Below are 144179 nucleotides of genomic sequence, written 5' to 3' on the forward strand. Positions count from 1 at the left end.
CAGCTGAATGTCCAACATCAACATATGCCACTTTCTAAAACTCCCTAACTGTGCTGCCTCCCCCCCCATGGCCGGGGTCACCACCTAGCACACAACACCGTGCGAGTGCCGTTGCCCTGGACAGGTGGGTAGGCCGACTCTTGGGCGCGGGCACTGGCACAGGGTCCCTCATAGTGCAATCAAGTGTCTCTGACGGTGGTGGTGTACACCCGCCGTCAGACACACCGCCGTACTATGAGGGGCCCAGTGCCAGTACCGACGCCCACGAGTGGGCCCCCTTGCTTGGGCAGGGCCCCAGCATTTGCAATCTTTACCTCTCCCTGCTCCTCCGCTGTGTAGTCTGGGCCGTCAAATCCATACTGTGCCTGACACCGTCTGAGCCTGCCTCCTGATGTATAGACATATATTTTGAATGTGTACGCTATCCATACATGTTATCCGGGGATACGGTACCCTTTCTCACCTTTGTGCAATCACATGCAAGCCATACTGGGCCTAACACCGTCTGAGCCTGCCTCCTGATGTATAGACATATATTTTGAATGTGTACGCTATCCATACATGTTATCCGGGGATACGGTACCCTTTCTCACCTTTGCGCAATCACGTGCAAGCCATACTGGGCCTAACACCGTCTGAGCCTGCCTCCTGATGTATAGACATATATTTTGAACTAGCTGAAGAGCCCGGCGCTGCCCGGGCATAGTAACTAACTGTGGTTATAGAAAATTATAATTATCCTCCATCCCATAGTCCCGTACCCATATACCCATCATACATATCCACGATCCCATAGGCCCGTGCCCATATACCCATCATACATATCCTCCATCCCATAGTCGAGTGCCCATATACCCATCACACATCCTCCATCCCATAGTCCCATGTCCATATACCCATCATACATATTCTCCATCTCATAGTCCCATGCCCATATACCCATCATACATATCCTCCATCCCATAGTCCCATGCCCATATACCCATCATACATCCTCCATCCCATAGTCAAGTGCCCATATACCCATCATACATATTCTCTATCCCATAGTCCCATGCCCATATACCCATCATACATATTCTCCATCCCATAGTCCCGTGCCCATATACCCATCATACATATTCACTATCCCATAGTCGAGTGCCCATATACCCATCACACATCCTTCATCTCATAGTCCCGTGCCCATATACCCATCATACATATCCTCCATCCCATAGTCCCGTGCCCATATACCCATCATACATATCCGCTATCTCATTGTCCCATGCCCATATACCGTCATACATATCCTCCATCCCATAGTCCAGTGCCCATACACCCATCACACATCCTCCATCCCATAGTCCTGTGCCCATATACCCATCACACATCCTCCATCCCATAGTCCTGTGCCCATATACCCATCACACATCCTCCATCCCATAGTCCCGTGCCCATATACCCGTCATACATATCCTCCATCCCATAGTCCAGTGCCCATATACCCATCACACATCCTCCATCCCATAGTCCCGTGCCCATATACCCATCACACATCCTCCATCTCATAGTCCCGTGCCCATATACATATCCGCCATCCCATAGTCCAGTGCCCATATACCCATCACACATCCCCCATCCCATAGTCCCGTTCCCATATACCCATCATACATATCCTCCATCCCATAGTCCGGTGCCCATATACCCATCACACATCCTCCATTCCATAGTCCGGTGCCCATATACTCATCACTGAAGAGCCCGGTGCTGCCCGGGCATAATAACTAACTGTGGTTAGTTCTAACAAATTATAATTATCTTCCATCCCATAGGCCCGTGCCCATATACCCATCACACATCCTTCATCTCATAGTCCCATACCCATATACCCATCACTCATCCTCCATCCCATAGTCCCGTGCCCATATACCCATCATACATATCCGCCATCCCATAGTCCCGTGCCCATATACCCATCATACATATCCTCCATCCCATAGTCCAGTGCCCATATACCCATCACACATCCGCCATCCCATAGTTCCGTGCCCATATACCCATCATACATATCCTCCATCCCATAGTCCCGTGCCTATATACCCATCATACATATCCTCCATCCCATAGTCCCGTGCCATATACCCGTCATACATATCCTCCATCCTATAGTCCCGTGCCCATATACCCATCACACATCCGCCATCCCATAGTTCCGTGCCCATATACCCGTCATACATATCCTCCATCCCATAGTCCCGTGCCTATATACCCATCATACATATCCTCCATCCCATAGTCCCGTGCCTATATACCCATCATACATATCCTCCATCCCATAGTCCCGTGCCCATATACCTGTCATACATATCCTCCATCCTATAGTCCCGTGCCCATATACCCGTTATACATATACGCCATCCCATAGTCCCATGCCCATATACCCGTCATACATATCCTCCATCCCATAGTCCCGTGCCCATATACCCGTCTTACATATCCTCCATCCCATAGTCCCGTGCCCATATACCCGTCATACATATCCTCCATCCCATAGTCCAGTGCCCATATACCCATCACACATCCTCCATCCCATAGTCAACCATTATGACATCATAATGAGCGACGGGGCTTGCAACCTATGATAACATTAGCATCGCCATGGCAACCATTGTGACATCATAATGAGGGGTGGGGCTTGGTACGCACACACTGCTTCCCTAGTATGCAAATAGGGGCATTGTGACATTATAATGAGGGGCGGGGCTTGACGCACACACACTTTTCCCCCCAGTATGTAGATAGGGGCAAAATTGTTTGGTGAATTGGAACGTGCGGGGTTAAAATTTCGCCTCACAACATAGCTTAGGACGCTCTCGGGGTCCAGACGTGTGACTGTGCCAAATTTTGTGGCTGTAGCTGCGACGGTGCGGATGCCTATCCCGGACATACACACATACATACATACATATACACACACACACACACACACATACATACATACACACTTTGAGCTTTATATATTAGATTTTGAATGTGTACGCTATCCATACATGTTATCCTGGGATACGGTACCCTTTCTCACCTTTGTGCAATCACGTGCAAGCCATACTGGGCCTAACACCGTCTGAGCCTGCCTCCTGATGTATAGACATATATTTTGAATGTGTACGCTATCCATACATGTTATCCTGGGATACGGTACCCTTTCTCACCTTTGTGCAATCACGTGTAATCCATACTGGGCGTGAGAACGGCTGGCGAGCTGTTAAGCAAGCTACAGCACCTGTGGTTTGCACACGTAAGTTTTTCATTTTTTCAGGAATGACGGTTAGGCCTAATTCCGGAACTGCGGTTTACCTGCACTTACTGGGAAATCATCGTTCGCGGGTAATAACTGTAATCAGTGATCCCCATCACTAACGTTGTTCAGCAGGTTATCTGCACCTGTAAGCGACAAACGCTGGCCTTTTCAGTGTAGCGCACATGCAGCCACGGACATGTAAGGGCATGACACACCAGTTATTGGCCAATCTCATGTGCCAGAGCCTGTGTCCCTCTAGTAAGCCGGACTCGGACCACGGGGCATGACGGAGTCTCGTTCGTTAACGGAATTAAGCTTGCAATGTGTGCATCTGTTCTGTAGCTGGCATGGTTGAGGTTTCCCAGGTGGAGTCGAATTTAACCGTAGGCTCCACTCCTGGTGGTGCCCTTCTGGACATTCCTTTAAGGTTCAGCTTTGCAACCATACTGCCCACATAAAACAAGCACTTTGCCTTCATGAACGCTGTTTGGAGGGTCATGACTCGTGGGAATAACGCCGCCCAATCAGTTAACCTGCTAGAGAGATCCTTCGTTGCTCCCAAGCATGACATCACACTCCCTAGGAGGAAGGTAATGCCACTGTGGCGACCGTACTCCTGGGGGCGACACAAGTGCACTGATGCCCAGCCACTGCTCGATGAATCTGCTGGTACATTGACCCAGACCACTACATTCCCCTCGCACGCTACACGGCCTGAATCTGACCCTGATGAAACTCAGGTTACCCTTCCCATATACAGTTCCATCTTACACGGTGACAAAGAGGAAGCTGCAGATGAAAGTGCAGGTTCGGCCCACCCGCCATCAGACACACCACCGTACTATTAGGAGCCCTGTGCCAGTGCCGTCGCCAACGAGTGGGCCCCCCCTGCTTGCTCAGGATCACAGCACTTGCAAGGTTGAAATACTGTGCAGTGAGATGGAAGATGGGAACGACGAGGAGTCCAGACTAGTACAGGGATTCCCTAGCGAGGAGACTTATTTGATTGTTTTCAAAGTTGGGACAGCAATTTTTGGGGAGCACTATGGAGAGTGATAGATGGGGCTCACCATACACTGGAACATTCCAAAGGTGGACATCAGACACTGGAGCAGCATTTACAGGGCCCATTATACACTAGAGCATTAGAAATGGGGCCCATTATGTTTGGAGCATTATTTGGGCCCTTAAGACAGTGGAGCTTCATCCATGGGGACCAACATATACTGTAGCATTATGTGGAGCTCATCATATACTGTTTCAAACATTATATGGGACCAATGATTCTGTATGGAGAAATAGATGGGCCTCGTCATGAGATGTAAAAAGTGAAGTATTTTTCATTGTACTATACCTCTATTTCTCTGCCGTATCGGAGCATGATGAGTTGTGGTATGTGTTAAAAGGGCGCTCTTTCGCCCAGGGCACATGAAAACCTGGAACCAGCCCTACCCCCCCCCACAACTTTAGCCAAATAACCCCCATTTTTCAGTGCGTAACTTGTATTATGAAGTTAATTAAGGTTGACAAGCTTAAGTAAGAAGAATTGATGCTTTTGGCATTCAAATGGGCACTGTAGGTGTGTTTCCTGTCCTCCTCTCACTGCCGACTTTTATTCCCCATTGACTTACATTGGGTTTCGTGTTTCGGGATGACCCCGACTTTTCCCTATAATCGGCCGATCTTGCTCGACCCGACTTTTGGAAAAGTGGGGTTTCACGAAACGAAACTCGACCCTAAAAAAAACAAAAGTCGCTCAACTCTAATGGTCAGTTCCAAAAATGTTTCTTCCTTCCAGACAAATAAGACCTATGATATAAACTTTCTCATGAATTGCAGTAGTACTAATTTGGTGTACCTCATTTGCTGCGAACAATGCCGTCTGCAGTACGTGGGATACACCACGCGTTCGCTTCATAAACATTTATCGGAGCATATTTATGATGCTCAAAATCGTTCGTACTACACGTACTCCTCGGGTGCATCTCAACATTTTTTGGAAATGCATGGGGGAGATGTATCTAACTTAAAAGTTATGGCTATTGACAAACCAAAGTTAAAATCCAGAGGAGGTAACATAATATATAAATTACGAAAATGTGAGGTGAGATGGATTCTGTGTTTGCAGACAAGAATGCCTGGTGGTTTAAATTTGAAAAATGATCTGAGTTTTTTTATATTGAAGGGAAAAGGGGAATTGTATTGTAAACGCATGAGACTCACGCGTTTGTTTTTTTTGTGGTTTTTTTTTTGCTTTTTTGTTTGATCACCTTTTTCTTTGATTACTGCTTTGCACACTCTTGGCATTCTCTTGATGAGCTTCAAGAGGTAGTCACCGGAAATGGTTTTCACTTCACAGGTGTGCCCTGTCCGGTTTAATAAGTGGGATTTCTTGCCTTATAAATGGGGTTGGGACCATCAGTTGTGTTGTGCAGAAGTCTGGTGGATACACAGCTGATAGTCCTACTGAATAGACTGTTAGAATTTGTATTATGGCAAGAAAAAAGCAGCTAAGTAAAGAAAAACGAGTGGCCATCATTACTTTAAAAAATGAAGGTCAGTTAGTCCGAAAAATTGGGAAAACTTTGAAAGTGTCCCCAAGTGCAGTGGCAAAAACCATCAAGCGCTACAAAGAAACTGGCTCACATGAAGACTCCCCAGGAAAGGACCAAGAGTCACCTTTGCTGCGGAGGATAAGTTCATCCGAGTCACCAGCCTCAGAATTCGCAGGTTAACAGCAGCTCAGATTAGAGACCAGGTAAATGCCACACATAGTTCTAGCAGCAGACACATCTCTACAACAACTGTTAAGAGGAGACTTTGTGCAGCAGGCCTTCATGGTATAATAGCTGCTAGGAAACCACTGCTAAGGACAGGCAACAAGCAGAAGAGACTTGTTTGGGCTAAAGAACACAAGGAATTGACATTAGACCAGTGGAAATCTGTGCTTTGGTCTGATGAGTCTAAATTTGAGATCTTTGGTTCCAACCACCGTGTCTTTGTGTGACGCAGAAAAGGTGAACGGATGGACTCTACATGCCTGGTTCCCACCGTGAAGCATGAAGGAGGAGGTGTGATGGTGCTTTGCTGGTGACACTGTTGGGGATTTATTCAAAATTGAAGGCATACTGAACCAGCATGGCTACCACAGCATCTTGCAGCGGCATGCTATTCCATCCGGTTTGCGTTTAGTTGGACCATCATTTATTTTTCAACAGGACAATGACCCCAAACACACCTCCAGGCTGTGTAAGGGCTATTTGACCAAGGAGAGTGATGGGGTGCTACGCCAGATGACCTGGCCTCCACAGTCACCAGACCTGAACCCTATCGAGATGGTTTGGGGTGAGCTGGACTGCAGAGTGAAGGCAAAAGGGCCAACAAGTGCTAAGCATCTCTGGGAACTCCTTCAAGACTGTTGGAAGACCATTTCCGGTGATTACCTATTGAAGCTCATCAAGAGAATGCCAAGAGTGTGCAAAGCAGTAATCAAAGCAAAAGGTGGCTTCTTTGAAGAACCTAGAATATAAGACATATTTTCAGTTGTTTCACACTTTTTTGTTAATTATATAATTCCACATGTGCTAATTCATAGTTTTGATGCCTTCAGAATGAATCTACAATTTTCATAGTCATGAAATAAAAGAAAACTCTGATTGAGGTGTGTCCAAACTTTTGGTCTGTACTGTATATATGTAATCGATATTACATAGTGTATTACATATTTACAATTTATTACAGTTTTTTGTGTTCTAAAGTTGTGTTCCAATAAATATATATTCTGTTCTAAAGATCTTGATTATTGGATCATTAAAATGATTAAATGTCTGATGTTCACATTGTACCACAATAAATTTTTCACTTAAATATAAGCAATATGTGTGGGAGTCGGAGTCGCAGGTTTGGCTTACCGACTCCACAGCCCTGCCTCCAAGCACATAGGGAGGACAAAAGCTGTTTTTGGGTGATCCTTCTCAGCCACCGGTACTTGCCAGTAGCCAATGGCCAAATCAATCGAGGAAAAATATTTGTCTTTTCCTCACACATATAGGGACTCTTCAATTCTGAGCAAGGGATAAGAGTCCCGTAAAGTACACGCGTTCAGCCTTTGGCAGTCCACGCAGAACCTCAGAGTACTGTCCTTTTTCCGAACTGACACGATGGGGGCTGCCCAGGGACTCTGCATCTTGCAAATAACGCCATTGCGCAGCATGTGGGCCAACAGTTATTTTCATTAGCCAAAAGGCGTAGGTCTAATTTTCCGTGTTGCAGGATGATATGCACACAGCACAGTCTACAATTGTTTTTAGATGAACAAATAAACGTGGATTTTACTCACTTCAGTCGACTTGGTCTGGCTGGATTCAGCCTACCTACTTAAGTTTATACAATGTTTAGGTACTCGTCCCTGTTGAACGGTGGCCAGGGTGCGGGCAACAAATAATCCAGGGATCGCTTCTTCTCCCTCTAAAGGCTCAATCTGGACTTCCACACCCTCTAAGGATACATGGGCCAGTACCGGCATAGTGAGTAGAGTATGTCCCACCGGCAGTGTCACTATGGCTTCGGGCGGTATCAATACTTTGCCGAGATAGTGAGAGGCAGCAGGTAACTTCTAAATTTGGCTGACTCACACTAGTTGCTGGAACACCTTACTGGCCGGGTCACGGGTTCAATTGTTTTTATAGGGGCCCTCTGCTAAGAATTGTCCCACTTTTTACACATTCATGGCCAGGTTTACAATGAGTCCTCAGCCTCCGGTCCCCTTTGTCAACACTATTCCTTTTCGACCCAGATCCTTTCTGCACACCGGGACAGATATCCACACTACTCCTGCTACTGGGTTAGGCGGTTGATTAGCCATCCCTAGTCGGATGGTGTGTTCTTTTCTGAAGTGAGTAACTTCAGGAAGATGACTCTGGAAATACGCTTCAGGCATTGTGGTCACCTGAGACCCTGTGTCCATCAAGCAGCGAATACATTGCCCATTGAATTCAATCCAGGTAATGGGTCTCTCAGACAATATCCTCAGAATTCTCTCTTCCGCCGTGAGGCTTGAAACCTCACAGTATGCTCCACTACCTTGGGGCACGTTAGTTTAACTGGCGCTCCCATCTCCTCCTTTCTCAAGTCTCTTTAAATATGCCTCCTGCCACCGAAGGTCCAACACTCGTGTTCCGCTGATGGGCAATGTATGCGGCGTGATGGGGTCCGGAAGGAGTGATTTTCCCGCTCTGACCTCCTCTCACGTGAGGTCGGGTGATCAACTGTAGGGTTGGTGGCAGGGGTTCCCTTAATGCTGCACAGCTCACCTCGAATGTTCCGAATCTCTTGATGTATCTTCCGCACCCAGTCGGGCTCCGTATGTATTGACTCAGGGGTGACCACTTCATGACACCGGACTGCGGTGGTGAGAATAGGGGTCTCTCTCTCAAAGACTTTAGCTTCGGCCCTGACCTCAAGAAAGCGGAGACTGGGATTCAGGCATAGACACTCCTGCAAGATCTGCTTCAGAGAGGGATCCTTCAGTCACCTTGAATGTCCAGAATCTCTTGATGTATCTTCCGCACCCAGTTGGGCTCAGTACGCATTGACTTAGGGGTGACCGCTTCATGACACTGGACCGCGGCGGTGAGAACAGGAGTCTCTCTCTCAAAGACTTTAGCTTCGGCCCTGACCTCAAGAAAGCTGAGACCGGGATTCAGGCATAGACACTCCTACAAGATCTGCTTCAGAGAGGGATCCTTCAGTCCAGCAACGTTTGTCCCATAGCACTTTGTTCAAGGAACCCAGTCTTCGGTGTTCGTCATGGGTCTTCATGGTGATATGGGCCATCACGTCCTGCAATGCATTAACATACTGAGCTGTGGTCTCATTTTCCCTTGGACCCACTGGAACAACCGCATGCGGGGGGTGCCCAAGGTCCGTGGTTGTCACCATACATATCCTCCAAGATTTTTATCACCTTTTCCACAGTGTCACGATCCTTAGGTGGATGGTACATAACCCTCTGCCGGGCCTCCCGGTCAAGGGTCAGAAGGGTTAACTCAGCCTGAACAGAAGTGGACAGGGGATACATGTGTAGCATGCTTTTCAGCCTCTCAACCCACTCCCACAGCAACATGCTGCTCCCTGTGAACTTGGGAAGAAAATGGTTAAAAAAAAAAATCAATGATAGGTCAGCTACACTAAAACAATATAATATAAAATTATAAAAATAACTGCTAAAACATAATTGATATACATGTAAACTTCATATCAGTAAAAATTATGGCCAGTGAAAGTGCTACAATATATTATAATTAATAATGGTGCATAAAGTAATCAAAAAGTGATAATCCACATCATAATAAGTATGCACAATAGATTAGATATATATAAAAAATTATGAAGTGCACAAAATGGGACTTAAATAGCCATAAAAACTGTGACCATTGACTCAAATGAAAAACTCATCGTGCAGACCTCACATTAATAGTGAATGATATAATAGCCCATATTAAAAGTGTATTACCAACCAGAACTGGCACTGTTCTGCCCCCCCGCGGTGTCAGAGAAAACAGCATCTTCAAACTGCGGTGTTAGAGGAATGTGGTTAATTGGAGGGACAGCAATATTACCGGTTCTATGCTGCTGTGGAATCATCAGGTGTTGGCCAAGTTTTATTTCCTGCACTGTACAGAATTGCAACCAAAATGTACCAGTGCTACCGTCGCAGCCAACTAAGTATTTAAGTTCTGGCTAAAAGCAAGAATCCCTACAGGGCAACAGTATCACATGATCAGTAAGGTGAAGTCTGTTTGGTCAGTGGAAGAGCCAAGAAGAAAAGTAAATGTGGAACCAAGACACAAGAATCCACGGAGAAGTAATTTGATAATAAACTTGATGAATTGTTTGTCGCTCATGTGGATACCATGAAACTTATAAAGTTTCAGGGAGATAGTGACTGTTGACTTCTTGCTTAAAGAGAAAAAGGTAAGGTAGTAGTGAAAGCATGGGGTAAGACACAGGTGGACAAGGTAAGAAGATTTAAGAGAATTACAGGCAGAGAAACGAGGAAAAATGGAAACTGAGCAAGTTCAGCAGTTGACAGCAACAGCTGAACTTTGCAGTAGTAGTAGCACCAGTTGCAGCGACAACGATAGTGATAAGGGCAAAGGACATTTTAGGGCCCGTTACATTTAGCGATGCACCAGCGATCCCAACGATATGACCTGGTCAGGATCGCTGGTGCATCGCTAAATGGTCGCTAGTGAGCTGCCACACAGGCAGATCTCACGAGCGACGTAGCAGCGGTCGGTGGTCGTTACTTAGCTGTCAGACGCGGCGATGAAAACATCCTCCGGCCTGCGTCGCTCGTCGGCGCCAGCAGGAAGCCGCCGATGAGAAACGGCCCATGAAGTTCTCGCGCGATCAGCGATAGCCAGCAGGGGAGCCGGTCGGAGGTATCACACATAGCGATATCGCTAGCAATATCGCTGCTGAGTCACAAAATCGGTGACGCTTTAGCGATACCTCTATGTGTGAAGGCCCCTTAAGTCTCAAGAAACGGAAGTCGTTAAGATTGTTACTCTGGAAGTTGCTGCAGCTCTTCACAACTAATTCCAGTGATAAAACAGTGACCTACCTGCTTGCTGCGGCTTCTCAGTCTCTTGGCCATGATTCAGTCTCACGTTAAATAGGGAACCTATTAGACAGGCTCATCACTGGCATAGAAAGATTGCAGTCAATGCCATCAAACCTTCCTTCGATAGCAGTGGAACACTGACTGTTCACTGGGAAAGTTAAAAGGTTTGCAAGCCAGACCCCACAATGAAAATGCTGAGCGACTGGCAGTACTAATGTTAGGGCTCATACTCACATGTGAGAAACTCGGACGAGTCGCGCACGTGAATATCCAGGCACTGCCGCCAGCACTCGGAGTGTTCAGCTGCATCTATTTCTATGCAGCTGAACGTTCCGATCTGAGTGCCGGGTATTGACGTGCAACACTCATCCAAGTTTCTCACATGTATGAGCCCGTAGTAAGAGGAACTGAAAAGTTGGTGTCGGTCCCAAAAATGCCTAACAGCACAGGAGCCTCGCGTTTTTATTATTTTTGACGGTGAGGTTCCAACCACAAAAAAAAGTTGAGATGATACTGGCTCTGTAGATGGTCAGATGGAAGGCAACGATGTCTGCTCAACTCGCGTGAAGCTTGCTGAAGACCTTGTGCCACACAAGAAGCTTCATCACTTCATGTCATCCAACACAAAAAAAATAAAAAAATAAAAAACTTTGCTGCACTGGAAATAAATCAAGATTTTCTTTGTCAAGATAAATTGACTGTGGCAATTTAAAGCAAGTTACATTGATGCATCCACAAAAGTCTTCGGATTGAAAATCATGAATTATGCCACAGAACACTCCATTGCTCTCATCAGTATATTCAATTCGTTAAGAACTCAAGACGACCAGAAACAGTTTATTCTCTAGTGTGTGGAAAAGCATCGCCATGAACTATCCTGTTCCACAAACCGCTTTTCGATAACAAAAGTGAAGCTACTGTAAAATTGTACATTTACTTAGCTGCACGATATTACAAATTGTTAGTTTTGTGATGATTGAGCCACCAGTAAACAAGGTTGCGATGTCATGAAAGATTGTGTATGTTACAATGTTTACGCAGTTGTGGAAACAAAGTTAGAATATTCCTTTAAATAAAGCAAAGAGCTTTTTGTTAATTGATAAAAATAAACTGAAGGAACAAAAGATAAATCAAAATTTGGCTTGCCCATCCATTGCTTGGAGAAAAGCATCAATTTTTCTAACTACAGTATTTTTGACGGAACTCGGCAGGGAGGTTGTTCTAAACATGTTGTAGGACAAACCACAATACTGTGGCTTGCTCAAACCAGTCTCTCCATTTAATTCCAGACTGACGTTGGATCGGAAAGAGTCCTCAATGCTCCATTGTACAGTACCATCAGGGAGGAGTCTGGCCCAATCTATTCTGCAGAAGGACATCAACCCCAAGCATACAACCAGTATCATTAAAATCTATCAACAAAAAACAAGGAATGATGTAGCCCCCCCACAAAGCCCTGATTTCAACATGGAGTCTGTGTAGGACTGCACGAAGAGACAGAAGGATTTGCACAAGTAATACACACAAGATATGCAGTTATTTTTTCAAGATGTTTGGAACAACCTTCCTGCTAAGTTCCTTCAAACACTGTGTGCAAGTGGACCCAGAATAATTGATGCTTAGAAGGCGAAATAGGGACATGAAATATTGACTTCTCTTTTGCAGTATTTTTTCCCACACCTGCCTAAAAGTTTTGCACTGATATACAAGTCATGTTGATCACACAGGTACCGACTGCCTCTATAAGATATAGGAGTGCTCATGTGGAAATGCCATAAATGTGAGATGGTGACATAACTTTCCAACATAATCTGCTATCCATATTCCATAGTTCTATAAAACATCAAGAATCTGGTGTGTATACTTTTAAGAACGAAAAGTTGCGAATTTGTCATGACTTGGTAGAAGAAACACATGATGACATGGCTCTGTTCACACTAACATATCAGTTGTGATAAAAGCAAATTGTACTGTATCTATTAGAAGACTGGGTAATGATAATACTAATACAATTAGATTAACCTGTGAAATGTAGGCAGAGCTTTTTAAATTGTATCAGATGGGAACTGTGTATGTGAAGATTAAGTAGTTAGTCACTGACTTTTTTCCATTCAGAATTTGTTTGAGGCAGAACTGAAAGTCTCTTAAAAGAAAGACACCACAAGCTACACTCCAAAAGGATTTTTTCTTTATTCAAACCAGGAGGTATTCACCAGTTAGTGCAAAATGCACTGCAAACCTTCAGCCTGAGGAATTTACATTGAGATGGCTCCTATACCCCAGATTATCAGCAAAAGGGATGCGACAGGCATGGGGCATAAATCAACTCTCTACATTGGTGACTTCGGAGCAGGTGGCTGTTCCCTGAACTCTGCCTCATGTCAAGTAACAAAATTAAGAACTACACTCAGTAGGAACTCATTGGGTAACCTTGAGATGCTGACTTATTGCACTCAACAACCCACAACCCCAAAATAAAATTAAGGAAAATATATTCAGAAGCAAGGAGTTAAAAATTTTCTGAACTCCAGTGTCACCGGAAACCCTGCAATTAAATTAAAAAATAAACCTGCATACATAGTAGAAAATTTTCTTTTAAAAAATTCACAATCTTTAAATGTATATATTTTTATATCTTTAAACATAAAAGTTTACAATTTATGGTAAAACAAAGGCTCAGAAAAAAAATACTTCCCCCCTCCCCCCAACAAAAAAAAAAAAAAGAAAACAAATTAACCAAAAAACCTGAAGAGTTCTGTTAAAGCTGCAGATGTTTTCAAAACCCTGTTTGGAACCAGTGACTCATTGGCTTTATTTGTGCTGATGGGTCAAAAAAAAGATGTAAAAACTTTAGTCCAAACACCCACAGCTTCTCCTTCAAACGTACAACCTCCCAAAGTCTCTAGCAGGATGGGTCTTCACCAGGTGATTGTCACAAGTTCAGAGGTGGATGTACCCTCTAGTCTCCTCTGTGCATACGCTTCCCTGATGTTAACGTCTGTAGGGGTGGAATTGCACATTGTGATTCTGCCCTCGTCCCGCGCCACTTCCCCCAGCGGCCGGGCCTGCCGATGCTGGTGCAGTGGGTCCTGTTGTATAAGATGGGGGCTGTTGGCTGAGGTCCGAGAAACTCTGTCCAAACCCACTCATGTCCTGTCCATATCCTACAAAGAATAAAAGGACAGTATTACGTTACATATGACGAGTATAACTTGTGCTGCATCACAGACACTAGGAATGTAGTGCTCGAGACAAAAAAACCTCACACCAAGTGTACATCATATTATTCAGTTTAAAAAGGTAATTTATTAACAGAAAAAAAATACCCTATGTCCCATAGCCTAGAATGTGAAAACATAAAATAGAAAAGCAGATGCTATTAGGAAGGCAGTCATGTTTACTTCCCCCAAAAATGCTAGTATACGTGAGCATGGAAATTTAGGAGGAAGGGGCTGGGATTTTAGGATGCATATTTTTTGGTTTACCCATGGCCATTTTGTTGGTAGGAGGCATCTAGTTAGTAGTAACTATACCAACAGTGGTTCACATAGGGGTTGTGCTTCACAAGGGCATAGAAGCCATTTTTTGTATAAATTGGCAAATGTAATCAGACTGCTCATATAATATGCAACTATTCTAGTATTAAACACCAAATGGGGCCTCCATTAAAAAAAGGGGAGCCGGACGTAATTTACTCACCATTGTCCTGATAATGAATGTATGTATGTATGCATGCATGCATCAAGCGTGGCCTCCCTTACATATCTGCACAACTTACTGCTCACCTTCCCCAGAATCCTGAATTTTGATCTGCACAGGGATAAAACCCCACGTATAGCCATCTGTTCAGTGTACAGGAAAACTGGGTGACGAGACTAATTTTGCCTTGATACAAACAAAACGGCTTTTTTTTTTTTTTTTTTTTTTAATATAAGCAGTATATTCTCCATTGCAGCTTGACAGAGGTCAGTATCCAGCTTTCTCAGACTTCAGAATGTCTTATCTGCCTAGTTACACAGCAATAAATTCACTATATAGATTTGCCTTTCAGGAAAGCTTGGTAATAAACAGTGTGGAGCGCTAATAAGAGATCTGCTCAATATTCAAATAAAGATTTTGTATCTACATACAAAAACCTCCAGAACTAAAGTGTTGGCCCTTCAGGAGCCGGCAAAAGCAGGGTATCAGGTCAGCATATATTCAGAAATATCGGTGTATTCTAAACATTCCTGCTGCATTTATAAAAAACTGTCAGGAAAGTATTTTCCTCACTATTAAAAAAAAAAAACATCCGTTTCCCATTTTCATTTTTGCCTCTCCAATGTCACCAGTCCATGGTCGCTGACAGCTTACGGCAAGTTGTAGTGTACTGGTAAGTGACCGATCTGCAGTAGGGATGCCAACACAGACTCACAGGGAATCGCTGACTGGTGATGCTGGACCAGCAGGGATTTCATTTCTTTCTCTTAGCAGCCCTGAAAACTTATTTACCCGGATTATTCACTACATATTTTTGTATTAAAATGTATTAACGGTGGTGATAAAAAAACATCAGCAACTAGACCGCTGTTGCTCCTCCACATCACTGACCATCACCCACCAGTTTCCTCACTTCCTTTTCTGGCGGGGAGAACATGTGACCTTGGCAATCAATCAGCAGTCACTGATTAGCTGCAGCTTTCAGGTTCCATCTGAGCTAGAAGACAAAGGATCTCTTTCGGGACAGACAATGCTGCCTGGGGACTGTGCACTTTCAACATTTCCCTGTCACACTGTGGGCAATAGCATGACATTAAAACCATTCATATCAGGCTAAGAGTTAGGACTTTTCATTGATGCAGCCACTTACAAGACACTGTTTTGTTACTGTACAAAAATGGTATGCGTGCACCTATAAAGTGTTTTGGGGAGGCAAATTTCCTCCATCAGTATGCGGAAATGTGAGAGTGACCATAAAGTACAATTTAGTAGCTAACTGTAAAATTAAGTTGATACCAGAAGATAATGTGTTCAAAGAAATCAGCAGATCAACACTTACAAATGGATACACAAAATACGCATAATTACACATGTCCGATCTCAACAACACGTTAGTTGTGTAACGCATTACATTTTATCAACGCCAATTTAAAATCTCGCGCCATCCAGTAAAAAGAAACTGGACACCAACATAGCATCCTTCTGCAAGAGAGATGGTTAGATAGATATTTTTTTTTATTATTCTCACGTATGTAGGAATATGTAGGAATCTATGCCCTCGTAGGGAACTTAGATTGTGAACCCCATTCAGTATGTGGAATGTGGTGGGATTTGAACTCAGGATCACAGCACAGCAAAGGAACAGTACTAACCACTGAGCCACCATGCTGCCCAAGCCAACAGATGGTATGTCAGGCATCCATGCAGAAAAAGAAAAAAACATCGTAAAAAAGGAACCTGTCTCCAGGTTTTTGCTATCCCGAGAGCAGCATAATGTAGTTATAGAGACCCTGATTCCAGTAATGTGTCACTTTCATACAATCACTGTTTTATCTGCAGAAGATCTACCGGTTGTCTGAATACTACTGATTGGCAGCTTTTTATGTATGCTGTACATGGGCAAAAAGCTGCCAATCAGCGGTGGGGACGGGTTTATACAGCACTCCTATAAATGTTAAACTACCTGGCAGACAGTTTACTAGTCCTCTAATAATCTACTGATAAAACACAGATTTTATGGAAACTACAGTATGCAGTCCAGTAAGGGTACCGTTACACCTAGCGACTCACCAGCGATCCCGACCAGCGATATGACGCTGTCAGGATCGCTGGTGAATCGCTGGGTGGTCGCTAGTGAGCTGCCACTCAGGCAGATCTCACTAGCGACATCGCAGGGGACGGGGATCGCTACTTACCTGTCAGACGCGGCGATCCTGCGTCCTCCCGCTCGGCTCCACGCGTCGCTCGTCGTCACAGCAGGAAGCGCCACAGGAAGTGACCGACGAGGAATGGTCCAGCAGCTTCTCGCGCGACCAGCGATAATCAGCGGGGGAGCCGGTCGGAGGTAAGTATCACATGCAGCGATATCGCTAGTAATATCACCGCTACGTCATCACAAAATCGGTGACTTTACAGCGATATTGCTAGCGATATCGCAGTGTGTAACGGGGGCTTAAGTGACACCACTGGAATCAGAGACTGATTCCATCATGCTGCTCTCACATTAGGTGGCAAAAACCTGGTGAGAAATTCCCTTTACATGTCAAAAACAATATTTTTCAGCATGGAAGACTATGGGGCAATGGATGGCATTTGTTTCCATGTATGTTTAAACTTTGCTGCCAAACATCTTGGGATATGTTGTGATAAGTTAAAGTGGGATATGGTTCTATGGATGTACATCACATACATCCATAGAACTAAATAGAAGTATACATAAAACAATAAATGGGTTAGATTTATATTGGACACGATACTTCTTGTTTAAATAAAACAGGGGTGGGGAACCTCCAGCCTGCAGGCCATACATGGCACACAATGTCATTTTCTCAGGCTCCTGTGTAGACTCCCAGGGGTCACAATGCTTTGACTTGTGGTCCTGTTTTGCCAGCCCTTTAATTTATCTTTACACTGAGCACACGCACATGAACGCTGCTGCGCAATGAAGGATTATATCCAGACGCTGACCAGTAACCAGGATATGGATATCCTTTGTGAGCTGAATTAATGTGCTCTGTACTCCCATCCCCATTAACCCCTTTGTGACAGCCAATTTTGACCTTAATGACCAGGCCAAATCTTACAATTCTGACCACTGTCACTTTTTGTGGTAATAACTCAGGAACGATTCAATGGATCCCGGTGATTGAGACTTTTTTTTCCGACATCATACGTCACGATAGTGGTAGAATGTGTTTGCTCCGACTTGCGTTTGTGAAAATATCGGAAATTTGGCAAAAATTTTACAATTTTCTAACTTTTAATTCTTATGCCCTTAACCCCTTCACGACCTTTGACGCCACATAGGCATCATGAAAAGTCGTGCCAAAACGACTCATGACGCCTATGCGGGTCGGGTGACCGGGGTCACTGAAAGGTCACCCGACCCTCAGATACAGGGGGCTTTGTCCTTCACCATAGGGGGCGTGGCTTCGCCCCCACGTGGCTACGATCGCTCTGATTGGCTGTTAAAAGTGAAACAGCCAATCAGAGCGATAGTCGGACATGGCTGGAGACCGTGATCCGACCCCCCCCCCCCGACTCACGGGACTGATCGGCCCCCGATACCGACTGACGGCGGCAATGTGCCGCCGCCATCATCTGCTCCCCTCCCCCTTCTCTAGGCTCCACCCACCTTCCGACCCCCCCCTCACCCCCCGGTACCTCCGATGTCCCTCTCCTGCTCCCGGTGTCCCGTGGTCCTGATTCATGGGCGCCGCCATCTTGGAAAATGGCGGGCGCATGCCGGCTGCAGATTAATTCATTCATTCTATTTTGATCACTGTGAGAGTTTATCACAGTGATCAAAATAGAATGAAAAGTAAATAAACCCCCCCGTTTATCACCCCCATAGGCAGAAACAAATAAAATAAATTTTTATTTTTCCATTAGGGCTAGGGTTGGAACTAGGGCTAGGGTTGGAACTAGGGCTAGGGTTGGAACTAGGGCTAGGGTTGGAACTAGGGCTGTGGTTACGGGTGTGTTGGGGTTAGGTTTGGAGTTAGAATTGAGAGGTTTCCACTGTTGAGGCACATCAGGGGGTCTCCAAACGTGACATGGTGCAACCATTGATTCCAGCCAATTTTGCGTTCAAAAAGTCAAACGGTGGTCCCTCCCTACCAAGCCGCGACGTGTGCCAAAACAGTGGTTAACCCCAACATATGGGGTATCGGCGTACTCAGGAAAAATTGCACAACAACTTTGGTGGTCTAATTTCTCCTGTTACCCTTGGGAAAATAAATTGTGGGCTAAAAAATTATTTTTGTGGAAAAGAAAATGATTTTTTTATTTTCACGTCTCTGCGTTATAAACTTCTGTGAAGCACTTGAGGGTTCAAAGTGCTCACCAGACATCTAGATAAGTTCCTTGGAAGGTCTAGTTTCCAAAATGGGGTCACTTGTGGGGGGTTTCTACTGTTTAGGCACATCAGGGGCTCTGCAAACGTAACGAGGACCGCAGACCTTTCCATCAAAGTCTGCATTTCAAAACGTCAGTACTTCCATTCTCAGCCCTTACGTGCGCCCAAACAATGGTTCCCCCCCCCCACATATGGGGTATCAGCGTACTCAGCACAAACTGGACAACAACTTTTGGGGTCCAATTTCTCCTGTTATCCTTGTGAAAATAAAAATTTGCGAGCTAAAAAATAATTTGAGGAAAAAAATATTTTTTATTTTCACAGCACTGCGTTATAAACTTCTGTCAAGCACCTGGGGGTTCAACGTGCTCACCACACATCTAGATAAGTCCGATAACGATTGGAGCTAATTTTTCATTCAAAAAGTCAAATAGCGCTCCTTCCCTTCCGGACCCTGCCATGTGCCCAAACAGTGGTTTATGACCACATATGAGGTATCGGTGTACTCAGGAGAAATTGCCCAACAAATTTTAGCATCCATTTTATCCTGTTGCCCATGTGAAAATGAAAAAACTGAGGCTAAAAGAAAAATTTTTGTGAAAAAAAAAATTTTTTTTTACCGATTTGTGAAGCACCTGGTGGGTTCAAAGTGATCATTATGCATGTAGATAAGTTCCTTGGGGGGGTGGGGGTCTAGTTTCCAAAATAGGGTCACTTGTGGGGGAGCTCCAATGTTTAGGCACACAGGGCCTCTCCAAACGTGACATGGCAACCGCTAAATATTCCAGCATGTTTTCCATTCAAAAAGTCAAATGGCGCTCCTTCTCTTCTGAGCCCTGCCATGTACCCAAACAGTGGTTTATGACCACATATGAGGTATCGGTGTACTCAGGAGAAATTGCCCAACAAATTTTAGGATCCATTTTATCCTGTTGCCCATGTGAAAATGAAAAAATTGATGCTAAAAGAAAATTTTTGTTGTAAAAATTAAAATGCTCATTTTTTCTTCCCACGTTGCTTTAGCTCCTGTGAAGCACCTGAAGGGTTAATAATCTTCTTGAATGTAGTTTTGAGTGGCTTGAGGGGGTTCAGTGTTTAGAATGGTGTCACTTGGGTATTTTCTGCCATATAGACCCCTCAAAGTGACTTCAAATGTGAGGTGGTCCCTAAAAAAAATGGTTTTGTAAATTTTATTGTAAAAATGAGAAATCGCTTATCAACTTTTAACCCTTATAACTTAACAAAAAAAAAAAAAAAAAATTTGTTTCCAAAAATTTAGTAACCACTTTATGTCACATAACTCTCTGGTTTAACAGAATAAAAATTCAAAATTTGAAAATTGCGAAATTTTCAAAATTTTTGCCAAATTTCTGATTTTTCACAAACGCAAAAATCAACCTAAATTTACCACTAACATGAAGCCCAATGTCACGAAAAAAGAATCCCAGAATCGCTAGGATCCGTTGAAGTGTTCCTGAGTTACATGATAGAAAATAGCAGAAAAGTGACACCATTCTAAAATCTGCACCCCTCAAGGTGCTCAAAACCACATTCAAGAAGTTTATTAACCCTTCAGGTGCGTCACAAGAACTAAATCCATGGGGAAGGAAAAAAATGAACATTTAATTTTTTTTTCCACAATGGTTACAGGATAAAATGGACCCCAAAATTTGTAGTGCAGTTTGTCCTGAGTGCGCAGATATCCCATATGTAGGGGAAAACTATTCTCTGGGCGCACAGCAGGTCTTGGAAGGGAAGGCGCACCATTTGACTTTTTGAACGCATAAACGGCTGAAATTGAAAGCGAACTCCATGTCGCGATTGGAGAGCTCTTGATGTGTTTAAACAGTGGAAACCCTGCAACAAGTGACCCCATTTTGGAAACTAGACCCCCTCAAGGAACTTATCAATGTTTGGTGAAAACCTTGAACCTACAGGTGTTTCAAGGAAGTTTATAACAGAAAGCCATAAAACACAAAAACCCTTACTTTTAGCCACAATTTTTTCAATTTCACAACGTAACAGGGGAAATGGACCTAAAAATGTGTTGTACAATTTCTGCTGAGTACGCAGATATCCTATTTGCAGGGAAAGACTACTGTATGGGTGCACGTCAGGGCTCGGAAAGGAGAGACGTTTTTGAATGCAAACTGATGCAATGGTCTGCGAGTGTCATGTTGCATTTGAAGAACCTTTGATGTGCCTAAAAAGCGGAAACCCCCCACAAGTGACTCCATTTTTGAAACTACACCCCTCAAGGATTTTATCCAGGAGCATAGTGAGCATTTTGAACTAACAGGTGCTACACAGAATTTGACGACATTAGGTCATCAAATGGAAAATTTTCATTTTTTTCATGAATATGTTTTAGCCCCAAATTTTAATTTTCACAATGGATAATAGGTGAAAACGGACCTCATAATTTATTATGGAATTTCTCATGAATTTAACATTCACGCCAGGCTTTTATTCCTGGAGAATTGCAAATATGCCAGTTTAGTGCCCATACATTGTGCCTAGATTGCATTTCTGGAGATATGCCACCCTGTTAATTGTTAAGGGCTCCATCCCCACTACAATAATGCCAAACATGTGGCCGCTTACTGCGGTTTAGGCACAGTGGGGCATTTGGGAGAGGAGAATTCACTGAATTTTATTTGAGGGGTCGGGAGTAGAGTTGAGCGACTTTGGTCGGATCGGGTTTCGTGAAACCCGAATGAAACAAAATAAGTTTCAGATGAAACTCGTCCGACTAGAGCAAAAAAAAGTCGGAGTTTCGTCCGACTTTTATTTCCCATTGACTTGCATTGGGGTCGGGTTTCGGACGAAACTCCGACTTTGTTTTGCTCTAGTCGGACGAGTTTCATCTGAAACTTATTTTGTTTCATTCGGGTTTCACGAAACCCGATCCGACCAAAGTCGCTCAACTCTAGTCGGGAGCCATATCGTATTTCCAGAGTATGGTCTAGCAGTAACGTGGTAACCCCCCTATTGTTCCAGTGACAGATGAAGGACCTGAGTGGGGGCTGGTTTTGTGTGTGATAAATTAGGGTTTTTATTGGTAACATTTTTGGGAATATTTTTCGATTGCTTCCAGAATAAGGCTGAATCACAATCTTGTGTTCTACACTGATCACTTACGTCAGGTTTTCCGTGTAAATCACACAAATACGAGTATGGGATACTCCTGATGGAGCCACCCACTATGAGGCAGATGGAGACACTGTCAGAACACAGACCAGTATAAAGAGACTCTCTGCCTCAAAAGCGAGTGGCTCCGTCTGGGGTTTTATCTGAATCGCAGTTCTGGGGAATTTAAATGGAAACTCCGACGTAAGTGCTCAACAGAGAGCACAGAATGAGTATGAGCCGAGCCTTATTCCTATTTTTGGGAGACAGGATGAAGAAATAACAAAGCAACACAAAAATAGTTCTTATTTTTGCACGGTACCTCATGCGGTATAGGTGATAAGGCAGGTGCATTCTTTGGTTCTGTGCGATTCCAGCGATATCAGATTTATATGTTTTTTTTTAGGTTTTGCTGCTATCACACAGCAAAGGCGTTTGTTTATAAAAACAATATTTTACAATAATGAATTTGTTCTTTTCATCACCATATTCTGAGAAACGTAACTTTAATTTTTTGGCGAACAGATGTATGAAGGCTTATTCTTTGCGGGATGAGCCGCAGATTAGTACAATTTTGGGGTACATAATATTTTTTGATTGCTTTTCATTCAGATTTTTCTGACAGAAAGAACAAAAAACAGCAATTCAGTTATTTTTTATTGCGTGCCAGTTTTATAGAGCAGGTTGTTCCAGGTTCGGTGATACCAATTATGTGTACATTTGTTTTTGTTTATTTTTATCACAAATGCTGTGTTTTGTGTGGCGAAACTGCTTTTGTGATGTGTGCGCTTTTTTGCAGTTTTTAACATATTTTACTTTTTCTACTTTCACTGTGGGACACGTATAATTTATTTTTGATTATTCATCTCATACATTGTTGTACTCATGTGCAGCAGTGCATGAGAGCAGTCCGTGTCTCACTGACAGCTTGTGAGACCCAGCTTATAGCTGGATCTTACAGGTCAACGTACCCCTGCGGTCATTACATAACCTTAGGGTACAGTGATAACCATTGGGACTTCCAATTCTCATTGCAGGGGTCAGATGGTTACTAAGGGAGGTCTTGTGACCCCCTTGCAATCACTTAAATACTTGTCACGATTCACATTGGCATTTAAGGAGTTAATCAGCCTCAAACGGTGGCAAAACCGTCCAGGTCCAATACTGCAGGGTGTCAGCTGTCATGTGCCAGGCAGCGCTATTCCCTTGTTCCCGATCGCTGTTATTCTTAAAAGGGTGATAAGGGAATAAAGCCCCTTAACGAACACCGTTTTAATGCGTATTGGCGGTTGTTAAAGGGGTTAAGAAAGCAGTGTCTCCTATATGATGTATATGCTCCAGCCCATTCTCCTATGTAATTATACATACTCCAGTCCCAGTGTCTCCCATGTGATGCATTTAGACCCATCCAAGTGTCTCCAATGTGATGTATCTACACCAATCCCAGTGTCTGCTATGAATGTATATGCACAAGCACTACTGTCTCCTATGTGATGCATACAGCAGACATCCCACCGCTTGAGTTCTACAAATGTAAAATGAACAGTAATGAATTTCCCGCTGTGAGGAAACAAATAGTATGCATCTAAAGTATTTGTCAGGTGTATGGCTTTCTCTGGCCTTTTGCTTCCAGAATTTCACGGAAGAATTGCACCCAATCAGCAATAGAGTCACTGTCCCCGCCTTCGGTAAGGCGGGGACAGTAAGTAAGGGCTGCTGCTGCTCTAACTTCCTCTTGATGTTTGATTTGTCCCAAGGTGGGGACAGTGATGCCAGAGCAGATTGGGTCTCGGGCTCAAGTGACATACCCTCACAGGAGCCTCAGGAACGAGAGTGTTGACACCAGCTGAGGCAGCGACCGCATCGGAGGTGGGTATAAGTCTTTATTTTAATGGGGCCATTTCACAGACAATCAGATCAACATCCATGGATAAATTAAAGGATTATTCAGAGCTCAGATGTAAACAAATACATAAATATACTAAAGTCACAATTTATACTGGTTCATTTCATGTGGAGCTCCAGTCAAACAGTCATACATGCAATTTACTTAAAAGTAATGTGTCACCATATTTGAACTATTTAAACTATTAAAGGGAACCTGTCAACCCCACCAGGCGTTTTTAAGTAAAAGAGCCACCTTGTGCAGCACTGATGCTGCCTTCTGTCAAGGTGGCTCGGTTACTTAGCTTGCCTTCCACTGCCGAAATAATAGTTTATAAAATTGTTGAAAAATACCTGAAATTTGACAGGGGGCAGGTCTTTCCCCCTCTGACAGACGCCTTGCATCCGTCACTCATTTCGTATTTGGCGCCTCCTCAGTTTTCTTTTGAAATGCGGCACCTGCGCTGTACTATATCTTCTTGGGCATGCGCAGTCAGCGCTGCCCGACGTGCCCGTGCTCACATCACACTCGGCCTGCCTTCGTATCGCGCAGCCATAGATCCCGCCCCGCAGTCGTAGTGCTACACAAGGTGGCTCTTTTACTTAAAAACGCCTGGGCGGGGGTGGCCGGTTCCCTTTAATATGGGAATACAGGTTTTAGACTGCTGAGGAGTGATACCTGTAATGCCTCATATCAGATGCCTTGTTGTGGATAACTCCTCTTATCACTATGTAAATGACCTCTTGGCTCTGGGGAGGACACTGCCTGGAAGATCACACTAGTAATCCCCTGACATGTAAAATAACCTCTGGAGGCAGAGTTCTGTGTACTTGCCGCTCTCTGCAGAGCTGTGTGTGGTTATAAAAGACATCTGCAGACTTCTCTCAGCTTCCATCTCGAAGTAGAAAGGGTTCCAATGCAACAGAGCTCAGAGAAAAGCAAGACGACAAATTTCATTTCTCCTGTTCTGTGTTAGTTACATATGTCACATTGGTAGCTCCCAAGTCATGTAAAATAATCTCTGGAGGCAGAGTTAGCTTTCAGGTAGTGTCCTCCCCAGAGCAGCTCATTTATATAAAGGAATAAAGGGTGATTTAACCACAACAAGGCATCTGATATGAGGCATAAAGGCATCACTCTCCTCAGCAGTCAATAACCTGTATGCCCATATTAGTTTACATAAGTAAAATGTGGCGACAGATTGCCTTTACGGCCTCCACCGTATTTGGTCGCTTCCCTCCCTTTGATGTGGGCCCTGGCGCTGAGCCCACATCTTTCCTAGGACATGTCAGCTGTTTTGAACAGCTGACATGTGCTGGCAAACTGACAGCGGCATTTAAAGCGCGCTTCCGGCCACTGGCCCGGCAATCCTCCCACCGTGACCCCCGCAGGTCAACGGTTCGTTGGCATGACAATCAAAGGTCTCCTGGAGACCTCTATGGTTGTCAGTGCCAGATTGCTATGCGCGCCTCCCAGTGGTCGGCACTCATAGCAAGTAATTTTACTACATAGAGGCAATGTGATCATTGCCTGAATGTAGCAGGGCCGATCGGGTTGTGGCAGCTTCTAGTCTCCCATGGAGACCATTGAAGCATGCCAAAAGTAAAAAAGTTTTAAAATTTTTTTTTTTAAAAAAAATGAAAGTTTAAATCACCCCCTTTCAAAAGAAACCAAAAAAAAAAAAATCAAACTTACACAGTGAGAAAAAAAAGTCAAAATGCCGGAATTTTTTTTGGTTGCCGCGACATTGCATTAAAATGCAACAACAGACAATCAAAAGATGTTATCTGCACCAAAAACGTCAGCTCGGCGTACAAAAAATAAGCCCTCACCTAACCCGAGAACAAGAAAAATGTAGACGCTACGTGTCTTGAAAAATGTCGCAATTTTTCGTTTTTACAAACTTTGGGTTTTTTTCACAACTTAAACAAAGAACCTAGACATGTTTGGTGTCTAAGAAATTGTAATAACCTGGAGAATCATAGAGACAGGTCAGTTTTAGCATTTGGTGAACATGGTAAAAAAAAAATCCAAAAAACTTGTGGAATTGAACTTTTTTTTTCAATTTCACCACACTTGGAATTTTTTTCCCCATTTTTGAGTACAGAATATGGTAAAACTAATTGTGTTGTTCAAAAGTACAACTTGTCCAGCAAAAAAACAAGCCCTCACACAGCCATATTGATGGAAAAATAAAGTTATTGTTCTGGGATGAAGGGGAGCAAAAACAGTAACGCAAAAAAGAAAAAGGGCAGGGTCTTGAAGGGGTTCAAGACATTACCGAGTTTAACGCAGAAGTTCTGAGGCCTTCTACTCGAGAAAACAATTACATTGATCACCAAAGAGGTGTGGAGCGTCTGTTGTACTGAGGTGGAGTGATGCTATAAAGGGAACCTGTTACTCCTCCTTCCAAACTCAAATTTGACTATTTAGACTTAGCCACTAAAAAACAAAATCATAATGATACCGTAGATTTTAGTAAATTCGTTTTACAGAAAAACAGTTTTATTTAATATGTAAATGAAGGCGATTTGATGCACCCTTGGCACAGCTAGTGGCCCAATGCACCTTTCCACCCCCCTCACATACAATACTCCCCTCATGGTGACTGAATGTACATGCTTTGGAGCGCTGCCTGATTTAACTCCCCAGCCCTAAACACACTGACATTGCAGGGACCACGTTCTCATCACCATCTCCTGTGTAGCAGCCGCTAGCGCCACAGATGATCACACAGCAACGGGTGGCCGATGCTGACAGGAGCGGGTTGAGAACGAGCACTATGTTAATGTGTGCGCACTCAACTCCCTCTCCTGTGTAGTGTCTGGATGCTACCATGTGAACCTATGTGTAGCAAGTGGCCATTACACAGTAGTGGGAGATTAGTGCACAAGCACACACTGAAGGCCCCGTCACACATAACGATGCACCAGCGATCCCGACAACGATACGACCTTGTCAGGATCGCTGGTGCCTCGCTACATGATCGCTGGTGAGATGCCAAACAGGCAGATTTCACCAGCGATCAGAACCAGCGAGGATGCTGGTATCCAAGGTAAATATTGGGTAACTAAGCGAGCGCGTCGCTTAGTTGCCCGCTGTGTACCTTGAATACCTGCGTGCTCGCGTTGGACACTGGTATCCAAGGTAAAATCGTAGTTACTTACCGTTAACAGTATTTCTCTGAGCCCATGACGGCACCACGGAGAGGGGATCCGCCCCACGGGGACAGGAAACCTACAGACAAAAAGGCGGTACACCTCTCTCCCGCATCAGTTGTTTTACAGAGCATTTAACGGAACTTTGGTCTATAACATGAACTACTTTAAGAAAAAGAACATTTCTATAATCATTAAACTGCGTAGGAGACACCACGTGACTATTTGGCTAAACTGTATTTACAATAAGTGTGCACCCCACGCGTGTAGGGAGGGAATATATGGGTGCTGTCATGGGCTCAGAGAAATACCGTTAACGGTAAGTAACTACGATTTTCTCTTTCCCCCATGACGGCACCACGGAGAGAATTGCAAAGACTATCTATTAGGGGGGGAGCACTGCCTCCAGCACCCTACCACCAAAGGTTAGATCTGAGGACATGGCTAGGTCCAGCCGATAGTGGTTAAAGAAAGTTGAAGGAGAGGACCAAGTAGCGGCTCTACATATCTGCTCAATGGAGACGCCTGATCTCTCTGCCCAGGAAGTTGACATCGCTCTTGTGGAGTGGGTTGTTATTCTGTCTGGGACGTTCGCCCCCTGCGACAAGTATGACAAGGTGATGGCGTCTCTTATCCACCTCGCCAGCATGTTCTTTGATGCCTTCTGCCCTTTTCTTGGCCCCTGGAAGCACACAAAAAGAGACCTATCCCTTCTACACTCCCTGGTGGCCTCTAGGTATTCAATTAGGCATCTCCTAACAGCTAATGTGTGTAATACCTCTTCTCCTGTTTTTGGGATTGGGGCAAAATGAAGGGAGTGAGATTTCCTGGTTTCTGTGGAATTGGGATGCTACCTTTGGTAGGCTGGGTCTGTCCTAAGTACCACCCTATCCTCTAGGATCTGAGTAAACGGAGGGAAGGCTGACAGGGCTTGGATATCACTGATTCTGCGGGCCGATGTCAGGGCTACCAAGAGGGAGGTCTTGAGCAATATCAGTTTTAGAGGGGCCTCTTGTAATGGTTCAAAGGGAGGGTTGGACAGGGCTGAGAGTACCAAGTTTAGGTCCCAGGGAGGAGTATTTAGGGAAGGTATTGGCCTGGATCTACCGGCTGCTTTGATGAACCTGGCCACGCAATGGTTCCCTGCCAAGTTATAGTTGTAAAGGGCCCCTAGGGCCGCCACCTGAACTTTCAATGTACTGGTAGCTAAGCCTTGCTCTAAGCCCTTCTGCAGGAACTCTAAGATCTTTGATAGAGGTAAACCCCCCCCCCCTGCGCTTCGTATTTGATACTGAGAGGAACTTCCTCCAGATCCTCCCGTACGGTCTGGTGGTTACTGGTTTCCTACACCGTAGGAGGGTGGACACTAAATTTTTGGAGAAGCTCCTGTTGGTCAACAGCGCCCTTTCAAATTCCAGACCCCAGAGATGCATTGCGCGCCCGGCAGCTGACGTCACTAGGCTCCGCCCCCCGCAAGTGCGCTCTGAGATCCTTCCCAGAGACGCATAGCGGCGGCGGTGACGTCCGCAGGCCCCTGCACGCTGCCGCTCCCAGCGTTGCAGCGGTCCCACTCCACCGGAGCTTCCAGCGCCCGCTGACAGCGCTGCCCTGGAGTGCTTTTTTTCCCCCTCCTGGGTGAGGCGGTCTTCGGCAATACTTCTGCCGCCTCACCACCCTCCGCACACCCTGGAGGCCCGCTGACCTTCCAGCGGTGGCACCTCGGGTCACCACCCCAGTCGGGACAGGGAACCCCCCCCCCCCCCCCCGCTCCTCCGGAATGGTCGGTCCCGGCATCCAACTACGACTGGTGAGTCCATAGGTTCCCTGTGGGGACAGAAACCAACTGATGCGGGAGAGAGGTACCACCTTTTTGTCTGTAGGTTTCCTGTCCCCATGGGGCGGATCCCCTCTCGGTGGTGTCATCCGGGGAAAAGAGAAATATCGGGTAACTAAGCGGCTCGCGCTTAGTTACCAGATATTTACCATGGATACCAGCATCTGCTTAGAGCGCTGGGAGCTCGCTGATCGTTGCTCTCCCGCTGCCACACGCAGCGATGCGTGCTGGCCAGCAGGAGACCAAGGATCAAAAAATGGCCCAGGACATTCTTGCACGATCAGCGATACCCGGTGGGGGGGCCGGTCGCTGATGCGTGCCACACACAGCGAGATCGCTGGTGAGCTGGCTGTTGCGTCACAAAATCAGCGATCTCGCTAGCGATCTCGCTGTGTGTGACGGGGCCTTGACTGACATGCAGGAGGCGAGCATGTGCACACACCGACATTGTGCTCATTCTCAACTCCCCCACAGCTGTAGAGGGGGCACCAAAGTTCAATGGTGCACTGAAGCGCTTACTAAGGCCGGTTTCACATTAGCGCTTTTTCAGCGCGCGCACGGCCGGGGGTAGCTCCGCCCCCGAGCCGGCTCTCTGCCCGGCGTGCCCGCCCCTTGCTTGTAGCGCCGCCTACTAGCGGACAGCGGCGCCTGCGATCGGCGCACCCTATCTTTAGCATAGGGTGCGCAGATCGTGCGCAGGCCGTGCGCTAGTTGCGCTTTGACCTGCGCTGCGCACTTTTGACGGTGCGCCGTGCGCGCCAAAATCCGAAAAGTTTGATTTTGGCGCGCACGGCGCACCGTCAAAAGTGCGCAGCGCAGGTCAAAGCGCAACTAGCGCACGGCCTGCGCACGATCTGCGCACCCTATGCTAAAGATAGGGTGCGCCGATCGCAGGCGCCGCTGTCCGCTAGTAGGCGGCGCTACAAGCAAGGGGCGGGCACGCCGGGCAGAGAGCCGGCTCGGGGGCGGAGCTACCCCCGGCCGTGCGCGCGCTGAAAAAGCGCTAATGTGAAACCGGCCTTAAACTGTTTATCTGCAAAACAAATTCACAAAAAAAAAAAAAAAAAAAAAATCAACTATACCACCATATGAAAGTCTAAACAGTTCAATTTCAGTTGCAGATGACAGATTCCCTTAAAAAAACCTAACACTTAAAAAAAAAAAAAATTAACTTGTGAAAATCCCTGAACTCCCACTCCCCCCATGAATCTGCAGTTTGTGGAGGTGTTGCTCCATTGCAAAGACATTCTCATTTATTGTTTTGGAGTGAAATATGTGAAATCTCTGCCTATAGCCAAGCTGGGCATTTCTTCACTGTCTTCTCTAGGGGAATGTAATTTTACCTCTCCCTACCAGACACTGCCAATCACAGGTCAGCAACTCATTTTGCAGTCTGTCTGATATGATGCAGAGTTGTGATTAGCTGAGCCTGAGAGGGAGGCGTGACACTGCGCTCTTACAGAGAAAACTGAAAAAATGACTAGTTGCACTACTAGCCGAGCTTTCACATATTGTGCTCCAAAAGCAATAAATGTGAATATGTCTGCAATGGGGTGACGCAGATAGAAAGGGAAAAAAGTGGCAGGATCTAGGGAGAACAGGGCTGTACAAGGCAGGGAGCTTTTGTTTGCACAAGAGATGGGTTCTTTTAAAAGTTTAGGTTCAGTTTAAACATCCCTGATGTGGCAGTTAACACTGCATAACTCGACCTCTGAACAAAAGACAGAAGTTATGTAAGCTATCAAGTAATAAAAGTATTAGCAGCGATTTATTAGAATTTTAAAAGGAACCTAAACTTAAAGAGGTCATGAAAGTAATGTATTTCAGATTATACAATAATTAAAAAAAATATAAAAAAATAAATATTATGAGAAGGGGCATTAATGTAGATGTTCAAAAATTTCAATATCAAAAACTGACTGGAACCCCATAATCAGATCTGTTCCATGGCAGGTTATTTTTTTCCCATGCATGTGAATCCAACGGGCCTCCAAAATTGAGATGGAGGATCTAACGCTACCTACCATTTCTTACCTTTTTATGTCCTTCATAGTGAGCTCAGATCCACTCGGACAATTTCACAAAGCAGGCATTTCCTGGAAAGAGTGATTTCTTCAGGCTTTTTAAGTGGGAGGGTTAAGGCATGCACTACAACCCCAACCTGACATCCCGCCCAGCCAGGTAATAGGCTTTTTGTGCATGGCAAGGTCAGACATGGAGCGGTCCACTCTGAAGTTTGGGTAGGACATGGGTGTCTTTGTTTTATACGAAGATGTAAGGAGATTACGAATACTTTTGAAAAGACATTGAACACAGTCAGCTGGTCACTGGGACATTTTTCAAGAGTCTTTGAAACCCACCCTCAAATGACATATCGTGGGACAAAACTTGCACAAGGACACCACTTACCAAACTGGCTAAAAGCAAAGTCTTGCTGACCACCAGGGGGTTTACTGAGATCCTGAGCTGTCTGTCCTGGTGGTGGAGGGTACGCCAGTGGCGCTGCTCCTGGAGTACCAGCTGGTGCTGGAACTCCTGATGTGACGAACTGATCAGGAGGGGGAGGGGGTGGGCCATAGCCATAGCCTGCAATAACACATCAAAATATATAGGGATAGCTCGGGATTAGTTCTATTAGAAGAGCCTGAATTAAATAGGATAAAATTACACTACGTCTTACCAAAAGGAGGTGGTGTTGCATATCCTTGTGGAAAGCCTTGTGCAGGAAATCCTCCTTGTGGTGTTGACACTAAGAAGGGGAAAGCTGGAGGTGGGGGAGCAGCACCCCGGGCAGCAGGAGGACCATACCCGCCTGTGGAGAAGACTGCATTAGGAAGAACCAAAAGGTAGGAGAGATTGATGTGAATTGCCCGAGTAATAGAGTAACTACAAAGACATATGTCCAGTTACTTACCAATTGTTTGTCCAGCTGGCATCCACATACCTAAAGAGAAAATGGATTATGAATGTTAGGCCAAGAAATTAACTATGATACATATAAAAAGAACAGGTATTTAATACATTAAAGCAAAACGTTAATTTTATTCTCTGCAGATGCCCCAACTAAATGGGAAAGATGAGGACTTGGATGTGCAAAAATGATTGGTCTGCCCTCACAAGGGCAAACACTACGAACATGTCCTGGCTTTCAACTCTACTGTGCAAATTCCAATTTTATGTTGCCATGAAGGGTGTAACAAAAATCAAAAGAAACAGGATAGGGAATAAAAGATTCCATAGAATATACACCATCATTCAGTTGCCTACAAGGTAGAGAACTTCAAAATTAATTTTACAAATTAGCAAATTGCAGTGCCATGTAAGTCTTAAAGCCAGCTAGAAACATTACATGGCTGTCTGCCAAGCACTCCTGTGGTCTCTGAGAAAGCCTCCGCCAGACATATCTGGCAGCCCGATATTTTCCCCAACAATAAATTGTCCAGGGCTCCCATTACACAACTGCTGGCTGAACCCACTGATATTGGCAGGTTCAGCCAATATTACTATAATGTGTGCGGATTAACTCTTTAGAGCAGGGTTCCCCAACTCCAGTCCTCAAGGCCCACCAACAGGTCATGTTTTCAGGATTTCCTTTGTATTGCACAGGTGATGCAATTATCACCTGAGCAATACTAAGGAAATCCTGAAAACATGATCTGTTGGTGGGCCTTGAGGACTGGAGTTGGGGAACCCTGCTTTAGAGGGATCTTTTCAAATAAGACAAGGTAGTGAGGTAATGATTTATGAGTGTAAATCCAGGAGATAGCTTTGCACTGGAACCTATCACATGATCATGAATTCGGCAGTTTCCATAATGCCTAATCTCCCTATAGTTACCATGATTTTGGGTGATACATACAATGTTGAAATGAGATTATCCAATATGGGTCACATGCTGGATATGGCATCACATAGTTTGTTTGTGGCTGTTTATTGTGACATATTGCAGAAGGGTTGATAAAAAAATAGGAACTTTATTTTTAAAGTACAATGGAATATTGCTGTAGAACATTCTGCATGAGTTAAACATTTTTAGATTAGTTTTGTACTAAGATGCATTACTAAAAACAAAAAAACAAAACAAAAAAACTATTGTCTTCAAATCAAGGTGTAGAAATGTCAGCACGATTTCAATACTTGTGGTTATTTAACCTCTCAATCGCAATGGGAGTAGAGGGAAATCATGACAGAGCCTAGAAAACACCTTCATGGGTATGTTCACAATTTTTTTTTTTTTAATTCAGGTGTGTTTGGAGCGAGTCCACTCCGAAACTCACCTGAAAAGGCGCTAACAAAACATTCAAAATATGAACATTCATTTCTATGTGAAAACGAACTGCTATGCTGTTCAAGCTTTTAAGCATCTTAACTGCTTCAGATCTCCAAATATGCCATGCATTTGAAAGATGTGGCCTGAACTATACATACAAATCAAAGGGAAGGTGTTTGAGAGTTTTGTCAGCATTTTTGCTTCAAAAATGGTTAGTGGTTTTATCATTGTTAGAGCAGGTGCATATGGCCATATTAATGGTCCGAGTACAATATGATAAAACATCAGATCGCACCCAGACCAGTCTTTAGGGCCTTACACATGTCTGACTTTTTCCTCACTCTGTCAGTGAAAAAATAAATAAGCTGCGTGTCCAAGTTTGATCCAATGTTTGGATTGCACTCAACCATGAAAGTCAATCAGTGTAGAAATTGAAACTAATTGGACTGCACTTGAATGAGATTTGAATGCAGTCCAATTTCCACGCACTGACAACAGAGAAGATGGAGAAATGCTGCTCTCCATCTTCTCTTTAGTATGCTCTTATGTTCTAATCCAAATGTCATTTGTATAATCTGCCAGATTCTCTCGGATGAAAAAACATCTACAGCTGTGTGTTATCTCCTTTTTCCCAGGGCTTGTTTTCACCTTCTGGACCTGGCCAAATTTTATAATTCTTACCAGTGTCATTTTCTGAATTAATAACTCTCGAACACTTCAATGTATCCCAGTGATTTTGAGACATGTTAATGGCAAATTTAGGTCTAGATTTCTTGCGCTTATTTTTGAAAATATAAAATTTTAGTTAAAATATAGCAATTCTCAAACTAAATTTTTATACCCTTAATCCAGATCATTAGATCACACAAAAAAGATCAATAACACTTCCTACATGTTTACTTTACACAAGCATTTTTAAAACATATTTTTTTGTTAGGAAGTAGAAGAGTTAAAAGTTGATCAGCAATTTCTCAATTTTCCAACAAAATTTACAAAACAAATAGGTTTTGTACCAATAGGTAGGGACCACATCCTATTTGAAGTGACTGAGGGGAACTGCCAAAAGTGACACCATTTTAAAAACTGTACCATTCAAAGTGCTCAAAACCACATTCAAGAAGTTTACCGCTTCAAGTGTCTCACAGGAATTAAAGCAATGTGGAAGGAAAAAAAACCTTTTTCCCTTAAAATGTTGATTTATCCCCAAATTTTTCATTTTCACAAGGGTAAGAGGAGAACTGGACCTTACAATTTTTTGGGGCAATTTCTTTCTAAGTACACAAAGAGCCCATATGTGGTGGAATACTACTGTTTGGATGCACGGTAGGGCTTGAAAGTGAAGGAGTGCCATTTGATTTTGGAGTGCAAAATTGGCTGGATTAGATAGCAGACTCCATGTTGTGGCTGAACAGTGGCAAACCCCCACAAATGACTGCATTTTGTAAATTACACCTCTGGAATTTATCTATGGGTGTAGTGAACATTCTTAACCTTTAGACGATTCACAATCGGATGTAAAAACGGAATATTAACTTTGTTTCCACAAAAATGTTGCTTTTGCACTAAGATTTTAATTTTCAAAAGGGGCAATAGGAGAAAATAAATGGTACAATTTGTTACGCAATTTCTCCTGAGCATACGAAAACCCCCATGTGGTCAAAAACTACTTTTGAGGCACCGCACAAAGCTCAGAAGTGAAGAGTGAAATATTAGAGTTCAGATTTTGCTAGATTGGTATGAGGGTGCCATGTCGCATCGGCAGAGCCCCTGAGGTGCCAGAGCAGCAGAACCTCCCTATAAGTGACCCCATTTTACAAATTACACTTCCAATGAATTCATCTAGGGTTGTAGTGAGCATGTTGACACCACATGTGCCTGACAGAATGTTATACCACTGGGTAGTGAAGAATAAATAATGACATTTTTACCACTAAAATGTTTTAGCATCAAAGTTTTTAATTTTTATAAGAGCTAAAAGGAAAAAAAAATGGACCTCACAGTTTGTTATGCAATTTCTCCTGAGTGCGCTAATAACCTACGTAAAATTGTGAAATTCTTTTCAGGCACAGTGAAAAGCTCAAAAGTGAAAGAGCACTATATTGTACTTTAGATTATTTTGTTTGAATTTGGAAGTGTAGCATTCACTCTGCTCAACCTGCTGCTGTCAAGAGGTGGATGATAGCTGAATTCAGCCATCGTCTGCTGGGAAAGATGCAGGCTCACACACCTAAGTCAGGGACCAAACATATATGATGTAACTATACGTCATATGTTGGGAAGGGGTTAAAGTGTTTGGGACCATGTTTATCCAAAAGAGTGGTTGTAACTTAACCGACTGCTGTTTAAGTGTCTAAAGCCCACGTTACACACTGCGATATCGCTAGCAATATCGCTGTAAAGTCACCGATTTTGTGACGTTGCAGCGATATTGCTAGCGATATCGCTGCATGTGATACTTACCTCCGACCCGCTCCCCCGCTGATTGCACGAGAAGCTGCTGGACCATTCCTCGTCGGCCACTTCCTGCGGCGCTTCCTGCTGTGACGACGAGCGACGCGTGGAGCCGGGCGGGAGGACGCAGGATCGCCGCGTCTGACAGGTAAGTAGCGATCCCCGTCCCCAGCGATGTCGCTGGTGAGATCTGCCTGAGTGGCAGCTCACTAGCGACCACCTAGCGATGCACCAGCGATCCTGACTGCGTCATATCGCTGGTCGGGATCGCTGGTGCATCGCTAGGTGTAACAGTACCCTAACTGCTGAAACCTACTCTAATCAAAATGAGCTATACAGAGCCCCATGACAATGGAGTGCAGGTTGAGAGTGTGCACCTACCCTCTATTCATTGTCTGCAGGATTTCTTAGCACAATTTACTGTCTATTTCTGGCAGTAAAATTAAAAAATAAATAAAATGATGTAAACAGTCTGCCGAGGAGCTGATGGATTCATGATTCACATCTCAAGTTGTCCACCCACTTCATGATTGCAACATTTATATCCACGTAATAGTCTCACCTTGCGGACTGTAGCTCTGTGGCCAAGTGGCAGGAGGCTGGCCCGTCCACCCATTAGCTGCACTTTGCATTCCTCTACTTCCCCACTGATTAGAACCTGCAGATCCAAGAGTTTGGCTTTTGCTATCACGGGGTTCAGCTCGTTTTACTTCCACCTAAACAAAGACAGAGACTGATCAGAAAATAGCTCAATAGTTACTGCCCACTCCCCACCCACTACACCCAAAATTATACTTATAAGCTTAGCATTCTAATACTTAATTTAATTAATCTTATATTAAAGGACTCTATATGGGTCTCTGAGAAGCTTAACATACACAGTATAAAGCAAATATATATCTTACTCTATGTGGAAAACTAGGGATTATTACTATAGCTCTAAAAAGAAAACACTCTCATCCGGACTGTAGGGCCGAGTCGGGACTGGACTTCGCTTCATGTGAATAGTAGTCTGGGCTCTCTTCTTATCAGAGAATCTCATGGGGCTGGGATACTGCTAGGGAGGCTGCTGATTGGCTGCGTCAAAAATAGCTAATGGAAGATAAAGACTTACCTTCCCCAGGCTAACGCTTTAAGAATCTCAATTTAATTAACTCGCAAATAATGTCAGAGGGAATGGATGTGGTAAGAGAATCTTACACTATATCTAACAAAAAAAGTAAACAAAACATGCAAGTAATACAAAATGGACAGTTTGGTCAATAAGAAGCATATTCTTCATACTGTGTTGTTAAAGTTACATAGCAGTAGCAACAATCCATCGCTTTGGTCTCACCCACATTTTTTTGTCTGTAAGAATATATTGGGGTCCTGTCAAGATCTTCTATTTGAACTATTGTGTGCTACAGACATACTATATGAGACACCATCATAAAACGTAATCAGCAGCTGGAAACTGCATTACATGACTTAAAGCTTTCCCTTGTACTAGACAATTATATACAAGAGGAACATAATTCCACAGTGAATCTTCATTTTCGGTCCTCCATTATTCAGACTGTATAGCAATCCATAGATAGAATATAAGAGGATGAGCGAGGCCCAGAGAAGTTTTCTTCTCTGTCCTCATTCTAACTAGTGTGTCCTCCATCAAATGATCAGACTAGCCAGCCAGTCTGAACAACAGAAATTACTATTTCAGGAAGTTTTAGAAGTCAGCGATGATAATAGTGTATCTCTCAAGGAATGTATCTTGTGCTAGTTTATAAACATCCAGCCTGGTGTGGCACTATTAGTTGTGCATGACCTGTAGCTACAAATGGTAATTGCTCCTACGCAGTCTTCTCTAGCCACTGAATAAATTATGGGGAACCTACATATGAGCCTACACCACTATCGCTAACCCCTAACGTTAGCGATGCAAGACCTCTCAGACATGACAACACAGTATGAACAGTTCACTTTACTGCAGAATGGTTAAACTACTGAGAACATGGCTTTTGTACCAAAGTTTCACAGTAAGTGACCCAGTAATGAAACAGTAACAGCATCCAGTCCTTCATGAAGTCTTCCATTTGCCAAATACTTTTTTCCTGTCCCCGTTGCATAATGAATTTGAAACCCCGTGACTTCAGAAGGAATGGCATCAAGCCAAACCTTAGGCAGCAGAGATGTCCTTGAGGACTCCATGACTTAGGAGCAAGAAGAACAGAACTAGCAATAACTGAATTTTACTGAGCATCCTTCCAATTTTTTAACATGAAACATTCCCTCTTCCTACTGGAACTATAAAATGCTCACATCCCCAACTTTTTATAATAAGAAAAAAAAAAAAAACACAAAACAAAAAAAAAAAAACATCACTTCACCAAGGACATTGACTGCTCCCCAAGACTTGGCTTTGTCTTAAGGTAAAATAAAACTACAACTACACACTTTTTTGCCCATGATGTCGTGAAAATGCATGTTGACAGCCTGGTCCACTGATTGTTCGTCCTCGAAAGTTATAAATCCAAAACCTAGCCAACGACGAAGAGTGAATCAAGGTAGCAGGGTGTTGTGACACAAAACAGGATGATGAACAGTATTAGGAGCAAAACCAAGACCTCAGCAGCAGGATTAGGGTATAGCAACTCCAGCCATAGTGAAAACAGCAAGCTGACTTGTAGACAAGTGGGAGAATTAATTAACCACTGAAAATCTGGTTACAATCATATATGTCAGTAAAAGATCACTAGTCAAACATGGACAAAATGTCAAGGAATGGGAGCCAGAAATATCATTTTGTAAGGTACCCAAATAGAAACCATGTCATCTTGCTGCAAATGGCATCTGAGTGTACTTAGAAACTAGCATGTGCTGTGAAGTTGCTTGCAACTCTGCTGCTTCCTTCTTGGTGGCATTTTGCTTTGCAGCTAGTGCTGACAGCAGCCATACATATTTCTAAAGCGTTAAACAGATACAATATCTAACAGCTAAGGACTACCAAAGCTTTCCCAACACTGTTGGAAAAGCCCAGAGTCTAAACTGGAGAAAAAGCTATATGAATACACAAAGATACAGGCCAAGCTGAGATCCAGCAGGACAATTGTTAAATATTCTAAAGGTTTGCATTTCCCACTACAGCAAGTGAGGTGTAAACAAAGTATCAGTAGATGTGCAAATAATCTCCATGTAGACCATTCACTAAACACTGCTAAAACTGGTATGGAAGCAAAAACCTTTTCACCCAAACGAAGATCATGGTAACACTACTGTAAAGGCACCTTTCTGTTTCTGTATTACAGTCCCTAATCTTGGCCTGACAACAGTCCTGATCATCATAAGGACCAAGAAATATGTTAGTTTGGATGAGGAGACCCACAAAGTATGATGCCTGTGAGAAATTGGTTTTAGATGGATTATTATCTGGGACATCCAATCTACATGAGTATAAAGGAAGAAGTCTTATGGCTCTCTAGAGAGGGGCAAAAGGATAGAAACCAACAGCACTAAAAACGTTTGCAGAAAAGGTGTATGAAATGTATAAAAGCCAACAACTAAAAGGTCAACAAATATGTACAACTCGATCATTCTTATCCTACGCTCACACCATCGTATATTTGATCCAAGTGCTTTCTGTGGAAAAGCTGAAAGCACTCGGACCAATGTTATTCAGACAGCTGTTGATACAACAGGTTTTTTTCGTTTCCCGGAACAAATGTCCTCCAAGAACAATTTGCAAAACGCACTAGTCCCAAAAAATGGATCCCAAGTAGTCAACCGTATAGCATCAGAATTTTAGACATATTGTATTTCTTTAACCCCTTTACACCATTTAGATATGGCATATGTTGTGTCCCTGCCTTTGATGTGGGCTAGCAAGCAGCCGCATATTTCCTTGCAGATGGTCGATTTTGGTCGAACAGCTGCAGGTGGAACAGAAATATGCCTACAAATGTTAACATGTTAAATACCACTGTCAATCTCTGAGTGTCAGATAACACACACCAATATGTAAGAAGGAGTTAGTGGATGATCTCCGCGCTGCCGACAGAATTAAGACATATCCCAGTGTAGTAAAGTAAAATGGTTTTATTTTGACGCGTTTTGAAGTAAAGCTACTTCAGGAAAAAAACACAACACATGTATATTATTAATTTTACTCAATCATATAGCGCCATTAATTCCACAGCGCTTTACAGGCATTATCTGTACTGTCCCCATAGGGGCTCATAATTTAAACCAGTATGTCTTTAGAGTGTGGGAGGAATTCGTAGAACCCAGAGGAAACCCACACAAACACAGGGAGAACATACAAACTCCTTGCAGATACTTTCCCTAGGGGATTTGAACCCAGGATTATATCATGCGTTTTTTCCTGAAGTAGCTTTGTACTAACCTCCTTCTTACCTATTGATGTCTATTGGTCCCTTATTGACCCGTGGATCTGCTGCAGCTGATATTGCACTATATGCCGTTTTAACAGATTAAACAGGCGAGTTTAATCTGAGCGTAAAGCTCACCATTTCTCAGAGAAGGCTTTATTGGCGCTGAACTCTCCTACTGTTTTCCTTGGAGATAACACACCGGTATGGGGCTCGCTATCCCATGCTCCTATTGGCACACCTGTGACGTGATCACGGGGCACCAATGTGCTGCCTTGACAGCCATCATTACTATACTGAAAGCCAGAATTTAGCTGGAGTTCATAGGAGATCCTGATCTTAGCTATACATAGCAGTGCTGATGCACTACTGTGTAAGGCTACATTCACATTAGCGTTCGGGGGCTCTGCGGAGGGCTGCGTACTTCCTCCGTTAAGCCCCGCCTATTTCCGCATGCGTCCTTCGTACCTATCATTAACATTGGGTTCGCAGGACAAGTTGCTTTTTGCGCAGACGGCAGGCGCATCAAAACAACGCATCTGCATACATCCGCATGTCCTGCGTACCCAATGTTAAAGATAGGTACACAGGACGCATGCAGAAGTAGGCGGGGCTTAACGGATGAAGTATGCAGCCCTCCGCAGAGCCCTCAAACGCAAATGTGAACCCGGCCTAAAGTACACACAATCAATCGCAGCTTCAAGTCCCCTAAGAAAACTATCATAGCAAAAAAAAAAAAAATACAAAAGTTCAAATAAGAAAAAACAAAACACAATTTGGTATCGCAGCATTCAGAAAAGTCCAATCAACATGTAAAATAAATTACCATATTTTTAGGATTATAAGACACTCCATATTATAAGACACTTTGGATTATAAGACGCACCCCAAATTTTGAGAAAAATAGGAAAACATTTTTTATTAAATAAAACGGTGGTGGTTCTTATAATCCTTGCGTCTTATTGCTTACCGTGGGTGGTGGCTGCGGTGAAGCAGGGGTCCCAGCTGGAGAAAGCAGGAATGGGGTGATGCTTCAGGCCACAGGCTGGGACGAGGGGGTGTCCGATGTGCAGTGCGCTGCATGGAGATCTCAGCATAAAGATCTCCGGAGATGAGATTTCAGCGCTGAAATCTCATCTCCTGAGATCTTGATGTCGGCATGCGCTGCCCCCTGGAGGCCATTTTCCCAGAGACCACGGAACTGCAGGGGGGCCCCCTCTGGCCTTTCTCAAAATGTAAGCAGAGCCCCACCACACTGCCGGAGACCCCGCAGCACCGCAGGGCACGTCCTCATCAGCCTGCAGCAACGGTATCAGTAAGGTATATAGACATTTATAAGACGCACCCCCATTACCCCCCAAAATTAGGGGGGGTGCATCTTATAATCAGTAAAAGACCGTAATCCGATTGGTAAATAGCGTAATAGGAGCATCGAAACAGAATACAGTTTTTTTTAGCAGCCACAACATTGCAATAAAATGCAGTAAGAGGCAAGCAAAACATTGTATCTATCCCAAAATTGTATCAGTAAAAAAGTCAGGTCAGAGAGCAAAATACTAGTCCTCACACAGCTCCCTATAGCAAAAATGTAAAATGTTACAAGTTTTGGGGAGAAAAATGCGAATTTTTTTCACCACAAAAACAAAAAAAAACCCACGCTATACATTTTGGAATATTTACCGTATATGCTCGTGTATAAGCCGACCCCCCAATTTTGCCACAAAAAATGGGAAAACTTATTGACAGCCTAGGGTGGAAAATGCAGCAGCTACTGGTAAATTTCAAAAATAAAAATAGATACGAATAAAAGTAAAATTAATTGAGACATCAGTAGGTTAAATGTTTTTGAATATCCATACTGAATCACGAGCCACAATGCTCCATACAGTTCACGATGGCCCCATAAGATGCTCCATACAAAATACACCCCATATATTGCTGCACAAAGTTTAATAAATGGCCCCTTAAGATGCTCCATAGAATAATATGCCCCCACAGGCTGCCCCCTAGAACATGCCCCCACAGGCTGCCCCCATAGAAGCTGCCCCCATAGAATATGCCCATAGAAGCTGCCCCCATAGAATATGCCCATAGAAGCTGCCCCCATAGAATATGCCCCCATATGCTGCCCCATAGGATATGCCCCCATATGCTGCCCCATAGGATATGCCCCCATATGCTGCCCCATAGGATATGCCCCCATATGCTGCCCCATAGAATATGCCCCCATATGCTGCCCCATAGAACATGCCCCCATAGAAGCTGCCCCCATATGCTGCCCCATAGAACATGCCCCCATAGAAGCTGCCCCCATATGCTGCCCCATAGAACATGCCCCCATAGAAGCTGCCCCCATATGCTGCCCCATAGAATATGCCCCCATATGCTGCCCCATAGAATATGCCCCCATATGCCCCCATATGCTGCCCCATAGAATATGCCGCCCCATAGAAAATGCCCCCCCACAGAATATGCCCCATAGAATATGCCCCCCCACAGAAGCTGCCCCATAGGATATGCCCCCATATGCTGCCCCATAGGATATGCCCCCATATGCTGCCCCATAGGATATGCCCCCATATGCTGCCCCATAGGATATGCCCCCATATGCTGCCCCATAGGATATGCCCCCATATGCTGCCCCATAGGATATGCCCCCATATGCTGCCCCATAGGATATGCCCCCATATGCTGCCCCATAGGATATGCCCCCATATGCTGCCCCATAGGATATGCCCCCATATGCTGCCCCATAGGATATGCCCCCATATGCTGCCCCATAGGATATGCCCCCATATGCTGCCCCATAGGATATGCCCCCATATGCTGCCCCATAGGATATGCCCCCATATGCTGCCCCATAGGATATGCCCCCATAGGATATGCCCCCATATGCTGCCCCCATATGCTGCCCCATAGGATATGCCCCCATAGGATATGCCCCCATAGGATATGCCCCCATATGCTGCCCCCATAGGATATGCCCCCATATGCTGCCCCATAGGATATGCCCCCATATGCTGCCCCATAGAATATGCCCCCATATGCTGCCCCATAGAATATGCCCCCATATGCTGCCCCATAGAATATGCCCCCATATGCTGCCCCATAGAATATGCCCCCATATGCTGCCCCATAGAATATGCCCCCATATGCTGCCCCATAGAATATGCCCCCATATGCTGCCCCATAGGATATGCCCCCATATGCTGCCCCATAGGATATGCCCCCATATGCTGCCCCCATAGGATATGCCCCCATATGCTGCCCCCATAGGATATGCCCCCATAGGATATGCCCCCATATGCTGCCCCCATAGGATATGCCCCCATATGCTGCCCCCATAGGATATGCCCCCATATGCTGCCCCCATAGGATATGCCCCCATATGCTGCCCCCATAGGATATGCCCCCATATGCTGCCCCCATAGGATATGCCCCCATATGCTGCCCCATAGGATATGCCCCCATATGCTGCCCCATAGGATATGCCCCCATATGCTGCCCCATAGGATATGCCCCCATATGCTGCCCCATAGGATATGCCCCCATATGCTGCCCCATAGGATATGCCCCCATATGCTGCCCCATAGGATATGCCCCCATATGCTGCCCCATAGGATATGCCCCCATATGCTGCCCCATAGGATATGCCCCCATAGAAGCTGCCCCATAGGATATGCCCCCATAGAAGCTGCCCCCATAGGATATGCCCCCATAGAAGCTGCCCCCATATGCTGCCCCATAGAATATGCCCCCATATGCTGCCCCATAGAATATGCCCCCATATGCTGCCCCATAGAATATGCCCCCATATGCTGCCCCATAGAATATGCCCCCATATGCTGCCCCATAGGATATGCCCCCATATGCTGCCCCCATATGCTGCCCCCATAGGATATGCCCCCATATGCTGCCCCCATAGGATATGCCCCCATATGCTGCCCCCATAGGATATGCCCCCATATGCTGCCCCATAGGATATGCCCCCATATGCTGCCCCATAGGATATGCCCCCATATGCTGCCCCATAGGATATGCCCCCATATGCTGCCCCATAGGATATGCCCCCATATGCTGCCCCATAGGATATGCCCCCATATGCTGCCCCATAGGATATGCCCCCATATGCTGCCCCATAGGATATGCCCCCATATGCTGCCCCATAGGATATGCCCCCATATGCTGCCCCATAGGATATGCCCCCATATGCTGCCCCATAGGATATGCCCCCATATGCTGCCCCATAGGATATGCCCCCATATGCTGCCCCATAGGATATGCCCCCATATGCTGCCCCATAGGATATGCCCCCATATGCTGCCCCATAGGATATGCCCCCATATGCTGCCCCATAGGATATGCCCCCATATGCTGCCCCATAGGATATGCCCCCATATGCTGCCCCATAGGATATGCCCCCATATGCTGCCCCATAGGATATGCCCCCATATGCTGCCCCATAGAATATGCCCCCATATGCTGCCCCATAGAATATGCCCCCATATAATATGCCCCATATGCTGATGCTGCAAAAAAATGACACTCACCTCTCCTTGCTGAGGGCCAGGTGCTGGTGTCGCCGCTGGCTCATGACCCGGCACCTGAGATACTCACCTGTCCCCAGTCAATCGCTGCTTGCTGCTGCATCTTCTGTCAGTGACTGTTTAGGCAGCAAAGGACGCAGCGCGCACTAACCACGTCATCGCGCCCTCTGCTGCCTAAACGTCACTGACCGAGGACGCAGCAGACAGCAGCAAGCAGCGATGGACCAGGGACAGGTGAATATTGGATAGACTTACCCCCCTCCTTGCACGGTCTCTGCAGCCCCCTTTGCTTCTCTGACGGTCTCCCTTCCTTCAGCGGTCACATGGTACCGCTCATTAAACTCATGAATATGCACATATTCATTAGTTTAATGAGCGGTACCATGTGGGGGGGGGCCGCAGAGATGCGTCAGTAATATCTGACACCCCCGCTCCCCCTCCCCGGTATATGACTTGTGTATAAGCTGAAAATCTCGGCTTATACACGAGTATATACGGTATTTAAATCATACTGACTGTACACTGTATAGTGAACATAGTAAACAAAAAAAATCGTGGAACTGCACTTTTTTTGCAATTTCAATGTAATTGGATTTTTTTCCCCACTTCCCAGTGCAACATATGATAAAATGAATGATGCCATTCAAAAGTACAACTTGTCTAGGAAAAAACAAACCCTCATACGGCCATGTGGATGGAAAATTAAAGTTATGGACATGAAGGGGTTAACAGAAGACTATTTGTTACTGTAAATTTCAATAACGGTTGATGCATAAAAAACGGATGCTATACAAAGTGCAAATGCATGAAAAAAATTATTTTACTAAATGAAAATTTGCAAAAATTTTGAATACTCATCTGACCTCTGCCTTAGAAGAATTCAACATGTCAGCTAGTATAGGAAGATTGTGAAAGAAGGGGGAAAGGTCTGTCTAAAAGTCACAGGTAAAGTTTAACAGCACAGAAATCCCTAAACATACAAAAACAGTACTGACACTTCATTTACACCCCAAACATACAGCAGCACCCCCAGCTTATCTAACTAGACTGGCCTGTACCTGAGTGATAGAGCTTAAACACCTAGAGAAAAGAAAGCTAGAGAGATAACATTAATCACAGTCAAACAACAAACAGTTTAACAATACTTTACAGTAACTTAAAATGGATAGGAATGGGGGGAAAAGAACAAAACAAAATATGCCTTAGCTTAAAATGGAAAGGAACACTACTATAGATATATATATATATATATATGGCCTTAATGATGAGGTGAATAGTAGGACATTCAGATGGCAAACAATTTTGACAGCATGTATGAAGCAGGTAATGGATGTTCTGTGGCCAGCACCAGCACGTGACCTGGGCTCTGGAGAGGAACACCGAATTGGACAAAAGGAGACAATGCATCCGACACACAATACAGAACACCCAGGATTCTGATTGGTGCACTGGCATTATTTCAGTAGGACCATACACGTGTAACAAAGGAAAAGTAAGAATGGCAGTTTGAAAAAAATACAGTTTATGTAAAAGTGAAACATGTCAGATGTCTGAGACACAAACGTCACAGCTTGCAAATGACCCAACATGCAGCACAAGGTAGGCTGCTGATTTTTTTATTTTATTTTCTTTGGAGTGAGGGAGCAATTTTAAGATATTCAAGGTCAATTTACAAATACAAACACATTTTCAATGCGATATGGAGCAAGCAATAACCCCTAAGAAGTGAAGGTAGGTAATGTGTGAAGCTCGGTCACTCAGAAAACTGTTTGCCATCTAAATGAGGAGAAGAATGAAAGATTGGAAAATAAGATGGATCAGAGTTTATTTACCTCTCGGCCTCTGCTTCTCTGCATCATAAATCATCACAACTTCAGTGACCTGGAAATCAGAAACATTAATTATATAATATACTATTTATGGAACAGCGCAAAATTAAGGTTCCAATCTATATATATATAAAACTGAATGTATGTATGTATGTATGTATGTATGTATGTATGTATGTATGTATGTATGTATGTGTGTGTGTGTGTGTGTGTGTGTGTATGTGTGTATCAACAACCAATCACGAAGCATCTTTCATTTCACCAAAGCTGTTCAAAAGAAGCTGAGCTGTGATTGGTTGTATGAGCAACAGTTTTCCTTGCAACCAATCACTAAGCAGCTCTCATTTCACCAGAGCTGGTTAAAAGAAGCTGAGCTGTGATTGGTTGCTATGAGCAAGTTTTCCCACTTGACAACACCTCAGCAGACACTGACATGATGGGAGAAACCTAGCATCCCTGGGAACATAAGCTCCCAGCCATTGTCTGCCCCCCAGAAAAGAGCAGCGAGCACGGTTTTTGGACGGATCCGTTGCAGCAGCCAGTGTTTGAAATTTAAAGGAACAGAACTCTGGAAAAGGGGAGAGACCCCAGGGTCTCTTAAAGGGATCATTGGTATGGAAGTTAGGGCAAATTCATACTGCGCTTTTAGTACTGACCCCAGGCCTTTCTTAAAGGGATCACCGGTAAGGAAGTCCAGGCAAATCCATCCAGCCCTTTGGTTCTGACCCCAGGCCTTTCTTAAAGGGATCCCCGTGCATTATGTTACACATAAATAACCTATATGACTTTAAACAGTCTTCCCACCTCTTGATGCTCTGGTACTGACCCCAGGCTCTCAAAGTGATCTCCTGTATGGAAGATGGGCAAATCCCTCAGCGCTCTGATTCTGACCCCAGAGTTCTATTAAAGGGATCATTGGTATGCAAGTAAGGGCAAATCCACTCAGCGCTCTGGTACTGACCCCAGACTGATAGGATGATGTGGGATATTAGGGGTAGTAGTCCTGTGGCTCTGGCTGATGGGATGATGTGGGATATTAGCAGGAGTAGTCCGGTTGCTCGGGCTGACGGGATGATGTGGGATATTAGCAGGAGTAGTCCGGTTGCTCGGGCTGACGGGATGATGTGAGATATTAGGGGTAGTAGTCCGGTGGCTCGGGCTGACGGGATGATGTGGGATATTAGTGGTAGTAGTCCGGTGGTTCTGGCGGGATGATGTGGGATATTAGGGGTAGTAGCCCGGCGGCTGTGACGGGATGATGTGGGATATTAGTGGCAAATGTCCGGTGGCTCTGGCTGACGGGATGATGTGGGATATTATAGTGAATGTGGCTATGCAGAGTGGGTGGGGCTCTACACTCAGAGATATATACACACATATATATATATATATATATATATATATATATATATACATACACACATACATATATACACATATATATATATATATATATATATATACACACATATATACACACACAATATATATATTGTGTGTATGTGTATATATATATTTTATAAATTTGTTATAACTAGCCGTAGTTAGTTAACTATGCCCGGGAGGCGCTGGGCTCTTCAGCTGGTTGGTATATAAAGAGAAGTTTGTCTCCTCCATAAGATCACATGCAGTTGTGTTTAAAAGTGTTTGCCCCCTTCCTGATTTCCTATTCTTTTGCATATTTGCCACACTTAACCCCTTAATGACTGCCAATACGCCTTTTAACGGCAGCAGTTAAGGGTACTCATGCCTCAGCGACGCTTTTTAACTGCGCTGAGAAATAAGTGTATAGCGCCCCCTAGAGTTTAAATTTCTCCAGGGTCTCAGCTACCAGGGGTACTTATCTGCCCTGTTGAGGGCCCATTCAACTAGGGCTATAGCTACTTCATGGGCTGAGAAAGGGGGGCTTCAGTAGATCAGATTTGCAGGACCGCAACTTGGTCTAGTCTGAATACCTTCTCGAAACATTATAAACTAGACGTAGTCTCAGGGCAACTAGCCTTCGGTAGGAAGGTTCTTCATGCAGTGGTCCCGCCCTAGATAGTCATACTTTGGTATTCTTCATGGTGCGGTCAGGATTGGTGAACTGGAAAGCGATAATTAGACCTACCAGTAATTGTATTTCCAGGAACCCATCCTGACAGAACTACTAGTTCCCTCCCTTCTGAGAAAATTCTATACTAATGTAACGTTTGTATAAAGAATGTCTAATAAAATTTTTAGTTGCATCAATCCAGATGTGGTACTTTGGAAATCAAGGTCCCAGTGTCTGGAGGAAGAGTGGAGAGGCACACAATCCAAGCTGCTTGAGGTTTAGTGTGAAGTCTCCACAATCAGTGATGGTTTGAGGAGCCATGTCATCTGCTGGTGTAGGTCCACTGTGATTTATCAAGATCAAAATCAGCGCAGCAGTCTACCAGGAAATTTTAGAGCACTTCATGCTTCACTCTGCCGACAAGCTTTTTGGAGATTGAAATTTCATTCTCCAGCAGGACTTGGCACCTGTCCACACCACCAAAAGTACCAATACCTGGTTCACAAACTATCACTGTGCTTTATTGGCTAGTAAACTCACCTGACCTTAACCCCATAGAGAATCTATAGGGTAGTATCAAGAGGAAGATGAGAGACATCAGACCCAACAATGCAGACAAGCTGAATCATAGAATCAGAGTTGGAAGGGACCTCCTGGGCCACCTGGTCCAACCCCCTGCTCAAAGCAGGATTCGCTAAATCATCCCAGTCTGATGTCTGTCCAGCCTCTGTTTGAAGACTTCCATTGAAGGAGAACTCACCACTTCTCGTGGCAGCTTGTTCCACTCATTGATCACTCTAACAGTCAAAAAGTTTTTTCTAATATCTAATCTGTGTCTCCTCCCACTCAGTTTCATCCCATTGCTTCTAGTCTTTCCTGTCAAAACAACCTGGGCTTCCATAACACCTCAGCAGTGCCACAGGCTGATCACCTCCATGACATGCCGCATTGATGCAGTAATTGATGCCAAAGGAGCCCCGACCAAGTATTGAGTGCCTTTGCTGAATATACATTTCAGTAAGCCAACAATTCGGATTTTAAAATAATTTTTTCAAGCTGGTGGGTGTTATAAAGTATTTTAATTTACAGAGATAATGACTTTTGGGTTTTCATTGGCTGTAAGCTATAATCATCAACATTAACAGAAATAAACACTTGAAATAGATCACTCTGTTTGAAAAGACTATATAATATATGATATTTATATTAACACAGTCTGGTTATAATGAAGGCAAACATCCAAATACAGGAATCTTACACACGAACGCAAAAATGAATGGAGAAAAAGGATGACTGAAGTAAAAAAAATAGTACCAAAGAATCTTTATTATGAATAAAAAAAATGTTTTGTATCTATTAAAAATCACATCAAGAAATGAGAAGCACAAATCAAAGGATACGGATCAAGGGACATAAGGTAAATACCTCAATTTTTTTGCACAAAATATAGACAAAAAAAATGTGTAATTATGTTCTTAAAATCCACAAAAATATTAGTGTAAAGACAATGCTATTTTAAAGTGCTGAATGCACAAATAGGGTCAAAAGATACAAAAATGCAAAAAACAATTGCAAAAAAAGTTGCAGCGCACAATGGAACATGTAGAGTGTCACCTGTTTTAGTCAGAATGATAATATAGCACACAGTGTAGTGCAAAGACCACTATGAAGTGATCCCAAATGCGAGCCTACGGTGCAACAGTGCATTGTAATGGACTCTAAATGGTGCTATGTGCGCATAGGTTTGCTGCAAGAAAAGTCAAGGACATATGGATGGAACGCAAGCGTTCCAGCGCGGTGACCGGAAGTAATTTCTTCACTTCCGGGCGAGTGTCAGCGGTGCAGAAGCGCTGGTTCACTGCCCACCAATGAATTGACACAGAACATTTAGGATCTCACTACCCACCAATGAATTGGCACATACATTCAGGACCTCATATATAAGGGACCATGTTAAACCAGGTTGGTTACGCCCCCATAGAGGAAGCAATAGCGAAACGGCGATGTCGGGGTTAGGACACGGCTCTGGTGGGACCATTACTGCGCTGCACTTCAGGGAATTAACTTTTTCATAGCAATCCTGTTGCTTTATTCATCCATATGTCCATGGCTTTTCTTGCAGTAAACCCATGCATATATAGCACCATTTAGAGTCAATTACATGCATTGTTGCACTTTAGGCTCGCATTTGGGATCACTTCACATTGGTCTTTGCACTACACTGTGTGCTATATCATTCTGACTAAAAGAGGACACTCTACATGTTCAATCGCACGCTGCAACTTTTTTCGCAATTTTTTTTGCATTTTTGTATCTTTTGACCCCATTTGTGCATTCAAGACTTTAAAATAGCATTTTCTTTACACCAATATTTTTGTGGGTTTTAAGAACATAATTACACTTTTTTTGTCTATAGTTTGTGCAAAAAAAATTGAGGTATTTACCTTATGTCCCTTGATCTGTGGTTCTCATTTCTTGATGTGATTTTTAACGGATACAAAATTTTTTTTTTTATTCATAATAAAGATAATCTCGCCTCCTTACTGACTGACATCCCACAATTTCTGTCTGCTATCTCAGCCGCCTTCTCTGCTCACTTTCTCAAACTGAACAGGGACAAAACAGAATTCATCATCTTTCCCCCACCAGACCTATCCATCAATGTCAACGGCTGCTCTCTTTCCCCAGTGCCGCATGCCCGGTGCCTTGGGGTGATCCTCGACTCTGCGCTCTTTCAAACCACATATCCAAGCCCTCGCCTCCTTCTGCCGCCTCAAACTCAAAAATATTTCCCGGATCCGCTCACTCCTCAACCACAAAAACACTAGTGCACGCTCTTATCTCCCGCCTCGACTACTGCAATCTCCTACTCTCTGGCCTCCACTCTAGCACTGCTTCAGTCCATCCTACACTCTGCTGCCCGACTAATCCACCTGTCTCCCCGCTATTCCCCAGCCTCCCCCCTATGCCAGGCCCTTCACTGGCTTCCTATAGCCCAGAGGATCCAATTCAAAACCCTAACCATGACATACAAAGCCATCCACAACCTGTCTCCTCCATACATCTGTGATATGGTCTCTAGGTACCTACCCGCACGTAACCTTCGATCGTCCCAAGATCTCCTTCTCTACTCCCCCCCTTATCTCTTCTTCCCATAACCGCATACAAGACTTCTCCCGTGCTTCCCCCATACTCTGGAACTCCCTACCGCAACACATCAGACTCTCACCATCAACGGAAATCTTCAAGAAGAACCTGAAGACCCACCTGTTCCGACAAGCCTACAGCCTGCAATGATCCTCGGTCTACAGAACCACCGCACGACCTGCTCTACCCTCTCCTACTGTATCCTCACTCATCCCTGTAGACTGAGCCCTCGCGGGCAGGGTCCCCTCTCCTTATGTACTTGTGTGTCCCTTGTCTTACACTTATTACTCTTGAATATATTACACTTGTCTATATTTCCCCTTTTCACATGTAAAGCGCCATGGAATAAATGGCGCTATATAAATGCATAATAAATAATCTTTGGTACTAATTTTTGCTTCAGTCATCCTTTTTCTCCATTCATATTTTGGAGTTTGTATGTAAGATTTATATATGAGTTTTACTTTATATATTGAAGAACTGAAATAAATTAACTTTTTGATATTCTAATTTTGTGAGATGCACCTGTAGCTCTAGAGACCCTAGCTATCCAGGGGTGAATGGATAGGGGAGAGTCAAAAAATACACTAAGGACCCGAGATCTGTACCCTCAGAGTACATGGTCAAAGGTTCTTCTTGAAACCCGTCTGCAGGAAATCAAGAATCTTAGGGATGTCCAGGAGGGACGTATCTACCGCTGTTTCTCCGCAATAAATGCAGAAGCGCTTCCAGATCTTGTTGTATATAGCAGAAGTCACAGGCTTTCTGCTTGCTTGAAGGGTAGTAATTACTTCGTCGGACAATCCTTTTGACTTCAGGACCTACCCTCTCAGAATCTATGCTGAGAGTTGAAGACTGTCTGGGTTGTGGTGGAGAACTGGGCTCTGGTGGAGATCTTTTCTTCTTCAGAGGATGAGGTCTTCTTCCGTCAATTTCCTCAGTAGAGGGAACCAACTCCTCTTCGGCCAGAAAGGCACCCCAAGGCAATCTTCGCTCTTTCCTCCTTTACCTTCCTGAGAACCCTCGGGACCAGAGGAAGAGGGGTAAATGCATAAGACAGCCCCTCTCCCCATGGCTGGGACAGTGCGTCGACTCCTGCTGAACGATCTAGGGGGTTTAGGGAGAAGAATCTTCTGACCTTCGCATTCTCTCTGGCAGCGAAGAGATCCACTCGTGGCACCCCCCCAGCACTGACACAGCATACTGAACACTTCCTCGTTCAGCTCCCACTCCGTGGGACATAACTTTTGTCTGCTCAAAAAGTCTGCCACCTGGTTTCTGAATCCCTCCAGGTGTACTGCAGAAACGGATAGGACCATTGCCTCTGCCCATCTGAAGATCTTCTTGGACAGATATGGTAGTGCAGGATGTTGTGGTCCCCCTTGATGACGTAGGAATGCCACCGCCATCATGTTGTCGGACAGGATCTTTATGTGTCTGCCCCTGACCATCGACTGGACCTGCAGTAGTACTTTCCATACCGCATACAGCTCCCTGAAATTCAAGGACCTGGATCCCATCTCTGGACTCGTTTCTCCATGGAAATATCGCTCCTCCACATGACCGTCCCAGACTAGCTGACTTGTGTCGGTGGTGATCATGACTCCCTGGAAGAGAATCCATGGAACTCCTGCCTGGGGGTTTTCTGGAGTGGTCCACCAACTTAAGGTTTCCCTTACCGGGAGGGATGGGGCATCACTTTGTCCAGCAACAGTTGACTTTTGTCCCAGGGGGATAGAACCGCACCCTGAACCTCCCAAGAGTGGAACTGACTCCACCGTACGCAGGGGATAGAAGATGTCATTAGTTCCAAGATTCTCATAGCTTCTCTGAAGGGAGCAGCTGCTTCCTGTAAACTGGTGGAGTCTTTCTACCATAGCGTGTTTTTCTTCTGGCAAAAAAGATGATGTTCTCAGTCAGGAGTAGGACCCATAGGAATTTCTTCCTGGGTTCTGGGACCAGGTCTGACTTCTCCCAATTTATGACCCATCACAGGCTTCTGAAGCCTGGACATCGAGATCTGGCAATGGTCCCTTAGCCAGGGCTGTGGAGTCGGTGCTCATTTTGGTGGAGTTGGAGTCGGTATAAAATGGACCGACTCAGACTCCTAAAATATATAATAAATTGGGTACAGTAGTTCAATGCAGAATATGCTGAATATTTTTTCATAGGAATTTGGGAAAGTTATGAAATGTCCTATAAATGACTGTTCTATTCCTGATCTAAGGCTACATTCACACAGCGTTTTTCCTGAGTTTTTTGAGGATACGTTTTTCAGTTGCAAAAGCAGATCAACTTTTTAAAAAAAAAAAAAACCGCATCACCTGAAAGGTTTTTGAGCTCATAGATAATGTTTTCAATAGCAAAAGCAGATTAGAAATCTGCTCTATCTATATATCCATATCTGTCTATCCATATCATATCTATACCAAAAAGAATGAAAGCCGGATAGCACACGGACTAACACTTTTTTTTTTAGCACCAGTCAGGTACACCTCATAGCTGCCCAAAAGGACGCCCAGGACAGGCATTGCTCGTCTTCAGTAACATCAACTGATAGTTGGAATAAATAGACTGCATTCATCACCACATCTTCTTAAGGTGCAGTCTTTATTTTCAAGTGTAGGGGTGTGAAGTATGAGGTTCTGCAGCAGCTGAGGTGTGTAGTATGAAATTCTGTGGAACAGTATGAGATTCTGCCCCCCCCCCCCTAGGTTTGATCGTGTGTGTGCATATATATATATATATATATATATATATATATATACACATATACATACACACATATATATATATATATATATATATATATATATACACACAGTGCCTACAAGTAGTATTCAACCCCCTGCAGATTTAGCAGGTTTACACATTCGGAATTAACTTGGCATTGTGACATTTGGACTGTAGATCAGCCTGGAAGTGTGAAATGCACTGCAGCAAAAAATAATGTTATTTCTTTGTTTAATTATTTTTTAAATTGTGAAAAGTTTATTCAGAGGGTCATTTATTATTCAACCCCTCAAACCACCAGAATTCTGTTTGGTTCCCCTAAAGTATTAAGAAGTATTTCAGGCACAAAGAACAATGAGCTTCACATGTTTGGATTATCTCTTTTTCCAGCCTTTTCTGACTATTTAAGACCCTCCCCAAACTTGTGAACAGCACTCATACATGGTCAACATGGGAAAGACAAAGGAGCATTCCAAGGCCATCAGAGACAAGATCGTGGAGGGTCACAAGGCTGGCAAGGGGTACAAAACCCTTTCCAAGGAGTTGGGCCTACCTGTGTCCACTGTTGGGAGCATCATCCGGAAGTGGAAGGCTTATGGAACTACTGTTAGCCTTCCACGGCCTGGACAGCCTTTGAAAGTTTCCTCCCGTGCCGAGGCCAGGCTTGTCCGAAGAGTCAAGGCTAACCCAAGGACAACAAGGAAGGAGCTCCGGGAAGATCTCATGGCAGTGGGGACATTGGTTTCAGTCAATACCATAAGTAACGTACTCCACCGCAATGGTCTCCGTTCCAGACGAGCCCGTAAGGTACCTTTACTTTCAAAGCGTCATGTCAAGGCTCGTCTACAGTTTGCTCATGATCACTTGGAGGACTCTGAGACAGACTGGTTCAAGGTTCTCTGGTCTGATGAGACCAAGATCGAGATCTTTGGTGCCAACCACACACGTGACGTTTGGATACTGGATGGCACTGCATACGACCCCAAGAATACCATCCCTACAGTCAAGCATGGTGGTGGCAGCATCATGCTGTGGGGCTGTTTCTCAGCCAAGGGGCCTGGCCATCTGGTCCGCATCCATGGGAAGATGGATAGCACGGCCTACCTGGAGATTTTGGCCAAGAACCTCCGCTCCTCCATCAAGGATCTTAAGATGGGTCGTCATTTCATCTTCCAACAAGACAACGACCCAAAGCACACAGCCAAGAAAACCAAGGCCTGGTTCAAGAGGCAAAAAATCAAGGTGTTGGAGTGACCTAGTCAGTCTCCTGACCTTAACCCAATTGAAAACTTGTGGAAGGAGCTCAAGATTAAAGTCCACATGAGACACCCAAAGAACCTAGATAACTTGGAGAAGATCTGCATGGAGGAGTGGGCCAAGATAACTCCAGAGACCTGTGCCGGCCTGATCAGGTCTTATAAAAGACGATTATTAGCTGTAATTGCAAACAAGGGTTATTCCACAAAATATTAAACCTAGGGGTTGAATAATAATTGACCCACACTTTTATGTTTAAAATTTTTTAACATTTAACTGAGCAACATAACTTTTTGGTTTGTAAGATTTATGCATCTGTTAATAAATCCTGCTCTTGTGTGAAGTTTGAAGGCTCTAACTTATTTGCATCTTATCAAACCTGCTAAATCTGCAGGGGGTTGAATACTACTTGTAGGCACTATATATATATATATATATATATATATATATATATATATATATATATATATATATATATATATATATATATACACATACATACACACACACGTATATACATACACACAGTACAGACCAAAAGTTTGGACACCTTCTCAAAGCATTTTCTTTATTTTCAAGACTATGAAAATTGTAGATTCACTCTGAAGGCATCAAAACTATGAATTAACACATGTGGAATTATATAACTAACAAAAAAGTGTGAAACAACTGAAAATACTGTATGTCTTATATTCTAGGTTCTTCAAAGTAGCCACCTTTTGCTTTGATTTCTGCTTTGCACACTCTTGGCATTCTCTTGATGAGCTTCAAGAGGTAGTCACCGGCAATGGTTTTCACTTCACAGGTGTGCCCTGTCAGGTTTAATAAGTGGGATTTCTTGCCTTATAAATGAGGTCGGGACCATCAGTTGTGTTGTGCAGAAGTCTGGTGGATACACAGGTGATAGTCCTACTGAATAGACTGTTAGAATTTGTAATATGGCAAGAAAAAAGCAGCTGAGTAAAGAAAAACGAGTGGCCATCATTACTTTAAGAAATGAAGGTTAGTCAATCCGAAAAATTGTGAAAACTTTGAAAGTGTCCCCAAGTGCATTGGCAAAAACCATCAAGCACTACAAAGAAACTGGCTCACATGAGGACCGCCCCAGGAAAGGAAGACCAAGAGTCACCTCTGCTGCGGAGGATAAGTTCATCCGAGTCACCAGCCTCAGAAATCGCAGGTTAACAGCAGCTCAGAATAGAGACCAGGTCAATGCCACACAGAGTTCTAGCAGCAGACACATCTCTACAACAACTGTTAAGAGGAGACTTTGTGCAGCAGGCCTTCATGGTAAAATAGCTGCTAGGAAACCACTGCTAAGGACAGGCCACAAGCAGAAGAGACTTGTTTGGGCTAGAGAACACAAGGAATGGACATTAGACCAGTGGAAATCTGTGCTTTGTTCTGATGAGTCCAAATTTGAGATCTTTGGTTCCAACCACCATGTCTTTGTGTGACGTAGAAAAGGTGAACGGATGGACTCTACATGCCTGGTTCCCACCGTGAAGCATGAAGGAGGAGGTGTGATGGTGTGGGGGTGCTCTGCTGGTGACACTGTTGGGGATTTATTCAAAATTGAAGGCATACTGAACCAGCATGGCTACCACAGCATCTTGCAGCGGCATGCCATTCCATCCGGTTTGTGTTTAGTTGGACCATCATTTATTTTTCAACAGGACAATGTCCTCAAACACACCTCCAGGCTGTGTAAGGGCTACTTGACCAAGAAGGAGAGTGATGGGGTGCTACGCCAGATGAGCTGGCCTCCACAGTCACCAGACCTGAACCCAAATCGAGATGGTTTGGGGTGAGCTGGACGGCAGAGTGAAGGCAAAAGGGCCAACAAGTGCTAAGCATCTCTGGGAACTCCTTCAAGACTGTTGGAAGACCATTTGGAATGCACTTCCCAGGTCAATACGATTAGTCCCCAATCCCCACAATTTTAAGCGTGTCCTGAAAACGCATTTATTCAGACTGGCCTACCACCCCAACACATTAACCTAATCTATCCCTGTGTGGCAGAGCCAAAAGTTTTACCATAACCAGGTTCCCCGCATCATGTTCCCACATGCTTTATGCCTCCATTAGCCCTCTGTGTCTGTACTGTTACACACTTAACATTATGACTGGTCCATACAATCAGGGTAACTGTTACCACCCACCTTTCGTGTCTCCCTCTTTCCTCATAGACTGTAAGCTTGCGAGCAGGGCCCTCTTTCCTCTTGGTATTTGTAATAATCTACTGTATGTGATTATTGTTATGCTGTAATGTCTATTGTCTGTACAAATCCCCTCTGAAATGTAAAGTGCTGCGGAATATGTCGGCGCTATAAAAATAAAATTTATTATTATTATTATTTCTGGTGACTACCACTTGAAGCTCATCAAGAGAATGCCAAGAGTGTGCAAAGCAGTAATCAAAGCAAAAGGTGACTACTTTGAAGAATCTAGAATATAAGACATATTTTCAGTTGTTTCACACTTTAATTTTATAATTCCACATGTGTTAATTGTTTTGATGCCTTCAGAATGAATCTACAATTTTCATAGTCATGAAAATAAAGAAAACTATTTGAATGAGAAGGTGTGTCCAAACTTTGGTCTGTACCGTATTGACAGACCCTCACAGCAAAATTTAGGAATCTCTGGGAAGCATGGACTGGAACGTGATAGTACGCATTCTTTAAATCTAGGTATCACCATATTTTTGTCTATAAGAGGAATCATAGATTTGATGGATTCCAACTTGAATTTCTTGTATCTTATCCATTGGTTTAAGGGCTTGAGGTTTATCATCCTGCTCTCTCCTGAGGGTTCCTTTACTGAGAAGAGGTTGAAATAATGGCCCTTGCACTTTTCCTGCTCGGAGACCGGGACTATCACTCCGATCTTTAGTAAGTCCTGGATATCTGTTCACATGGGGGAAGCGGCTGACGTAAGGCGGGAATTCGTTGTAATGAACGTTTCCGGGGGTAGATGGGTGAACTATCTTGTAGCTTCGGGAGACTCTCTCTAAGATCCACAGATTTTCGGAGATCTCCTGTCACCCCTCAGGAACCGCCCCAACTCATGGCGTCACTTTCTACCTGAGCCTGAACCAAAAGTGGAGTTCCCTAACTCTCCCTGGGTGTAACGCAATCTGCCCGTTTTCCCTTTCCCCTTATAGCCTGACTTCTGGCTAGGTTGGGGCCTAAGAAAAGCGTTGATATTTCTTTGGTTTCTCCTCAGGGAACCCCTTTTTGTCTGATGCCTTCTCTAGAATATCATCCAGAACAGGCCCAAATACTTTATTACCTGAGAAGGAAATGGAGCAAAGCTTATTTTTTGGACTGCGTGTCCCAAGACCAAGTCTTTAACCAGATAGCCCTTTGGGCAGCATTGGACAAAGACCCATTCCTGGCTGCGAATCTTTCAGATTCCGCAGACGCGTCAGCCATGCAGTCGGTCGCCAGTTTCATGAGGGGAAGGGATTTTAGGATGGTGTCCCTGGGAGTCTTAGATCTCAACTGTTTCTCTAGGTCGTCGACCCATAAGTGCATGGACTGAGCCACCGAGGTCGCCACAATGTTAGCTTGGATTACGGCTGCCGAGGTTTCCCAGGTTCTTTTAAGGAGACCATCCGCCTTCCGGTCCATAGGTTCTTTCAAGCTGGAGGAATCTTCAAATGGGATCCAAGTTCTCTTCGCCACTTTGGCTACCGGAACGTCTATCTTGGGGATGTCTTCCCATGCTTTGACGTCCTCTGGCTCAAAGGGTAGGCGGAGTTAAAGTCTCTCGGAATGAACGTTTTTTTTTCTCCGCATTTTCCCACTCCTCCATGATCATAGAACGAACGTGGCTGTTGACCGAGAACACTCTACTTCACTGTGATCGTAACCCTCCAAACATCTCGTTCTGTATGGAGAAGAGAGGGGTTTTGGGGTTTCCTCCATCTGCATGGCATCTCGTACCGCACGAAGGAGTTCGTCCATGTCCTCGGATTAAAAAAGGTACCCCTTTCCTCCCTCTGGTGGATCAGTAAAGGCTACCCTTTCCTCCTGGTCGGATTCATCCGACATCTCGTCATCATAGGACACTTCTGCCTCACTTGGTCTCCTATGGTACCCTCCCTGGGTTTCAGATTGTGAGGCTTGAGAGTATACAATCCCAGAAATGGATGCATGGACCTCCTCTCTTATAATGGACCTCATGTCTAATAGTGAAGAAGTCTGCTCTTCTCTGATGATTGTTGAAGTGCAGGGTTCACATAGGTGTTTCTGCGAGGTCTCTGGTAGTTCGGCATTACAGATAGCTCATCTTTAAATTCTCCCTGACTTCTTGTTATCCTTCTTTGGAGTTGCCGAGACAGGTATTCCCCCCTAGAATACACAGAGTATATGCCATGTGTTTCAAAGTGTAGAGAAAGGGCTAAAATGGGTGTTGCTTTGCAAGCTTATTCACATGCCCCTGGCTTTGTTCCAAGCCAATATCTGTTTTAGTGGAATCCTCCATGTAGAATTTTCTGGTATGAAGTCCTATCTTACAGTAAGGAAGCCAACATACACGAGGACCCCATTTTTACGATACCCATGCCACCTGAAGTCCCCGCCGGATCCTCTTCCTGCATTCCACTGTGGAACGCACACTGAAAGGCACGCCGGCCATAACCTGGAAGTGCTCTGCCTGGCCTGCAGAGATGACTTCTCCAGAAGCGCGCCCGCAGGGCTTACAGCACGCAAGAGGCAGACACCAGAGCCAAAAGCCCCCAAGCAGGGGGAAGCGGCTCGCAACTCAGGAGCAGTACTTCACTGAGGTAGGCTGAGGTACCCCCCATTGGAGGGTGTCAGCCGCAGATTGCTGGATAGCAGGAAGGAAAAAGCTGGGCCCCCACGTTGATCTGCCCGGTGCAGCTAGGGATAGGAGCTTCCTCTCATCGTTCCTATCCTCATTGGGACAGGAAAAACCACTGAGGGGTGGAGATGGGAGGGTCCTTTTAACCTCGCGTTGTTTCCTGTCCCAAAGATGATAATAAGGACGTCCTCCATGGTGCTGTCAGGATTTGTGAACTGGAAATGAACATTTTACTTTAGCCCAAATTTTTCTCATTTTCAGAGGGTGACAAGAAAAAATGGACCCAAAATATTGTTGCGCAATTTCTCCTGAGTACGCAGATACCTGATATGTGGGGGAAAACTATTGTTTGGGCGCAGCATGGCAGGGGTCGGAGGGGAAGGAGCACTGACTTTTTGAACGCAAAAATGTCTGGAATATAGAACGGACGCCATTTCGCATTTGGAGAGCCCATTATGTACCTAAACTGTGGAAACGCCACACAAGTAACTCCATTTTGGATACTACAGATGTGTGGTGAGCACCTTGAACCCCCAGGTGTTTGACAAATTTATAGAGCTGTGAAAACAAAAAAAACTAACATTTTCCCACAAAAATGTACTTTTAGCCCCAAATTTTATATTTTCACAGGATAACAGGAGAAAATGGACACTAAAAGTTGTTCAATTTCTCCCGAGTACACAAATACCCCATATGGGTGAAAATTTAGCATTTGGGCACATGGCAGAGCTCTGAAAGAAAGGAGTAATGTTTTGGAACGCACACTTTGATGTGATGACTGCAGGCCTCAAGGATTTTATCCAGGGGTATAACGAGCATTCCGAACCCAGGGGTACTACACAGAAATTGATAACATTAGGGTTGTATAGAAAATGCTCATTTTTTTTGTGAAAATGTTTTAGCCACAAATTTGTAATTATCACAATAGATAATAGGAGAAAACAGACCCCATAATTTGTTGTGCAATTTCTCCCGAACGCAACTATACCCCATATGTGGTCAAGAACTCCTGCTTGAGCACATAGCAGGGCTAGGAAAGGAAAGCGGGCTATTTGGTATAGATTGTGAATGCGATGTTGTATTTTGAGAGCCCCTGACATGCAAATAACCAGAAACCCCACACAAGTGAGCCAATTTTGGAAACTATACCCCTCAAAGAATTCAACCAGGTGTGTAGTGAGCATTTTTGACCTACTGTTTTAGCATAAAATTTATAATTTACACGAGGGGGAATAGGAGAAATTGGACCCTACAATTTGTTATGGGAAAGTCAGGTGTGTGTGTGTGTGTGTGTGTGTGTGTGTGTGTGTGTGTGTGTGTGTGTGTGTGGACTCCCTGCTACCAGCCAACACCTTGCCCAGAACCAGTTGAGCAAACAGAAAGCATAATGAAAAAGGTAGGGAGGGATCCAGCAGTAGGCGGGGTAGTTAAAAAATAGCTTTATTTAAAAATGTTGGAAACACATATTGTCTGGTACTATACACCCAGAGGCACAGATCAACGCATTTTGACGCTAGTCTTCCTCATATCATAAAATAAAGCTTTTTTTTTTTTTTAAACTACCGCGGGATCCCTCCATACCTTTTTCATTATACAATTTGTTATGCAAAGTCTCTCGAATGTGGCAGTACCCCATATGTGATTGTATACTATTTGAGCACATGGTGGGGGATCGGTTGGGAAGGAGCGCTGCTTGCCTTTTAGAATGCAGATCTCATTTGAATAGATTGTGGTCTCCATTAGCTGAGCCCGAGGTACCAGAACAGCAGAACCCCACCCCCAAGGTGACCCCATAATGGAAACTTCATCGTCTAAGGAATTCATCTAAGGGTGTAATGAGTATTTTGAACCCCTGGGCCCTCACAAAACTTTACAACATGGAGAATATGACATTTTAGTGGTAAAAACGTAATTATTGTATTTGCTGCAAACTTTTCAGGTACACAAGGGTTAATACGTAAAACTGAACCCCATTGTTTATTGAGCAATTTATCCAGAACGTGGTGATGCCCCACATTTTGTCAGAAATTACTATTAGGCCACATATCAGGGCTGAGAAGCAAAGAGTGCTATTTGGCTTTTGAAGCACCGATTTTGCTAGAATAGTTTGCGGGCAACTTCAGCGGAGCGCCCTGAAGGTGTCGGAACAGCAGAAAAACCCCAAAAGTGACCACATTTTAGAAACTGCACCTCTCTATGACTTAGTCTACAGCTGCAGTGACTATTTTGTAACATCCGCTCCAGGCTTTTTTTCAGGAGAATTGTAAATATGCCAGTTTAGTGCCCATACATTGTGTCCCTATACAGTGTAGAGGTCCTATACGTTGTGCCCAGCTTGTGCTTATGGTGAAAGGCACCTGCAAATTAAGTGATCTCCCCCCCCAGTACAATAATGCCAAACATCTATGTATTTGGGGCTGTGTCACTTATCCAGTTTTTATTTTACCAATAATGTGGAAATCCCCTATAAATTCCAGTGACATAACACACCCGAGTGGGGACTGGTTTTGTGAAAGATGCATTAGGGGTTTTATAGGGAACAATTATTGATTGCTTCCAGAATAAGGCTGTGTCACATTATTGTTTTCAATGTTGAGCACTTGCAGCTGGGTTTCCATGTAAATTACATAAAAACGCGGTTCAGACAAAACCCTCAACGGAGCCATCCACCATGAGACAGATGGAGACACTTCATACTCAGTTTGGTTTCTGCTCCGGTGGTATGGTCTTATTAGGTGTGCCCAGATCTGTGGTTGCCCACACTTCTGTGCTAAAAAGACACCTAAAAAGGATGTGATACCGCCGTGATACAGACCATTCCAAAGTGGCTCCATCTGCCTCATAAGTGAGTGGTTCTGTCGAGGGTTCTCTCTGAATCGCAGTTTTGGGGAATTTACATGGAAACCCCAACATAAGCGCTCAGCAGAAGGTGCAGGATAAATGTGAGTAAAGCCTTATTCCGATTTTTTGGGGGCGGTTGATATGAACAAATAAGACAGCAGTACAAGAACAGTTTTAATTTTTATTTTTGTGTTGCACTGTTCATCGTGTGATTTAAGTGATAAGGTGAATTTTTTCTTCTGGTCTGTGCGTTTACCAGATTTATTTAGGTTTTGCTGCCATCACACAGTAAAAACCTTTTTTTTTTTTTTTTTTTTTTTAATCAAAACTTATTTTTTCACCATATTCTGAGCTGTAACTTATTTTTGGGCGAACAGAGCTGAGAGAGCTTATTTTTTGCGGGATGAGTTGCAGGTTTTTTTGGTACAATTTTAGGGTGCATAATATGTACATAATACACTGCAGTACTCGAATACAGCAGTGCATGAGACTGTCAGTGTCTCACTGACACAGCCTGTGAGACTCAGCGTATTGCTGGATCTCACAGGCCACCGTACCCCTAGGGTCATCACATTACCTCAGGGTACCATGATAACCACTGGGACCCATGATTCTCATAGCAGGGGTCCAATGGTCCGGTGACTCCCTTGAAACAACATAAATACCGCTGTTGCAATTGATAGTGGTATTTAAAAGGGATAATCAGCCCCAATCGGTTGCAAAAATCAGCCGGGTAAGACACTGCAGTTTGTCAGGTGTCACGTACAGCTACCACCCTCAGGAAATGCCATCAGCAGGCAACGCAGTTTTAAAATGGCAATGAGGGAATAAGGTCCCTTAACAACCACTGTTTTAATGTGTATTAGCAGTTGTTAAGGGATTAAAAACAGCATTTTGTGTCTACTTGTGTCATCTGTCTAATATTTAAATTAGTTTGGTAATTTGAAACACAGAAGTGGACAAACATGCAGAAGAATATGAAATCAGAAAGTGGGCAAACACTTTTTCACACAACTGTACATTACATAAAGACATACTGAAGGATTGAAGGACTTGGTGGACTTACCACTCCAAAACGCTTAAAGTACTCTCTCAGTTCAGCTTCCCCACAGTTATGTGGAATTCCACCCACAAATATCTTGTTAGATTTATTGCTTTCAGTTCTAGGGCTCTTCTGTTGCTGTACAAAAAAGGAAAAACAATCAGGATCAACACCATATCCAGCTCCAAAATTGGATTTTGCATATTGATTCTTTAAGAATCCTTTATTTCACTAAATAACCATCACTCAGAGGGTGCACAAAAAAGTTGCACTCAGGAGTCCTTGGTGTTCATGAACTGGAAGCTTAATCCAGTATTTGAAATCCAACTGCTGATTTCAACTTCTCCCTATGTTTAGTTATAAGGAGAAAGCTGTCCATCAGCGTAGGGGGGAGCCTTGGCTTGAGAATGAATACGCACGATTCCTTTCCAGCGTGATGCAATAGCTGCAACTAACAGTGCATATTTCCCCAAGAGCTACACAGCAAGCACATAACACTAAAATCAAATCTATCATCTTATGAAGCACAAAGGGGATCCGATTTCCAAGTCCCACACTGAAATCATTCAAACATAAATATCACGGAGGGCGTGGTGATGCAGAGGAGCTGAGGACATGCTTAGGCAGAGTTCCTACGATCCTGACTCAAATCTTACCTTTATAACACCCGAAAGACCCACCTTGATAATACTGTGGACCCCCTGGGCTCAAGGAAACCTCTGGCTTCCGAGGAGGTGCGGAGTGCGGCTCCAGTCAGGGCAGATCCCGGGAGACCCGGACAGAAAGCAGAGCCTGCAAGGAGGCAGCAGCCATTTTCTACTGCGTGCTCTGAAACTGAGATGCAGTCTGAAAGACTTCACCTCAGGTGCAGCGGGTTGGATGGCGCGCAGGACTCAAAGATACACAGGAGGGTGCGCAAGGTGTGACCTTTGAGAAATGAGCCCCAGTGCTCCTTCACTGAAGTTATACGCTGCCCACTGGCGCCCGCCATCTTGATTACATTCACCGCTCTCATCACCTCTCAGTTGCTTGGGACTGGGGATGCGGTGTCCGTGGCAGTTTGCTGACAGCACACTTCATCGGATCGCACGCTGGGGTCTGTTGTAGGACCTTTATAATACGATCTCACTGCCCTGAAGCTAAGGTCGCATTGGGTATTATACACTGCTGATAAATGACATAAGACTGTGCTGATATCTCTCTACTTTCACTTCTCCAGTTCCCTGAGGCTGGAAGGGGTGGATAACGCAGTGACTTGCTGACAGAGCAGCATATTATAGCTGAAAAAGAGCTGCACAACTGACCAGATAAGTTTGGTTGTTCTGTCTCACTACACTGCGTGCAGAATTATTAGTCAAGTTGTATTTGAGAGGATTCTTTTTATTATTGAACAACTATGTTCTCAATCAACCCAAAAGACTCAAATATCAAAGCTTAATATTTTTGGAAGTTGGAGTGGGTTTTTTTTTAGATTTGGCTATCTTAGGAGGATATCTGTTTGTGCAGATTTATTAGGCATCTTAATAAAAAAAAAAACAAAAAAAAAAAAACATATCCATCTCACTTGTTTATTTTCACCAGGTAAACCAATATAACACAAAATTTAGAAATAAACATTTCTGACATTCAAAAACAAACAAAAAAATGATCAGTGACCAATATAGCCACCTTTCTTTACGATGACACTCAAAAGCCTTCCATCCATAGATTCTGTCAGTTGCTTGATCTGTTTACGATCAACATTGCGTGCAGCAGCCACCACAGCCTCCCAGACACTGTTCGGAGAGGTGTACTGTTTTCCCGCTTTGTAGATCTCACATTTTATGAGGGACCACAGGTTCTCTATGGGGTTCAGATCAGGTGAACAAGGGGGCCATGCCATTATTTTTTCTTCTTTTAGACCTTTACTGGCCAGCCACGCTGTGGAGTATTTGGATGCATGTGATGGAGCTTTGGCCTGCATGAAAATCATGTTTTTCTTGAGCGATACCGACTTCTTCCAGTACCACTGCCTGAAGGTGTCTTCCAGAAACTGGCAGTAGGTCTGGGAGCTGAGCTTCACTCCATCCTCAACCCGAAAAGGTCCCACAAGTTCATCTTTGATGATACCAGCCCATACCAGTACCCCACCTCCACCTTGCTGGCGTCTGAGTTGGAGTGGAGTGGAGCTCTCTGCCCTTTACTGATCCAGCCTCGGGCCCAACCATCTAGCCCATCAAGAGTCACTCTGATTTCATCAGTCCATAAAACCTTAGAAATCAGTCTTAAGATATTTCTTGGCCCAGTCTTGAAGTTTTATCTTATGTTTCTTGTTGAAAGGTGGTCGTTTTTCAGCCTTCCTTAACTTGGCCATGTCCCTGAGTGTGGCACACCTTGTGCTTTTTGATACTCCAGTAACATTGCAGCTCTGAAATATGGCAAAACTGGTGGCAAATGGCATCTTGACGCTTGATTTTCCTCAATTCATGGGCAGTTATTTTGTACCTTTTTTTTTTATCAACACGCTTCTTGCGACCCTGTTGGATATTTGTCATGAAACGCTTGATTGTTCGGTGATCACGCTTCAAAAGTTTGGCAATTTCAAGACTGCTGCATCCCTCTGCAAGACATCTCAATTTTTGACTTTTCAGAGTCCGTCAAATCTTTCTTCTGACCCATTTTGCTAAATGAAAGGAAGTTGCCTAATAATTAAGCACACCTTATATAGGGTGTTGATGTCATTAGACCACACCCCTCCTCATTACAGAGATGCAAATCACCTGATTTACATAACTGGCAGTTGGCTTTCAAGCCTATACAGCTTGGAGTAGGACAACACGTATTAAAAGGATGATGTGATAAAAATACTCATTTGCCTAATTCTGCACACACTGTATAGTAAATTCAGGCAAATTAAGCTCCTGAGCTAGGGCAAAGGAAAGGGACAATTTACTTCACCTACTTGCTATATATACCACATAAATCTTAACCATGAGCTCGCCGAATAGTTCAGGGGCGATTGAAAATTTAAAAAGAATTTGCAAGGGCTGACCCCTCTGATAATTCAAGATCCCGCAGAAATACCCCATCAAATGTTAAAGCTGCGGACCAGTGTAAAAATCTCAATTCTGACAGCGGAAAGGGAGGGGATCAAGAAGACTTGAACAATTAATGCAAGCCATTTTTCTAACTAGAACATCCCAGACTGGGAAAATTGAGGAGGTACATTCAGAAGTGGGGCATCTTTGGCAGGATATGCAAGCCATGAGAGGGCGCATTACGGAAGTTGAAACGAGAGTATCCAGTCTGGAGGATACCCTTACTAAACTGATAAAAGTAGCTGGCTCCATGCCCGGAGGCAGAAGACGGACGACTTGGAAAACAGGTCACGCCGGAAAAATATCCGAATCATTGCATTACCAGAAAGTTCTGAAGGTCAACGGCCGGAGCAATTTTTGGAAAATTGGCTTAAAGACACTCAGAGATGAGTTCTCTTCAACCTTTTCTGTAGAAAGGGTCCATAGGGTCTCAACAAAATCTCTCCCCCCAGGCAGTCCGCCACATCCTTTTTTTGGCACGTCTCCTAAACTACAGGGACAGAGACGCTATCCTCCTCATGCCAAGGCAAAAAAGCCCCATTAAATTCAATAATGCCACAATATCAATTTTTCCATGGAGCTACAGAAGCAGCAGGCTCAATTTATGGAGATCAAGAAGCAGCTCAGAGAAAGAAACATCTTATACTCAATGATTTACCCAGCTCGACTCGTATTGTTTACAAGGGCTCTTCCATATTCTGCACAACGGCGGAGGCTGTGGAATGGCTGCAGGGTCCTACGCGTGAGCAACTGGAACGTCACCCTGATTTGACTGCTGCCGTCCCCTATATGGGTACATTGGGGAAAAGGGGCTCTTTCCGCCAACATCCAATGTAACACCGATACCGCACACTGTGTTCAGTGAGGGTACCCTCTTTTTGGGAATATGAGAGGAGCTTGGGACTGTGCTCCTTTGAACTTTATTTTGTTTTTTCTTGCTTCAGTATTGTTAGTTGATGTTTATAGAGATACTGCTGCAAAGATACTAATTATGCTGCCTGTAAGGTTCAGTCTGCGTGACATTGTATACCATATTAGGACAAGGGACCATGGGGTCTGAATTAATATGCATGACTTGGAAGGTGAGAGGTCTTGGGTCTCCCCGAAAGAGAATTAAGTTTTTTTCCCCAGATTAAACGTCATTGTCCTCACATTGTGGCCCTGGTTGAAACACTTGATCAGAGATTTGGCTCGATGTGTGCAGAAACCATGGGTACAATGGTCCATACATGCATTCCATTCCATTTACTCTAGATGAGTTTCTTTGTTAATCCATAAGGACACTAGATGGAAGGTCAAGGAGGCTCGGAAAAGACCCTGAGGGATGCTTGTTTTTGTGCACGCGTCGATAGATTTGAAAGACTACGTCATAATGTGTGTCTATAACCTACTCAAGGCCAATATCAGTCATTAAAAAGGCTGTAAGCTTTGTCTTAAATTATCCAGATGCATTAGTTATGTGCATGGGAGATTTTAACCTCGTCATGGATAACGGTCTTGATAGACTTAAGACTAGATGTCGGAGTATCCAGGACAGCCTGCTCTCCATCTCCGCTATCATTGCTCATTGAGGGCAGTGGTTGTGGAGGATAAGTCATTCTGATGTGACAATATACCTGTCACTCATCCTTTAGACACACACTCTCTCGTATAGATTATATATTTGGTTCCAGCAACCTGGCAATGTGGGTGGGGGATGTGGAACATGGGAACAGGGGCATCTCAGATCATAGCCCGATAATAGTTACACTTAGGTTTGGCCAAAGGAGTCAATCTGTTTTGGAAGTTGAACCCATTTTGGCTGAAATAGGCCCCAATGACAGAACTCTAGACCAATTAGACTGCTTCATTTCATCCCACCCTGAACCACAGAATATTAACTTATGTTGGGATGCCCTTAAAGCATATCTAAGGGGATGTTTGTCTTCCACAATTTCCTATATTAAACGGATGACATCTAGGGAAGATGATGAGATGGAGAAGCGAATGAGGAATTCAGAAGCAAATTATAGAGCTAAACAAATTAAAATAGAAGTGAGTGGCTAAACTCCTATAGATTATATATTCAATATATGGATACCAAAACTAAAACGTACATTTTTTACTCAAGTCATATTTTGAACTAGGAAATCAGTCCAGCAAGTTATTGGCATTCATAGAGCGCCAACACAACACATCTAATACCATATTTCAAATTCGAAGACTAGATAACTCAATAGTAACCTCAACGGGTGATATACTCCAGGAGTTTCAGTTTCCATGACTATTATAAAACGTTATGTAGTTCCAGAAGGCGTTTTAGCACTTCGGACTGCCTTGATTATGAGACGTAAAGTTTCCCACACCGAGTCCCGCTCAATAAGCCTTTCTGGATGCAGACTTCACAATAGAGGAAATAAATGAAGCCATAGCGGATATGGCCTCTGGGAAGGTGCCTGGGCCGGATGGATTTCCCACAGAAATGTAGAGGAAAGATTGGGATGTTTTGGCACCACTCCTTCTGAGGGTGTTTCAGAGGACCCGGGAGGAAGGTTCTTTACCGGACTCCTTTTATGAGGCAAATATAATAGTGCTTAGGAAGGAGGGGGAAGGATCCTCTTGAATGTGGATCATATAGCCCCATATCGTTGGTAAATGTGGACTATAAGATCTTCACTAAAATCCCGGCCACTAGATTAAATTCAGACCAGACTGGTTTCATGCCTGGGAAAAATACATCTATTAATATTAGGAGAGTTCAGTCAGTGGTCCAGTACAGTTCCCTAGTGCCAGATAATCAAAGGGCCTTGGCTTCGCTGGATGCGGCTAAGGCCTTCGATTCTCTTGAGTGGTCATTTTTATCTGCATATTTACAAAAATATGAATTTGGTTCCAAATTTATGAAGTGGATATACACGATGTACATGAAACCAAAAGCCCGAATAATAAATAACTCTGTATCCGAATCGTTCTATTTGGCAAGAGGAACACGCCAGGGGTGCCCCCTTTCCCCGGCCCTTTTCGTGCTTGCAATTGAAGCGTTGGCAATTCATATAAGATCCACTCCAGTCATTAAAGGTATAGAAATAGCGGGTCGTTTAGATACCATTGGCTTATATGCTGATGATATGGTGATATTTATGGATAAACCAGAACACACACTACCCCATGTGATTGCTACTATAGACAAATGTAGTAATTATTCGGGATTATACATAAATTGGAATAAATCCGCCTTGATGCCTCCCTCCCTTGGTCCAGTGGATCACCTTGAAACGTTATCCCCATTGCCTGTTGTAACTTAACTTTAAGTACCTGGGAATAAACATTTCAAAATATAGTAGACTTGGCTTAAAAATGAATATTCTCCCGTTGTTAGATCTTGTTAAACTTAAATTTGCGTATTAACCTCATTAAAATGATCCTACTCCCCCAAACTCCATTACTCCCTTCTAACAGTGCAGTACTGATCCCCAAATCTTTTTTCTCAGGCCTAAATTCATTAATCTCATCCTTTATATGGGGGAAGGCTAGACCTAAACTCAAATAGTCTACCTTACATAGGTCTAAACAGTTGGACGGGGTGGCATTGCCGGATTTCTTTTTATATTACTTGGCTGGGCAAGTCAGAGCCCTGAGTAGATGGATGCCTAATAATTGTTTGGCTAACTCGGAGAGCCATCTGGCTCATGCTGCAAGGACCGATTGCTTGTTGGGGTTTTTAGAAGTAGACAAACTTAACATCTCTGGATTACCCTTACTCCTGTTGGCAATGTCATTCTGGAAACAACTTAGGCTGGTTTCACATTAGCGTTTTTTAGCGCAGCGCATCGTGCGCGTCCATGCGCCCCTATGTTTAACATGACTGGCGCATGGTCTAGTGTTTGCACACGTTTGCATGCATTTTCGTGCGCATGCGGTTTTTTGTAGTGTGCGCCCGACGCAACCTGTTGCATTTTTTGGGTCCGTCCAACGGCATAAAAAAAACGCATGTGCACGCTTGCGCACGGAATGCCCAAAAATAACACATTAAAGTCTATGGGAGCGCAGGCGTGCGCATAGACACGCACACGCCTGCGTTTGAAGTTGCATGCGTTTTAAGAGTTACCATGCCTAGAAACTGGTTAAAACGCATGCGCCTAAAAAATGCAAACGCAAGCAAAACACATGATGCGTTTTTTGCATGTGTTTCTACTGCGCACGAAGCGCAGTGCTAAAAAACGCTAATGTGAAACTAGCCTTAAACGAGTGGTTCGTTTTGTTGACGTTATAGCTGAAATGCCATTATGGAACAATTCCTATTTCCCGATGCTATTAAACCACCCGTCCACTCAATTCTGGATCTCATATAATGTTTCCTCGATTAATGATTTATATGATCACAATGTCCTAATGTCCTTTGAGTAAATGCAAATTAAACACGGTGTCCCGAGGTCCCAATTTTTTCGATACCTACAGCTTACATCAGCAATTCAATCACACTTAGGCTAATTTCACATTAGTTTTTTTTGCATGCGCATTGTGCGCAATAAAAACTCATCATGCATTTTTGCGGTTTTTATGCGCATTCGTTCTCTAGGGGTCAAAACCAGTGTCTACACATTTTTACACCAAAAATGCATGCGCACGAAAAAGCAGACGAACGCATGTCCATGTGCACACCTGCATGCCCATAGACTGTAATGCGTTATTTTGTTGCATTCCATGCGCAAGCGGGTTTTTTTACGCCTTTCGGCAGACCCAAAAATGTAACAGGTTGCGTCTGGCGCGCCTAGGCGCACACCTTGAAAAAAAAACGCTTGCGCACGAAAATGCATACGAACGCGTGCAAACGCAAGGCCATGCGCACGCCATATTAAACATACGATGCGTTGCACAAAAAAACGCTAATGTGAAACCAGCCTTACGACCCAAGCAATATCGTCCTATCCTTTGATAGGGATTCTCAAATTACAAGGCCCCCAGGGTCTTATTTTTACCTCATACTTATATGTAGTCCGCAGGCTCTGACTGGCTTTAACGTCAGTAAGGGAGAGGTGGCGGTCTCTAGTTCCAGATATCCAAAATGAAGATTGGGAGGAGATCCTTGGTTCTCCAACCGGGGTGTCTATCAGCCAATAATAAAATGACTCAAATGTATATAGTACACCAGTCATATCTGACCCCACTAAGGTTATTTAGGATGGGGTGTTCCCAATCCTGAGAATGTTTAAGATGTCATACAATGGATGTGGATTTTATACATATGGTGTGAGGATGCCCAACTATTCTATCTTTTTGGAACGTTGTTAACCTCCCCTCATAGGTGCTCCTGTTCCTCTCACTCCATTGGTATGTCTGTTTGGTGTGCTGGAGGAAGAGATATGGGGACACCACGTCAGAACTTTCCTGCGGGAGACTTTTTTTAGCCAGGAAAATATTGGCCTTACGCTGGATGGATAATCAACATCATTCTCTTAGAGCTTGGATTGAACTAGTAAATTCAATTATACATTACGAGCAGACAATGTACCAGAATAGGGGCCCAAAGCAAAGCAGTAAATCTGCTACTTATGGGCGATCTGCTCATCGTCCATATGTAGCAGAGCCGATCGAGTTGTGCATGCTTCAAGCCTCCTATGGAGGCTATTGAAGCATGCCAAACGTAAAAAAAAAAAAGTTAAAAAAATAAAAACATAAACCTAAGAGTTCAAATCACCCCCCTTTCGCCCCAATCAAAATTACACAATTGAAAAAAAAATAAAAAAAAAAATCACACATACACATATTAGGTTATCGCCGCGTTCAGAATCGCCTGATCTAGCAATAAAAAAAAAGCATTAAACTGATCACTAAAAGGTGTAGCGAGGAGAAAAAAAAAAAAAAAAAAAAAAATCGAAACGCCAGAATTAGGTTTTTTTTTTGTCGACGTGACATCGCATTAAAATGCAATAACGGGCGATCAAAAGAACACTCCTGCACAAAAGTGGTATTAAAAACGTCACCTCGGCCCGCAAAAAATAAGCCTTCACCCGACCCCAGATCACGAAAAATGTAAACACTAAGGGTCTCGGAAAATTATGCTTTTTTTTATTTTAAAGCAAACTTTGGAATTTTTTTTCACCACTTAGCTAAAAGAGAACCTAGACATGTTTGGTGTCTATGACCTCGTAATGACCTGGAGAATCAGAATGACAGGTCAGTTTTAGCATTTACTGAACCTAGCAAAAAAGCCAAGTAAAAAACAAGTGTGGGACCGCACTTTTTTTTTGCAATTTCACCGCACTTGGGAATTTTTTTTCCAGTTTTCAAGTACACGACATGCTAAAACCAATGATGTCATTCAAAAGTACAACTTGTCCCGCAAATAAGCCCTCACATGGCCATATTGACAAAAAAAATAAAAAAAAAAGTTATGGCTCTGGGAAGGAGGGGAGCGAAAAACGAAAAAAGCTCTGGTCATGAAGGGGTTAATAACAATAACAATATTATTATTATTATTAATAATAATAATAATAATAATAATAATAATAATAATAATAATAATAATAAAAAAAAAAAAAAAAAAAAAAAGACATATCACGGGTCCTTACCCATCCTTCTCTTGGCCTGGTCCTTTCCGGTTGCATTCCACGAGGTGTGCATGGCTTTGGATCAATCTGAAACAGGATAATGCAATGAATACACACTTCCTTCTTAAAGGGTACCGATTCCATCTTCCTATAGTCCCCAGCTGGCACTTCTAAAGTATGTTGTTTTCTCTAAAATACCAGAGTATTTACAGAGGAAGACTTATCTAGCTGCAATCGTGCAGCCAGACTGATTCACACAGCATGAATTGAGTGACATGTTCTCGAACAACTTAAAGGGAACCTGTCAACATTAAAATGCCATCCAATCTGCAGGCACCATGATACAGACCAGGGGGAGGAGATTGGATTGATAGTTCTGCAAGAAAAGATTCAGGATAACCTGATTTTAACTATTTAAACATTTTTTTTTTCCGGGATTTTTGGTCCAGTGGACAGTCCCATCAGTGACAACATGCAGAGATAGTTGTCAGTCATTGCCAGGACCGCTCACAGAACCTAAAATCCCAGATAGAACTGAGAATTAATGAAAACACAATCTTTTTTCACAAAACGTATATATCAATCTACTCCGCTTCCCCTGCTTTACAATATGGTGTCTGCAGACTGGACTGCAACAATTTCCCTTTAAATGCCAGTGCATCAACAAGAGCACAAAAAAAAAACAACACACACACATATACATACATACATATATACACACACATACACACACACTTGTGCTCAAAATGTATATATCTACACATACATTTTGAGCACAAGTGTAGAGAGAGCTAGAGATATAGATATATATACATACCTGTATATCTATAGATATTATACATCTCTCTCTATATCTATCTCTCTCTCTCTATATCTCTCTCTCTCTCTATATCTATCTCTCTCTCTATATCTATCTCTCTCTCTATATCTCTCTCTCTCTCTATATCTCTCTCTCTCTCTCTCTCTATATCTCTCTCTATCTCTATATATCTCTCTCTCTCTCTATCTATCTATATACATACACACACACACTTGTGCTCAAAATGTTTGTATCTACACAGGAAAGATGTATATCTTTGTACCGTGTTAGCCAGTAGATAGAAAAATATTCAGAATTGAGAGTCCTCAGTGGTTGATACCTTTTAATGGCTAACTGAAAAGATGGTAACGCATTGCAAGCTTTCGAGATTACTCAGGTCTCTTCATCAGGCATAGACTAATACAAAATCTGAAGAGTCACATACAGTCATATGTAAAAGTTTGGGCACCCCTATTAATGTTAACCTTTTTTCTTCATAACAATTTTGTTTTTTGCAACAGGTATTTCAGTTTCATATATCAAATAACTGATGGACTCAGTTATATTTCTGGATTCAAATGATGTTTATTGTACTAACAGAAAATGTGCAATCTGCATTTAAACAGAATTTGACCGGTGCAAAAGTATGGGCACCCTTATCATTTTCTTGATTTGAACACTCCTAACTACTTTTTACTGACTTCCTGAAGCACTAAATTGGTTTTGTAACCTCATTGAGCTTTGAACTTCATAGCCAGGTGTATCAAATCATGAGAAAAGGTATCTAAAGTGGCCACTTGCAAGTAGTTCTCCTATTTGATTCTCCTATGAAGAGTGGTATCATGGGCTCCTCAAAACAACTCTCAAATGATCTGAAAACAAAGATTATTCAACATAGCTTTTCAGGGGAAGGATACAAAAAGTTGTCTCAGAGATTTAACCTGTCAGTTTCCACTGTGAGGAACATAGTAAGGAAATGGAAGAACACAGGTACAGTTCTTGTTAAGCCCAGGAGTGGCAGGCCAAGAAAAGTATCAGAAAGGCAGAGAAGAAGAATGGTGAGAACAGTCAAGGACAATCCACAGACCACCTCCAAAGACCTGCAGCATCATCTTGCTGCAGATGGTGTCACTGTGCATCGGTCAACAATACAGTGCATGAATAACGCCTTTTTGTATGACCAAACAACTCAATCTTTGTTTCATCAGTCCACAGGACCTTCTTCCAAAATGTAACTGGCTTGTCCAAATGTGCTTCTGCATACCTCAGGCGACTGTTTGTGGCGTGCTTGCAGAAACGGCTTCTTTCGCATCACTCTCCCATACAGCTTCTCCTTGTGCAAAGTGCACTGTATTGTTGACCGATGCACAGTGACACCATCTGCAGCAAGATGCTGCTGCAGGTCTTTGGAGGTGGTCTGTGGATTGTCCTTGACTGTTCTCACCATTCTTCTTCTCTGCCTTTCTGATATTTTTCTTGACCTGCCACTTCTGGGCTTAACAAGAACTGTACCTGTGTTCTTCCATTTTCTTACTATGTTCCTCACAGTGGAAACTGACAGGTTAAATCTCTGAGACAACTTTTTGTATCCTTCCCCTGAAAAGCTATGTTGCATAATCTTTGTTTTCAGATCATTTGAGAGTTGTTTTGAGGAGCCCATCATGCCACTCTTCATAGGAGAATCAAATAGGAGAACTACTTGCAAGTGGCCACTTTAAATACCTTTTCTCATGATTTGATACACCTGGCTATGAAGTTCAAAGCTCAATGAGGTTACAAAACCAATTTAGTGCTTCAGGAAGTCAGTAAAAAGTAGTTAGGAGTGTTCAAATCAAGAAAATGATAAGGGTGCCCATACTTTTGCACCGGTCAAATTTTGTTTAAATGCAGATTGCACATTTTCTGTTAGTACAATAAACCTCATTTGAATCCAGAAATATAACTGAGTCCATCAGTTATTAGATATATAAAACTGAAATAGCTGTTGCAAAAACCAAAATTGTTATAAAGAAAAAAGGTTAACATTAATAGGGGTGCCCAAACTTTTACATATGACTGTATTTAGGCACAATACAGCACAGAAAAAAATGCAATAGATGAGACAAGTGACGTGAAGCAGAATTGTCATTATGGGAGAGGGAGAAACATAAATATTGCTCCAGTTCATAGATAAGGAGTCCGGATGTTTTATTGTCCTCTGATTGGGGTCTCCTAATGTGTTGTGGTGCCCCCACATGGTCTTAGGAGCAAATTCCTTAACTGATGTAAAGAGACATAAATCCATGCGACACATTCATTCCAGCATTGAAAGTGTCAAAGGTCGTCAAATTTATACTCACAGACTCTTATTGTGTGACGATGAGCATTCATCCTTGTTCTAAGCTTTTGCCCTGTCTCCCCCACATACAGACCCCCTGTTGGACATTTAGTACAAATAATTAAGTATACCACATTAGATGTGATGCAGCTGAAAGTACCTGGGATCTTGTAGTCCTGATGTGAATTGGGGATCTTTATCTTGTCCGTGGTCATTATAGATGGACAGGTTTTACATTTTTTCTGGTTGCAAGGAAAGGTTCCTCCAGCTGTTGGAGAGGACAGGGCGCTTCTGACAATGACGCTTCTTAGATTTGGGGGCTGCCTAAAGCACAATAGTGGGGGGTCCCCAATTCACATCAGGACTACAAGATCCCAGGTACTTTCAGCTGCATTACATCTAATGTGGTGTACTTAATTATTTGTACTAAATGTCCAACAGGGAGTCTGTATGTGGGGGAGACAGGGCAAAAGCTTAGAACAAGGATGAATGCTCATCGTCACACAATGAGAAAAAAGAATGGATCTACCTGTGGCAAAACATTTTTGTACGCCTGATCAGAGCAACATGGATATGAAATCACTGGTATTGAAAGGTAACTTCACATCTCAGAGAGAGAGAGAGAAGAGTCTGTGAGTATAAATTTATGACGACCTTTGACACTCAATGCTGGAATGAATGTGTTGCATGGATTTATGTCTTTTTACATCAATTAAGGAATTTGCTCCTAAGACCGTGTGGGGGCACCACAACACATTAGGAGACCCCAATCAGAGTACAATAAAACATCCGGACTCCTTATCTATGAACTGGAGAAATATTTGTGTTTCTCCCTCTCCCATAATGACAATTCTGCTTCACGTCACTTGTCTCATCTATTTCATTTTTTCTGTGCTGTATTGTGCATAAATATGTGACTCTTCAGATTTTGTATTAGTCTATGCCTGATGAAGAGACCTGAGTAGTCTCGAAAGCTTGCAATGTGTTACCATCTTTTCAGTTAGCCATTGAAAGGTATCAACCACTGAGGACTCATATCTACACATACATTTTGAGCACAAGTGTAGAGAGAGAGAGCCAGAGAGAGTGAGAGAGAGAGAGCGAGCGATATACACATACAGTTGTGGCCAAAAGTATTGACACCCCTGCAATTCTGTGAGATAATACTCAGTTTCATCCTGAAAATCATTGCAAACACATTCTTTGGTATTATCTTCATTTAATGTCTTAAATGAAAAAAAAACACAAAAAAGAATTGTCCTAAAGCCAAATTGGATATAATTCCACACCAAAGAGGGTGGACAAAATTACTGGCACTGTTCGAAAAACCATGTGATGCTTCTCTAATTTGTGTAATTAACTGCACCTGTAACTTACCTGTGGCACCTAACAGGTGTTGGCAATAACTAAATCACACTTGCAGCCAGTTGACATGGATTAAAGTTGACTCAACCTCTGTCCTGTGTCCTTGTGTGTACCACATTGAGCATGGAGAAAATAAAGACGACCAAAGAACTGTCTGAGGACTTGAGAAACCAAATTGTGAGGAAGCATGAGCAATCTCAAGGCTACAAGTCCATCTCCAAAGACCTGAATGTTCCTGTGTCTACCGTGCGCAGTGTCATCAAGAAGTTTAAAGCCCCTGGCACTGTGGCTAACCTCCCTAGATGTGGACGGAAAAGAAAAATATTGACAAGAGATTTCAACGCAAGATTGTGCGGATGTTGGATAAAGAACCTCTACTAACATCCAAATAAGTTCAAGCTGCCCTGCAGTCCGAGGGTACAACAGTGTCAACCCGTACTATCCGTCAGCGTCTGAATGAAAAGGGACTGTATGGTAGGAGACCCAGGAAGACCCCACTTCTTACCTCGAGACACAAAAAAGCCAGTCTGGAGTTTGCCAAAACTTACCTGAAAAAGCCTATAACATTTTGGAAGAATGTTCTCTGGTCAGATGAGACAAAAGTAGAGCTTTTTGGGCAAAGGCATCAACATAGAGTTTACAGGAGAAAAAAAAAAAAGAGGCATTCAAAGAAAAGAACACGGTCCCTACAGTCAAACATGGTGGAGGTTCCCTGATGTTTTGGGGTTGCTTTGCTGCCTCTGGCACTGGACTGCTTGACTGTGTGCATGGCATTATGAAGTCTGAAGACTACCAACAAATTTTGCAGCATAATGTAGGGCCCAGTGTGAGAAAGCTGGGTCTCCCTCAGAGGTCATGGGTCTTCCAGCAGGACAATTACCCAAAACACACTTCAAAAAGCACTAGAAAATGGTTTGAGAGAAAGCACTGGAGACTTCTAAGGTGGCCAGCAATGAGTCCAGACCTGAATCCCATAGAACACCTGTGGAGAGATTTAAAAATGGCAGTTTGGAGAAGGCACCCTTTTAATATCAGGGACCTGGAGCAGTTTGCCAAAGAATGGTCTAAAATTCCAGCAGAGCATTGTAAGAAACTCATTGATGGTTACTGGAAGCGGTTGGTCGCAGTTATTTTGGCTAAAGGTTGTGCAACCAAGTATTAGGCTGAGGGAGCCAATACTTTTGTCTGGCCCATTTTTTGGAGTTTTGTGAAATGATCAATGTTTTGCTTTTTGCTTCATTCTCTTCTGTGTTTTTTCATTTGAGACAAATTAAATGAAGATAATACCAAAGAATGTGTTTGCAATCATTTTCAGGAAGAAACTGAGTATTATCTGACAGAATTGCAGGGGTGTCAACACTTTTGGCCACAACTGTATATACACATACATGTGCTAAAAATGTGTATATATACACACCCACATATACACACACAGCACCATTTATTGCCAAACTACTGTTTTGTTTTTTTTTAATTCATAATGACAACTCAATACATCCAAATGACCCTGATCAGAAGTTCACATACCCTGGTGATTTTGGCCAGATAACATGCACAGAAGTTGACACAAATGGGTTTGAATGGTTACTAAAGGTACCATATATACTCGAGTATAAGCCGACCCGAGTATAAGCCGACCCCCTTAATTTTGCCACAAAAAACTGGGAAAACTTATTGACTCGAGTATAAGCCTAGGGTGGGAAATGCTCCATAGATTATTCCCCCATATGGTGTCCCCAGAAGAAGCTCCTTAGATTATTACCCCATATGCTGACCCCATAAGAAGCTCCTTAGATTATTCCCCCATATGCTGACCCCATCAGAAGCTCCTTAAGATTATTCCCCCATATGCTGACTCCATAAGAAGCTCCTTAGATTATTCCCCCATATGCTGACCCCATAAGAAGCTCCTTAGATTATTCCTCCATATGCTGACCCCATAAGAAGCTCCTTAGATTATGCCCCCATGTGCTGCCGCTGCTGCTGCATGTAAAAATTTAAAAAAATGACATACTCACCTCTTCGTCGCTGGGTGTCAGATACTCACCTGTCCTGCGTCCATGGCTGCTCACCGCTATCTGCCGTGTCATCGGTCAGTGACGTTCAGACTGCAGGGGGCGCGGCGCGCACTAATCACGTCACCGCGCCCTCTGCTGTCTGAAGTCACTGACCGATGACAGACAGTAGCAAGCAGCCACGGACGCAGGACAGGTGAGTATCTCTATACTTACCCGTCCTGACGCTGTCTCTTGAGCCCCCAGCTTCTCCGCGCTCTCTCTTCCTGCGTTCAGCAGTCACGTAATACCGCTCATTAAAATCATGAATATGCGCATATTCTTGAGTTTTAATGAGCGGTACCACGTGACCGCTGAAGGCAGGAAGAGAGCGCGGAGAAGCTGGGGGCTAGAGAGACTGCATCAGGACGGGTAAGTATGACCTGACACCCCCACCCCACCTCCCCCTCCGACCCCCCGGTGTATATGACTCGAATTTAAGCCGAGAGGGGGACTTTCAGCCCAAAAAAATGGGCTGAAAATCTCGGCTTATATTCGAGTATATACGGTAACATCCTCAATTGTGACCTGTTTGCTTGTAATCAGTATGTGTGCATCAAAGCTGAGCGACTTTCTGGGATCCAGACAGACTCTTGCATCTTTCATCCAGCCACTGATGTTGCTGGATTGTGAGTCATGGGGAAAGCAAAAGAATTGTCAACTGATCTACAGGAAAAGGTAGTTGAACTGTATAAACCAGGAAAGGGATACAAAAAGATATCCAAGGAAATGATAATGGCCTTCAGCAGCATTCAAACTGTGATTAACAAATCAGGGGCTCTGTAAAAAAAAAAAAAAAAAAAAAACCACGGTCAGGTAGACCAACAAAAATTTCATCCACAACTGCCAGGAAAATTGTTCGGGATGCAAAGAAAAACCCACAAATAACATCAGCTGAAATATTGGACTCTCTGAAAACTAGCAGTGTGGCTTTTTCAAGATGCACAATAAGGAAGCACTTGAAGAAATATGTCCTGCATGGTCAAGTCGCCAGAAGAAAGCCATTACTGCGCAAATGCCACAAAGTATCTTGCCTACAATACACAAAACACCACAGAGACAAGCCTCAAAACTTCAGGAACAAGGTAATTTGGAGTGATGAGACCAAAATTGAACTTTTTGGTCACAACCATAAAAGTTACATTTGGAGACAGGTCAACAAGGCCTATGATGAAAGGGACACCATTCCTATTGTAAAGCACGGTGGTGGATCGCTGATGTTTTGAGGATGTGTGAGCTACAAAGGCACAGGTAACTTGGTCTGAGTTGAAGGAAAGATGAATACAGCATGTTATCAGCAAATATTGGTGGTAAATTTGCACTCATCAGCCTGGAAGCTGTGCATGTGATGTACTCGGACGTTCCAACATGACGACGATCCAAAACACAAGGCAAAGTCGACCTGTCATTGGCTACCTCAGAACAAAGTGAAGGTTCTGGAGTGGCCATCTCAGTCTCCTGACCTCAATATCATAGAGCCACTCTGGGGAGATCTCAAGCATGAAGTTCATACTTGACAGCCAGGAATTTACAGCAACTGGAGGCTTTTTGCCGAGAAGAGCGGGCAGCTTTACCATCTGAGAACATTAAGAACCTCATCCTCAACTACCACAAAAGACTTCAAGCTTTCATTGGTGTTAGAGGGGCAATACATGGTAATAAGAAATGGGGTATGTAAACTTTTGATCAGGGTCATTTGGATGTTTTGGGTTGTCATTCTGATTTAAAAAGAAAAAAAAAAAAAAAGAAAAAGGCCAAGAAGGCAAAAATCTGCCAGGGTATGTAAACTTTTGAGCACAACTGTATAATACGACTAGGGCAAAGAAGTACGCCGGCACAAGAGGGTGATGCCAGGGAACACTGTGTGGATGATGTATGGCGCATCACCCACACGATGCACAAAAGCAAAACGGCATCGAAAGAAGGGAAGGCGACAGACCCGACCGCCCCGCAGGCGAGTGTGGTGGCCGTATTTCATATGGTGCAAACTTGGTGACACGCTTCCATTAATACAAACATCTGATTTAAATAATAAGTCATTATCTGAGGATAGCTTCCCTTTAAGAATGAGGGTAGAATTACAAGACAAAATATTTTTAAGGCTGTAATTTTTGTACCACAGCAGATCATGGTAAAAAGTATACTTACATTTCTGCCATCCAGTGTGTGAGGTCTACTGGCCAGCACTGTGCCAACACAGTTTGGATCTTTAAACTTTACAAAACCAAATCCTCTTGATTGATTTGTTGTTTTGTCCTTCATTATCACACAATCGACGACTTCCCCATACTGGGAAAAGTAACTTCGCAGGGTCTCTGAAGAAAGTATAAATATATAATACATGTGGGGTTCACAAAGCAGCCTTAAAAGTAACAACACAGTTGATGCAAAATGTTCAACTTAAGAGGGGGGGGGGGGTATGAGGCTACGTCCCCACGATCAGGAAATAGCAGCGTTTTGGACGCCGCATTCTAATCAAGCTTTTAAATACGCATGTGTTCAGTGAACCATTTGGATTTACTGATTTACTGGTTGGCTATGGGCGAGCGTATGCAGCGGATACATGTGTCTCCGCTGCAGATCATTAACATGCTGCGGCTCGTAAACTTGCATTGCTAGCTAAATAGAAGCACAGTGGGCATTACTATAAATACCATCCATTGTGCTTGCAATGTAGAATGAAGCCTTTTGGATGCATCGCTGGTGACCTGGGTCTAAAACACTGCTATTCCTGATCGTGAGCACATACCCTTATGCTTAGAAAGGTCACTAGTTCTATTCTATAGCAAAGAGTTTAAGGGAATCTGTCATGAAAATCAAACCCCTCCAAACTGCTTATATTTGTCATGACGATCATCCTCACCCTAACAGTTTAAAATGTTGTGTAGTCCCTGAAAGAGGAGATTTATACCATTATTTATAAGATTTGTCACAATAAACCATATGCAAATAAAGCTGAAGAGCTCTGGGCATGACTGGAGCACTTCTGCTTCAGTAGCAGCTGACTGGAGGTGTAAATAAACCAGTGAGCTGCCAGTCAAGCAGAAGACGGTCACTAGGCATGTGAGAGCCAGGAAGCACTTCAACCTCATCTGATTATTAAAAAGGTCGATTTTCAGTTAACTGAGTGGCAGATTTTATGAATAAGAGCATTTATTAACCCAGCTTTCCAGGGATTGTGGCAAAATAAGTGGTTTAGGGTGTTTATCATGACAGATTCCCTGTAAAGAATAACTTTTATTGTGTGTATAAAGCATCGGATGAAACATTTATTACACATTCTTATCACTGAACTCAATAAACGGCAGGCAGCTAGTGATGATGATTACTTCATTACATCTCTCGTAGTATATGCTATTACCTCTGTGACCACAAAAATATGAAAATTAAGGTGATGCAGCACTGTATCTTCAAAGTTCTCTATAACCACACACCCATGTATACAGGGAGCAGCCACACAATTCTATTCACTGCAATAGGACAGTGCTACAGTCCCCTGAAAAGCCACGGAATAAGTAAACTAGAGGAACTTTGGTCAATCCAAACCAGCACTTCTATTATTCCATTCTCAGGGTTAGTGAGTTCCTAGGAGGTCAAACGTCTACTGGCCATAAAGTGATCCAGGAAATATACCATTGTTTTATCAGACAGGAATAACCTTTCAACTCTACGCATGGAAAAGTTTAAGAAATCTGCATTCAATTGCCCTTAGAAACAAATACAAAAGTATTACACTACTGTAGTTTCTGCTTTAGCAACTGATTTTTTGTAATATATGGAAACATTCAGTTTTATGGGTGCAACCCATCTAGAAAAATGATAAAAATGTAACAATTCAGAACACAGAAGCCTACATACTGTGTATATACTGAAACAATACTGACAGTGCACTCATCTATGAAAGACATATGGGGAAAAGTTAAAAAGGATCAGGTCATGGTGACATGGTGTATTATTGTAGTGAGGCAGGATATCAAAGTGTCCACAGCTGCAATGTTAAAAGAATATATGTCAACACAAAAAGCAGTCATGGCCTAATATATGCGGATAGTACAGTGTAATTATTTCTGAACTCCCTTTCACTCCTCTGCAATTCCTCTCTCTTAATTACCCATACAGTGGGTACGGAAAGTATTCAGACCCCTTTAAATTTTGCACTTTTGTTTCATTGCAGCCATTTGGTAAATTCAAAAAAGTTCATTGCCTGGTTTTCTAAACACATACAGCTTAGAATTATAACAAAAAAGTTCTTTGTCTCATCAGACTAGAGAATCTTATTTCTCAGTCTGGGAGTCCTTCATGTTTTTTTGTTTTTTTTTTCTTCTTTTTTTAAAGCAAACTCTATGCGGGCTATAATATGTCTGGCACTGAGTAGAGGCTTCCATCGGGCCACTGTGCCATAAAGGCCCGACGGGTGAAGGGCTGCAGTGATAGTTGACTGATATGCAAGCTGAGATTGCTTTTGATGGCCCTGGATGGTGAGGCTTGGCATTCTGTCATGTTCACCCCCCCCCCTCCATGTGCGGGACACACTGGATAAGGTGATGCAGATCCTGTAAGAAATGCATGGTGACCCCCACTAATGTTGGGGAGCTGCAGATACATCTGTTTCATCACATTCAGAAGGAACGAGAGTCTGTGACCCAATATATTAGAGGGTTATCAGGAGGTTTTCGCCCGCCATGAAGAGGACTTTGGTTGCACGCAGGCCATCGCCCATGAGATCCCTATGGGGTGTGCTGCATCAGTTCGGGAAGGTTATCGGCAGATACCTCCTCAGACGTATAAAGTAGGAAAAGAGATGCTAGCTCACATGTTGCAGAGTGGAGAGATACGGGAAACTCAAGAGTCAGTGGGTGGCTCCCATTGTCCTAGTTTGGAAAAAAACAAATTACGGAACCCTGAGTTTCTACCTTGATTATAGAGGGCTAAATGCTTGCACAGTGCAGGACTCATATCCATTGCCCAGAATTGAGGAATCCCCATCTGCCTTGGAAAAGGCATAGTACCTTTCATCCCTCGATCTGGCCAGCGGGTATTGGCAGGTGCCCATGGCTGAACACGACAGACGACAGCGTTCATATTGCCCATGGGACGGAGTTTAACCAAATGATTTTTGGCCTGACCAACACCCCAGGACGTTCAAGAGCATTATGGAGAGATGTCTGGGGGACCTGAATTTTGAAGCAACACTTATCTACCTCGACGACATCAGTCTACAAAGCCATTTTTGAAGAGCACCTTCAGCAACTGGAACAAGTGCCAAGTCGGCTGCAGAACCATGGCCTGAAGGTGAAACCACAAAACGGTCAGCTCTTTTGCAAGCGGATTGAGTATCTGGGGAATGTATCTGGTGAAGGAGTGAGTGAAAAGGTAGCGGCTGTACAGGAGTGGCCCACCCCAACAATGGTGAAGGATGTCCAGGCTTTCTTAAGGCTTACTGGCTACTATCGAAGATTCGTCAAAAAATTCACCCGCCTTGCCAACCCCTTACTAGAACTGCTAAAAGGAGTGTCGGCCGGGTCAAAGATCCAAACTATTCAATGGGGAAGCAGTCAAGAAGAAGCCTTTAGAACCTTGAAAATGGCCTTGACATAAGCCCCAATATGCGCCTATGTGGACTTCTCACAGCCCTTCATTCTTCACATTGATGTAAGCTTACATGGACTGGGGGCAGTTCTAACACAAATGCAGGGAGGAAAGGAACGAGTGATTGCCTACGCGAGCCATCCCTTCACGACTCCGAGCGGAACTCCTTCAAGTTGGAACTGCTAGTGTTGGGAGTGGACGTTGACTGAGAAGCTCGCTGAATACTTGTCTAGGTCAGAAGTCCTGGTGCAGACGGATAACCCCCTGGGCCTACCTGAAAAAATGCGAATTTGGGGGCCTTAGAACAACGATGGGTCGCCCTCATGGTGAAGTATCGGTACAAGATCACCTACTGGGCCAGGGCTGGGAACACCCACGCTGATGCTCTCTTGAAGGTGACTCATGAAGAACCCGAATGCAAACGAGATGGAGAGCTGGAGGCAGAAGAGATTCCTGGTTTCCGGGATTTTGCCAAATCGTTGGTGGTGAGGCAGGGACAGATCAGAGAGGTGTCTGGAGAACAGGTGCTGGGATGGCCCCAGGACTGGGTGTGACTTCAACAGGCAGATAAGGAAATCGCACAGCTGCAACAGTGGGTGGCCCTGAACCAACTTCTCAGCCGGCGAGAGAGAGACGCTCTGTCTCCAGGAGCCCTGCGGATTTTAAGGCAGTGGGAGAAACTCCAGTTGGAAGATGAATTGCTATACCGGAGAGTACAGTTGCTGAAAGAATTGGGGGGGGGGGGGTCACTTGACAAGCAGTGCTCCAGGAAAAGTTGATCAGAGTAGTGGCTACGGAGGGCCCATGAGAGAGGGGCTCACTTCAGTCCGGAGAAGACATTTCAGTGGTTGCAGAAGCTGGTGTATCACCCACAATTGAGGGCTGCAGTGGAGGAGGCTTGCCAAAAATGTCGGAGCTGTGAGCTAGCTAAACCCCCAGAACAGAGGGCCCGATACAGACCATCGTGACTTCTGCCCACTTGGAGGTACTGATGATTGATTACCTGTAGGCCCGATGCATTTCTAGTATGTACATTGTCTGGTAATGACCGACCATTTCACAAAGTTTCCTGTAGTGACTCCGACCAGAGACCAGACTGCTGAATCAGCTGCACAGGCCATCTACGGGGATTTCATCCAGGTGTACGGTTGACCAAAGAGGATTCACTCCGATCAAGAAGCCTGCTTCCAAGGTCAAGTGATGGAAGAGTTGCACCGTTTATACCAATTGAGAAGTCAATGACTACTCCTTATCCTCAGGGGAACGGAGCCTGTAAATGCTTCAAACGCTGATCCAGATGCTTCGCACGTTAGAGGAAGATAGGAAGATACGATGGGGTGAGTTCGTGGCCGAGTTGGTGTGGGTGTACAACAATCAAGTACACAGTACGACGGCGTTCACTCCATATACCTTGCTGTTCGGGTAAAAGATCACAGAGTTGGAGTTAGACCTAGAAGAGGACTAACCATGGACAGGGGTGTTTTCTTGGGTTCGGGAGCACCAACATCGACTGCAGATGCTCCACCGGCTGGGGCAGATGGAGTTTCAAGGACTCAGCATTCCGGTACCATGAGAAGTGCACTACGTGACTCCGGTGAGTCTGACATTGAGGAGATGCTGGCGGGACAGCGGGGCCTGTGGAGGACAGCGGCCATCTTCCACTGTGCGATCCGACAGGAGGGAGACAAAGAGCAGTGGATCCCAGTCCCGGGGGAGCCGCTGGAGCAGCGACACTTTCTCTCCGGAGGTATAACTCTTATGCTGCCCGGATCTGCCTGCACTTCCCCATATTTTTTTTTTTTTTTAGCGGAGACAAGTAATTATACTCTTATGAGGCGGTGCTTTTGCCTCTGGAAACTGAGAAAAGGGGACTACATTTATATTTTCACTAAATATGCCATACTACATCACTGTTAATTATGAATCGCTCAAGAGGGTCAGGGGTGGCAGACAAAAAGAATTTGCAAGGATCGATCCATCTGATTGGTGCCTAAGAGATCATGCACTTTCATCACAAATTAAGACTAGTGATCAGCGTAAAAACTGTGCTTCTGACAATGAGGAAGGTGGTGACCAGGAAGACCTAACTCTTAGACAGGCATCTGAGCAGTTAATGCAGGCCATATCCTTAACTAGAACATCCCTGACCGGAAAAATAGAGGATGTGCACTCAGAGGTGGGATGTCTCCGGCAAGATATACAGGCCATGAGGGGGCGTATTACGGAAGTTGAATCAAGGGTGTCTCACTTAGAAGACTATCTTACACCCCATAGAGGTCAAGCTAACGAAGGTGGCTGGCTCTGTAAATGCTTGGAAAACAAAAGGCAGATCTAGAAAATAGACTACGCCGAAATAACATTCAAATCATTGGTCTGCCGGAGCGCTCTGAGGGCCAACAGCCTGAGAAATTCATGGAAGGATGGCTTAAGGACACTCTGGGAGATGTGGAGAATACATTTTCTGTGGAAAGGGCTTATAGGGTACCTACAAAATCGCTCCCCCCAGGCTGCCCACCTAGACCCTTTCTGGCACAACTCCTCAATTGCAAAGACAGAGATGCGATATTGCGTTTGGAGCTGCAAAAAAGTCCCATCAAGTTCAACAATGCCACGATCTCGATATTCCCTGATTTTTCTGCATAACTCCAGAAGCAGTGGGCACAATTAATAGAGGTCAAGAAACAGCTCAGAGACAAGAATGTCTTATATTCCATGATCTATCCAGACTGAATCCGAGTTGTCCATGAGGGCTCTTCCGTATTCTTCACGGATCCGACGGAGTAATCTGAGTGGTTACGGTCCCATATGGGACCTCATGTAAAGAAGTCCTGATATGCTTGCAGTCAATTGGAATCATCCTAATAGACTTATGATTGGAGCTCTTTCCATTAGCGTCCAATTTAACAATACCGGACACTGTATTCAGTGAGGTTATCCATTTGTTCAATTCATGCTGGGAGCACTGGACTCTGCTCCTTTGCCTTTAAGCTTTCTTTTGTTCTGTCATTTGTATTATTTCTGTTTGTTGTTTGTTATATAGATGCAGCTTCCAAAAATTTCTACATGATGCTTATAAATTCAGCTGATGTGATAATGTATACCATATTTAGATGAGACATGGGGTCGGATATTATATGTATGACCTGGAAAGTGAGGGGTCTCAGGTCCCCTCGTAAGAGAATTAAGGTGTTCTCCCAAGTTAGGCGCTATCACTCTCATATTGTAGCTCTAGTTGAAACGCACTTAACCAGAGATTCCGCTCAACATATTATACAGAGGCCTTGGGTACAATGGTTCATTCACACGTTTCATAATAGTTATTCAACGGGAGGGTTCATTGTTGATACATAGAGATGTCAGGTGGGTGGTTAGGGAAGCTCGAAGGGATCCTGAAGGCCATTTTATTTTCGTATATGCATTGATAAATTGTATAAGATATGATATACTATGTATCTATAATCCTCCTCCAGCTATTATGGCACTGAGTTCCGCTTTAAATTACCCAGATGCGCATGTTATATGTAAGGGGGAATTTAATCTAGTTATGGATAATGGCCTTGACAGAATTAGATTGGATGATGGGATTTCTGGGGGGACCCCCTCCCAGTCTCCTTTTCAACTAGCGTTGTTCATGGAGGGCAGTGGTTGGCTTGATCTGTGGAGGATACGTCATCCCATGGTAAGGGAATATACTTGTCATTCCTCTACTAAACGCACTTTATCCCGTATAGATTACATATTTGGCTCTAGCAGTCTAGCGATGTGGGTAAATGGCATGGAACACGGTAGTGGGGGGTCTCAGATCACAGTCCGATTATACTAAGACTTAGCTTTGGCCAGTCAAACCACACTATATTCTGGAAGCTAAATCCATTCTGGCTGAAGCTAATAGGTTCTAATGATAGAACTGTAGACCAACTGAACTGCTTCATCTCATCCCATTCTGAACCCCAGAATATTAACCTGTTCTGGGATACCCTTAAAGTGAACTTGAGAGGTTTATACATATTAGTCCTTAAAACCCAACACCAACCATGGGTACATTCCGCAAAGACAAACTAACACTAAATGCCACAGATAAAAAAAAACAAATGGCACAAGGAATGTAGAGTACAAAATGTAAACAATTTTATTCATATATCATACAATCACATATAGATGCCTCAAACTATCAGAAAAATCGCTGGAAACATGGACAAGGAAATTCACTACATTATCCAATAAATAAACCAATAGTTTGTGCTAAAAATGGCATATAATACCCAAGCAGTCATATGCAAGACCGCTAAAAATCCATATTGTAATAAATGCCCAAAATGACAATTTAAATCCTAATCATAGTACCTGGATTTTACTAAAGTGGATCAAGTTCTAACAGCCTATAATGAATTAGCGATACATATATGTGCCCACGCTGTCACTGCGATCTACCCCGACGCGCGTTTCGCCTCTTCTTCCGGGGGGCATCCGCTTCTTCCAAGCGGTCTTACATATGACTGCTTGGGTATTATATGCCATTTTTAGCACAAATTATTGGTTTATTTATTGGATAATGTAGTGATTTTCCTTATCCATGTTTCCAGCGCTTTTTCTGATAATTTGAGGAATCTATATGTGATTGTATGATATATGAATACTAATATGAATAAAATTGTTTACATTTTGTACTCTACATTCCTTGTGCCATTTGTTTTTTTTTCATCTGTGGCATTTAGTGTTAGTGAACTTGAGAAGTTGCCTATCGTCTACAATCTCCTGTATTAAACAGGTGACCTCAAAAGAGGACAATGACATGGAACAGTGTCTAAAGCAGGGGTCCCCACCCTGTAGTTCGGGAGCCACATGTGGCTCGCGGGCTCATGAATTGTGGCTCGTGGCCGTCTGCCAGCTTGGCGCATTAGCTCCAGATCTAGCAAACAGGTATGAAGAGCGCATCTGAAAATGGTGAATTTTGTGAGCAGCCCTGCACAGAAGAGCAGATCTGGGTGCACATACACTAGTCTTAGGGGTTTTGAGATAATTTAAGTATGGTACGCTGGAGACAAGATACTACCGGTCAGAGGAGGTGCTTGAAGCTGGATACGACAGTGTGTTGGGAGTGCTTGATGAGAGAGAACTGAATGGGGGAATTGTGGGAACCCAGGGATCTTGATATACTGCATTGGGGTGATTTCTGTGGAAAATGTTTGGTTACAATTATGCCTGTAATGGGGGCTTTGCTTTCCACTATTGTGAGGGGGGCAGGAGCAGAATGTGGCTCGCGACCCTCTCTCAGAGCAGAATGTGGCTCGCGACCCTCTCTCAGAGCAGAATGTGGCTCTCAAGGCTAGAAATGTTAGGGACCTCTGGTCTAAAGGAATCAGAGGCGGCTTACATATCTAATCAAACTAATGAGAATAGAGTTGCATGGTTGACTTCCCATGGGTTATATTCCCAATACATGAACACCAAATCTAAACGTAAACTTTTTTTTACCCGTCAGTCCTACTTTGAACTAGGGAACCAGGCAAGCAAGTTTTGGCCTTTTTGGTGCATTAGCACAATACATCTAATACTACACTTCAAATTCAGAAACCAGATAACTCAATAGCGACCTCAACTGAGGATATACTCCACTGCTTCTATGAATATTATAAAACATTATAAACTTCAGAGAGTGGTCACAATGTTCTAGAGTGTCTGAATTATTTATCAGACATAAAATTCCCCACATTAGACTCTACTAAGCGGGCTCTTTTGGACGCTGATTTTACTATAGAAGAAATAAAGGATGCTATGATGGATATGGGCTCTAGGAAGGCTCCTGGACCGGATGGGTGTCCTGTTGAGCTGTACAGAAAATATGGGGATGTATTGGCGCCACTTCTTTTAACAGTGCTTCAGGAGATCTGGGAGGGGGAATGTATGCCTGACTCCTTTTATAAAGCTAATATTATTGTGCTTAAGAAAGAGGGGGGAAGACCCCCTGGAGTGTGGATCATACTGCCCTAGATCATTGGTAAATGCAGATTATAAAATTTTTACTAGGGTTTTGGCTAAAAGACTGAACTCGCTAATATTAGACCACAAAATGTACGCCGCAAAAATAATTCTTAAATACTGTTAGAATTGGGTGGGGGTTTTTTTGTTTTTCACAATTCCACCACACTTGAGAATTTCTCATTTTCCATTTTTTCTCATTTTTATATACCCAGGACATTTAAATTTAACTTACCCTGTGTCGTACTCCAATCAAGGCCACCAACAAAGAGTTTCCTGTAAAAGAAAATGTATTTTAGACTTGCCAAAAGTATAAGAAATGCACCCTCAAAACACTAACATTTACATATGGATACTAAATCTAGTGATACAATTGAGAAACTAGTCTGTAGGGAATGGTGGTGCTGGCATGTAATACCATCTGGAAGAAAGCACTTCATGATACTGTCATCTCTTCCCAATCCCAAAGCACCGCCCCTAATGACTCTCAGGGAATACACAAACATTTATTTCCGTTATCACCCCACTTGGTAGTCATGCCTGTATGCCACGTCTGTAGGAGATCGGGGAACTTAATTACTCACTACTAAAATAAGTGGAGAAGATGAGTGGCTGCACAGCCTGCTGCTCATCAGGACATCTGTGACTGTGTAGTATGTGGAAGATGTAGATTGGGCCATTTAATTCTGGTGAGAATGGACATTGCACTTACAGCTCTCCTGCCTGCTTCATGCCTCAGTGAACTGTCCGGAGAGGAGGCAGGCGGCAGTGGTCTGGGAAAAGGGGAGAAGCAGGAGAGCTGTAAGTGCAGGGCCCACAATTTCAACTATGGATCTGTACAATAAAGATAAGGTTTAATCGTTAAAGCACATTTATTAATATGCCCTTAGCCGATTGTCCTGTGTGTCTGTGCTATACACTGAGAAGTGCTGATGTCACTGAGTACACAGGACAATCAGCTGACAGGGCAGAAGGAGCCATGTGCCTACAACCACCAGCTAAACAAAAGAAGAAAGACGCGCACTCTTGCTGTGGAGGAGATAGGTGCTGACTGTACGTGGAGGGTCCACAAACAGTAGTCAGTAGATAAACAGTCGCACTCAAGTGTGGATTAATCTTGCAAAAAATCTTGAAGATTTTGTGAAATTTTTGGATTTTTATTTTATTTCAAATGCATCAAATAGTGTAACACCGCAGACAAAAGAAGTATCCAAAATGTGGGTATAATATCGTAATCCAGGATATGAGTATACTATGGTTACGTTTCGACCTACTAGGAGGCCTTTCTCAAACCATACTCAAGTAGTGTCAAGAAAAAAATTAGAGCATTTTCAGAAGTCCCAAACAGGGGCTGATGGCATGGGAGCAGCCTGGACCTGCGGTGTTGTACAACACCGCAGGTCCAGGCTGCTCCCATGCCATCAGCCCCTGTTTGGGACTTCTGAAAATGCTCTAATTAATCTTTTTCTTGACACTACTTGAGTATGGTTTGAGAAAGGCCTCCTAGTAGGTCGAAACGTAACCATAGTATACTCATATCCTGGATTACGATATTATACCCACATTTTGGATACTTCTTTTGTCTGCGGTGTTACACTATTTGATGCATTTGAAATAAAATAAAAATCCAAAAATTTCACAAAATCTTCAAGATTTTTTGCAAGATTAATCCACACTTGAGTGCGACTGTTTATCTACTGACTACAACCACCAGCTGATAGAGCGGAAGAGTAAAGTAAACCAGCAATGCAACTCACAATGCATGGCACTCAGGAAGGAGAGCACACGTTGTGTAGGCTTCTCCCTGTATTCGTTGTCTGTGGAACCGAATACAGATTTACCGGACAACCAACAAATTGTCTCATTCAGAAACAGCATAGGAACCATCTTCTAGAATGTTTTGAAAACTTTTCAGTTGGATTTCATATATAAGGTATATTTCAAAAAGTGTATTAAATCACTTTCTCTACATTACATGAAAACAACAGTTACGCTTTTAAAGGAGTATTCCCATCTCAAAGATCCTATCCTAGTATGTAGAGATAATGATAACAGCTTCTACCAATGAGAAATGTAGTATAGTTTTTCTGAATCGCCATGTATCTCTCCTCATGTGCAGGCATTGCAGTAGCTTACGCATACATGATTACAACCATTCATGACAGTTAGCTAGTGTTCGTAACCATGGATACCCAAGTCACTGCAATGCCTACACATGATGAAAGATAGCAAATCAGAAGAACTATACTAAATTTCTAATTGGAGGCATTTGCTAATATTACTACACTTACTACATATTGGGATAGGATCTTTGAGATGGTAATACCCCTTTAAGACAAGCAAACCATTCCCACCTATACTTTTAAGAGATATTCTAGTGCATCATTAAAGTCAATGGTCCATTCAGCGCAAACATCCAGACCATATTTCATGGCTTTAGACTAAAATCCCAACGAAGCCACTGACTAGTGCATGAAACGTGATGTGAACATAGCCATGGTACAGCATCATTCATGTAAGGCTACAAACAGAGTTAAAAGTAAGTACCAGTTTCACTTCCATCATAAAACCATTAGAAGTCTGACAGCTTTGTCACAAAGCATCAGGACACCACATTGGGGGATGCTGTAAACAGCTAGACCCATTCAGTTCTGATCTGACCCTCTTCACACATTCCTGATAAAATCAACACACATTCAATGAAATAACCAAATAAGGATGATTAAAAGTTAAAATGGTCTACTGTTGAAATGATACTTCTAGAACAATGCTAGTGTTCATTTCTAAAGTGAAAGCTGGATAGTACCGCACCTTCTTTTCCTTGCATTGATTCACTTATCACCCACTCCTGGTTTTGGCTGAAGTAAAATACTGACCAAATACTGAACATGGCCCATGAGGAATCACTTGTCCAAGCAATACCATGTAGAACTTGGCACACGTAAACTCCCTGCCCAGTACTAAGGCCCCCTTCACATGTTGGCATAAAACACATACATGAAAAAAACTGTACCGGTGTCATCCATCAGTGTCCGTTCACCCCATCAGTGTGTCAGTGTTTTCTACCGATTAGTCCGTTTTTACCATCAGTGTGTTTCCAGTATGGATAAAGACATAAATGACAAAACAGATTGTACACTGATGCCAGCCGTGTGCTGAACGCGTTTTTCACAAACTTGTACTGGCCCATGTCATCCGTGCTGCCGGGAAAAAATTGGACCTGTGCATAACACCATAGGTTATAATGGGTAAAAACTACCACATACTGGAAACACGGATGTGTGAAGGAGGTCTTAACATGTATGGCCAGCTTCAGTAAAAGGTCTTCAAACAGTACGTTTATCAAGTGTGGGACAGAATATTGTTTTGATGGCTGAAGATCAATCCTGTAATTCATTTGTTAGGTGTGGGGTTGTTTTTATTTATTACGCAAAGGTAATGTAAATGACAAGTGAGAACAACAATGATATTTATATTTTTTTTTTTTGTTTACTAAACTCTTTACTGACAATACCAGCAATTGCACTAAAAACTGCAGGGAAATCCACAACAAAATGTGCAGGTATTTTTGGCGATTTGCAACAGGACAGCTGAATAAACACTAAATTCGCCTCCAACGGCAATTCTATGACTCCCTTACCAGGTCATCTGCCAGTCTCCTGTCTAGTCCCAGGCAGAGTAGAGGGCCAAGCAAGAGACCAGCAGAAATCTCAAGTAGTGATTATAGTTTCAGGTCTTTTAATTTTCAATTTCAAAGTGTTTTTTTTTCCCCACAAATTGTAGAATTTGCTGGTAATAAGTGGGGGTTGCCAAAGACTTTGATTTTCGCATTGAACTCTATGATACAAATCCACAAATGATCTGCACCAGCATTTAACCCTGCTGTACAGTTCAGGTCTATCTGACCTGAATCATTTTTTTGTAAAGCTGCAGATTAAAGGTACTGTCACACTAAGCGATATCACTAGCAATATCGCTATAACTTGTGACGTTATAGCGAAATTGCTAGCGACATCGCTATGTCTGATACTTACCTACGACCCGCTCCCCCGCTGGTTATCGCTGATCACGCGAGAACGTCCAGGACTGTTTCTCGTCGTCAGCTTCCTGCTGGGCTTTCTGTGGAGAGACGAGCGACGCTTGGACGCGGGCGGGAGGACGCAGGATCGCCTGGTGTGACAGGTAAGTAGCGACCCCCGACCCCAGCGATGTCGCTGGTGAGATCTGCCTGTGTGGCAGCTCACTAGCGACCACTTAGCGATGCACCAGCGATCCTGACTGCGTCATATCGCTGGTACATCGCTAAGTGTGACAGTACCTTTAAAATGAGAATCTGTAAATCATGGTTAGGAGAGTTTGTTTATGAAAAGGTGTTATGAGTTATTTTTTATTTTAACTTTTTTTGTATGAAATAATGATTGATACATATGTACTGTTCAGGTCGATATGACATGATAGCATTTTATACAGATCACTCGTCATATTTTCAGTCACATAAATTACTTATAGTATCCTTGTGGATTATCTATTGAATCTACTATTGTTTATCGATTTCCCCAGTTCCTGCAGATTCGTGCGCTCAATACATTTGCAAGATACTGCAGATGGATGGACTTTGAGTACAGGTCCGTTTTGCTGTAAAATATAAGCTCTTATTGTTGATATACTGGTTAGTGTTTGCTGTAATTTTATTATTTTTTGTGCCATTTTAATTCTACAACACCGATTTTACCCCGTGAAAGTCAAGAGTGTGCATTATTTGGAAAGTTGGATGCAAATTTGGCGAAGACATTCATTGAGTGAAGCTGAATTGTAAAAGCTTGCCAACGTCTCAAATTCTGAAGATATCCAACTGGAGAATATGAGGACCACATAAGTAGCAGGGAAAATAATTACCATAATTCCAATTCTGAAGTTGAATCTGATGAAGCACGATACCCAGACAACTAGTCCGATGCAAGCAATTCAGTCTAAAAATAAAAATGTAATTTGGAACTTGCAGAAAATTGTCCTCTGCAAACATCAGATAATTCTCTAATAACTAGATGCTACTAGAGAAGTTTGGAATAAATGGATAGTTTCTTCCAAAATTACACTGGTGAAAACGTCACTGTGGACGAGCAACTTGCGTTGTTCCAAGGTAGGTGCCCGGTCAAACAATATATACAGAGTAAACCAGCTAAGCACGGCATCAAGATATGGACATTTCGACAGCAGCAGTTCATACGCTCTAAACGCTCAGGTATATACAGGAAAAAAGCCTGCAGAAAAGCCTGAAAAGAATCAGGGAATGCAAGTCGTTTCAGATTTGACATATGGACTAAGAGGACAAAATGTGACTACATTTTTACACAGCATCAGCTGGGGCAGCTGTTGCTAACATGAACTTGCAATGGTGGGCACTGTAGGAAAAAGCAAGCCTGAACTGCCGTAAGGCATCGTTGCTAAAAGGTGTTCATAGTTCAACTTTTATTTTACTGGAGATGCGACTGTGGTTAAAGGGAACCTGTCACCCCCGCAGGCGTTTTTAAGTAAAAGAGCTACCTTGTGCAGTACTAATGCTGCATTCTGTCAAGGTGGCTCTGTTACTTAGCTTCCGTTCTACTGCTGAAATAATCGTTTATATAATTGTTCAAAAATACCTGAAATTTGACAGGGGGGCAGGTCTTTCCCCCTCTGACAGACGCCTCGCATCCATCACTCATTTCGTATTTGGCGCCGCCTCCTCAGTTTTCTTTTGAAATGCGGCGCCTGTGCTGTACTATATCTTCTTGGGCATGCGCAGTCAGCGCTGCCCGTGCTCTCAGATCACATACTGGCCTTCATATCGCGCAGCCACAGATCCCGCCCCGCAGTCGCTTATGATTTATTCACACTGCGGGGCTGGGAATCTTGGGCATGAGAGCCGCATATAACTACTGCGCATGCCTGAGATTCCCAGCCCCACAGTGTGAATAAATCATAAGCGACTGCGGGGCGGGATCTGTGGCTGCGCGATATGAAGACCAGGATGTGATCTGAGAGCACGGGCAGCGCTGACTGCGCATGCCCAAGAAGATATAGTACAGTGCAGGCGCCACATTTCAAAAGAAAACTGAGGAGGCGGCGCCAAATACGAAATGAGTGATGGATGCGAGGCGTCTGTCAGAGGGTCAGGGTCCAGCCCATAGATCTTAACAGCTCAAATATATATAACAAACAAAAAAACACCCTGATTTTTCAGGATCAAGACATCGGATTATGGACACCAAACCATTCAGCTTCGTATGACCTACGGGTGCATACAACGCCTTAGGAGAGTTGATCCTACTGACAGATTCCCTTTAAATGAAGGCCATCCATTAAATATTTAACACGTGACGGTCGTTTAATAGCCTGTTTATGCAGGCATATCACATTAAATAACGCACACTGAACGATCTGCAATACAGTTCAGTGCACATAGGCTGCCATTGTTCATGGCGATACAAGACCTAATTAAACAGGACGATACGCTGCTGAGAACGATGATCTTTTGTGCAGCACAAAAAAAAAATAATTTCACTCACTGAATGAACATTTTCCTCAGTCATCGGGTGATCACCCTGTTTACACTGTCCTATTGTAGTGAATAATTGCACATAGGAATGCACATTTCACAATAATCTTGCAGTGTAACTGAACCTTAAGATGCAATTTCCAGATTCTAGGTGTAGACGTGGATCAGCAAGGATTAAAAAAGGCTCCAAGCCTGCATACAGTTTGGAGAAGTGTTGGATGAACAGGCTCTCCAGACTTCTCCATACATGCTCAGCTCACAGCAGCTTATCTTCCCAAGAACAATAGGATCAGGCATGTGACAGTAACCCACCTAATCCTTATTTAGCCTGGCATCACCGATTGGGGGACAGTCGGGAGGAGGCCATACACATTGGCTGGCTTGTCTAGTGCTCATTTCCACCTTGTGAGCTCCGCCGCCCACACACCTGCCGAGACGCAGGTATGGTGTACACGGCGGCCTAGGGGGCCCATACACTGGCTGAGCGCCTACACTGAGTAATGTTAGTCTCCGCAGCACATCCTTTTTACATTAAACGACGTGCTGCCGACAATCATGGTAGGTTCTAAAGTACAACACATACTTTGAAGTTTTACTTAAAGCGCACACACCTCAGGGAGGTGACGATAAACACCCCGATGGCCAATTATCATCCGAGTGAAGAGGAAGGATCCTACTACATAGCGATTCCCTATATTACCCCCGTCCTGAGACCAGCGAGCTGCCGACACTACTACTGTGAGCGCAGACATAGGAAAATTACAGAAAACATGGCGGAGGGCAGCCGGCAACTGCAGGACCGCCTCAAGTCACCGGGGAGCCATAAATACGAGTGCCCCCCGGGATAACCCAACACCCCCGAGGCCGCAGGAGCATCATGTGCTCGTGTCCCTCCAGCAATGAACAGGTGCTGCTGCACGGAGCAATTAGCACACAAAGCACCAACCTGCCCGACCGGTTCTCAGCCCACACCAAGGCTCGGGCCAGCAGCTGGGGAGCAGGGGGCCTCAGCTCCAGGAGCCGGCCTGCACAGAGCATGTGAGGACACCTGAGCGCCGCACCTAGCCTGCATGGCGGGAACGTCCCGGGGCTTCCTCACACGCCCAGGCCTAAGAAGCTCTCACGTTTTTGTCAGGGTCACCTCACTTCCTTCCTCTCGCCACAACCCCGTGTAGCCCGCCACCCGCTCCAGCCTCTCACCCGATCTCATCCCCGCCCTGGTTGTTCATTTCTCTGCGGCAGATCTCGTGCTTCCGCCGCCTCTCTCAGCACCTCCGTCCGACGAGTAGGTAACACAGCGCGAGGCTACGGGGTTTCCAGGCAGGGGGCAGCGTCATTACGCACGGTTATACTTTGGACACTAGAGGCAAGGTCATGATTACACGGAGGGACGCCATTTTGCTGGAGTCAAGTCTGAGGGGAAGGGCCGTGCAGCCGACATTTCTGGTGCGTTGCTAAGCTGTATAGTGTCTAGAGCAGTCCGTCCTCTGACCTCTACTGTCTCCCAAGTGTTCTCCGCCGTACAGAGCCACGAATTCCTCTCACTTCAGGCTAGTGAGGCTTCACACGTGTGGGGGAAGCGGCAAAACTGGCGGCACCGCCTTATCAGCGAGAAAGGACCTTAGCCCATTACATAAGGCAGAACCAGATAGCTGCTACTGCAGCAGTAGGGAATCGCCTGTACATCTCCCATATCCCCATTGCCATCATCCACCTACTGCAGACTAAGAAGTCTCCTGTATATCTCCCATATTTCCATTGCCAGCTGGTTTTTGTTCATTTTGCGTCCCAGAAATCGAAAGCGATCAAAAAATGTCATGTGCCCGAAAATGGTACCAATAAAAACGTCAACTCATCCCGCAAACAAAAAACAAGTCTAAGGCTGTGTGCCCACGTAGCGATTTTTAAGCGTTTTTGCAGCGATTTTCGGCACGAAAGCGCAGCAAAAACGTTTAAAAATCGTGTACAGAACGCCCCCCATGCATTCCTATGGCATTCCGCACATGCTGTGCTAATGCTGCGCTTTTTCCCGCTGTGGAATCGCATCGCGGAAAAAATCGCAGCATGCTCATTCTTTTGTGCGGAATCGCAAAGAATTGCCGCGATTCCGCACCCATAGGAATGCATGAGAATCGCTGACTTCCCGCATGTGGCTATGCCCACCATGCGGGAAGTTAAGCGTCTCCTGTGCGGTTGGTACCCTCGGTGTGGAGGAGAGGAGACTGTCCTCCAGGCCCTGGGTACCATAACCCTGTAAAAAAAAAGAATGAAAAATCGGGGTATATTTACCTTCCGGCGTCCCGCGCTGCATTCCCGGCCTCAGCGTTCCCAGTAATGCCTTGCGGCACGGTCCAGTGATGACGTAGTCTCGCGTGACTCTAGCGGTCTCGCAAGATCGCTATAGCAACGCGAGACTACGTCATCACAGGTCTCGCAAGGCATTACTGGGAACGCTGAGGCCGGGATGGCAGCGCGGGACGCCGGAAGGTAAATATACCCCGATTTTTTATTTTTTTAGCATTTTAACATTCTATCTTTTACTATTGAGGCCGCATAGGCGGCCTCAGTAGTAAAAACCTGGTCACACTTGTCAAACACTATGTTTGACGAGTGTGACCAACCTGTCAATCACTTTCCAAGCGATGCTTCAAATCGCTTGGAAAGTGCTTGAATATCGCACACGAAAATCGCGGCAAAATCGCGAACGTAATCGCGGTAAAATCGCGCGGAAAAAAACGTGCGATTTCTGGGAAGGAGTCCGGTTTTTGGTGTGCATTTTAACACGCACCGTGGGCACATAGCCTTAAAATGACTCTGTTGGCCAAAATATGCGAAAATGTATAGCTCTCAAAATAAGGTGATGCCAAAACTATTTTTTGCAATAAAAAGCATCTTTTAGTGTGTGACAGCAGCCAAACATAAAAAAGATAATAAATGATATGGCTGTAATCGCACCAACCCGAAAAATAAAGTCGCGTAATCATACTGGGCGAAGAACGGCGTAAAAAAAAACAAACAATTCTTCACCTGTGGTTGAATTTTTCATTCTGCCTCCGAAAGATCGCAGTAAGGCTCGGCTCACATTTATCCTGCGCTATACTCTGAGCACTTGCATCAGGATTTCCATGTAAATCTCTGAAATACATGATTCAGAAGGAACCTCTGGCGGAAGATTCCCCTTAATGAGGCAGATGGAGGCACTGAGGACGCTGTGTGGCCTGTGATCGGCCGGTGTCCATCTTTTTAGGATTACGTAAAGTGCTGTTGGCCACAGTTTTATGCACGTCTCAAAAAGAATACCACTGAACAGAGGCTAGACAGAGTTCACAGCAACCCTGCTGCCTCATTATAGTGAACGGAGTCCTCGGGGGTTTTATGTGAATCACGTCACTCAGAGATTTAGATGGAAACTCCAAAGTAAGTGGTCAGCATACCACGTTACTGGTAGCACAAAGGCTTTGAAAAACTGAATGGCCCTTCACCCGCCAAAAGAAAGTCAGCAAATTCTGCACTCACAAATCCGAATGTCCCCCTCCACTCTGAGCCCCACAGTGTACCTAAACCATATCTATCGTCCACGTTTGGCATTTCTGAAGCAATGAGAGCCCGCCTAACTTATGGGTGCATGTCTCCAGAAGCACGGGCTGGACATAACGTACTGGCACTACAGTGTACTGGTCACTACAACATCAGCTTGCAGTTTTCACTCCGCAACATTCATTGCTGCTTGTTTCTGGAAAATACTCATGGAGTCAAAATCATCACTACACCTGTAGATAAATTTGCCAAGCGGTATAGTTTCCAAAATGGGGTCACTTGAAAGAGGAGCCTGCTCTTCTAGCAATTAGGTGCACTGTATATGAAGTCTGCAAAATGTTATAGGAAAATCTGCTCTTCAGGAGGCAAATAGCGCTCTGTCCCTCCCGAGTCTCTCCGTATGGCTAAGAAGTGCTGTACAGCCACATATGGGGTATTGCCACGTTCAATAGAAATTGTGGGGAAAATTTTGGTGCCATTTTAACCCACTTGTTCTGTGAAAATGTAAAATCTGAGACTAAAACAAATTATTGGTGGTAAAAATGTAGTTATTTTATCTTCACTGCCCAATGGTATAAAATTCTGTGACACACCCGTGGTGTCAGTTTGATCACTGTACACCTAGATGAATTTATTTAGAGGTGTAGTTTGTAAAATGGGGTCTCTTATGTGGGTTTCTGCTGTTCTGGCACCTCATGAGCTCTCCTAGTGGGTCATGGTACCTGCAAACCAAACAGTAGGATCTGGCTCTCCTTGCCTGAGCTTTGCACTGTGCCTGAAAAATATTTCCCGACTACATGTAGGGTATTGGTGCACTCAGGAAAAAAATTGACCTCCGTTTGTTGTAAAAAAAAATTCCTATTAGGCCGGTTTCACACGTCAGTGGCTCACGTACCGGAGACACTGACACACGTAGACACATTAAAATAAATGTGTCTCTGCACATTTCAGCGTGTTTTCACGGACACACGGAGACATGTCAGTGTTTGTGGGAGCGCACGGTCAGCAAAACGTGCTGGACACGGCACACTTCTCCATTACTAATCCGTGCTTAATGTCACCTTACAATAGAATGTATTTCTATGTAGCCGCACGCTCCGCTCCCGAGTGCCGGCACCAGTGCCCCGTATTAAGATGTGAGACTGGTCCGAGTTTCTCGCATGTGTGATCCTGGCTTTAGCCCTTATAAAAATTAAAAACTTGGGGCTAATACATTTTAGTGGTAAAAAGTAATTTATTCTTTCTTCACCGCTCAGTGGTATAAAATTCTGTGAGGCACATGTGGTGTCGATATGATCACTGTATGAATTCAATGAAGAGTGTAGTTTGTAAAATGAGTTCACATATATGGGGTTTCTGCTGCTCTGGCACCTCAGGGGCTCTGCCAATGTGACATGGCACCCTCAAACCATTCCAGCAAAATCTGAACTCCAATATGACGCCTCGTCCCTTCTGAGCTTTGCACTGTGCCTCAAAAGTAGTATTCCCCCACACACGGGGTATCGCCATACTCAGGAGAAATTGCACAACAAATTGTATCGTGTTGCCATTATGAAAATGCCAAATTTTGGGCTAAAATAACATTTTTGTGGGGAAAATGTGATTTTATTATTTTTACGGCTCAACATTAGAAACTTTGAAGCACCTGGGGGTTCAAGGTGTTCAACACACATCGAAATACATTCCTTAAGGAGTCTAGTTTCCAAAATAGTGTAACATTTGGGGGATTTTCACTGTTTAGGCACGTCATAGGCTCTCCAAATGCTACATGGTGTTGTTCCAGGAAATTTTACATTCAAAAAGTCAAATGGCGCTCCTTCCCTTCTGAGCTCTGCTATGCTCCCAAACAGTGGTTGTCTTCCTCATATGGGGTGTCGGCATGCTCAGGAGAAATTACAGAACAAACGTTGGGGTCCATTTTTTCCTGTTACCCTTGTCAAAATTAAAAAATTTGGATCTGAAGTAAATTTTTTTGTGTTTAAAAAAAAATTAAATGTTCGTTTTTTTCCACATTTCCAAAATTCCTGTGAATAATAATAATAATAAATTTTATTTTTATAGCGCCGACATATTCCGCAGCACTTTACATTTCAGAGGGGATTTGTACAGACAATAGACATTACAGCATAACAATAATCACATACAGTAGATTATAGCAAATACCAAGAGGAATGAGGGCCCTGCTCGCAAGCTTACAGTCTATGAGGAAAGAGGTAGACACGAAAGGTGGGTGGTAACAGTTGCCCTGATTGTATGGACCAGCCATAATGTTAGGTGTGTGACAGTACGGACACAGAGGGCTAATGGATGCATAAAGCATGTGGGTGAATGATGCGGGGAACCTGGTTATGGTAAGACTTTTGGCTCTGCCACACAGGGATAGATTAGGTTAATGTGTTGAGGCGATAGGCCAGTCTGAATAAATGCGTTTTCAGGACACGCTTAAAATTGTGGGGATTGGGGACTAATCGTATTGACCTGGGAAGTGCATTCCAAAGAATTGGCGCGGCACGTGTAAAGTCTTGGAGACGGGAGTGGGAGGTTCTGACTATTGAGGATGCTAACCTCAGGTCATCAGCAGAACGGAGGGCGCGGGTAGGGTGGTATACTGAAACAAGGGAGGAGATGTAGGGTGGTGCTGAGCCATGGAGGGCTTTGTGAGTGAGGGTAATAAGTTTATACTGAATTCTGGAGTGGATGGGTAGCCAGTGTAATGACTGGCACAAGGTAGAGGCATCGGTGTAACGATTGGTGAGGAATATGATCCTGGCTGCAGCATTCAAGACAGATTGGAGAGGGGAGAGTTTGGTAAGAGGGAGACCGATTAGAAGAGAGTTACAATAGTCGAGACGAGAATGAATAAGAGAAACAGTAAGAGTTTTTGCAGAGTCAAAGGTAAGAAAAGGTCGAATTCTAGAAATGTTTTTGAGGTGCAGATGACAAGAGCGAGCCAGTGATCGAATGTGGGGGGCAAAGGAAAGCTCGGAATCAAGTATGACCCCAAGACAGCGGGCCTGTTGCTGGGGAGTAATAGTGGAACCACACACAGAAATGGCAATGTCGGGTATAGGTACATTAGTAGAGGGAGGAAACACCAGGAGTTCAGTCTTTGACAGGTTCAGTTTCAGATATAGTGAGGACATGATATTAGACACAGCGTTTAGACAATCGCCGGTGTTTTCTAGAAAGGCTGGCGTGATGTCAGGAGAAGAAGCGTATAATTGGGTGTCATCAGCATAGAGATGGTACTGGAAACCAAATCTACTGATTGTTTGACCAATAGGGGCAGTGTACAAGGAGAAGAGGAGGGGGCCTAGAACCGATCCTTGGGGGACCCCAACAGTAAGGGGAAGATGAGAGGAGGAGGAACTGGCAAAAGATACAGTAAAGGAGCGGTCGGAGAGATAGGAGGAGAACCAGGAGAGAACGGTATCCTTGAGGCCAATGGAACGGAGCATAGTGAGGAGGAGCTGATGATCCACAGTGTCGAATGCTGCAGAGAGATCCAAGAGAATTAGCATGGAGTAGTGACCATTTGATTTAGCTGTTAGCAGATCATTAGAGACTTTAGTGAGGGCAGTTTCAGTGGAGTGTAAAGAGCGGAAACCGGATTGGAGAGGGTCGAGAAGAGAGTTTTCTGAGAGATAGCGGATAAGACGGGAGTGGACCAGGCGTTCCAGGAGTTTAGAGATGAAGGGAAGATTAGAGACAGGTCTATAGTTAGCGGCACAGTTTTGGTCGAGGGATGGTTTTTTAAGTAGTGGATGTATGATGGCATGCTTAAATGAGGAGGGAAAAATACCAGAAGAGAGAGAGAGGTTAAATATTTTAGTTAGGTGAGGGGGGACAGCAGGGGAAAGGGACTGGAGGAGCTGTGACGGAAATGGGTCACTGGTGCAAGTAGTTGGGCGAGAAGATGCAAGGAGCCTGCTTACTTCTTCTTCTGTGACTGGTTCAAAATCAGAGAGTGAGTTAGATGCAGTGGGGGAGGGAGGACAGTGCATGGTATGAGGTGATTGGGAGATAATTTCCTGTCGGATCTGGTCAATTTTTTCTTTTAAGTAATTGGCCAGATCGTCAGCTCGGAGCTCCGTGGTTGGGGCCTGTACTCTTGGATTGAGTAGAGAATGAAAAGTGTCAAAGAGACGTTTCGGGTTATTGGACAGTGAGGTGATGAGGGTGTTGAAATAGGTTTGTTTTGAGAGGTGAAGGGCAGTGTTGTATGTTCTAAGCATAAACTTAAAATGGATGAAATCTTCGGGTAGATTGGATTTTCTCCACAGACGTTCGGCGCACCTGGAGCACCGCTGCAGGAAACGTGTTTGCACCGTGTGCCAGGGTTGTCGCCGTCTGCGTTGTGGTGTTCCATTTATAGGGGGTGCAAATTCATCCAGGGCAGTTTGAAGTGTTTCATTGTAATGCTTCAATGCAGAATCAGGACATGAGAGGGAGGAGATAGGGGCCAATGATGACTGCAAGTTCTTCATAAGTTTCTGGGTGTTAATGGCCTGTATGTTTCTATAAGTCTGGACAGTGGGGGTGACCTGAGCAGCCTGGCAGTTCTTGATAGAGAATGAAAGAAGATTGTGGTCAGAGAGCGGGAGAGGGGAGTTTGCAAAATCATCCACTGCACAAAGCCGAGAGAAGACCAAGTCGAGGGAGTTTCCGTCTTCATGCGTTGGAGAATTAGTAAGCTGCGAAAGGCCAAATGAGGAGGTTAGAGATAAAAGGTGAGTAGCAGATGGGGAGAGGGGAAGAGCAATGGGGATGTTGAAATCTCCCATGATGAGGGTAGGGATGTCACAGGAGAGAAAATGTGGAAGCCAAGTGGCAAAATGATCCAGGAACTGATGGGAGGGGCCGGGAGGACGATACACCACCGCCACTCGCATGGAGAAGGGGGTGTAGAGTCTGACGGCATGGACCTCAAAAGAAGGGAAGACAAGTGAGGGTACTTGAGGGATAACCTGAAAGGTACATTTTGGTGATAGGAGCAGACCAACGCCTCCACCAGCTCTACTGTCTGATCTTGGGGTATGAGAGAAGTGAAGCCCCCCGTATGAAAGAGCAGCAGCAGCGGTAGTGTCTGACTGCTGGATCCAGGTTTCAGTAAGAGCCAGGAGGTTAAGAGAATTAGAAAGGAAAAAGTCATGAATGAAGGAGAGTTTGTTACACACTGAGCGAGAATTCCAAAGTGCACAATTAAGAGAGACAGATGGCATGCAGGGAATATTAATAAGATTAGAGGGGTTTCTAAGTGTAGCAGTCGGGGGGTTTGACTCTCTATAACATGGGGGACCAGGGTTGGGAGCAATGTCTCCTGCGACTAGGAGAAGGAGGATAGAAAGCGTGAGCAGATGGTTAAGTGATTTGTGAGAGCGTCTCTGATGTTGAATGGTGGGACTGACTGGATCTGTGCAATTTAACAACGTGAAAAGAGCATGAGTGCTATACATAGGAGAGGAAAGAAGCGAGGGGCCAATGTGGATGGAGTGTAGAGAGTTAATGCCAGGGCGGTGGATTTGTGTGAATGCAGCGGCCAGGATTAAAATTACACAAATGCATATGGTATATATTTGTTGTACTCCAAATGTACAGGGAGTAGATGTATATAAATGTCTTACCTGTCTCCTGCCCTGTCTAACTTCCATGTTATAACTGCCAGTACTTTGATAAACTGTACTTGGATAAAGTGTGCATAAATGCTATCCCCAAGCTATGTCTGAATATATAGGAGGATAAGACTTAGAACTTTTTTTTTTTTTTTGGCCTCTCTCTCTTCTCGTTAATCAATCACACTAAATTGAGACACCAGGACCCAATAAAATGTTGTGGTCAAATAAACACATGTCCAGCACTACATGGGTCATAAAGCACTTTGAAAAGTTTCTTGACCTCACAACATAAGGGGACAAGCAGAGTAAGTTGAAAAAAACTATATACCATATATAAGCTTGCAGAGTTGAAAACACAGAGATAGCATTCAGGATTAACTGCTTGCTGACATTGAATGGAGACACAGGAGTGGATTCAGAGCAGAGACTGGAAAAGCTGGTTACCATATATAAGCTTGCAGAGTTGAAAACACAGAGATAGCATTCAGGATTAACTGCTTGCTGACATTGAATGGAGACACAGGAGTGGATTCAGAGCAGAGACTGGAAAAGCTGGTTACCATATATAAGCTTGCAGAGTTGAAAACACAGAGATAGCATTCAGGATTAACTGCTTGCTGACATTGAATGGAGACACAGGAGTGGATTCAGAGCAGAGACTGGAAAAGCTGGTTACCTGTATGAAGAGAATAGAGATGCGTGTCACATTCATCCATGTTATAACTGCCAGTACTTTGATAAACTGTACTTGGATAAAGTGTGCATAAATGCCCCCTGCATGAAGCACCTGAAGGGTTAATAAACTTCTTGAATGTGGTTTTGTGCACCTTGAGGGGTGCAGTTTTTAGAATGGTGTCAATTTTGGGTATCTTCTTTCATATAGACCAATCAAAGTGACTTCAAATGTGATTTGGTCCCTAAAAATGGTTTTGTAAATTTTGTTGTAAAAATGAGAAATTGCTGATCAACTTTTAACCCTTATAACTTCCTAAGAAAAAAAAATTGGTTCCAAAATTGTGCTGATATAAAGTAGACATGTGGGAAATGTTACTTAATAACTATTTTGTCTGACATATCACTGTGATTTAAGGGCATGAAAATTCAAAATTGGAAAATGGCGAAATTGTTTTTTTCTTTTTTTTTTTTACAAAAAAAACATACCGTATATACTCGAATATAAGCCGAGATTTTTCAGCCCATTTTTTTGGTCTGAAAGTCCCCCTCTCGGCTTATATTTGAGTCATATACACCGGGGGGGCGGGGGTGTCAGGTCATACTTATCAGTCCTGGTACGGTCTCTGCAGCCCCCAGCTTCTCCACGATCTCCCTTCCTTCCTTTCGAGGTCACATGGTACCGCTCATTAAACTCATGAATATGCTGGGGGCTGCAGAGACTGTGCCAGTAAGTATAGCGATACTCACCTGTCCGGGGTCCATCGCTGCTTGCTGCTGTCTGGCATGTCATCTGTCAGTGACATTCAGACAGCAAAGGGCACAGTGACGTGGTTAGTGCGCGCCGCGCCCCCTGCAGTCTGAACGTCACTGACAGATGAGGTGCCAGACAGCAGCAAGCAGCGATGGACCGGGGGACAGGTGAATATCTCAGGTGCCAGCAGTGACACCGGCACCTGGCCCCAGCGATGGAGAGGTGAGTATGTCATTTTTTTATTTTTAAACGCAGCAGCGGCAGCACATGGGGGCATAATCTATGGAGCATCTTATGGGGGCAGCATATAGAGGCATAATCTATGGAGCATCTTATGGGGGCAACATATAGGGGCATAATCTATGGAGCATCTTCTGGGGGCAGCATATAGGGGCCTATTCTATGGAGCATCTTATGAGGCCTATTCTATGGAACATTTTATGGGGCAGCATATGGGGCATAATTTATGGAACATCTTATGGGACCATAACCGTTATGGAGCAACATATGGGGCATATTATTCTATGGAGCATCTTATGGGGCCATTATTAACCTTTGTGCAGCATTATATGGGGTGTATTTTGTATGGAGCATCTTATGGGGCTATCATGAACTGTATGGAGCATTATGTGGGGCTCCTGATTCAATATGGATATTCAAAAACATTTAACCTACTGATGTCTCAATTTTACTTTTATTGGTATCTATTTTTATTTTTTAAATTTACCAGTAGCTGCTGCATTTTCCACCCTAGGCTTATACTCGAGTCAATAAGTTTTCTCAGTTTTTTGTGGCTTAATTGGGGGGGTTGGCTTATACTCGGGTCGGCTTATACTCGAGTATATACGGTAAGTCATATCAAATAGATTTTACCAGTATCATGAAGTACAATATCTCATGAAAAAACAGTCTCAGAGTCATCGGGATCCGTTGAAGCATCTAGAGCTATAACCACTGTGAGGCAGTGAGGGGTAAAATATGTGAGGGTCGGTATGCATCACCCAGAATGCGCATAGAGGCATATTAAGACCGCTGGAATGCATTGCTTTCACAGATATAGCTTTGGTTACAATGCACTGCAGAATATTAGTAAGTTTGGTCTTAGACAAGCTATTTGCCCAAGGCAGATTTAAGAAAACCCGTCATGGGCTTTTATTTTTGGAGCAAACTACAGGATGGTAGTGGGTTGGTTTGCTCCCTCCAGGCCAGTTAATACAAGTGGCCCATGGCCACAGATTCTATTTAAAAAACCCTGCAGCAAAGGGTTGGGTGTGTCAGCCTTGGTTTGCAAACTGTAGAGCATGTGGCTCTGCAAGATTCAACCTGTGTCAAGTAACACGAAGCCAAGGAAAGTGTTGGGCATTAAATACATTAAATACACTTTGTTGTGAACTTGCCTGTGGGCACTGCCTGTCTGTCGCACTGCACCAACCCTGCTGCTCTACATATGGTGGGAGAATGTGGGCAGTGTGTACTGAGACATACCCCAAAGCGTGCTGCATGTCTGTGATTAAGCCTGCAATGCTACAGTTCAGGCCTGCTAACAAGATGGAGTTAGGCAGTTGACCCTAAACCAGCGGCAACAATAGCAGCAGCAGCAGTTTCAGCGGCAGCAGCAGAAGCTGCAGTAACAGCATAATGAGCAACAGCAGCTGACAAATATCCTGCTGATGCAGCAGATTGCGGCTCTGCGAGAGACATCCTCAGCAGCGACTACGTTCCGTTCGGAGGCCCGGTATAGTATTCGGTCAGCCTTGAGGAAGGTGAGTCCTGACCACGATTTGGAGGCTTTCCTCACCATGTTCAAGCGCACAGCAGAGTGGGAGAGCTTGCGATGTTCTAGTGGGATGAAGTGGTGTCCCTCTTTCTGATAGGAGATGCCCAGAAGACCTACCTTGACCTCAGTCGGAACAATGCACTGGACTATTAAGAAGTGAGATCCTTACCCGACTGGGGGTTAATACATATGTGCTGGCTCAGCGGGTGTACCAGTGGTCCTTTGCGGTGTCTCGCCCGGCCAGTTCTCAGGCATATGACTTGCTGCAACTGGTAAAAAAAATGGCTTCAGCCTGAGACCTTAACCCCTTTCCAGATGGTAGAGAGGGTGTTGCTCTGCCAGCAGCCATACAGCGCTGGGTGGGGCAAGGGGACCCGGGCAATCTGGACCAGGTGGTTAGACTGGTTGAGTGGTATACGGCTACTCAAGACTTTATATGGGACATTGCTCTGCTTCGGCTGTTACGTCGAGCATCGCCAGCCCAGGAGCTTGGGAGATGTCCACGACCCTCTGTTGGGGCCAACCAGATCCGAGCCCGTACTGAGGGGGTACCCCGAAGTGAGTGTGACAGAAGTCCCGTTTCCCCTAATCTAGTTCTGAGGCCCAGTCGTGTTGGCGGTGCCAAGGGCCCGGACATGTGGCTGCCAACTGCCCTTTGATGGCTGAATCTATGGACTGCAAATTTATAAGCTGAGTCGCTATGTACACCCAGCCAGTCTGCACCACAACTACAAGCACTACAGGCAGCAAACCCCAACTGTGCCAGGTACTCGTGAATGGGTACCAAACGGAGGCTTTCTTGGACTCCACCACTTTCCAATAGAAGGAAAGTGGGTGTGGAATGTATACATGGTGAACTCCCGAGAGTACCCGATCGCGGAGGTTACTTTTTCCACGCCATGTGGAGAAATAAAACGTGGTGGAAGTGGTGAAAACCCTTCCATATGGGACTGTGTTGGGAAGAAACTTGTCCCTGTGGGAGACCAGGGTTAACCCTCCCAGGGTAAAGGTCATTCTGGGTGCTGAACCCAAAGATTCCTAGTCAGGGATACCTGCCGTAAGGGTTGCCAACCTACGGACAGAGTGTAACCCAGATAGGTTTCTCCTAGAGGTATTGGCAGGAGAGGTCGAGGAGACCCCCACCGATCCCCGAGTTGGAATTGTTCCCTGGTACGTTCAGGATAGCCCAACACCAGGATCCCACTCTAGCCTGGGCACGAGAAAGGGTGATAGAAATAAATGGAGTGGCTCAGCAACCGGTGTGCCGAGTAAGTTTTCCCCCGCAAGGCTATCCACAAGGAATTGTTATACAGGGTGGATAAAATCTGGGATGAAGTGGTGGAACAACTAGTAGTGCCCCAATCCTACTGTCAGGCGGTGCTAAAAATGGCTCACACCCACATGCTGGGAGGGCACTTGGGGGGCCAAAAAGACACAGGAGCACATACTGCAGAGTTTTTTTGGCCTGAGGTCTGCGCAGAAGTCTAGAGGTACAGTGAAACGTGTCTGGGGTGCCAACTAACCTTACTTACCGCAAACTACTGGAGTCCATTAGTACCTCTGCCCATTATTGAAGTACCCTTAGAGCAGATTGCGATGGATCTGGTAGGACCAATAGTAAAATCCGCCCGGAGCCACCAACACATATTAGTGGTCATAGATTACACCACCCGGTACCCGGAGGCTGTACTGCTTCGGCACACCTCGGCTAAGCTTATAGCATTGGGAGTTTTTTGCCATGTTCTGTCGCCTTGGGCTACTGAAGGAGATCCTTATTGACCAGGGGACTCCTTTTACTGTATGTCCAGGGTGACAAAGGAACTGTGCAAGCTCCTCAAGATAAAGCAGTTGCGCATGTTGGTGTATCACCCACAGATCAACGGATTGGTTGAGCGCTTCAACAAAATCCTCAAGTCCATGCTCAAAAAGGTGGTCTCCAAGTATGGGAGGGATTAGGGCAATAACATGTCCCATCTGATGATCGCTTTCCATGCGGTACCACAGGCTTCCACGGGTTTCTCTCTTTTTGAGCTATTGTATGGCAGGCATCTGAGGGGGCTGCTGGATGTAGCTAAGGAGTCATGGGAACAGGAGTTGACACCGCACAGAAGTATAATCGAGCACGTGGCAACTATGCAGGACTGGATTGCGGCAGTCAGGCCCATAGTAAAGGAGCATCAGATGGATGCCCAGGCCGCACAGAACTGCACATATAATAAAAGGGCCATGGTCAGATCCTTTAAAGAAGGGGATTGGGTGTTAATGCTAGTGCCCACCGCGAAGAGTAAATTTATGCCCATGTGGCAAGGTGCATATGCGGTTTGGGAAAAAGTGAGGGAAGTGAGCTACCGAATTTACCAGCCTGGGAAAAAAAAACCGAACAGTTATATCATGTGAATCCACTAATAGCTGGAAAGGACTGGTAATATTTTGTTGAGGAGGCGACCCCGGTCGTACCAACAGGGAACCCACTGTCACCGGCCAAGGACGAGGCCAAGAGAGAGGTAAAAATAGGAGACACTCTACCGAAACAGCAGCGTCGAGAGGTTCAGAAATTAGTACAAGAGAATGCAGATGTATTCTCGGAACTTACCGTCGTACCTCTGTCATCCAGCATGACATTGTCACTGAGCCTCACGTAAGGGTTCAAATGAAACCATACGGGGTGCCTGAGGCCCGGAGACAAGCCATCGCGAGTGAGGTAAGAGTAATTGAGGAATCCCGGGGTGACTGGACTAGCCCGATTGTGCTAAGCCGGACGGATCATTACGGTTCTGTAATGACTTCCGTAAATTGAATGAGGTGCGAAGTTTGGTCTTTATCCAATGTCCCAGGTTTTCCATTTGTGAGTATATTGGACATTAGAGACACTTTGTTTTGAACTTTTCTGTGGTCACTGCCTGTCTGTCGCACTGCACCAACCCCGCTGCACTACACCACATAAAATGACAGTGATCAGAATTGTAAAAATTGGCCTGGTCGTTAACGTGCAAACGACCTTCGGGGTAAAGGGGTTAATGACTGCCGTTAAAAGGCGTATTGGCGGTCAATAAAGGGTTAAGAGAAAAAGAAATCCAAACCTACAGGGCCCTGTGTGAAAAAGTGAGAGAACATCTAAATGACATTAATAATACTGATGATTTGAACCATCATATTTCCTCTGTTGCTAATCATTTCTGGGCATCAGAGACAAATTACATGTCTACAGATATACGGTTTAGAACGGGTTAACAAGCCTGGACATAGTGGAGAAATGAGAAGACGTCTTCTAACCAGGGAGGCTTTTTTTTAGGCTTTTTGTATCTTCAACCTGGGTGCTCATTTTCTTCAAGGTTTAAATCTAAGAAGCAAAATTTCACATCATTAACGGTCTATATATTTGATTTCTATATGTTGTAAGATGACCGCCGGACAAGTCCTTGAGAGGTGATATGTGTCATCGCGCACCTACAGTGCTGAGAGAGTTATTTGGGCCTTTCCAGGGCCGGGTTATACGAGTGGTCATAAGAGATGGGTGAGAATGACCGCTCACATTTCCCAATCCCAGGGTCATGGTTTGGCTAATAAAATGGAGGCCAGATGTCTCATTCTGTGTCTGTGGCTGGAGGTGTGAAGACCTCCAGTGTGTGTTGCTAAAGACACTGACCTGAGTGGGCGGACCCGCAGTACTGTATGGACTGTTTATCTTCTGTTTGTTTTCACTTTACGCCAGATATCCAAGAAGTATCATTTTTCCTTGGAGAATGACATGCTAAGCATGTCGAGATGAGGAGACTTAACCCCTTTCCTACAATGGACGTAATATTTCGTCCATGTGACCTGGGACCTAAGTCCCATGGCCAGAATATTAAGTTTAATGCGATCAGCTGCGCTCACGGGGGGAGCGCAGCTGATCGCGGCCGGGTGTCAGCTGATTATCACAGCTGACACCCGGCACAATGTGTCAGGGGCGGTCACGGACCGCCCTGACACGTTAACCCCTGGCACACCGCGATCAAACACGATCGCGGTGTATCGGGGGGTTAAAGGGAAGCATCGGCAGGGAGGGGGCTCCCTCCGTGCTTTCCTGAGCCCCCCACAGCAGCGCAATGTGCAGCGCTGCTGCGGGGGGCTCCTTCCCTGCAGGTCCCCGAATACAAGATGACGACGGGGACCTTCGGGGCCTGCAGGGAGCTGGCTTCCTCATGCCTGCAAAGCGCAGGCAAGGAAGAAGCCTGCAGCACTGCCTGTGACAGATTGCTGATCTGTCACAGCGATCTGTGATGTGACAGATCAGCGATCTGTCACAGGACAGTGATGTCCCACCTGGGACAATGTAATAAAGTTAAAAAAAGTGTAAAAATAATTTTTTTAAAATCGCTAAATAAATTAAGAAAAAAAAAATATTCCCTAATAAATTAATTTTTTGGAAATAAAAAAAAACAATAAAAGTACACATATTTGGTATCGCCGCGTCCGTAACGACCCGCCCTATAAAACTGTCCCATTAGTTAACCCCTTTAGCGAACCCCTTAAAAAATAAAAATAAAAAAAGAAGCAAAAAATAATGATTTATTATTATACCGCCAAACAAATAGTGCAATAACGCACGATCAAAATGACGCATATAAATATCCATGGTACCGCTGAAAACGTCATCTTGTCCCGCAAAAAAAGAGCTGCCACACAGTGTCATCAGTGAAAAAATAAAAAAGTTATAGCTCACAGAATAAAGTGATGCAAAAATAATTATTTTTTATATAAAATTCTTTTCATTGCATAAAAGCGCCAAAACATAAAAAAAGACATAACTGAGGTATCGCTGTAACTGTACTGACCCGAAGAATAAAACTGCTTTATCAATTTTACCGGACGTGGAACGGTGTAAACGCACCCCCCAAAAGAAATTCATGAAACGCTGGTTTTTGTTCATTCTGCATCCCAAAAATCGGAATAAAAAGCGATCAAAAGATGTCACATGCCCGAATATGATACCAAAAAAAATGTCAACTCGTCCTGCGAAAAATAAGACCTCACATGACTCGGTGGGTCAAAATATGGAAAAATTATAGCTCTCAATATGTGGTGATGCAAAAACTATTTTTACAATAAAAAGCGTCTTTTAGCGTTTGACAGCTGCCAAACATAAAAACCGCCATAAATAGTAAATCAACCTCCCCGTTATCACCCCCTTAGTTAAGGAAAAATAATAAAATTAAAAAAATGTATTTATTTCCATTTTCCCATTAGGGTTAGGGCTAGGGTTAGGGTTAGGGCTGAGATTAGGGTTAGGGGTGTGTTGGGGTTAGGGTTGGAGCTAGAATTGGGGGGGTTTCCACTGTTTGGGCACATCAGGTGCTCTCCAAACGCAACATGGCATCTGATCTCAATTCCAGCCAATTCTGCGTTGAAAAAGTCAAATGGTGCTCCTTCCCTTCCAAGCTCTGCCATGCGCCCAAACAGTGTTTTACCCCCACATATGGGGTATCCGCCTACTCAGGACAAATTGCAGAACAACTTTTGGGGTCCAATTTCTCCTGTTACCCTTAGGAAAATAAAAAATTGGGGGCAAAAATATCATTTTTGTGGAAAAAAATATGATTTTTTTATTTTCACGCCCGGGCGTTATATACTTCTGTGAAGTTCAAAGTGCTCACCACACATCTAGATAAGTTCCGTGGGGGGTCTAGTTTCCAAAATGGGGTCACTTGTAGGGAGTTTGAATAGTTTAGGCACATCAGAGGCTCTCCAAATGCACATGACACCCTCAGACCATTCCATCAAAGTCTGCATTCCAAAACGTGACTACTTCCCTTCCGAGCCCCGACGTGTGCCCATACAGTAGTTTTCTCCCACATATGGGGTATCAGCGTACTCAGGACAAATTGGACAACAACTTTTGGGGTCCAATTTCTCCAGTTACCCTTGGGAAAATAAAAAAATTGGCGACTAAAAGATCATGTTTGTGGAAAAAATACGATTTTTTTATTTTCACGCCCTGGCATTATAAACTTCTGTGAAGTCTTTGGGGGTTCAAAGTGCTCACCACACATCTAGATAAGTTCCTTAGGGGGTCTAATTTCCAAAATGGTGTCATTTGTGGGGGGTTTCCACTATTTAGGGACATCAGGGGCTCTTCAAAGGCAACATCACACCCGCAGACCATTCCATCAAAGTCTGCATTCCAAAACATCACTACTTCCCTTCCGAGCCCTGACGTGTGCCCATACAGTAGTTTTCTCCCATATATGGGGTATCAGCGTACTCAGGAAAAATTGGACAACAACTTTTGGGGTCCAATTTCTCCTGGTACCCTTGGGAAAATAAAAAAATTGGGGACTAAAAGATCATGTTTGTGGAAAAAATAAGATTTTTTTATTTTCACGCCCGGCATTATAAACTTCTGTGAAGCACTGGGGGGTTCAAAGTGCTCACCACATATCTAGATAAGTTCCTTGGGGGGTCTAGTTTCCAAAATGGTGTCATTTGTGGGGGGTTCCTGTTATGATGAGTCACAGAAGGAGGAAAAAACAAAATTCCAGCTAAGTCCAGAAAAACCAGAGAGGTTGGCAGCTATCGGATTGCAGACCCCTGAACCTATCCACAACAACTAGCAGTAGCCGTGGGGGGTTCCTACGGTGCCCTAGACCCCTCGATCACAGCCGGAGAACTATATAGCCTAAAGACAGAAAGGGGAAAAACTAAACTGCCCCAGAGCAGACCCCAAAGCAATAGGCAGCCCCCAACATATAATGACGGTGAAGCAAGATGAAAACACTAACACAGATAGAAAGATAGGTTGAGCAAATGATGGGGCCCAAGCTAACCACACAGGACAGGACAGGGAAGCCGCTGTCTGCCATCCGCAAAAACCCTATCAAAATGAGCCAACCGACTGATAGGAAAAACAGGCCCTGAAGTCACTAGGCTTCAAAAAGACTATATCAGCACTCAGGTATATTCTGAAGACAGAGCAAAATATCAACCGATCAGAGACAAAAATGGAATTCAGCTGACCCCCGGCCGGGGATGGCAGAACTCCCAAAAAACAAGGCAAAACAAAAACAAAACTGAAGAGTACAAAGCAGAGCAGAAAAACTTAGCTTTGAGATGCAGGAATCAGACTGGTCTCCAAGAATCCAGCAGGAAAATCACCAGCCAGGAAGAAGAGCGTCGGCAGCCTTATATCCAGTCCTCAATTCCAGCCACCCAGTCATCATCTAGCTGCCCAGGTGTTTGGTAATCAGTCTCACTACCTTCCTTCACTAGTTCATCAGACCTCAATGGTGAAGGGAAAAATGAACTCACAACAGTACCTCCCCCTTGAGGAGGGGTCACCGAACCCTCATCCATGCCACCAGGGCGATCCGGGTGAGCCCGATGAAAGGCACGCACCAATCTTTCGGCATGAATATCAGAGGCAGAGACCCAGGAATTATCCTCCTGACCATAACCCTTCCACTTAACCAAATACTGGAGTCTCCGTCTAGCCAGACGGGAATCCAGTATCTTCTCTACCTCATATTCCATGTTACCTTCAACCAATATAGGGTCAGGAGGTGCCACCACAGGAACTACTGGTTCAACAAACCTCTTCAACAAGGACTTATGAAACACATTATGAATTTTAAATGTGACAGGAAGAGCCAACCGAAAAGAGACCGGATTAATAATCTCCAAAATCTTGTAAGGTCCAATAAATCTAGGCTTAAACTTAGGAGAAGCCACCTTCATAGCGATATTTTTTGATGACAACCAAACCATATCACCCACCTTAAACTGGGGACCAACGGTCCTACGCCGGTTGGAAAACCGCTGGGCCTTTTCCTGGGAGAGAGACAACTTATCCACTACTTGGTCCCAGATCTGGTGCATTCTCTCCACCACAGTGTCAACACCTGGGCAGGCAGAAGGCTCCACCTTCCCTGAAGAAAATCGAGGGTGAAAACCAAAGTTACAAAAAAAAGGTGACATCAAAGTGGCAGAACTAGCTCTATTATTTAAAGCAAATTCGGCCAAGGGCAAAAATGAAACCCAATCATCCTGATCGGCAGAAATAAAACATCTCAAATACGACTCCAAAGTCTGGTTTGTTCTCTCCGTCTGCCCATTGGTCTGAGGGTGAAACGCAGAGGAGAAGGACAACTGAATTCCCAGCTTGGAACAGAAAGTCCTCCAAAATCTAGACACAAACTGAACTCCTCTGTCAGATACAATGTTCTCAGGAATCCCGTGCAAGCGAACCACCTGTTGCAAAAACAAGGACACCAACTCAGAGGAAGATGGCAACTTAGGGAGTGGTACAAGATGGACCATCTTAGAGAATCTATCACAAATCACCCAAATAACAGTCATTCTCTGAGAGACAGGCATATCAGAGATAAAATCCATTGAAATATGGGTCCATGGCCTCCTGGGCACCGGCAAAGGCATCAACAAGCCACTAGAGCGAGAACAAGGTTTAGACCGGGAGCAAGTCCCACAGGACTGCACAAAATTCCTGACATCACAAGACAAGGCGGGCCACCAAAAAGATCGACTCACCAGATCTCTAGTACCAAAAATACCTGGATGACCAGCCAATGCAGAGCAATGAACTTCAGACATCACTCTCTTCCTCCACTGGTCAGGAACATACAACTTTCCACTGGGACAACGCTCAGGTTTGTCCTCCTGAAACTCTTCCAGAGCACGTCTCAAATCGGGCGAGATGGCAGAAAGAACTACCCCTTCGCCTAAGATGGTAGCAGGCTTAGTCACAACAGGAGAATCAGCAAGGAAACTCCTAGAGAGGGCGTCTGCCTTGACATTCTTAGTATAAACATAAGAAAAATGGAGTGCTGACTTCAATAATATATAAAAAATAAGATTTTTATTAATAAATTGACAAAATATACAACATAGTGCAAACAACAAGGAAAGATTCCACGCAAATAGTCATAGGAGATTTGTCATGGAGAGGTTAGTGCCAAAGGCCTGAAGTTATATACATACTGACCCAATCACCCATTTAGTATAACCAGGGTAACCTTATGTTCGCCCCACCAGGGTTACTGCTTGTACCCTGGTTATACTAAATGGGTGATTGGGTCAGTATGTATATAACTTCAGGCCTTTGGCACTAACCTCTCCATGACAAATCTCCTATGACTATTTGCGTGGAATCTTTCCTTGTTGTTTGCACTATGTTGTATATTTTGTAAATTTATTAATAAAAATCTTATTTTTTATATATTATTGAAGTCAGCACTCCATTTTTTTATGTTTATTCTATATTGCGGAGTTTCTTCTCTTGATAGTTCTTTTTAAGTGTTCTTTATACAGCTATGAGATTAGTTGTGATGTTTATAGCTGTGGTTGACTTTGAGTATCAGCTAATCTTGACATTCTTAGTGCCCGGAAGAAAAGAGACCACAAAATCAAAATGTGTGAAAAACAAGGCCCACCTAGCCTGTCTAGGATTCAAGCGCTTGGCCGACTCCAGGTAAATCAAATTCTTGTGGTCAGTAAGGACCACGACTTGGTGTTTGGCTCCCTCCAACCAATGTCTCCACTCCTCAAATGCCCATTTCATGGCCAACAGTTCCCGATTCCCCACATCATAGTTACGTTCGGATGAGGAGAACTTTCGGGAAAAGAAAGCACAAGGATTTATTTTAGATGTCACAGGATCTTTTTGGGACAACACCGCTCCTGCACCAATCTCACAAGCGTCCACCTCCACCAGAAACGGGAGTGAGACATCAGGTTGCCGCAAAACCGGAGCAGAAGTGAATATTCGCTTCAGCTCCTGAAAGGAAGAAACAGCCTTCGGAGACCAATTCAGCACATCAGCACCCTTCCTAGTCAAATCCGTCAATGGCTTGGCAATACCAGAAAAATTAGCTATAAATTTGCGATAAAAATTATCAAACCCCAAAAACTTCTGGAGGGCCTTCAAAGAAGTGGGCTGAACCCAATCATAAATGGCCTGTACCTTGGCCGGGTCCATTTCAATAGTTGACGGAGACAAAATAAATCCCAAAAATGAAATCCTCTGTACCCCAAAAAGGCATTTAGATCCCTTGACATACAGGTAATTCTCCCTCAAAATCCGGAACACAGTCCGAACATGTTCCACATGAGAGTCCCAATTCTTGGAGAAGATCAAAATATCATCCAGATAGATAATCAAAAATTTATCCACAAAGTCTCGGAATATATCGTTCATGAAGCACTGGAAGACAGAAGGGGCATTAGTGAGCCCAAAAGGCATCACCAGGTACTCAAAATGTCCCTCCGGAGTATTAAACGCCGTCTTCCATTCATCCCCATGCTTAATGTGAATAAGACTATACGCCCCCCTGAGGTCAAGCTTGGTAAACCAGCAAGCACCTTTAACTCTGGAGAATAGATCAGAAATCAGGGGTAACGGATACTGATATTTAACAGTAATTTTGTTGAGGGCACGATAGTCAATACAAGGCCTTAATGAACCATCCTTTTTAGCCACGAAAAAAAACCCAGCACCTAAGGGTGAAGAGGATGGTCTAATATGACCCTTCTCCAATGCCTCCTTAATATAGGATCGCATAGCCTCGTGCTCGGGTACAGATAAATTGAAAAGCCGACCCTTGGGGAATTTACACCCCGGGTTCAGCTCAATAGCACAGTCATAACTCCTATGAGGAGGCAAAGACGCAGACTCATTCTCACTAAATACATCATAAAAGTCAGCCAAATAGTCAGGAACATCATGTGACTGGGGAGAGGTGGAGAAAACAGGAGCATCACTAAGGACACACCGACAACCCCAACTCACCACAGACAAAGATTTCCAATCCAGAACTGGATTATGGATTTGCAACCAGGGAAACCCCAGAACAATGGCATCATGCAAATTATGCAACACCAAAAATCTGCAATTTTCTTGATGGTCTGGGGGGACCCGCATTACCACCTGGGTCCAAAACTGAGGTTTATTCTTCGCCAAAGGAGTAGCATCAATACCCCACAAAAGGATATGCGTCCGCAGAGGTGTCATAGGAAATCCACAACGTTTAGCAAAATCCAAGTCCATCAGGTTCAGAGCTGCTCCTGAATCCACAAAAGCCTTGGCGGAAAATGTGGACAGGGAGCAGATCAGAGTAATTGCCAGAAGAAACTTAGGTTGAACACCACCCACAGAAAACGTGTGTGCACAACGTTTCTCTCGTTTAGGGCAAACAGAAATAATATGCGAGGCATCTCCACAAAAAAAACACAGCTTATTACGCCTTCTGAACTCCTGACATTGCGCCCTAGACAAAACTCTATCACATTGCATAGGTTCAGACATTTGTTCAACAGGTGGTAACATCTCTCGTGTAGTTTTGCGTTCACGTAAACGCCGATCCACCTGAATGGCTAATGACATAGAATCGTCAAGACCAGAGGGAACAGGAAATCCCACCATAGTATCTTTTACAGTTTCTGACAAACCCTTCCGAAAGAGGCACCATCATTCCAGGTAGTAAGGACCGCCCACTTTTGGAATTTTTTACAGTACAACTCTGCCAAATCCCGACCCTGGCTTAATGCCAACAGGGTCTTTTCAGCCTGATCAATAGCATTAGGTTCATCATACAACAACCCCAAGGCTTGAAAAAATGCGTTCACATTATTCAGAATAGGATCATCAGGTTTCAAAGAAAACGCCCAATCCTGAGAAAATGAGAAATCGCTGGCCAACTTTTAACCCTTATAACTTCCTAAAAAAAAAAAATTTTGGTTCCAAAATTGTGCTGATGTAAAGTAAACATGTGGGAAATGTTACTTATTAATTTTTTTGTGTGCCGTACCTCTGTGATTTAAGGGCATAAAAATTCAAAGTTGGAAAATTGCAAAATTTTCAAAATTTTCGCCAAATTTCTTTTTTTTCACAAATAAGCACAAGTTATTTGAATGAAATTTTACCACTAACATGAAGTACAGTATGTCACGAGAAAACAGTGTCAGAATCACCGAGATCCATGGAAGCGTTTCAGAGTTATTACCTCATAAAGGGACAGTGGTCAGAATTGTAAAAATTGGCCCGGGAGTTAACGTGCAAACCACCCTTGGTAGTGAAGGGGATAAAGCCGCAATGCTTCTATGGGTAATATGTTAATTATGCAAATTGTCTCTAGAACTCTAGTGCCACCTATTGGAAGTAGCAATCCTAAAAGTCAATGTTGACCCTTTAACGAGCCTTGTTACATGACTTAGGATAAAAGCCAAGCCAGAATCTCAATTTGCAGATACTGGTTTTTTTTTTTGGTTTTTTTTTTTAAACCATTCAGGTTAGGTATAAACAACTCAATATAAGTTCATCAACTTAAACGTCGTTGTTTTAACGCTCATCATCATGGTTCATATTTATTTTAGTATAGCATAGGGTATATACAAAAAACATCCTAAGCATCAATAAACATCACTAGAATTCACTGATATTTGATCAGGTGCTGCCATTTTTTAAATTTCCAGACACCCTCTGCATCAGAACCACCACCGCCTTCGCTGTCTAATTTATAAATCAAGTATAATCTAGAAAGGATTAGCCTGACACACTTATTCAGATACATGCTTCTCTTTGAAAATTCCTAAATTCCTCACATCCCACAAACTCTGCATCACACAAGTCATAATTAACCATAGGATTCTATTTTTCACACGACCACATGCACCAATTCCAAACATCGCAACACGCCAGTCAATAAAACTCACACCCGCTAACTCCTTACACAACCCACCTACACACTTCCACACACTGCACGCGTAATTACAGTCCCACATACTATGCCACACAGTCTCACATCCACCACATCCTTCCCTTGGGCACACATCAGTTTTGGTGAGACCTTGTCTCTTCTGAACCTGTCGCACCTGCAAATTATTGTGCAAGGACATCCGTACAATATCCCTTTGTCTATTAGACATCCCGTGCGTTCCCAAACTCTTCCATGCAACCGAAACTTCATTCCCTCTCAACCCCACAATATTACATTCCACATCATTCTTACGTATTATTTTCATCACATTCTTAGCCATTCTAAAATCATTCATCGGTACACTCAGCAAATCATGCTTCCTCACAAACTTCTCAATCAAGTCATACCAGACTGGACACTGGAAAGCAACAGGCACTCTAGCATCCCTTTTTCTCCAACATAAGCCATATAACATCCAACCAGCAGAATAACTTGCCATATACGCTCCCTTATTTCCTTTATTCAGCAAAATAACAACAGTTTTGATATACTGAAGCCCCAGAAAAATCTCATTGTTTGGAAAGGCCATGCCACCATGATGACACGCCTTAAAAAGACTTTCTCTTTCTTAAGTTTCTCTATTTTACTGCTCCAGAAAAAAGTAAAAACTAACTTTTCCACTGTTTTTATTTTCCTACACGACGGTGGAAAAACTGTTGCAATAAAAAGCAAAATCGGAAGAATCACCGCTTTTATGACCAAAATCTTACCACTCAAGGTCAAGTCTCTCAGTCGCCAAAAATTTAACTTACGCTCTATGCGCAATCCACACTCCTCCCAGCTCTCCTTACCTTCCAAGTCCTTATTAAATGATACTCCCAGCACTTTGATAGCACCCTCCTCACACTTTACCCCCTCCATTTTAACCCTGTCATCCCCAAAACATTTAAAACTACATTTATTCCAATTCACTCTAAAGCCAGATGCACCACAGAAAAACTCCAGAAGCAACTTAACCCTACTCATAGACGCAACACTTTCACTCACAGCCACAACATCATCCATATATCCAAGAACTTTCACATGCTTTCCACCACTCCCAGGTACCAACAAACCTCGCATCATTTTATCACGTCTCACCAAGCACAACAAAGGTTCAATCACACATACAAACAAGAAAGGGGACATGGGACACCCCTGCCTTACACCAGACTTAAGGCCCCGTCTCACTAAGCAATCTCGGTAGCGAGATCGCTGCTGAGTCACAACTTTTGTGACGTAACAGCGATCTCACCAGCGAGATCGCTGTGTGTGACAGCGATCAGCGAGCGGCCCCCCTGCCGGTATCGCTGATCGCTGCAAGAAATCTCTGGACATTTCTTTGGTCGCTGGTCTCCCGCTGGCCAGCACGCATCGCTGTGTGTGACAGCGGGAGACCAGCGATCAGGTGTAAAAAAATAATAAAAAAAACATAAAAAATATAGTTATTCTCACCTTCCGATGTCCCGTTCAGCCATCCGGCCTCTCTCCACGCTCTGGTCCCAGTGATCCTTTGCATGAATGACCGCGAGACTTTGTTATCCCGCGAGACCGTGACATCTCGTGGACATTCGTGCAAAGGATCACTGGGACCGGAGCGTGGAGAGAGGCAGGATGGCTGAACGGGACGTCGGAAGGTGAGAATAACTATATTTTTTATTTTGATACTATTTTCTACAGCGATAGCCAGCGATGCCGGGCGCTCGGCATCGCTGTGCTGATCGCTGGTGAAGCTGTCTGTGTGACAGCTCACCAGCGATCACATAGCGACTTACCAGCGATCCTGACACCTTCATATCGGTGTCGGGATCGCTGGTGAGTCGCTTAGTGTGACGGGGCCTTTAATATTCACTTTCTCACTCAACCACCCATTACCAAGAAACTTGACACACAATCATGCAAAGACACTATCCCATTCACAAATTTTTGAGGAAATCCCATTCTATCCAGAACTTTAAACAAAAACACATGCGAGACCCTATCAAACGCTTTCTCAAAATCAATTGAACCATACACTTCCGTTTCCTTCCCATGCAGTCTCCAATCAAGTCGCTTAATAACAATAAGTTATCACTCATACTTCTTCCAGGCACAGCACACACTTGATCCTCATCCACAACACTACCAATCACCTCACGCATACGATTCGCCAACAATTTGCTATAGATTTTGTAATCTGCGTTCAGCAATGTTATAGGTCTCCAATTCTCTAAACACTTTCTCTCACCTTTCTTATGCACAAGCACAACCACCCCCTCTTTCATTGATTCACACAACTTACCACTCTCCCACATATACTTACATATCTCAGTCATATCAGCACCCAGAAAATCCCACGCCTTCACATAGAATTCTACCGGCAATCCGTCTTTACCTGGTGTCTTATTCTTTTTAGTACTCTTCATCACGTTTTCTACTTCTTCCGTAATTACGTCCTCATTCAAAATATCACATTCTCCACTATTCAACTTGCTCTCAAACCCATTCAGCACTTTTGAAACAAGACCAGAATCAATCCATTTTTTATCATATAACTTGCTATAGAATATATTCACCTCCTTTATCACATTCTCACGTGACACACACAAACCATTCCTATCCAGGATTTTATCCATATCAGCCTTTCTCCCATTCATTTTCTTAAAGAAGAACCTCGTGCACTTTTCATCTTTCTCAAGATGTTCTATTTTGGTGCGATAAATGATTTCTTTCCCTTTTTCATCCATAACACGCTTTAATTCACTCTTTGTGTCAGCCAGCAGATCTGACACATCCATCCCAGTTTCTCCACACTTCCTTAACCAGTCTAAACGCCTCTTTAAATCATTAAATCTACTCAGATAAATAGCAGCAGTTTTATAGCCCCATTTTTTTAAGAATTTTTTGCAACACACCTTAACCCAGTCCCACCATTCCAGCCCACACGCAAAATCCCTCTACCATACTCTCCACTCTTTATACTTTATTTTTAATTTATTCATCACATCCTCATCTTCTAACAATCTTACATTCAGCTTCCAAACCCCACCCCCATACACACGGTCATCAATTGCACTAAACACACCTCTCAAACACTCATGATCAGAAAAAGGTACAGCATTTTGTTCAAAATTCATACACAACATATTTTTGGAAAACAACATTTTATCTATCCTGGATGCAATACCACCCCTATCAGCATGGTACGTTGGCAGTGGTGGGATGCCAAATTTCAGAGCAGCAGCATCTAGAAGGGAAAAATCAGAAATAAGATTGGATAACTTTTTACCAGTTATGTCACAATTCCCTTCTGTGACGCAATTAAAGTCTCCAACTAAAACTACAGGCATTTTGCCCGGAAGAAACAAACTTAATTTTTCCAAAAGAGCCAGACGCTCCTTTTTCCTGTCGTGTCCTGATGGACAGTACATTAATAATTCTAGCCCGCCACCCCCTGTAGCTAACATGTGCAATTATACATCTACCCACCTCTACCATCGTGTAGCTATCTAAACTAATCTCCCTGTTACCCCTTAATATCCCTACACCATCATTCCTATTAACACATGAGCCAGACCATACATCCTGTCCATAAGGCCATTCCTTATCGCTTGGAGAGTCCACAATCCCACATTCCAGGGCCGGCTCCAGGTTTTTGAGGGCCCCAGGCGAAAAAGTCTCAGTTGGCCCCCCCTTAACACATACCACGACTCATGCCGTGTGACATCCGTGGTGACGGCCAAAAACGGACTTCTCTCTGTGTGGATCACACGGACACGCATGTGATCCACACGGACACTCGCTCTGTGGCAAAACACGTTCATGATTAGTAGTGTACGCATGAAAGAAAGAAGAGAGGGGAAATAAAGAACAGATAAAGAAAGAGAAAGAATGGAAGGAAGAACAGAGAAAGATAGAGAGAGAAAGAAAGAACATAGAAAGAACAAACGGAGAAAGAAAGAAAGAAAGAAAAAGAACAGAGAGATTGAAAAGAACAGAGAGAAAGAGAAAGAAAGAGGGTAAAGAAAGAAAGAACAGATAGAGAAAGAAAGATGGGAAAGAAAGAACAGAGAGAAAGAAGAAAGAAAGAAAAAGAACAAAGAGAAAGAAAGAGTGGACAGAAAAAAAGAACAGAGAGAGAAAGAAAGAAAGAAAGAAAGAGGGGAATAAAGAACAGAGAGGGAGAGAAAAAAGGGGAAAGAAAGAACGGAGAGAGAAAAAGAGTTGACAGAAAAAAAGAACAGGGATAGAGAGAAAAAGAAGGAGGGGAAAGAAAGAACAGAGAGGTAGAGAGAAAAAGAAAGGGGAAAGAACAGAGAGGAAGAGGGGAAAGAAAGAACAGAGAGAGAGAAAGAAAGAGAGGAAAGAGAGAACAGACAGAGAGAAAGAACAGAGACAGACAGAAAGAAAGAAAGAGAACAGAGCGAAAGAACAGAGAGAGAGAAAAAAAAGATTAGAGAGAAAGAACAGAGAGAGAAAGAAACAGAGAAAGAAAAATTCTATAAAGATACTATAGCAGCCCGGCTCCCATTGTAGTGCCTACCTGAGCCTCCTGGTGCAGGACATATCATGATCCACTCACATGGCTGACATCCCCGATTCCAAGGCGATCTCGCTGTCCGCTGTCAAAGGAGGACACGGTGATGGATCTGAAGCATTCCCTGAAGTGCCTCGATGGTTCCGTCACAATCTCCTACTGAAATTACCTAATTTCCGGTCAGCTTCCAGCACGTCACTTCCGGTAGAACGTTACGAGCAAGTTTTAAATTGCTCCTTGGGGCTCCGCTGTGTACTCCTGTGTCCCGCGGGGAAAGTAAGCTCCCGGCTGGGGCAGTCTCTCTCTCAAATTCGGGACTGTCTCGCTGGATCCGGGACAGTTGGGACTCGGGAGGTATAAATGCTCCCCACCATACACCTCGTACACACACGGCTCCGCTCCGTACACCTTGTACACACGCAGCTTCACTCCGTACACCCCCGGCTCTGCTCCGCTCCATAAACACACGGCTCAGCTCCGTACATACAGGGCTCCGTTCCGTACACCTCGTACACACACGGCTTCGCTCCGTACACCTCGTACACACACGGCTCTACTCCGTACAACTTGTAAACCCCCTCCTGACCCCACACAACTACACACACGGCTCTGCTTCATCCACCTTGTAAAACCCCTCCTGACCCCACACAAGTACACACACGGCTCTGCTACATCCACCTTGTAAACCTCTCCTGACCCCACACAAGTACACACACGGTTCTGCTACATCCACCTTGTAAACCCCTCCTGACCCCACACAAGTACACACACGGCTCTGCTACATCCACCTTGTAAAACCCCTCCCTGACCCCACACAAGTACACACACGGCTCTGCTACATCCACCTTGTTAAACCCCTCCCTGACCCCACACAAGTACACACACGGCTCTGCTACATCCACCTTGTTAAACCCCTCCCTGACCCCACACAAGTACACACATGGCTCTGCTACATCCACCTTGTAAACCCCTCCCTGACCCCACACAAGTACACACACGGCTCTGCTACATCCACCTTGTAAACCCCTCCTGACCCCACACAAGTACACACACGGCTCTGCTACATCCACCTTGTAAAACCCCTCCCTGACCCCACACAAGTACACACACGGCTCTGCTACATCCTCCTTGTTAAACCCCTCCCTGACCCCACACAAGTACACACACGGCTCTGCTACATCCACCTTGTAAACCCCTCCTGACCCCACACAAGTACACACACGGCTCTGCTACATCCACCTTGTAAAACCCCTCCCTGACCCCACACAAGTACACACGGCTCTGCTACATCCACCTTGTTAAACCCCTCCCTGACCCCACACAAGTACACACACGGCTCTGCTACATCCACCTTGTTAAACCCCTCCCTGACCCCACACAAGTACACACACGGCTCTGCTACATCCACCTTGTAAACCCCTCCTGACCCCACACAAGTACACACACGGCTCTGCTACATCCACCTTGTTAAACCCCTCCTGACCCCACACAAGTACACACACTGCTCTGCTACATCCACCTTGTAAACCCCTCCTGACCCCACACAAGTACACACACGGCTCTGCTACATCCACCTTGTTAAACCCCTCCCTGACCCCACACAAGTACACACACGGCTCTGCTACATCCACCTTGTTAAACCCCTCCCTGACCCCACACAAGTACACACACGGCTCTGCTACATCCACCTTGTAAAACCCCTCCCTGACCCCACACAAGTACACACACGGCTCTGCTACATCCACCTTGTAAAACCCCTCCTGACCCCACACAAGTACACACACGGCTCTGCTACATCCACCTTGTAAAACCCCTCCTGACCCCACACAAGTACACACACGGCTCTGCTACATCCACCTTGTAAAACCCCTCCTGACCCCACACAAGTACACACACGGCTCTGCTACATCCACCTTGTTAAACCGCTCCCTGACCCCACACAAGTACACACACGGCTTTGCTACATCCACCTTGTTAAACCGCTCCCTGACCCCACACTAGTACACACACGGCTCTGCTACATCCACCTTGTAAACCCCTCCTGACCCCACACAAGTACACACACGGCTCTGCTACATCCACCTTGTTAAACCCCTCCCTGACCCCACTGTCCCACACATAAACGTTACCTCATCCATCCAGACCAGCACCATAATGAAAAGCGACCAGCACAGCAGAGTCCTGCAGCCGCCCTGATCATGTGACCCGACTCCTCCCCTCCTGTGACCTCATCACGGGTCCTGTGCTGGCACCGCACACAAGATTACAGCCGAAGGAAGCGATGATCATTGCAGTCTGTAAGGCTGTGTCACTGCGTGGGTCCCTCGCGGAGGGCGCAGGATGGGGTCAGTACATGGGGGGCGTGGCGGCGGCCGGCGGGTATCCCAGACAACGTGAGTGGGCCCTCCCATCTCGCCAGGGCCCCGGCACTTGCCCGGGTGCGCCGGGTGCTGACGCCGGCCCTGCCACATTCCTAAAGAGAAAAGATGTGAGCATTCATCTGTTTAATATAATCTAGAACGATTGTCCTCCTGAATTTGGATCTAATTTGCCTGACATTCAGGGATGCAATGCCCCAACCAGCTTGGGGAGCCATATCATGACAGTGTTATTCACATGACGACAAACACGCCACTTCTTCTTCAGCCGTTCTCGTCTTCCATCTGGAACTGCAACTCCCTGAATCTGTTTACGTCTTCGGGAATGCCTAAGAAAAGCATTGGTGTCAGGAGAGAAGACATTCTGAGGGTAACTACGTTCACTCACAGGACTTAAACCAACTTCACCGGGGTCTGTCCAATCTGTTCTGGGCTTCTTACAGGAAGTTCCAGGCTCCTCCTCAGAGGACCTTGCAAGAGTGAAGTCATCTTGATCTCCACAACTGGCCAACTCCTCCTCAGTAGCTAACCAAGATACACTGGAGGTATTGCCAAGAGAACACTCCAATTCCCCCTCCCCACAGACATCAGACTGATGAGGGAGCTCACATTCAACATCAGCAAGTTCCAAAACTGCCACCTCTGGGCTGGAAGACTCCGTTTGGGGCAGGGTCTCCTCATGTGCATCCATGATTTCAGGTTCCTAAATAAGATCCGGGTCTGAAACCTGTGGAATGTCAACAACAGTAGCAGGGGGCGCAGCTGCCCCACCTGAGACCTCAGCGTAAAGCCCCCGTTACACACGGCGAGATTGCTAGCGATATCTCTGAAGTGACAACGATTTTGTGACGCAACAGCGACATCGCTAGCGATCTCGCTAAGTGTGACACGCGGAAACGACCGGCTCCCTGCTGCGATGTCGCTGATCGTGTGCGAACGTTCAGGATCATTTTTTGAATGCTGGCGTCACGCTGACCAGCATGCATCGCTGTGTTTGACGCCCCTTATCAACGACGAGCGACCTCGTTGGCGACTCCGAACTCATATAGATAGCGCTGAAGGACGCCTATTCAAAGTCTGAATTGCTATTATAGACAGTGTGTGACACGGTACCAACGATCGCCGTGGTCGTTAGTGACATCGCTGATCGCTGATGTGTCGTTATGAAGATCGGCCTGTATGACTGCTTACTAGCGATGCACAAACGATCTTAGCCAGATCGTATCGTTGTCGGAATCGTTGGTGCGTCGCTACGTGTAACGGTACCCTAAGACCTAGGACTGAACCTGGCCTTACAGTCCCGATACTTATGGCCCTCCTCACCACAAGCATTACATATAACAGGATTTGTGCAGTCTTTTGCCATATGGCCAGAAGCATTGCAAATCCTGCAAGTTGGCATCTCCTTGCAACTATCCTGGATATGCCCGAAATTTTTACACCTCCTGCAATACATCGGAGCATCTGGAAAGAACAAGAACCCACTATTTTTCCCAATTGAAAAATTAAGAGGGAGTAATCGATGTCTCCCGGACCTTGGGGATCCATCCCAAATCTCACAAAAAATTTGTACTTCCCAGTCCAGAGCCCTTCTTCATTCAGGACCCTGTGGGAGTACTGAACATAAATTCAATGTCTTTTCAAAAATAAAGTAATGACCTCCAGGGAAACAAAAGGGTTGTGCATGAAAACTACAAGAGGGATATCTCCCTTTACATTTAGCGATGCACCAGCGATCCCGACAACGATACGACCCAGTCAGGATCGCTGGTGCATCGCTAAATGGTCGCTAGTGAGCTGCCAAACAGGCAGATCTCACAGCGATGTAGCGACGCACCAGCGGTCGTTACTTACCTTTCAGACGCGGCGATCCTGACGTCCTCCCACCCGCGTCCACGCGTCGCTCGTCCGCGCCAGCAGGAAGCTCCCGACGAGAAATGGAGTTGCACGATCTCGCGCGATCAGCGACAGACAGCGGGGGAGCCAGTCGGAGGTAGGTATCATACATAGCGATATCGCTGCTGCGTCACAAAATCAGTGACGCTTTAGCGATATCGCTAGTGATATCGCTATGTGTAAAAGCCCCTTTAGAGTACAGCACAGTAAAGGTAAGACCTTCCAGCAAAGGATTTGCAACTCCATTTTTCAGGGCAGTAAACAAATTCTGGCAAGCTGCCATAGAAAATAGCACCAGTACATACCTGCCTTCCCTCCTAAACTCCTGCAGGCATATTATATCAGACTTCCGAATCTTCAGGATGTCATAAAACACCATGTTGACCAAATATCCCAGAGAAAAATGCAACTTCTTATCTTCAGCGACGTCAATCCTGAATCCATTTTTGACCCGGCTATCACCGGTCCCAGAGAATTAAAGTCGGACTCCCATCGTCCTCAGCTTCAAGGATCTCCTCCCTGAATCCTCCTGGATATCTCCCAAAAGCAGCGACCGGCTTAAGCCACCGAAGTGGCGATGCCGGAAGGCCAAGAGACAGCACTTAAGGAAGCATTTAAGGAAACCAGGATGGGTGAACACAGAACTTAAGCACATGCTAAAAAGGAAGAAAAAAATGTTTATAAAATGGAAAGAGGGAGGCATATCTAAAGAAGAATATAATGCTGTCTGCAGAACCTGCAGGGCACAAATCAGATTAGCTAAAGCTGAAAATGAATTGAGGCTTGCAAGAGATGTCAAAAGCAATAATAAAGGATTTTGGGGATATGTCAAAAGTAAAAGAAAAGTCAAAGATGCTATAGGATTTTTACAGGATGAAAATGATGAAATGGTAAGACAGGATGTTGAGAAGGCTGAACTTTTAAATTCCTATTTTGCATCTGTTTTCTCTCAGAAAGGAAATGTAACACCAACTGTTATTCACTGTCCTATTGAGGGAATAGAAGAATCCAGGATATCTATAAACAGAAAGATAGTGAGGAAACACTTAGCTAACCTAAATGAATTCAAGTCTCCAGGTCCAGATGAATTACACCCCAGAGTACTGAAGGAGATAGCAGAAGAAATTTCTGAACCACTCTCCATAATCTTTGAAAATTCTTGGAGAACAGGAGAAGTGCCAGAAGACTGGAGAAGAGCAAATGTTGTTCCTATCTTCAAAAAGGGGAAGAAGGTGGACCCAGGCAACTATAGGCCGGTGAGTCTGACTTCTATACCAGGAAAGATCTTTGAACAAATTATTAAACAACATTTAAGTCAATACCTGGATAAGAATGAAGTGATCAAACAGAGTCAGCATGGGTTTGTAACTAATAAGTCATGTCAGACTAACTTAATTTCCTTCTATGACGGTATCACTGATTGGGTGGATCAAGGAAATGCTGTAGATATAGTATATCTTGACTTCAGCAAAGCATTTGACAAAGTCTCTCATACAATCCTTATTGAAAAAATGACTAAGTATGGAATGGACAAGGCAACTGTTAGGTGGATTCATAGCTGGCTTAGTGATCGGACCCAAAGAGTGGTCGTAAATGGCTGCACATCCAGTTGGAAGAATGTCTCAAGTGGGGTACCACAGGGCTCTGTCCTGGGCCCTGTATTGTTCAACATCTTTATCAACGATTTAGATGAAGGAATTGAGGGTAAACTGATTAAATTTGCTGATGACACAAAGCTAGGAGGGATAGCTAATACTAGAGAAGAGAGAGAGAGGATTCAAAAAGATTTAAATAAACTGGAGAAGTGGGCAGTAACTAACAGAATGGTTTTTAACAGGGAGAAATGCAAAGTACTACATCTGGGCAATAAAAATGAAAAAAGCATATATAGAATGGGAGGAATAGGGCTAAGTGACAGCACATGTGAAAAAGACTTGGGTATACTAATAGATCACAGACTGAATATGAGTCAACAGTGTGATGCAGCAGCAAAAAAGGCAAATGCAATTCTAGGATGTATTAACAGAAGCATACAGTCTAGATCACGTGAAGTCATTATTTCCCTCTACTCCTCTTTGGTCAGACCTCATCTGGAATATTGTGTCCAGTTTTGGGCACCACATTTTAAAAAAGACATCAACAAACTGGAGCAAGTTCAGAAAAGAGCGACCAGAATGGTGACCGGTCTGCAAACCCTGTCTTATGAGGAAAGGTTGCAGGATTTGGGAATGTTTAGTTTGCAAAAGAGAAGACTGAGAGGAGACTTAATTGCTGTCTACAAATATCTAAAGGGCTGTCACATTGTAGAAGGATCAACTTTATTCTCATTTGCACAAGGAAAGACTAGAAGCAATGGGATGAAGCTGAATGGGAGGAGACACAGATTAGATATTAGAAAAAACTTTTTGACAGTTAGAGTGATCAATGAGTGGAACAGGCTGCCACGAGAAGTGGTGAGTTCTCCTTCAATGGAAGTCTTCAAACAGAGGCTGGACAGACATCTGACTGGGATGATTTAGCGAATCCTGCTTTGAGCAGGGGGTTGGACCAGATGGCCCAGGATTTCCCTTCCAACTCTACGATTCTATGATTCTATGATTCTATGATTCACTCAAGGTATTCAGGAAACTTTTCCCCTCGTCAGTGCAAAGTGTGAGATCTGGCTTGGCTGTGAGAGAGTGTCATGATCCATGCTGGATTATGACAGGTTTTGGAATAAGTAACTTTTTTTTTCTCTTTGAGCTGTTTGCTCAGAGTTGGTTTTGCCCCCGGTGGCCATTGGGGTTATTGCACAGTGGTGTCTTTAGTTCTAGATTTCCCCCGGTGGCCGTTAGGGTCATTGCACTTGATGTTTTATTTGCTTTGCCTTTTGTCCCCGGTGGTCACTGGGATTATAGCAGCTTTTGGCCCCTGATCATTTGACCATTCCCTTTTCCTATATAGGGTCACATGGTCTATGAGCAGGTGTTGGTGATAGCGTCTTTTTGGGATTCCAACCACGGTGAAGGGAGCAGCTGGCTGAGGTGTGAAGCCACTGCAGAAACCTGGTGAAGTTAGCAGCTGGCTTGAAGGTTGGAGCCACTGCTGAAACTGGTGTTGAGCTCTGTCTGCCCGGTGTCCGTAGCAGAGTGAGATGGTGAAGATGACAGCTGGCTCTGAGGTGTCGAGCCACTGCGAAAAGTTAATCCGGTGATGCACTCTGCTGCCTGATGCTGCAGCAGAGCAAGATAAGTGTTTTTGGTGTTTCCCCTGTTTATATTTTTCCCTGGTGTGTATTAGTACAGTGGTGGGGCCAGTGCCTGCACCACCCAGCTCCCTAGCAAGGGATAGGTGTAGGGTGTGCTAGGGTGACAAGTATCCGGCTCGGCGACAGGTGAGGAGCCTGTATAGGGAACGTTAGTGAGGGACACTGACTCAAGGGAGTGCAGGAGGTCTCCACGTCCCCGTTCCCTATCGCAGTGCCCACCGTTGTAACTGTTTCCCCTTCCCCGTGTCTTGTTGTGTTAGTTACCGGCCTGCGGGTCGTGTTACACAGGACAGTTATACGTGCCTTGTCTTGTTGTCTTAGTTACCGGCCTGCGGGTCGTCTCACACAGGACGGGTCCTCGTGACATTATCACCAACCATAACATTTTTCTCTGGTGAGCCATGGGCCAAGTTCAGATCTGTGAGCAGTTGCTGCTGGCCCTCACGTAGATTAGTGAGGAGCTGAATGATGCGGTTCAGCAGCACCTGCAGTGGAATTATGGGTCTGAGGCCTACCCTCTGCCTCAACTAGAGGGTCCATATATGGCTTTGACCAGGATGTGCTGTGAGGTCCCTGCTGTGGAGCAGGACTGGCTTATACAGGCGGACGTACCCAGGCAGGTGGGTGGAGTTGGTGTCCCCATGGTGCTGCCTGGTGTTTCCCAAGGTGAAGGGGTACGTCCCTGTAGTGAGCAGACTAATGATTTAGTCCTTGGCACTCATTCCAAAACTTCGGTTATATCAGAGAAGCCATGTCCCCCTGGTCGTGTGGAGGAAGACGACCTGGGAGTGTATATTTCCTCCTCGCCTTCAGAAGGTACTATGTCAGCAGAGGTATTGGTTGGCGAGATACCTGTGGGCATACCGGTGCTTGTTAACAGTGGAGCAGAAGTCAGTCTGGTGGATGCTCAGTTTGTCCAGACTCATGGTCTGAGATGTGAGATGCCGGACGAACCCATAAGTGTCCAGGCCATTAACTCTGTCCCACTGAGCCAGGGGGGGGTTAAACCAAGTCGTAGAGGACATTGTGCTACATAGTGGTCATCAACATGAGTCCCAGTCTTACTACGCCTTGGAGGGAAAGCTAGCACCTATCGTTTTGAACCCCCCTTGGTCTAAAAAATACAACCCGGTCTTAGATTGGCGGACTAGGGAAGTAGTCAGCTGGGAGCAGTCATGTGAGGGCTGCTGCCTAGGGGCTACTGTCCCTGCCGTCTCTCTACAATCGTCCCCTTCCTCCCCAGTGAGAGCAGCAGAGATGCTGCAGGAGAGTAGGGGCAAGGCTCAACCCTCGCCATTAGCCAACCCTGAGAGGCGCAGACCTCGTAGTAGGAGGGGTTGGAGGGTGGTGTTTCCCTTGGTGAATTGCGGGGGTGTGAGTGTGGTGACACAAGGGGCGCCTCTGTTGTCAGTTCCAGAAAGAGTTCACCTTATTTTGACAAATGAATGTGTGGCAATAAACGTTCAGGTTCGGACCTGTGTGTGAACGAGCATGTATGGGTGGCCACCAAAAACATCCAGTGGAAGTGTGTTGTGGGGGTCTGGAATTCTCAGGTGATCGGGCCGTATCTGGTGTCGGCTATCCAGGGCCCGGAGTCTTACCAGCTTGAGTTAACCCCAAACATACACATACACAACTCGTTCCCCAGGTCGGCGCTTCGGAGATATATGGTGCCTCCAGAACATACATTGCCAATACCAGCGGTGCTCGTTTGTCATCAACCTGACGTGCAGGTAGTTGCAGGGGTGAACTCTGGATCTGGGTGTCCCCTCTGTAGGTGGTTCCCTGATGAGGAGAGGTCTTGAGGGTCTGGAGGCCCCTCATTAAGGGGAGGGTACTGTCACGATCCATGCTGGATTATGAAAGGTTTTGGAATAAGTAACCTTTTTTTTCCCTTTGAGCTGTTTGCTCGGAGTTTGTTTTGCCCCCCGGTGGCCATTGGGGTTATTGCACAGTGCTGTCTTTAGTTCTAGTTTTGCCCCCGGTGGCCGTTAGGGTCATTACACTTGATGTTTTCTTTGCTTTGCCTTTTGCCCCCAGTGGTCACTGGGATTATAGCAGCTTTTGGCCCCTGATCATTTGACATTCCCTTTTCCTATATAGGGTCACATGGTCTATGAGCAGGTGTTGGTGATAGCGTCTTTTTGGGATTCCAACCACGGTGAAGGGAGCAGCTGGCTTGAAGGTTGGAGCCACTGCTGAAACTGGTGTTGAACTCTGTCTGCCCGGTGTCCGCAGCAGAGTGAGATGGTGAAGATGGCAGCTGGCTCTGAGGTGTCGAGCCACTGCAAAAAGTTAATCCGGTGATGCACTCTGCTGCCTGGTGCTGCAGCAGAGCAAGATAAGCGTTTTTGGTGTTTCCCCTGTTTGTATTTTCCCCTGGTGTGTATTAGTACAGCGGTGGGGCCAGTGCCTGCACCACCCAGCTCCCTAGCAAGGGATAGGTGTAGGGTGTGCTAGGGTGACAGGTATCCAGCTCGGCGACAGGTGAGGAGCCTGTATAGGGAACGTTAGGAGTGTGAGGGACACTGACTCAGGGGAGTGCAGGAGGTCTCCACGTCCCCATTCCCTATCGCAGGGCCCACCGTTGTAACTGTTTCCCCTTCCCCCGTGTCTTGTTGTGTTAGTTACCGGCCTGCGGGTCGTGTCACATAGGACAGTTATACGTGCCTTGTCTTGTTGTCTTAGTTACCGGCCTGCGGGTCGTGTCACACAGGACGGGTCCACGTGACAGAGAGGCGTCTGACCGATATCCAAGAAGTATCATTTTTCCTTGTGGAGAATGACATTCAGGCTAGCAAGCAGCCTGAATGATACAACTTCCCACCTCTGCTGCCTCTATTCTCTGCTGTAATATATCCAAATGGTAATCAACTGAGCCACCCTGCATGTATTTACTCCATTCACTGCTAGCAAGCAGCCTGAATGATACAACTTCCCACCTCTGCTGCCTCTATTCTCTGCTGTAATATATCCAAATGGTACAACTCCATACTTCTGCTGCTTTACCATTTTGCTGCATATTTAAATGTGCTTGCTAAAGCTTTGGTATAGTTCATTTGTTGCACTGTATGTAATACTTACTGCTTTAGATCTGTGACTGGGGCCTTTCTAGATCTTATCAGGTGGAAGGTGCTATAGCATATTGCCACATCTTGGTCTAGTGCCTTTGATCATCTAACCATCCCCTGGTGTGCTGGCCCCAGCTGCCAAATTATACCCAACCAGCTCCCACAATCCCTCTCTCTCTCTCCTGACCCTGTAGTGTGGCCTATATATGTAGTAGTTGCTAAGGGGAAGCACGCAGTGTGGGGTACAGCACGCAAGCATCCCATAAGCAAAGCATCACAGAAGATAAGCATCCAGCAAAACGGCAGTTATACATGGCATTTAGTCAGGGCAGGAGTCAGGTAACCCACACTTTGCCTTCCCCTTTAACCATGTGCTTTATTTTTATCCTCCTGTGTTCCCTTGCCATCCACATTCATCACCCTATCCCCCCTCCATCACGACTCATACACATCAGCCCCTCTATACTTCCTTCTCCCATGTACAGCTCCCACACACTCCTCACCTTCCTGAGAAACCTCAGCCCATCTTGCCCAAACACATCGCAGAAAAAAACTACTTACAATTCCAACAACTATTGGCTCTTTATCTTCCTTCTCCTACTGATTTCAGAGGACATCTCCCCCAACCCTGGTCCACCATCCCCCAACCTCAACCCTTACCCTACCTCATATCGAAACCACAATAATCTGATTAACATTACTTGCACTCCCTCATCTCAATCTTTTAATTGTGCCCTCTGGAATCTACGGTCTGCTTGTAACAAGCTTCCTTTCCTACACAACTACTTTCTGAACAACTCTCTTAATCTGTTGGCCCTCACTGAAACCTGGATTCAGGATTCTGACACTGTCTCTCCTGCTGCCATTTCCTACGGTGGCTTACAATTGGTGGTGGAGTTGGCATACTCCTGTCCCCACAATGCACTTTCCAGGTCATGCCCCCAGTCCCATCACTCTTATTCCCTTCTTTTGAGGTCCACACCATCAGGCTCTTCCGTCCCCTCTCCCTCAGGGTAGCGGTCATATACTGGCCCCCAGGCTCACCCACCCACTTCCTTGACCACTTTTCAGCCTGGCTGCCACACTTCATGTCCTCAGAACTACCAACCCTCATCCTGGGAGACTTCAACATCCCCATTAACAGCCCTAATTCCACATCTGCATCCCAGCTTCTATCACTAACCACCTCTCTAGGCCTCTCACAGCTTTCAACCTCTGAGACACATAAGGACGGTAACACCCTTGATCTGGTCTTCTGCCGGCTCTGTTCAATCTCCCACCTAAACAACTCACCGCTTCCACTCTCTGACCACAACATTCTCTCCTTCACGCTCACAAATCCTCGCCCACCCCAGCTCATTCCTACCTACCACACAGTCAGAAATCTACAAGCTATTAACCCTCAGACACTTTCAGATTCCCTACACTCATCTCTGTCCCCAATCTCTCTTTCCTGTCCTAATCTGGCTGTTCATCACTACAATGACACTCTTAGAAGCACCCTTGACCAAGTAGCTCCCCTCACCCTCAGAACCTCCAAACACAGAGTAAAACAACCCTGGCTCACATCGCAAACTCAACTTCTCCAGCGATGCTCCAGGAGTGCTGAACGCCTATGGAGAAAAACCCGCACACCAGAAGACTTCATACACTTCAAATTTATGTTAAGAACCTATAACGCTGCCCTTCACCTTGCCAAACAGACCTACTTCACCACCCTGATCTCCTCACTAGCCAACAACCCCAAGAAACTTTTTGACACTTTTCACTCCCTCCTCAGGCCAAAAGCACAAGCCCCTATCACAGACATTTGTGCTGATGACCTGGCCTCCCACTTTACAGAAAAAATAGATAATATCCGTCAAGAAATCTGCTCCCAACCACCAAGTGCTGTGACTCCCATCCCTTCCTGCATCTCCCCTGGCTCACTCTCCACATTTGATCTCATCACAGAAGAAGAAGTCTCCAGACTCCTCTCTTCTTCTCGTCCGACTACATGCACTACCGACCCCATTCCCTCACATCTCCTCCAGTCTCTCTCTCCAGTCGTCACAACCCACCTAACTACAATCTTTAATCTCTCCCTCTCCTCGGGCATTTTCCCATCCTCCTTCAAACACGCCATCGTTACTCCATTACTAAAGAAACCTGCTCTCGACCCATCCTGCACAAACAACTACAGACCAGTCTCCAATCTCCCCTTCATCTCTAAACTTTTGGAACGCCTAGTTTACTCCCGCCTTACCCGTTACCTCTCCATTCACTCCCTTCTAGACCCTTCACAGTCCGGCTTCCACCCCCTACATTCGACTGAAACTGAACTCATCAAAGTGACCAATGACCTTCTGACAGCAAAACGTAACGGTGACCACTCTCTCCTCATTCTTCTTGACCTATCTGCAGCTTTCGATACTGTTGACCACCATCTCCTACTCTCTAGGCTCCAGTCACTAGGCATTAAGGACACTGCACTCTCTTGGTTCTCTTCCTATCTCTCTGACCGCTCCTTCAGTGTTTTGTTCTCTGGCTCCACGTCATCTCCTCTTCCTCTTGCTGTCGGGGTACCTCAGGGCTCAGTCCTTGGCCCCCTTCTTTTCTCTCTCTACACGGCCCCAATTGGACAGACCATCAGCAGATTTGGCTTTCAGTACCATCTTTATGCTGATGACACACAACTATACACGTCTTCCCCCGACCTTACCCCCGCTGTACTACAGAACGCCAGTGACTGTCTGTCCGCAGTCTTCAATATCATGTCCGCTCTCTATCTGAAACTCAACCTCTCCAAAACTGAACTTCTTCTGCTCCCGCCGTCTACTAACCTCCCTAAATCTGACATTTCCCTCTCCGTGGGTGGTACCACAATAACACCCCGGCAGCAGGCGCGCTGTCTGGGTGTTATGTTTGACACCAATCTCTCCTTCACATCCCATATACAATACCTTGCCCGCTCTTGCCGCTTACACCTAAAGAACATCTCTAGAATCCGCCCTTTTCTCACTATGGAAACAACAAAAACCCTCACTGTTGCATTGATCCACTCTCGCCTGGATTACTGCAACGCTCTATTAATTGGCCTCCCCGTCACTCGACTATCCCCTCTCCAGTCCATACTTAATGCAGCGGCCAGGATCGTCCATCTGGGTAATCGGTACTCGGACGCGTCCGCTCTTCGCCAGTCCTTACATTGGCTGCCCATTCATTATAGGATCCAATTCAAAGTACTTGTTCTCACCCACAAAGCTCTCCACAGTGCGGCACCCCCTTACATCTCTTCTCTCATTTCTGTCTATCGGCCTAGCCGATCGCTGCGCTCTGCAAACGACTTTCAACTAACCTCTGCACTAATCCGTACCTCCCACTCCCGACTCCAAGACTTCTCCCGTGCTGCTCCTATCCTCTGGAATGCTCTACCCCAAGAAATCAGGACTATCCACAATTTGCATAGTTTTAGGCGCTCCCTCAAAACACACCTGTTCAGAGCGGCCTATCGCATTCACTAATCAAAGTCATTCTCTGTGTAAGTGTGCGTGTGTAGCCCATTCACTATCTCCATCCATCCTTCACTCCCGCAAGATGGCTGGACCTTCATTGTATATACACCATTGTAAATACACACCTGTACTCTGTATCTCCCACACCTCATTGTAGATTGTAAGCTCTCACGAGCAGGGTCGTCTTATTTCGTCTTATTTTGCTTTAATTATTGTATTGTTAGCGTTGTTACTTATGACTTGTGTTTTGAAACTGTTAAACTGTAAAGCGCTGCGGAATATGTTGGCGCTATATAAATAAAGATTATTATTAATGACATGCTAAGCATGTCGAGATGAGGAGACTTAAAGCCGCAATTCTCCTCTGGGTAATATGCTAATTATGGATATCGGTCAGACACCTCTCTCACAGCCAAACCATATCTCACACTTTGCACAGACGAGGGGCAGTACCCCGAAACACAGTGTCTGCAAATTGAGATTCTGGCTTGGATTTTATCCTAAGTCATGTAACACTTTTAGGATTGCTACTTCCAATAGGTGGTACTACAGTTCTAGTCCTCTTCCTCTCTGAAGTGACAATTTGCATAATTAGCATATTACCCAGAGGAGTATTGCGGCTTTAAGTCTCCTCATCTCGACATGCTTAGCATGTCATTCTCCGCAAGGAAAAATTATACTTCTTGGATATCGGTCAGACGCCTCTCTCACAGCCAAACCAGATCTCACACTTTGCACTGACGAGGGGCAGTACCCCGAAACACAGTGTCTGCAAATTGAGATTCTGGCTTGGCTTTTATCCTAAGTCATGTAACAAGGCTCGTTAAAGGGTCAACATTGAGTTTTAGGATTGCTACTTCCAATAGGTGGCACTAGAATTCTAGTCCTCTTCCTCTCTGAAGAGACAATTTGCAGAATTAGCACTTTGTGCCAGAAAAGGTTGTTTGTTTGTTTTGCCATCCAGAGGAGTTTATGCAGTTTCAATAAACTTGCTTGGACATTTCAGCAATCCTGCTTTCTGTGCCTACCTCAACCGCAGCCGAGTGAGTACAGATTCCTACAATGTACTGTGAGGTAGTGAGGGGGAACATATATGAGGGTCGATATGTATCCCCCAGGATGCGTACAGAGTCATATTAACCCCTTCATGACCTTCGCCATACTAGTACTGCTCTGCGGGAACTGCATTTCTGCCCGCAGCAGTACTAGTATGGCGGTACGATCACCGCAGCCTCACGCTGAGCTCTGCAGTGATTGGGTGTATGTGACACCTGACACCCCGCAGCAACGCCCACGATCGGTGCTAGCACCGATCGTGGGCATTTAACCCCTCTGATGCTGTTGTCAGTACTGACAGCGGCATAGAGAAGCATAGCGCAGGGAGGGGGCTCCCTGCGCTCTACCACCGGAACAACTCGATGCAATCTCATTGTTCGGTGGTCTCCATGGAGACCCCCGGCTCCAAGATGGCCACAGGGTCCTTCCTGGTCCTTCAGTGAGGTGTCTTGCGAGCGCCTGCTAAGAGCAGGCAGGCCTCCTCCACTGCCTGTCAGATTGCTGATCTGACACTGTGCTATTTATGTCAATAAAAAAAAACAATAAAAAAACACATATTTGGTATCGCCGCATATGACCCTCTCTATAAAACTGTCCCACTAGTTAACCCCTTCAGTGAACATCGTAAAAAATAAATAAAAAACAAGGAAAAGAACAATGCTTTATCATCATACCGCCGAAGAAAAAGTGCAATAACACGCAGTCAAAAAGACGGATGTAAATAAAAATGGTACCTCTCAAAATGTCATCTTGTCCCACAAAAACTAAGCAGCCAAACAGCTCCATTAGCAGAAAAATAAAAAAGTTTTAGCTCTCAGAATAAAGCGATGCAAAATTAATATTTTTTTCTATAAAATAGTTTTTATTGTGTA

The 144179-nt window shown here is 44.5% G+C and overlaps 1 protein-coding gene across 5 annotated transcripts; it reads right to left on the reverse strand.

Annotated features, from left to right (window-relative positions):
• Positions 1 to 13081: 13081 nt before the first annotated feature.
• On the reverse strand, positions 13082 to 100128 carry DAZAP1 (DAZ associated protein 1). 5 transcript variants are annotated; one of them, XM_073547205.1, is made up of 13 exons: positions 99770 to 99972; positions 92267 to 92307; positions 82612 to 82778; positions 73950 to 74015; positions 64346 to 64459; positions 46440 to 46488; positions 38130 to 38212; positions 36256 to 36409; positions 31887 to 31916; positions 31653 to 31796; positions 31382 to 31558; positions 31007 to 31068; positions 13938 to 14074 (listed from the first exon to the last, which is right to left on the reverse strand). In XM_073547205.1, the coding sequence occupies exons 1-12, from the start codon at positions 99796 to 99798 to the stop codon at positions 31031 to 31033; spliced, it is 1092 nt and encodes a 363-aa protein (XP_073403306.1). In that variant the 5' UTR covers positions 99799 to 99972; the 3' UTR covers positions 13938 to 14074; positions 31007 to 31030. The 5 variants fall into 5 exon arrangements, with proteins under 5 accessions (XP_073403305.1, XP_073403303.1, XP_073403304.1 ...); XM_073547206.1 differs by having other exon boundaries at positions 31653 to 31784; positions 99770 to 99966; XM_073547204.1 differs by lacking the exons at positions 31007 to 31068; positions 99770 to 99972 and adding an exon at positions 100062 to 100128 and having other exon boundaries at positions 13082 to 14074.
• Positions 100129 to 144179: the final 44051 nt, after the last annotated feature.

Source organism: Dendrobates tinctorius, unplaced genomic scaffold (assembly GCF_039654945.1).
Source record: "Dendrobates tinctorius isolate UK_male_01 unplaced genomic scaffold, ASM3965494v1 ptg000011l, whole genome shotgun sequence".
Taxonomy (NCBI): domain Eukaryota; kingdom Metazoa; phylum Chordata; class Amphibia; order Anura; family Dendrobatidae; genus Dendrobates; species Dendrobates tinctorius.

What these genes read in the sequence shown, in the direction of transcription:
- DAZAP1 (XM_073547202.1), bottom strand. Translation starts at nt 99,798, where the DNA reads ATGAACAACCAGGGCGGGGATGAGATCGG. An exon ending in ACACACTGGATGGCAGAAAT is followed by an intron (nt 74,016 to 82,611) that starts GTAAGTATACTT and finishes ATCCTGTTTCAG; the next exon opens with ATTGATCCAAAGCCATGCAC. An exon ending in CTTTGCTTTTAGCCAGTTTG is followed by an intron (nt 14,075 to 31,381) that starts GTAAGTGGTGTC and finishes TATTCTTTGTAG; the next exon opens with GATATGGACAGGACATGAGT.